Source organism: Aythya marila (assembly GCF_965140915.1).
Source record: "Aythya marila genome assembly, chromosome: 1".
Lineage (NCBI taxonomy): Eukaryota > Metazoa > Chordata > Aves > Anseriformes > Anatidae > Aythya > Aythya marila.
Genome location: NC_139042.1, coordinates 14,774,670 through 14,918,848, shown reverse-complemented (window position 1 = coordinate 14,918,848; position 144,179 = coordinate 14,774,670). Strand labels below are relative to the sequence as shown.

The window sequence follows — 144,179 nt, the reverse complement described above, 5'->3', positions numbered from 1 at the left end:
CTATCTCCAATTTTACAAAAACGTTGCCTGAACCAACACATTTCAGAGTATATTACATTTTTAATTTCATATTTCTAAAAGAGCCATCTGTCCTTCCTGGCGGTATAGAATTCACAAAATTGAAGTTCAAACTCCACTTGGACATCAATCCTGTGAAATATCTGTTTCATTCAAACAATTTATTTAAACCCTGGTTGTCCAAACTTTTAGAAGTAACTGTTGGAACACTATATAAATAAATCATCAAGCCATTTGTTTTTTCGTACTGCTGATTTATACTACACCTACAACTAACTATGCATTTCTGTGAACAATAGTTATCCATACATAGTGGATTTTTTAAGGTTTGAGAATAAAGTTGCATGTTACTAAAACAGTTTACAGACAAGGAAAATATTTTGCCATGATGGAAGAACTAAAATTAAAATGTTTTAATTATATATTATATGCATTTCTTTGTTGACACAAGGAATAAAATACATCAAACTTAACCAAGATCTAATTATGAATGTCAGAGACCCACAGTGCTATAGAGGTAGTCTTTGAATAGATTTAGTGTAAGCAAATGTAAACAGTAGGATTTTAAAAATAGAAATATAAGGCGTTGGATGTCTCAAAAAGTCAAATATAGAAAATTAAGATTTTACTTTTGAACTGGATTACTGGGTTTTTATTTTTCATTATTTTTACTGTTAACCAGTTCCTTCCCATTAGGAGCAAAATTATGTTGGCTAGAGAAAAAAATTATTGCTTCCTTGCAGTCTACTAGCAATAGGAATAACAGGATATTTTGTTCTTGCACATTGGTGTGACCAGTCAATGAACCCCTTTAATGGAAGAAGGCTCAGAGGAGATGGGGAAAGGTGATGTGCTCGTGTAGGTCAGGGAAGAATGCAGAGCACAACTAATGAGGGGTGTTGCAAAGAAATCTGACCTTTTCCCAATGCAAATGGGACTGGAGGTTACATCTGCTGAGTGGATCAGCCAGCTAACTCAGTGGATCAACCAGCTTTGTAAACGTTTGTCCCTGAATTAATCAGAAGAGTGCAAAATGTATTCCTGAGTTAGCCAGACCAGCATGGGGAATGTGTATGTGGCTCAACACCACACCAAGTATAAAAAAATAAAGAACTCTGAAGAGAGCAAAGAGTGAGCTGATTTCAGCCTATGCACTACTTTATGGGAACAGTGGACACCCAGTGGCATTACAGTGAGTGTATAACAGAGACTGGTAATAAGGATCACATTAGTATTGTGATTCAGCTGAATGTTGCAATTGTACTCTGTAACTGTAATTTGTAATTGCACTTTGTAACTATCATTTATTGTGATTTGAGTGTATTGCTACATCACTGTGCTAAATCAAAATTCCATGTAACTTAAAAAAAAAAAAATCAAGTAAGTAAACTTTGTATTAAACATTAAACCCTACTTGTGGAACATCCAAAAGAGACCAGTCAGAGTTTATTGGACTTGGACAACTGGGTACTACATTTTACAAAGAAATAAAGTAACCTCAATGAAAGAATAAAATATTTCTACAAGCTCAGCACACAATGACTGATGTCATTCTTCAAATAATTATCTCTTTCTTTTTTTTTTTTCTTACAAGTTCCATCTATTTCTTTCAAAAATCAATAAAATTCTATTACAGCAACTGCTATAAGTGTCTTCCTCAAACTGTTAGTGCAGTTTGGATACAGGAGCACTATTCTGATTGCAGTGAGAAGCACAACAAATGAACCAGTTCTTGAGCAGGTCAGTACCTCATGACATACCACTACATAAGTACAGAAATTGACATTCCAGCAGAACTGTATGGCAGCTGTGGTCCTGGTGAGTGCTCAGAGTGGTAAGGAGGAGCAGAGCATGCAAACTCTGTGGGAGTTTGCAGCTACTGTCTTGCATGGAGTAGCTAACTGGGGTACCTGCACTTCTCTGGGGCCCATTTCCCATATCTGTTGAGTTTCTGACAGGCCAGGAGTTGTTTGTTCAGAATGAGTCACCTGCAATGTGTATCTCTGTGTGTGTTGGGTGGTGGGGATCCTCTACAGATGGTGGCTGTCAGGTCATTACAGTCAGCAGTGCCCAGCTGTGAGGGGTCAGCACATCACCTTGAAGAGAGGCATCCAGTGGCATTTGAGATGCAGGAGGGAACCCAAGACATTTGCATGAAACTGTCAGATATGGTGAAGGAATGACTAGAGCTGTTTGTCCTTCAAACAACATTGTATGTCTGTGTCAACAACTACAAGCCCTAGGCACCTACCTCAGAGAAAGCTGAAATGCTCTCTAGAGTTTAGCAAGTGTATTGACCAACTTTTCATCATTTACAATGAATGTTTAGAGACACAGCACCCAGGAAGATACCTGAATTTAGTGTTTTTTGTTTGTTTTAATTTTAGTTCTTTTTTCTTCTACAGCTGAGTCTTTCCCTGGAGCTTAATGAATACAGAAGGTACTGCTGATCAGCAGCTCCCAGTGTGGTGGCAGCACCCAGGTCCTGCCAAGCTTGGGCAGGTGCTGTGTTGCAAGTTGGTTTGCTATGAAGGCAAGCAGAAAGATAGCCCATCCAAATAATTAGCCTCTGTAGGACAAAGTGGTTCACAGGGTCTGCAGGGACTCATTTGATCAAGAGCCATTGCCTTTTCAAAAATGTGTATGTTTTTTGCATCTGGTGCTAGCCCCTGCTGAACACACCCAAGCACCCCAATTGCATCTTTTGGCCAGTAAATGGCAGAGGGATGCCACTGTTTGATTTAAAAAGGAGTCAGGCTGGTGCACTATTCTTGGCGAGGCCAGGAAGGGGACCAGTAAAACCGCTGTATTGGACTTTCGGAGGGCTGACTTTGAGCTGCTCAGGACACTAGTTGGTGGAGTCCCTTGGGAGGTGGTTCTGAAGGGCAGAGGGGTCCAGGAAGGCTGGGCGCTCTTCAAGAGGGAAGTCTTAATGGCGCAGGAACGGTCTGTCCCCACGTGCCCAAAGACGAGCTGGCGGGGAAGAAGACCGGCCTGGCTCAACAGAGAATTGTGGCTTGATCTTAGGAGGAAAAAGAGGGTTTATAAGCTTAGGAAAAGTGGGCAGGCCACTAAGGAGGACTTTAAAGAAGTAGCGAGGCTGTGCAGGGACAAAATTAGGAAGGCCAAAGCTCATCTGGAGCTCAATCTGGCTACTGCCGTTAAAGATAACAAAAAACGTTTCTATAAATACATCAACACAAAAAGGAGGACTAAGGAGAATCTCCATCCTTTACTGGATGCGGGGGGAAACCTAGTTACAAGAGATGAGGAAAAGGCGGAGGTGCTCAATGCCTTCTTTGCCTCAGTCTTTAGCGGCAATACCGGATGTTCTCTGGATACTCAGTACCCTGAGCTGGTGGAAGGGGATGGGGAGCAGGCTGTGGCCCTCACTATCCATGAAGAACTGGTTGGTGACCTGCTACGGCACTTAGATGTGCACAAGTCGATGGGGCCGGATGGGATCCACCCAAGGGTACTGAGGGAACTGGCAGAGGAGCTGGCCAAGCCACTTACCATCATTTATCAACAGTCCTGGCTATCGGGGGAGGTCCCAATCGACTGGCGGCTAGCAAACGTGACGCCCATCTACAAGAAGGGCCGGAGGGCAGACCTGGGAAACTACAGGCCTGTCAGTTTGACCTCAGTGCCAGGAAAGCTCATGGAGCAGATCCTCCTGAGAGTCATCATGCAGCACTTGCAGGGGAAGCAGGCGATCAGGCCCAGTCAGCATGGCTTTATGAAAGGCAGGTCATGCCTGACGAACCTGATCTCCTTCTATGACAGAGTGACGCGCTGGGTGGATGAGGGAAAGGCTGTGGATGTGGTCTACCTTGACTTCAGCAAGGCTTTTGACACCGTCTCCCACAGCATTCTCCTCAAGAAACTGGCTGCTCTTGGCTTGGACTGGCGCACGCTTCGTTGGGTTAGAAACTGGCTGGATAGCCGGGCCCAAAGTGTCGTGGTGAATGGAGCCAAGTCCAGTTGGAGGCCAGTCACTAGTGGCGTCCCCCAGGGCTCGGTGCTGGGGCCAGTCCTCTTTAATATCTTCATCGATGATCTGGACGAGGGCATCGAGTGCACCCTCAGTAAGTTCGCAGATGACACCAAGTTAGGTGCGTGTGTCGATCTGCTTGAGGGTAGGAAAGCTCTGCAGGAGGATCTGGATAGGCTGCACTAATGGGCTGAGGTCAACTGCATGAAGTTCAACAAGGCCAAGTGCCGGGTCCTGCACCTGGGGCGCAATAACCCCAAGCAGAGCTACAGGCTGGGAGAGGAATGGTTGGAAAGCTGCCAGGCAGAGAAGGACCTGGGAGTGATGGTGGATAGTCGGCTGAATATGAGCCAGCAGTGTGCTCAGGTGGCCAAGAAGGCCAACGGCATCCTGGCTTGTATCAGGAACAGCGTGGCCAGCAGGGCTAGGGAGGTGATCGTCCCCCTGTACTCAGCTCTGGTGAGGCCGCACCTCGAGTACTGTGTTCAGTTTTGGGCCCCTCGCTACAAGAAGGACATGGAGGTGCTTGAGCGGGTGCAGAGAAGGGCGACAAAGCTGGTGAGGGGCCTGGAGAACAAGTCCTACGAGGAGCGGCTGAGGGAGCTGGGCTTGTTCAGCCTGGAGAAGAGGAGGCTCAGGGGTGACCTTATCGCTCTTTTTAGGTACCTCAAGGGAGGCTGTAGCGAGGTGGGGGTTGGCCTGTTCTCCCACGTGCCTGGTGACAGGACGAGGGGGAATGGGCTTAAGTTGAGCCAGGGGAGTTTTAGGTTAGATGTTAGGAAGAACTTCTTCACTGAAAGGGTTGTGAGGCATTGGAACAGGCTGCCCAGGGAAGTGGTGGAGTCACCATCCCTGGAAGTCTTCAAAAGACGTTTAGATGTAGAGCTTAGGGATATGGTTTAGTGGAGGGCGGTTAGCGTTAGGTTGGAGGTCGGACTTGATGACCTTGAGGTCTCTTCCAACCTAGAAAATTCTGTGATTCTGTGATTCTGTGAATATCCTTGGCCATCCCAGCTGAAGACCTGCCCGTGGAAGCCATGCCTATGTCATTGGCCCCCTCTTGTAATAGATCCTGCAGATGGAGTCAAACCTGCAGTAGCAGAGTTGGGGCATGTGTTTTTAACCACTCTGGGACTTAATTTATCCAGCTGCACCATGAATCTCAGAATGCCTTCCTTCTTCTCAGAGGAAGCTGATTTAAACATGATGGTGTAACCCTAGGCACTGGAGATGTTCCAATTTGGAATACAACTTGTGGTAAGAAACATTAACAAATTGACCCATTGACTTTATTTGTTTTAGTTTATTTGTCTTGAGTGAAGTGTCTGCTGTTTCAGAGTTAGAAAGCATTCACCACGTTTGCTCCCCAGTACTATTTTGAGCACCAAACACAGGGTGTAAATCAAAACATGACACCTTTCAATTATCTGCGGTCACAAAATGCATGTTGAAGATATATGGTTGGCACAAATTTTGTTTTCAAATAATTAGTACTTTAATGCTGGTTTGATGTACTTCATTTCTTTTTGCCACTTCTCCCATTCCTCTTTATTCATTTTTTTCTTTGGGGGAAAAACTGGCATGCTTATTCCAGTCTCTGCTGTGCCTGTGAAAATTACCATCAGCCCAGCTAACTTTACCCACATCCACAAGATGCCAGGACTGCAGAAATTTTGCAGTGCTTATTGAAATCATAGTATTCAGCAGTTTTGTGGGTTTCAGTGTTAGCAAAATGTAACTTTTTTGTGCTTGTTTGTTTGCAGTGGGGTCAGCACAAGGTCTATGAACTACTGCTGACTGCTTTTATCTCTATTTACATCTCTCTTCACAGTTTTAGCTCCATTTTTTTTTCCTAATTTTTAAACTCGGACAGTGTCATCACTTGAGCCTGAGCAATAACTTGAATATCTTACATTGCCCAAGACTGGCAGGCTTTGAAGTTGCCATATGTCCTTGACAACTTTAAAATCTCCACTTCCTAGAAAAGGCTTTAGGGTCAATGCACTAAAGTAACACAGAACAAATTCAGGGTTCTGTACTTAGTTCTCAACTCTGTCAAAGTTTTTTGTCTACCCTTAAAGAAAAAAAATAAGAAATCACACACTACAGCTGTGATGCTTTTTCTGAAAAGGGGGAATACTGCTGATTTTCACTGCCACTTCAGTATGCTTGTTTGCACAGTGCTTTGTCAGTGTCTCTTCATTTTGTGTACAGGGAACAAACAAAATCTATGCCTCTATATGGGCCTCTTGCCACTAGTGTACTATAAATAGCAATAGAAATAAATGTGCAAGAAGACATATTGGATCATGTATATTTGCATGGTGCAGGCTCCCAAAGGAATCAACAATGTGCAGAAAACACAATTCAGCAACAGTCTGTGCACAGAAGACTCATTACACTTTGTTTCAGAAATCAACTTCTGTCTTACAATTTTTGTTTACTCTGGGCAACAAAATAATTACAGAGTCCTTACATTTTTTCACTTTGAATGTTTTCTACTCGTATGCAGAATCTGCTGAAAACATTGGGCTGTGGTTTTGCTTGTTTCATTGTCTTATAATAGATAAAGGCCCAGCTTTATGCATCTCTTCTTACACAAATCTAAAAAGAAATTGTTTTGAGAAAAGCTGCCTTTTTTCCAGTTAGCTAACCTATATTTATTAATGCAATCCTGAAAACACTTAGGAATAATTTCGGATCATTTTATCATAAAGAACGATGGACTGATCACATTTTTACAGTAACAATTTTCTTCTAAGTTAAATTCTTGTATTTCAGAAGCAAAGGTCCCAATGTCACAGTTGATAAAGAGAAGTGGTATAAGGCTAAAACACTTTTACTAAAACTTGGCAAAGGGCAGTGATATACAAATGCTGGTATACAATTATTCTCCCTTAGATGCAAGAAAGCTAATTTCAGGGAATTTGAAGTTCACAAGAATTTTAACTGTGCAGTTTAAAGTTTTTCATTTTATTTACAGATTTCTGACATATGTTGATGCTCACAACTTCACAAAGTCTCAGGAAATAGTTCATAATACTGTTTGAGTAACAAATTGAGCTTTTTAACTGTCGGCTACACTGAATTTTATCTGTTTCCTGTTTTGTCATCAAGGCAACATCATTTGCAGGGTAGAGTGTACCAGAAAGTGTATACCAATGTCTACCAGAAAGCTGATTGAGGATTTCCATGCCAGAATAGCCTCCACGAAAGAGGAGAGTGAATTCAGATGGAACAGGATCTCCACTTGGCATCCACACTCATGGGCACATGTTGTGATACAAGTCTTAGTAGCAGCTAAGGTTGGAGTGACCCTGGGAAGACAGAAGTCATCACTGAACTTTTAAGCATAGTAATACTCATGTGTCATAATGCCATATTTATCCTATTTTCCACCTCATAACTCAAAATCACATATTTCTGTCATTCTAGACACACAGATTCATTGCCTGCCTGCCATAGCTGTTAAATTCCCTCTCTCAGAGCAGTAGCCATCTCATTGATCTACAGCTATTCTCCCTTCATGAAGTAAATTAAATTCATGTTTTTAAGGAAGATAGATTGTATGAACCAGTCACTTTACATGACCTGCTTTACTACTAATCAAAAACACTTTTAAATATTCAAAGCTATTTCCTGATATTTAACATCTCTCATTTTTATTTTTTTTTCTCAAACTGTAAATTAATTTGAAAGATAGACACGAAGTCACTTTAAGGATCCCTGAAGTAAAATTATTATTAATGCTTTACAGTTATATTTCTTTACAGAAACAAGGAAATGTGGTGTCCTATTATAAACTCCATGATGTTATTTCTCATCAGCCAAAGCTGCATTTATTAAAAATAGAAGTGCTTCTGTGTAACTACTGAAAAGTTGCAGAATTACTTAAAATTTTGTAAAACTCTTCTATTTTCTATCAAATAGTAGAATAGTAGCAATCACTCCTGCAGAGAGGAGAAACAAGCCAGTGTGCGTTATTGCAAAATAATCAAAAATTGCTGTTTTCTTCTGCCCATTTATTCCCACAACCCATGTAAATATTCTGAGACTGTGTTTATGTGAAGATACTGTTTCAGAGACCTCAGTGGGACAACAGATGCCTAAACCACAGCGCTGGGGAGGAAAGAAAAAGTAGTTATCTAAGCATGTTTACTTTCAGTGACAAGGAAGTTCTAACTTGTCCCTAAGTGGTGACTCACTGGGGTAAGACTATAAAAGTAAAGGTAACTGCTCTCTAAAACATCAGGACTTCAGACTTCACAAATCCAACATGATGCAGTCAAGGCTTTCAGCTGTCTTCTTTTTCTTGCTGGGTTTGTCATTTTGTCTGACAATCCCTATTCCTCTTGAAGATAGTCATGAATTCACAGAGGAAGACCTTCAGTTTGCAGAGGTACAGTATAAAATAATTAATTTACATTTTTTAGAAATACTTTTGTAGTTACAGCTGTTTGGAAATCAGGCTTATTACTTTTTTTTCCTTTCTTAGCGCTACCTCAGGACTCACTATGATCTCCGTCTGAATCCCACTGGCATAATGAAGAAGAGTGCCAACACAGTGGCATCTAAACTTCGAGAAATGCAGGCTTTTTTTGGCTTGGAGGTGACAGGAAAATTAGATGAAGAAACATATGAGCTCATGCAGAAACCAAGATGTGGTGTCCCAGATGTGGGAGAATATAACTTTTTCCCTAGAAAACTCAAGTGGTCAAAAACAAATTTGACATACAGGTAAATGCATGACGTTTTGAATGTTATTACTGTTCCTTCTTTCCATGTAGCTTGTTCCATAGGTTGTTCAGTACATGAAGTTGATGAGTGTGTTCAAGTATGACAAAATTCTGGAAATTTTTGGAAACTTTTGGAAAGGTCCCCTAGACCCACCGTATGGTCTGTTGAAGTAAATACAATTTTTTTTTATTGGACTTTTTCACATAGGAAATCTGGTGGGGTGTAAGCCACTCACTCCTGAGCTGGCCTCCATGTAGACACTCTGGGCATATCCATGGTTCCAAATGAAAGAGGGGTAGGGGCTGAGCTTGCAGAGATTAATTGTTAGGTTGCTCTTGACTCTGTTTTGGACCAAGCTTGTTGTCTGCTCCACCTAGGTCTGTCCTGGACAAATCTGCTCAAGAAGGGTTATCCCAAAGCAGTGTGCATGCAAAACAGTCCATGTAATGTGGCTGTGAGAAATGGGACTGATCCTTGTCCCTCTTCCGTTTCACAGCCCTGTTGTAGATATCTTTGCTTGGTTAAATGAGTCCCTCACTACACCATGTCCTCAGGCAGCTGGCACTGGGTTGCAGATTCCAAATATAAAATCACTGAACTCTTTCAGAGATACCAGTCCAGTATCTGGTAATAATTACTTTAATACTGGTGATTCAAGACTACAGAAAGTTCTTTGGGTCATGTTTGTTCCTCCAGGAAGTGAGAGTCCTGAGATATTTTATATGGCATTAAAATAGTTTTAAGTTACTGATATGGTTTGATTTGATGCCAATCTGTCGTTTTCTAAATCCACTGGTGCATATAAAATTTATTATAAAAGCTGTTGGACCATTTCATGTGTCTCTGAATAACTGCAATGGAAATGGTTATTTTTATTTCTTAGAGTATTATATGCAGCTGCCCAGCTCTTAGGTTTGAGGTAAGAACAGAGGAAAGAAACAAACAAAACTTTTTAATAAGGTGTACAGTCAGATAAAAGTGTATTAAACAGTTGCTTCAATCTACACAATTTAACTGGAGATACTAATCTTGACAGAATTATGAATTACACTTCAGATCTGAGACGTGCGGAAGTAGACAGAGCTTTCAAAAAAGCATTCAAAGTTTGGTCTGATGTGACACCACTTAACTTCACCAGAATACGAAGTGGCATAGCTGATATCATGATCTCCTTTGGGACTAAAGGTAACACAGAACCAATTATTTTTACATTATAGTTATATTGCTGCCAATTTATTAAGATGCAATATACTTTATATCATTGGTTTGAATGTTGTTTTATAGAACACGGTGACTTTTACCCCTTTGATGGACCCTCTGGACTACTGGCTCATGCCTTCCCCCCTGGTCCAGACTATGGAGGAGATGCCCATTTTGATGATGATGAAACTTGGTCAGATGATTCTAGAGGTAACAGAGGTTCCTGAGATTATTTCAGACAGTGATAGATGAATAATTTCCACCTTTTGCTGTTTGTAAATGGTTTGTTTTTTCAGTTTACCACATTTTATCCAATATGTTCACTGTCTACTCATAGGAAGATTAATCCCCAGTCATAAATGAGAATATAATATAAGCCTACAATAAATTCTAAAATGTACAAATCCTAAGTAAAGTTGTTTTTTTCTTTTTTCTTTTTTTTTTTTTTTAAAAAAAAAAAAAGCCATGTATAAGATATTCTGTCATCCAGGCATTTCACTGTGCTCAAAGGCAGCTAGTTGGAAATGACCTTACTAAAACTTACAGCATATACTTCTCTCAGCTGCAAGTCACCTACATACAATTTGAAAAATCTTCATCTTACCTATTCAGGAGAGAGTTTTAATAGAACATGTTTGTTTGTTTTTTTGTTTTCCCAAAGTGTTATGTCACCTTTCTGGCATCAAAACTAATTAATTCAGTACCAAAACCAACACACACTCTCCACTGGAGGTGAATTCCCAACAAAAGTTTTATTGATTTTAGTGGGACTAAGACTTCACTGTAGATCGTTCCAGTGTTGCTAAGAAATTTCAAGGAACCTAAAGCTGCCCACAGAACACCATTGTCAAATAAGATTTAGCTTGAAGAACAGCTATGAGATAATCAACTGATTGAACCCTTATAAAAACAAAACTTTTAGTCACTGGAGAAAGACAATCAATTATACATCACTGATCCATTTCTCCAATTATCTCCTTCATTATCTCACATGTTAAATGCACAGTGTTAATGTTAATTGAATAGTTAAATCCACTTTGTTTATCCAGGGTTATAAATTTACTTTCATTGTGGTTTGTTATAGGGTATAACCTGTTTCTTGTTGCTGCCCATGAATTTGGTCATTCACTGGGACTCGAACACTCCAGAGACCCTGGAGCTCTGATGTTTCCAATTTACACATATACTGGAAAAACTGGTTTTGTGCTTCCTGATGATGATGTGCAAGGGATCCAAGAGCTCTATGGTAAGTCTGTACAATATATATATTTCTGGTGTCATTATAACCTGTTACAGATGCAATGCACTGTTTCTAAAGAGCTGCAGATGTTCACAAGCAACAGTCATGACTGATTAAGCCCTAAGCACTGAATTCTTGGCAACCAATCTTTAGGCACAGAATTCTTTAGGAGCAGAAGATGCTCAGATTTAATAGTTCAGAAGAAAAAGAAATAACACTGAAATAACTTTGCAGTGGACTGCTGCTAGCTCTTTCATATGGTGAGGGGCTCGTAGATTATTTTGACCTTTTTACCTCATAAGAGAAAGTGAAACGAGGAGAAGTAGAAGGGAGAAACAAATATTGATTTTTCAGTGTTCCATCATGGAAAGAATAAAACTTTTAGGTGACCTTCAAAACTTAGGATAAAGAAAGAAGCAAGTCAATTTAATATCTTTGAAGCACTGCTGAACTACAAAGTCCATTAACATATTTGGCTAAAGGAGAGAAGGATAAAACTGTTTTCCCCAATATAAATGAAACCATTTATAAAGCCCATTATGCTTTTATTCATCACAATTTTGGGGAACTTTTCCATGTCCTATTTAGTATTATAATCCAGGAAAAGGGAAAGAAATTTTTTAAACCTATCATACTGCATGGTTCCAGGTGCTGGAGACAGAGATCCAAACCCAAAACATCCTAAAACACCAGAGAAATGTGATCCAGAATTATCACTTGATGCAATAACAGAACTTCGTGGAGAAATGCTGGTCTTCAAGGACAGGTAACAAGATTGCTATATGACGGATAGTTAGTACTCGATAAAATTTGAGCAAGAGAAAGAGCTGTTTCAGTTTTTCACTAGATTTGAATAAACAAAAATTAAAAAAAAAAAATCCCATATCTACACAGATGCCTATAAGAAGTTACATCATATCTTTTTATGCAGGATTTATAATGCAGTTACAGATTTGCCTGTCCAATGATGTGAAGTGAAGCTGATGCACCTAAAGGCTGACCCCATTTTTACAGATTTTTCATTTCACAGGGATATGTAAATATGTAAAAATTTACTAACATTTATTTGAATGAAGTTTTACTTTGAAGATTCACCTTTGCCTTTCAAAGTGATAACAGTACGTGAATGACAGAATTGGTCTGCAGTTTGATGACTGAGGAAAGTCTTACCAGGACCTCTATGTATTGAAAATTGTATGTTGTGAAAAATTTCATTCTCCATTAATTCATTTTTAGTATAGAACATCAAGGATACTGCTATTTTGTAGTTTGACACTAAAAGTGCAATATTTTCTTTTTCTGAGCTAGGTTTTTCTGGCGACTGCACCCTCAGATGGTTGATGCAGAGCTGGTTTTAATTAAATCATTTTGGCCAGAGCTTCCAAACAAAATAGATGCAGCTTATGAAAACCCCATCAAAGATCTTGTCTTCATGTTTAAAGGTGAGGTTTTTTTATTTTACTGTATGTAGAAAAAAAAAAAAATATATATATATATATATAAAAATATATCTAGTCAAATTCAGTAAGTGATAAAGAAGTAATAGATGGAAAAACATAACATTCTGCCTTTCTTGTTTAAAAGACCACCTGTGAATGCTGGCTTCACCCTATACAAGCTTACACAACTTTCAGTAAATTAACACATGTATGCAAGATCAGATGCCTAGGATTAAGTTTAGCATAAATAGTTTAATACACTCAGAGTACATGGCCTAAGAATCTGTTAGTTTTATGAAAATAAGGACCCTGTCATCCTCATTTTATCCTTCTCTCAAAGCTGAGCTTTTTTATGAAAGACTAATACATACTTTGTTCTTATTTTCAGGAAAGAAAGTCTGGGCTATGAATGGCTATGACATAGTCGAAGGCTTTCCTAAAAAGATATATGAAATGGGATTCCCAAAAGAAATGAAAAGAATAGATGCAGTTGTCCATATTAAAGACACTGGCAAGACTCTCTTTTTTACTGGAAATAAGTACTGGAGGTAAGCTGCAGACAGAGTGGTGCTTCTTTTCAGCATCCTTAGTCATAACTGTCCAGAAGACTCAAAAGATTAGCAGGGGGTTTCAAATCAAGCACTTCACTGTGGCTCAGATGTTGCCAGTCTATGGTTTCTGCAGGTGCAACAGCTGTGTAGAATAGAAGTCTTGCATGCACATTCATGATATAAATATGCAGTCAGAGCCTGTACAAGCTAAAAGAGTGAAAGAAAGGAGAGAAGAACAAATTGCCCTGATGCAGGAGAGTATGTATGTCTCCTAGATAAAATTCCTATCTTGCTCCCAAGAGTCACTTGTGTGGCACAAGCTGGATATTAGTGCTGGTTTGTGAGAGCAAGAAGTCTATCTCCCCATAGGATGCCCATTTTTTCCTGGCCAGAAATGGGGTTGACAGCCAGGTCATTTGTATAATCAAGAAAGATGTCACCATCCCTTCCCAGAACCTGTGTGTCAAGCAGCCTTAGGGTAGGCTTGCAGTGCTGATATGTCCAAGTACAATCACCTCCCTATCGTATGTAGCTTATATACTTCTGAAAATGTAACTTTACTGGTTTTGTGATTATTGGGATTGTACTTCTGGTGTAAGGGTGCCCTGGTTATTACACGGAGTTTCATTAGTGAACTAGACATAAGGTACCCAATGGCTGCTGGCTACTCTTGATGTAGATAACTTCAAAGCATACAAAGGGCACACACCAAATCCAAGGCTGTCTAAAACCTCTGAATTTTTATTTTCTTTTATGTTTAATGTAGTTATGATGAAGAGACAGAGCTGATGGAAGCAGGCTACCCCAGGCTGATAGAGGAAGAATTTGCAGGAATTGGTGATCGAGTGGATGCAGTCTATTACAGAAATGGTATATAGCCTGATTAACAAGGCTTTATTACAATTAGTTGTGTCTGAAACTTGAGATTAACAACCTGTGGGAAGTTCTGTCATTTGTAATTTGAATTTATTTATTTATTTATTTATTTATTTTGACATCAGCACTTCTGTTCTTGCCTGAATCTGTCTTCTGATCTCAATTGCCTTCTGGCAAAGATGCTTTTATAAACTGTGGAGATATGTATTTGAGAATCCAAAGGAGACCTTGATGAGGGAACCTAAAGTGATATGCATAATACAGATGCATCATAATTAGTCTATTTCTTCAAATCCAGATCATTCAGAGCCAATTTTTCCAGGAGTGTTTCCAAGTCAGAGACTTAAAACCACGGTTTTCCTGTTAATGTTTTCCTAAGAAAATGTTGTATAACAATAAAATGCAGAGCTTGACACTATTATTTATTTTAAAATTATTTATTTTAAAAACTGATCCAGATCATACAAATGGAATGAAGACTCTCAAAAAATTACCTCAACATTTTAATTACTAAAATATTGCATTTTTACAAAAATATTGCAAGAGTTATTAAACATTAAGACAAAACAGGTAATTTTATTTTGAAGGAAAAATTTAATATAACAGCTTTTTCAGGGTTAATAATTTTGATTTTCTTTTTCCTTAGGTTACCTCTACCTCTTCAATGGATCTTTGCAGTTTGAATACAGCATCTGGAGCAAAAGAATTGTCCGTGTCCTGCACACTAACTCCATATTTTGGTGCTGATTACAGTTGAATGACATGTTGCAGGCTGCAGAGCAGTTTGTAGTACATAGAAGTAATAATATGGGCATATAGGTTTATTAAAGGAAAGCAAGGTTCTGTGAACATGCACTGGATACCTACAAACAAATGTGTACTGTATATATGGGAATTCTATAGCTGTATGTCAGTCTGGAACTGAATTAACTTAATAGGAAAGAAGGAGAAATTATAAGCATTTCAAGGGGCATTACACCATTTAAAGTTTGTCTCTCATTAAAGTGAGATGCTGGATACATCCTTCATGATCATAAGCACTACTAATTTCCAGTAATCTATGCATGTCTAGCATCTTCTCAGAATCTTCTAGCATTTCTAAAGACATCGAGTTGATAATCCCTGGAGTGTTTCTTTTTAAAACTAACCCTCCAGCTCTTTGTAAAATTATTTTTAAAGTACTGGGGATTCAGACACATAATGAGTGAGTCAGGACTACATGGTGATGCCCTGAGCAGCATAACACTAGATTGCAACACTAAAGTTAGAAAATACAAAGGTATTTGAATGATTCATGATCTGAATGGGAACATCCCCCTGGAAATAGATGCCCATATGGTATTTGGAAGAAGCTGCAGATATAGAAACATTGAGGTGTCATCTCAAAGCAGACCAAAGAGCAGGAAAAGGGAACAGTATTCCCTACAGAAATCACCAGTTAGTATGGCACTGGGGAAAATAGAAAGTAGTGATACCAAGAGAATCACACAGGTTGAAACCTTTCATGAATCTACACCTGGAAAGAAAGCCCATGTTTTCAGCTGGTGTAAACTGAAGTAGTTCAAGTGATAATTATAGAAGTTATGCCTATCTGTGCCAGCAGAGAACCTGAAGATTCAAGTTATAATATTCAAAATAATACTGAAAGGGTGTCAAACATTAAAAATGTTTATAATGTTAAAAATGAATATATCAGTTGTTTCAGTACCATGTAAGGTTTGGGGGGGGGGGGAGGGTGTTTTGTTTTGTTTTGTTTTTCAATGCAAATGATGTGGGACTGTTGTTATTTCTCAGTTTAAAAAGTAGTGTTAAAGAAACTGGAGGAACAGAATGCAATTGTGAAAGGATTTCAGTTAAGAGATCCTACACTGTATGTTATATAACAAGACAGAGTTATTGGATAAAAGAAATCAGGAAGTTTAACCTGTGCGTTTTATTCATTAAAATTTTCGCTTCTACTTAAAACTCTGTTGTTTTTCATTTGTGATTTTTTTTTTTTAAAAGGAAAACTAATTTTATAGAAAAGAGGAGCAGAGAAAAAGTCATAAAAATGGAAAATACAAAAGAACCACTGAATTCACAGAATAAGAGCTAAATTGAAATTAGTCCTTATTGATAGAGAAAGTAGCACAAATGATAACAAAATATTATGAAAATCAGTTCCACACTAGCTTGAAGTCTAAACTTTAATAACTAATGTAATATGATTACCTTGTCCTCTTCTTCCTCCTTAAAACCAACCCCCAAATCAGTCAGTCAGCCAGCCCACCAAGCAAAGCCCATTAATACTGAATGTTTTTAAATAGACATAACTTGCCAGGTTTACCAATCAACAGGCTAGGTGAGTTTAATTTTGTAATTTATGCCACATAAATCATAGAATCAAAGAATGGAATGGCTTGGGTCAGAAGGAGCTTTAAAGATCATCTCATTCCAACACCCCTGCCATGGGCAGGGACACCTCCCACCAGACCAGGTTGCCCAAAACAGGTTGTCTTGAACAAGTTGTGGAATGGGGCATCCACAACTTCTCTGGGCAACCTGTGCCAGGGCCTCACCACCCTCACAGTATAGAAGTTCTTCCTAACCTCTAACCTAAATCTCCCTTCTTTTAGTTTAAAACCATCCCCTCTTGCACTAACAGCATCTGCCTGAGCAAAAAGTTGCTCACCATCTATTTCATAAGCCCCCTTTAAGTATTGAAAAGATGCAATGAGGCCACCCTGGAGCCTTCTCTTCTTCAAGCTGAACATGCCCTGCTATTTCAGTCTTTCTTCATAGGAGAGGTTCTCCATGGTCAGATGAGGGAGGTTAACAGATTTAGTGGTCTATTCTGACTGTAAAACTGTGAATTAATCAACGTCAGACCTTAAAATATTTAAAGGAAATGTAAGCAAATAGAGATGAAGAAAAAAATTTACAAATGGAAAAACTTAAACTAAAATCTAAGTCCTGTTATTTGACATAACATTGATAAAGCTGCTAGAAAAAAAAAAAATCTCTGCATAATAAACAGAAAATTATTCATTTATATATCAAAAACATTTTTGATAGACATCAGATAGATTTCATTTGACTGAATGATGTTTGACATTGGATTGCAGTTTAGTTTGCAGTTTCATTGCAGTCTGCAGTGAAATAAGGGTCTGGAGGTGTAATCTTATTCCTCATTGTTTTTGTTATTAAGACTTGGTGTAAAATTGTGTCAAAATAGTAAAGAGAGACCAGTTGATTCTGACTGCTCTGAGCTTCAGAGGTCTGACCTGAGCCTCACTTGAGCAAGGAATGCAAAATGCACAGGGAAGCAAGGAGACATTGATTACTATCAATCATATCTATGTAAATTTCTGAACATTTGGCAGCAGTAAAAGGTACTACTTAGGAAGCTAAACCTTCTAGAGACTTCAGCATGATCATATCCAGCTGCTCCCCAGCCCAAATAGTCAGATTCCTGTTTGCTGCTTGGCTGACTGGAAGCAGTCTTCGGCACCAGTCCAAATACAGCTCCAGCTCATGCAACTACATCCCCAGTGAGAGACACACAGCCCTGTGGTTAGCTCTACCTCAGATGAAAAAAATACCAGCCTGTCAGTTCCTGGCATTTTGTTAAGAAAAAAAAAAAAAAAAAAGGAAAACAACAAAAATGCTTGTGCTGTGGAAGTGGAAGGCTGAGGACAGAGCCAGATGGGCCCTGACACTTCACAGTCAGCCAGAAAGGAAAACTCTTCATGGGACTTGGTGCCCTTGGACCTGCTGCTATCTCATGAGAAAAACATTACACAAGTCCATGGTGAGAGCACTGAATACACACTGATGAGATGTCATGGTCTTTAGGGGGTATTGACCAAGACCATCAGGTATTGAAAAGAATTGAGTCCCTTGAGAACTTGACTGAACTCTCTGCCTTCCCTCAGCTGTCATGAGTAAGGAAAGGACCACAAGAGGCTGAGACAACTGTGTCCCAGGCTGTAATACAAGCAGAATTAATAGCTTCCTTACAGATCACCAGTTTTATGTGGAACTACACAAACCACCTAATAACACAATGTTAATTAATATACCTTTTATATTGGTCCCATTTCTGCTAAGAATGATCAGTTGGAGGGGAAGAAAGGGTAACGAAGAGAATGAAATCTGCCAGGACCAGCAGAATGAAATCTGCTCCTCAGGACCAGTTTCTGTGCTGGTTAAGTGATCCAGAAGAAGTAGGATGGAGAGGATGTCACTCAGAAGAGAGACAAAAGTGAGCAAATGTCACTTAAACTTTTCAAAGTGAGAAACTAGGCATCTGTCCACTAAGTTAAATAGTACATTGTAAAGGCAACAAATACTGTAAGAGCTACTAGCTAAGAGACTGGAGAAGAAATTCAATTTTAGTGTGAAAATGTTTTCTTTTCATATAATCTCCAGAAACCTGTTTCAAGAACACTAGGTGGCAGTGATAACTTTGCTCTCTAGAGGACTAGCACAGAAACCCGCAGCCACAGGGGGTGAGACCAAAAATAATACTGTGGGTGAGGAAGCTGAAGCCAATTATGGCAAATTCTTAGAGTAAATGAAGATATCAAACAAACAACACCAAAAAGTAGAATTAAATGCTTATTTTGTGTTGAAATGTGAGTCTCAGAGGAATAAGTTAGGACACTAAAATGTTTAGGAAACTCCTAGATATATATACACTGTAAAGACCACTAATTTTTCAATCTATTGAAAGTTCTCTTTCAATGTCAATGCAATACACTTAAAATAGTGTATTCCATGGATAGTCCTTGGAATAATACAATTCCTTAATTTAACTTCATTAGTTGGAAAAAAAAACAAACACACATGGACACAGATTTGTAATCCAACTCCTTGGGAACATGAGAACCTCTCAGCAATTTGGTTTCTGAAAAAAAAATGGCACTGCTGAATATGGAAGCAAAGCAAAAGCAGAGGAAAATATCAGTTGCAAAGAACCCATGTAAAACTGTAAAAATATTTTAAAAGTGTCTGTTATATCAAGTATGTGACCACATCTGCTTGAAAGAACTAAGGACAATTGGTAGAGAGCTTTTCTCAGTCATTCTGAACTAGTATTTCCAGGCTTATGATTATTTGACAGAATATGATCATGATCTTTGAATCCCTAATACTGCCAAGATCATTAAGAGTACTGAGCATTTAAAACTAGGCAGAAATTGATTTTAGTATCCTTAAAATATTTTTGAGACTTTCAGTCATCTTACTGCTTGCACTGGAAAGAAAAACAAGAAATTTTGAAACTTTTAATCAAAAACAAAATTAAACTAAACATAAAGAGATTCCAATGTTTATCCTTTGGAATAATCTGCAGCCATATCATCAGTTAGAATACTTATGGGGTTTGGAGGGAACAATGTACTGTTTCATTTTTTTGCTCAGCCTAATTTATAAGAAGGTCTGGACCTCAATCTTCAATCTTCTAAATGAAAAGAACTACACGTTCACTTATTTGTGGTTTCTTTCTGTCTGTCCTGATGGAGATGTTTCCTCTTCAGACAAATACTGTTAAACAACACTCTGGAAAGACTGAGTGCCCACTGATTAGAAAGTTCAAGGATCAAGCTCTCATCATTCTTGGTTTTGTACAAAGTAGTACACCTATATGAACTGTGGGTCCACACCAATTTAGAGGTTTGATGATTCTGCTGTTTCTGGTGGAAAACAGCATTTCCAGATAAAACCTCACCAGTTCTCTCTAACATAGTGTAGGGTGTTCAAAGATCACAGAGACTGCATTCTAGACTGGGATCTTCCCCATTCCCACCCAACACAGTTGTTCTGTGGTTGGCACATCCTTTTTACTCATAGACTTTCAATTACGTACTACGGTATGAATTTCCAGCCAATGCTGTTTCAGGAGTCTCTCTCGCACTGGCTGTGGTTGCCTCTACAACATCCTACACTATTGTCTCCTACGTATTGTGCTACAGAGTGTGCTGTCTGCCCCTCTCTGTCTTCCTCACAATAAAAGGATGAGGGAGAATTTTCCTCTAAGAAATATCTTTTCAGGCAGCAGAGAACCAGGTACTGCTTTCTTATTTACGTGTTACATAATAAATATCCTGCTGGCATAGTAACAAAGTGTGATGCAGTTCTGTGTGTATCTGAGTGAACCACTTGAGTTATATCTTTACTTTTTGCATGGACTACACCGGGGTCCTACTGTGGAGTGATAGGATTGGCTTATGGAATAGTGTCCTCAGAATGGCCATTTCCATACTGTGTAGTCTCTGCTGGATCTCACATAGTCCTGTTCTGCTCTTAAAAGAAGATGTCCTTTTTATATCTGCATGAGTTATGTCATCTGATATATTCTAGACGACTATATGTCTTCACAGGAAATAAAATGAGCTTAGGAGTCTGCATTGCTCAGAGGAACTTGGGGTAGTTTGTCAGGAACTGGATGGGTCAGAAGTGTCTGGAGTTCACAGTGTCCTTCCTACATATCTACCTATTAAGCGTACTTTTCAGACTTGGTTTAGGTTGCCCACAAAGTTATGTCCCCCACTATGCCCCATTCTGAGACGGTAAATAGTTTGGGAACTATAAATGTCTGCTACACAAGAACAGCACAAACCTAGCAAGTACCAGGGACAGCAAGTGTAGTCAGAAGGAGGGCTTTATTTTTTGGGATGCTTTTACATGTGCTGTTCATTGTTGTCCTCTGAGTGGCTCGTGTTGACATTCCACAGTCTCAGGCAGGAAGGACAAAGTTCACTAGTTTTGGCCAGTGGATTCGATTGAGTTGGTAGAGGAATCAAGATAATTTAGACAGGCCCCAGCAGTAAAGGCATACCACTCATATACATTAAATGCACATTTCCAGGGTGTTTCCAGGCAGATCAGGATATAAAGTTCTTCTTGACCATGATCCTGGCTGCTGGCAAGGATGTGGAGGTGCAGGAAGAGCAATTCCTTAGGAGGCCAACTGAGGATTACTCATTACTCACACAAAGAGCAGTAGTATTTTAACGTTATTGGTACAGTTTAGTTATTGTCAGGGATGATATGAATATCATTTGATGCATGTTCTTGCATTATGGCTACTGTTTCAGGAAAGGACTTAGCTCCAAAACTTTTCTTTCCTCCTTCTACACCAGCCAGAGAATTGTCTTTTCATAAACATTCACCACTGGCTGTGACTCTGGGTGTTCTTGAGCCCAGCTGATTCTGTCCTGGACCTGCAGAGTACCTCAAATAAAAGAAGGTACACAGGTATCTGAGCAGGTATCACAGAAATACTGCAGAAGTCTTCAGACATGCTGTGAAGCCTTGGTCACACAGTACTGAGGAGGAGACATTGCCACTCACAAAGGCCAAGCCTGAGAAATTTGAAACCTGATATCTATATTAGACCTGTTGCTAGAAAACAGAGAGGGTCTGGTGGGAGATGTGGTGATTGGTGGCCGCCTCGGTCATAGTGACCATGAAGTGGTTGAGTTCAAAATTTATGGTGACAGAAGGAAAAGTGCCACCAAAACCTCATCCCTAGATATGGGGAAAGCGGACTTCAGGCTGCTCAGGGAACTAGTCAGCAAGGTCCCCTGGGAAACTGCTCTTGAAGGCCTCGATGTCCACCAGTGCTGGTCACTCTTTAAGAGATGCCTCCTAGAAGCACAAGATCAGGCAATTCCAAAATATCGCAAGTCAGGCAGGCGGGGCAGGAGGCCGGCGTGGCTGACCAGGAACGTTCTAATGGAGATTAGGCGGAAACAGAGAGTGTTTCGCTACTGGAAGGAGGGCCAGGTGTCATGGAAAGAATACAGGGATGCTGTTCGTGTTTGTAGGGAGAAAGTTCGAGTGGCCAAAGCACAGCTAGAGTTGAAGCTGGCTGTGTCTGTGAGAGAAAATAAAAAGGGTTTTTTTAGATATGTAAATGGAAAAAGGAGAACTAAAGAATACATAGGGCCGCTCCTTGATAGGGAAGGTCTCCTCACAGACGATGACGTAGGCAAAGCAGAGACGCTTAACGCCTTCTTTGCCTCTGTCTTCAATGCCGATGATGGGCTTCGGGACCCAGGGTGCCCTGAGCTGGAGGGCCGGGACGGTGGGGATGACAAACTCCCAACTGACCCTGAACGTGTGCGGGATTTGCTACTCCACCTGGATCCCTACAAGTCCATGGGTCCGGATGGGATTCATCCCCGGGTGCTGAAAGAGCTGGCGGACGTCATCGCGGAACCTCTTTCAATTATTTTTCAACGATCCTGGGAATTTGGAGAGGTCCCGGTAGACTGGAAGCTGGCAAATGTTGTGCCGATTTTCAAGAAGGGTCAGAAAGAAGACCCTAGCAATTACAGGCCTGTCAGTCTCACGTCAGTGCCTGGTAAAATCATGGAGAAGTTGGTTCTCGGACTTATTGAGGCGCACCTGGGGGACAAAGCAGTCATTGGTCCCAGCCAGCATGGGTTTGTGAAGGGTAGGTCCTGCCTAACTAACCTGATTTCCTTTTATGATAAGATCACCCGTATGGTGGACCAAGGGAAACCAGCTGATGTGATTTTTTTGGACTTCAGCAAGGCTTTTGACACGGTTTCCCATAGGATCCTACTGGACAAAATGTCCACCATACAGCTAAATAAAAACATCATACGATGGGTGAGCAATTGGCTAACGGGCAGGGCCCAAAGGGTTATGGTAAATGGGGCTGCATCAGGCTGGCGGGCGGTCACCAGTGGGGTCCCTCAAGGCTCCATTTTAGGGCCGGTACTTTTCAATATTTTTATAAATGATCTGGATGTAGGAATAGAGGGTATTTTGAGCAAGTTTGCTGGTGACACCAAACTTGGAGGAGTTGTGGACTCAAATGAGGGCGTAAAGGCCTTACAGAGGGATCTGGACAGGTTGGAGAGCTGGGCGATCACCAACCGCATGAAGTTCAATAAGAGCAAGTGCCGGGTCCTGCACCTGGGACGGGGAAACCCTGGCTGCATGTACAGACTGGGCGATGAGACGCTGGAGAGCAGCCTAGAAGAGAGGGATCTGGGGGTCGTGGTAGACAGCAAGTTGAATATGAGCCAGCAATGTGCCCTGGCAGCCAGGAGGGCCAATCGTGTCCTGGGGTGCATCAAGCACGGCATCGCTAGTAGGTCAAGGGAGGTGATTGTCCCGCTCTACTCTGCGCTGGTGCGGCCTCACCTCGAGTACTGTGTGCAGTTCTGGGCACCACAGTATAAAAAGGACATGAAACTGTTGGAAAGTGTCCAGAGGAGGGCTACGAAGATGGTGAAAGGCCTTGAGGGGAAGACGTACGAGGAACGGCTGAAGTCACTGGGCCTGTTCAGCCTGGAGAAGAGGAGGCTGAGGGGAGACCTCATCACAGTCTACAACTTCCTCGTAAGGGGTTGTCAAGAGGCAGGAGACCTTTTCTCCATTAACACTAGTGACAGAACCCGCGGGAACGGGGTTAAGCTGAGGCAGGGGAAATTTAGGCTGGACGTCAGGAGGGGGTTCTTCACAGAGAGGGTGGTTGCACACTGGAACAGGCTCCCCAGGGAAGTGGTCACTGCACCAAGCCTGTCTGAATTTAAGAAGAGATTGGACTGTGAACTTAGGCACATGGTCTGAACTTTTGGGTAGACCTGTGCGGTGTCAAGAGTTGGACTTGATGATCCTTAAGGGTCCCTTCCAACTCAGGATATTCTATGATTCTATGATTCTATGATCTAACCCTATGCAGGCCTGCAGGTTCTGATACAGCAGGTCTTGGCCACAGAAAGCTGGTAATTCGTAAATATTACCTCCAGTCCAATTCACCGGTTCTTTTGCTGTAATATGAGGGTGGATGGTGGCCAATGAATCATACAGAGCCGTATGCTGGGGTCAAATACATCAGTGGCAAGGAGAAGCTGGGGTAAGAAAAATGCCAAAAAGAATTTGGTTATGGCAAGCTGAAAGGACCAATGGAATAGGATGCCATGTTTGAGGGCACACTAAGCAGACTGCAGTACTGTTACCCCTGGACAATCAGATGATTCCTGCAGTTCAACAGGGAACTGCCCAATGAAGTGATTCACCAGGGCAGTGAGGATGTGGCCAAGCAACCAGAATAACCAAGCTGTTTCCATGGCAAAATGTATGGTCCCCTTCCAGCTGCATGCTTTCATCTAATAGTCTAATAGAAAATCTTTATTGTTGTGGTTCTGACAGAGCCTAGACATAAGGCAGTGAATTAATTTGTGCCCCAAAGTCCATTGCAGAAACTTATCTGATGGCTTGACAGGGTGCTAACACCTTTAGGCTTTAACTGGGCCACTGGGCACTTTAAGAAGCTCAGCTGGATGCTCAGTTTCAGTCCATCCATGGTTTTAGTACTGGTGGATTTAATCCACATCTCCCGGGATACCCATGACAAAGCAAGAAAATCAATGTGCATTTCTTGGCAATACGCTGGTGTCCTTTCATGGCAGTGCACTTTTCCTGCTTCACTAAAGTCAATAATTTTCAGTTTTCAAATTCCAACCATAAATGAGTCCAGATGCAGTTTCCTGGAATCCTCTGTGGAACTTTTCTCATGGAAAATTTGTGTGTCACACTAATCATTTTTGCAAAAAGTTTTATTTACATAATGATTTGGGAATATTTTTGTAATTTCAGTGTGTAAGTTCTGCTCCAAAATCATAGAATCATAGAATCATTAGGGTTGGAAAAGACCTTGAAGATCATCTGGTCCAACCATCACAATACTACCAATGGCACCCACTAAACCATATCCCTAAACACCATCTCCAACCTTTCCTTGAACACCCCCAGGGACAAATGGAAAGCTTCAATATGAATCACAGAATCACAGAATTTTCTAGGTTGGAAGAGACCTCAAGGTCATCGAGTCCAACCTCCAACCTAACGCTAACAGCCCTCCACTAAACCATATCCCTAAGCTCTACGTCTAAACGTCTTTTGAAGACTTCCAGGGATGGTGACTCCACCACTTCCCTGGGCAGCCTGTTCCAGTGCCTCACAACCCTTTCAGTGAAGAAGTTCTTCCTAACATCTAGCCTAAAACTCCCCTGGCTCAACTTAAACCCATTCCCCCTCGTCCTGTCACCAGGCACGTGGGAGAACAGGCCAACCCCCACCTCGCTACAGCCTCCCTTGAGGTACCTAAAAAGAGCGATAAGGTCGCCCCTGAGCCTCCTCTTCTCCAGGCTGAACAAGCCCAGCTCCCTCAGCCGCTCCTCGTAGGACTTGTTCTCCAGGCCCCTCACCAGCTTTGTCGCCCTTCTCTGCACCCGCTCAAGCACCTCCATGTCCTTCTTGTAGCGAGGGGCCCAAAACTGAACACAGTACTCGAGGTGCGGCCTCACCAGAGCTGAGTACAGGGGGACGATCACCTCCCTAGCCCTGCTGGCCACGCTGTTCCTGATACAAGCCAGGATGCCGTTGGCCTTCTTGGCCACCTGAGCACACTGCTGGCTCATATTCAGCCGACTGTCCACCATCACTCCCAGGTCCTTCTCTGCCTGGCAGCTTTCCAACCATTCCTCTCCCAGCCTGTAGCTCTGCTTGGGGTTATTGCGCCCCAGGTGCAGGACCCGGCACTTGGCCTTGTTAAACTTCATGCAGTTGACCTCAGCCCATCGGTGCAGCCTATCCAGGTCCTCCTGCAGAGCTTTGCTACCCTCAAGCAGATCGACACATATATGATCATCAATCATAAAATTAGCTTGCTTATGAGAATAGATTTCCAAATGAGGTCCATTCCAAATTAAGAGAAACAACATTAAATGCTGTAATATGCAGCACAGAAGTGTCCTGTGTGAAGTTTTATTGGAAATCCTGGTGCAAATTCACTTCATCCATGAGGAAAAGAGGGGATCTCAGTATGTTTGGGAAATCAAATGTAACCAGCTCTATCTACAGTGACACAAAACAATGAAATGACAGGGTAATAACATAACAGGGAGAGGGGTATAACATCCAGAGGGACCTTGACAGGCTTAAGAAGTGGGCCCATGCAAACCTCAAGAAAGTTAACAAGATCAAGTACAGAGTTCTGCACCTGGGTTGGGGCAATCCTAAACATGAATACAGGCTTGGTGGGGAATGGATTGAGAGAAGCCCTAAGGAGAAGGATCTGGGTGTGCTGGTGGATAGGAAGCTCATCATGAGCAGACAAGGTGCTCTTGCAGCCCAGAAAGCAGTTGTATCCTAGGGTGTAACAAAAGCAGCACGGCCAGCAATGTGAGGGATGTGATTCTCCCCCTCTCCTCCCATGAGTACCGTGTGAGCTCTAGGGCCCCTAACATAAGAAAGACATGGACCTGTTGGAGCAAGTCTGGAGGAGGGCCACAAAGATGACCAGAAGGCAAGAACACCTCTCCTATCAAGGTAGGCTAAGAGACCCGAGGCTGTTCAGCCAGGAGAAGAGAAGGCTCCAGGGAGACCTTATAGCAGTCTTCTGGTACCTAAAGGGGGCCTAGAGGAAAGATGGAGAGGGACTCTTTACCATGAATTGTTGGTATAGGACAAAGAGTAATGTTTTTAAACTAAAAGAGGAGAGATTTAGACTAGACAAAAAGAAGAAACTCCTTACTGTGAGGATGGTGAGGCCCTGGCACAGGTTGCCCAGAGAAGCTGTGAATGCCCCATCCCTGGAGGTGTTCAAGGCCAGGCTGGATGGGGCTTTGAGCAACCTGGTCTTTTGGGAGGTGTCCCTGCCCATGGCAGGGGGGTTGGAACCAGATAGTCTTCAAGGTCCCTTCCAACCCAAACTATTCTATGATCCTATGATTTTATGATTTTATGATTCTATGATGCTATGATTCTATGATTAACAGTAGAATCACAATGTGGTGGGAAACACAAAGGAAGTGATAACACTAGTTTATGTACAATTACTTCTAAAGCTGTTATGAGCATCTAAAGTGTGAGAATGAATAAATAAAGAATTGCTAACGAGACTTGCTAGGATTTGAACCCAAATTCAATTAAGGTAACAGAAATCTTATAATTGATTTCAGTTCACTTTGGTTCAGGAAGCAATTGGTCAGAAAACAGCTGCTTTGCAAGCTCTGCTCTGGAGACTTATTTCTTCTGCACAAGCAGTTCTAAGAATAATAATTTAGATAAAATGTTAACATAAGTAAGTTTTGTTGGATGAGCACCTGGCTCTGGTGCCATTCAAATATTTCTACCAGATGAAAGCAGAAGCCCTTTGGCAGCTTTCTACTGGGTGCCAAGCAGGAAGCACAAAGCTCAGGGCTTCACATTCGGGAATTTTCCCAAATTATGTTCATGGGACTTAGAGTATGAGTTACACACTATGAAACTGAGTCACTTGATGCGCAAAGTAAATATCGGATGTGGGCTTACTGCCCCTGTATGATGCTGCACAAGCGTCAACTCCAGAGGGAAAATACTTGTAGAAAGCTCAGGCTCACATACACACACACTACTGTGCATGCAGCCTTAAGTAAACACTGGAAATGTTATTTTTTATGGATCCTCTTGCTCCTTTCACAGCTCTCTGCATTGGATTTTTCATGGAACTCCAAGGAATGACTTGCATAATGTTGCTGCGTGTTTAAAGTGTGAAGTTTCTACTTGGATCTAATGATTCCAGTTGCAGAACATCAGAATTACTCAGCTGTCCAAATCAGACGCCCTTTCAGATGATCCTATTTCTCTCTGTCCTTAATGGAAGTGAGGACTAAACAAAATGCCATCATGGACTATTTTAAGAGCTGCTGCTCAGAAGAAAAATGTCTGCTCAGACATTTGCTCAGACAACATCAGCTCCTGTTTGTTGATTTTTACACTACTTTTCTTTAGTTCTGTCTTGCATAGATATAGATGTTCTTAACATCTGTATTCTCACTTGGATCTCAGATTTAAAATAATACAGTGAGCCCCAGAGTGTTTTTTTATTTTGTTTTGTTTTTGTTTGTTTGTTTGTTTTTTGTACTCTTTTTGAAAGAGTGCTGCCCTATTATCTAATTTGAAACTATTGTACTACATGTATTTCACTGAACATGTAATCATTGCTATATTAAGAAAAAATGAATAAGAGCACCTAGTTGCTTCTCTATATGTCTTTGGTAATCTCTTATTTGTTGTAATTGTAAAACCGATGTGACAATTTTCTATCCTTTAATGTCAACATCTTTTTGAATTCTTCTGACAGTTTTGGCAGACTTTTATTCTTGCTATGTGTTTAGCAAGGCTGTATGACCAGAACTAGACACAATATTCAGGTGAAAGTGAATCGGGCCATTGTGTTTCTAGCATTATCTTAAATCTCATTGTCTAAACTTCATAGCCTTATTGTTTATATACAGGTGTGTATTTTAAGATGTTTATTTAACTGCTGTTATCAGGTAAACTATCTAATAAGGGAAGACAAGCCAAGGGAACACAAACTTAAGAATTCATCCAAAATAACAGACAAATAAGCAGGAGCCAAGGACATCATCTATGTTGCTTCAGTGATTATCTGCAATTCACCATTTTCTGTGTGTTTATGAAGGACTATAGATTCGTGTAAGCTACTCAAAAAGATAATATTTAAATGAAATGGACTGCATATTCAGTATGGGTCATCACTAAGTGCCAACAATGAATCACCAAAAAGTCCAGCCATCCTGTTATAATGGAACAACTCAGGTTCTGCTACAGGACGGCAGTAATAGATAGATATTAACATTAGACAACGTCAGGGACTTGTATGAAACCACATCTTGTTTTACTTCCTCTTATGTAACACAAACTGTGGATTAACTCCTGACAGGGTACTTAGAGCTCAAATTATTGTGCCAATCTTATGATTGGTTTTAGGGAGTAAGTTCGAAGAAAATAAATAAATAAATAAATTCAGCCTGCAAATACATTTTTCAGAGGTAAAGGATTTGGAAAAACAGCTCTGCTTTATGACAGTGTACAAGACTAATGAATGTGTCAAGTACAAACTTTGGGGTGCAAAACAGGAACAAATGGAGACCTCAGGAAAGGGGAAGGTTGTTATTATCAGTAAACTCCATCTGTGCTGCTGCTGTCCTTAAAAGGGAGGAAGCATAAAAGCAAACCTTCCAGGAGCAAGAACTGTCAAGACAACTTTGATAAATATAAGAGACAAACAGATATGACCGTATGAGGAAATACAGGGGAGGATTAAATCACCCGTCAGTGCAGATCTGTCTGCAAGGTTGTGGAGCCGTAATTCCACACACTTTTCCCTTGATCTTACAACAACCATGGCTGTGTAGGTGTCACAGATGATTTTTAGCTCAGAATAGGTAGGCTAGGTTTTGGTATAACCAAAACAATTCTCAAGTATTTCCAACAATATAACTAGCTACTGAAAATAGTGCACATGTAAACTATCTATTTTAAAAGCACTGCAGTGACACAAGTAACCTCACTTCCTCTGAGTTTGATGACTAAACAACATGCTGCATGTCTATCTAGTCAAGATAGAAACTGCAATCCTATATGATATGAGACTTACTGTATCACTAATTACTCACATTGAGAATGACAAAAAGGTATTCTCAATTCTTCTGAACTGAGATATTGAATTATTTTGAATGAATTGAGATATTGAGATATTGAATATTCTGAAATACTGGGAGAAAAACAGAGACTTTAAGGGGTCAAAGAAAGGGTCATGCTTTCTATTTTGGCACAGGCATGCTGTTGCTTGCAGACCGGATAAGAGCAGTTTTTATAACTCCAGTCTGGGATAAGGATCAATTCCTTCTCCAAAGAGCTTGTGCTCCAGGTAGATACAATGGACAATGGTACAACAGAGGTCATGTGTGAGAAGAATCCTACCCTGCAGGTGCCAGAGCCCTTCCATGGTTTGTTAGTGTTCCCCACGTTTCACGATATTTTGGTGGCTGGAGAAGGAGGTAGGCAGCTTGACAAACAAAGAGAGAAGGACCAACATAAAAGGGGCCTGGAAAGGAGCAAGGAAGGGGAGAAAGTGACAGATGGTCAGGGGAGGTGCAAAGTATAGCTGGAATGATTATCACAATCTACTTACTCCTGGACTGTGGAGCTGGTCTGTGCTGAATTCAGAGGGGAAACACTGAAGGAGGTCCTTTGCCACCTCGTTTCCTTCTTTAGGAACTGAAGTGGTGGGAGATCATTTGTGCCTGACCTGATTCTGATAGGGAAATGAAAAGGAGCCAGGGAGCACACTTGGGCCTGTGAGCTGTGAGCTGGGAAGTGCTCTCAGATCCCATTGCCTAGCCCTAGGGAAGGTGCTTAAATACCCTGAACTTATTGGAGGTGACATTAAATGGCATGGCTTAACATTGTAGCTTCAAACTTTCATGTTAGCCATGCTTGGTAATGGAGTGATTGTTGGTTTTTTTTGTTTTTTTTTTTTTTTTGTTTGTTTGTTTGTTTGTTTGTTTGTTTTTTAGATTTTGGTCTATACTGGGTATTTTTTTTAAGAAAATATCAGGCTTACGCACCATTCCAGACAGATAGAAGACTTCCAAGCCTGCCTGTTTATTTGCTCAAGACTGTTTTCATTTTTTCAGAATCAAGCTGAACTCTTCCTGTTTAAAGATTCAGAGGAAGATGGATGGGTTATTTTTATGTAAACAGTAAATATTTTCCATGAGTTGTTTTACAAAATTCTGCATGCCTGTCTTAATATAAGGAGAAATTTACTGGAACTTAGTGTTTGAAGTGATGTATCTTTTAGCAAGGAATTTTTGTTGCTACTCAGCGCAAGTAATGTCGAGGGACCATTCAACAAGATTGATAAAGAAGCAGCTTGGGGTTTTCAAATTGTCTTCTTTCCTTCCCATTACCATAATAAGACAGCAAAGAAAGAATACACATGTCACTGATGGAGTAATAATGTCACAGATGTGTGGTCACAGGCCGAGTCATTGCAGTTATTCCCACATCTTTTAATGACACGAAAGCTCTGCATGTCTAAAGCATCCAGAACTATGTTTAAGTGCCAGCTAAGTGATTTTAAGTGGTCTAGCTACACATTTAAATGTCAGCTGCATTTGCAAAGCCCCAGCTAACTCTGTAAGTCCACAAGTCACCTGATGTTTCTGACGCTGAGCATGGCCAGAACTGCATAAGAGGTCAGAAATGCAACCAGCTTACTGCATGTTAGGAAACAACAGTTACACTATACCTTCCTCAACCTAATGTCTCAGTCACTCTATGTGGTAGTTGTGGTTTAAACAAGTCCGTCCCCAGAGAAAAATCCTTGAAGGCTGATGAAGAGGCAAAAATATTTGTCTCTCCTGATTTATGTTAGATCATTTAAGCAGAATAAAACACATCCATGTTCAAAATCCTTTTTTTTTTTTTTTTTTTTTTTTTCCTAAGAGATCTGAATACCTTCTATCTAATTCCTAGAGCAACCTGTAATCACCAAATTTCTGAATTTATTGTAAATACATTTTCTTAGGACCTTCCACTGAAACTGTTCTCATATAAATAACTTTATTAAGCCAGCAAGAAGATAATGTTAGTCAATGCCTAGGTTTAGGGGAGTCACCTGGCAGCAGGGGACTGTGGGCCCATTCTTAGTTGCAATGAACATATTCAAAATTAACATATTTTTCTGGGGAGGCCTGAGAAAGTGACTTTCCTCAGGTAAGATTTCCATTTTTTTCTGATACCGACGATCATCATAAGCCACTGGCTTTTGTTTTGTTTCATTTTGTTTTGTTTTTATTGGGAATATCCAGCGTTTAATGTGTGGGTGTAGTATTTGTCTAGAATGATCCAGTTGACTAGTCTGCTTCCTCACTTTGAATCATTATATATTTCCATCAAGCAGATTGCACAGATTTAATTTTACTTTGTCTCTAAGGTCCCTACCTCAGCCCACAACCTCTTCTCATTTGCTGCGTCAGGCATTCAGATGGTGTGGAATAAATAGCTGAGACCTGGAGGGCCTTTCCACTCCCAGCAAAGAACAAACGTGCAGGGCTACAGTGTGTTATGTGACAGGAAACTGTGCTTGCTAGGACTTGCATGAAAATTAATATAGTTTGATTTAGTGTTGAAAGACCAACTCTAATCCGCAGCCCATTAATGTATTTATGTGAGATTTCTGTAGCCATGTGTGGTGGTTTTACTCAGGTGGGCAGCCAAGCTCCACCACAACTGCTCCCTCACTCCCCCTCGTCAATGGGAAAAGGAAGAAAATGCTGTGGAAAGGGCTCAAAGGTTGCGATAAGGACAGGGAGATCTCTCAATGGTTATTACAACGGGCAAAACAGACTCATCATACAGAGATTTGTAAAATTTATTGCCTATTACTAACAAGCTAGAGAAGTGAGAAACAAAGGAAAGAAACCAGAAAATCCTTCCCCCCATCTGCCCTCTTCCCCCAAGCGGTCCAGGGGAACAGGGGAATGGGGGCTGTGGTCAGTCCCTGACACTTCGCCTCCACCGCTCCCTCAGGGTCCCTCTCTGCCCCTGCTCCCCGTGGGGTCCCTCCCACGGGATGCCATCCTTCCCGAACTGAGCCTGTGGGGGCTGACCACAGGCTGCAGCTCTTCAAGAACTGCTCCCACGTGGCTCCGTACCATGGGGTCCATCCGTCAGGAGTAAACTGCTCCAGCACGCATTTAATCATCACATTTTATTCTTCTCTCCCTTCCTCACAGGCCCAGAGCCTTGAAATCTTTCAAATTCAATTTCAAAGTGTCTAGAAATCAAGTATTACCCAGTGTAAAACACCTTGCAGGCAAGGAGATACAATACAAGTGTCCTGGGACTTTATCAAACATTTCTTGGATACAGTCTTGGCCCCAAAACACCTGACAGTGAACAGATTATAACATGTGATGGCAGGTGATTGAACAGAAGAGACTCATTTCTTGGAATGAATGATTGCAAAACAGAATTTATTCAATGAAGGAAAACCTTCAAGGCTGTGAAAGCACAGACCCGGAAAACAACATGCACTTACATAAAAAATTGCTTCAGTAAATGAGATGAAATGATTTTGTGGTGTTACAGAAAAATAAATAAAATAATCTAGGTGTGTAACAGAAGTAACAGACCTCTTTGTGCCACAGAACTACAAGAAAAATGGTAAAACTCTTTTTTCTTAACTGCGAGACAGAAATGGCAGAGGCAGCACTCCAGATTAATTACTTTTTTACTAACAGCCAATAATTCTTCTGTCCCTGTAATCAGTTCCAAATTAATGCATTTTCTCTTCTATGTATTCATTGAAACAGAGAGTTCACTTAAAGTTAAATAATGGAGACATCATGTATCTTGTTTTAATTTGAGCTTAAGGAAGAGGAGTCGATCAAAGCTACAATTACATCCACATTCGAAATGGATACACAATCATTTTTCTAGTGAATAAGATAGGTCTGATGATAAAGAATCTATGTGGGTACTAGCTGGGTTGTACAGTTGCCAAGAAAATAGGCAGTATCCATGCAGCATAAACTCTGCCTATACATTGTTAATCCATGTAAACTTTTGAATTAGTGGGAACTAATGAAGACAGCTCCTATCGTTTTATATCATACTGGTCCCATAGCTTGTCTGAATGCAGCTTTTTTCACCTACAGCACAGAAAACAAAAATCATATCACGGCCAAATGAATAAAGAAAGTCAAAATTTTGTTCATTATTAAAGGTGGATGGATGCTCCAAATAAGAATAACAAACTGAGGCACTTAAGTATTATCCAAAATGTAAGACCATTCCATTTCATAAACTAATTGTGACTTACGTTACTTAAGGACCTGAGGTTATTTTTCAGTCCTGGTTTCTTTCTACCTCATACTGGAGTGTCCCTGCAGTTCTGCAATCTGTCCAGTCATCTCCACTGATCATCACATTTCTTTATCTAGGCTCATTTTTCCATGTATCCCCTTCTGAGCAGAGTGAGGATCCAGCTGTAACAGAGACACAGTGCAGAGGCTATCAGAGGCTATCATGATCTACTGATCTGGGCTTCCCGGTACAAGAAAAGACAGGGATCTCCTGGAAAGAGTCCAGTGGAGGGCCACAAAGGTGATACAGTATCTGGAGCATCTTCCCTATGAGGAAAGGCTGAGAGACCTGGGTCTGTTCAGCCTGGAGAAAAGAAGACTGAAAGGGGATCTTGTTAATGTTTATAAATACCTTAAGCGTGGGAGACAAAGGGATTTGGACAACGTCTTTTCAGTGGTTTGTGAAGACAGGACAAGGGCAATGGCCACAAGATGGATCACAGGAAGTTCTGCACCAACATGCAGAAGAACTTCACGGTGAGGGTGACGGAGCACTGGAACAGGCTGTGCAGGGAGGTCTCCTTCTCTGGAGATATGCAAGGCCTGTCTGGACACCTACCTGGGCAACCTGCTCTAGGGAACCTGCTTTGGCAGGGGGTCTGGACTCGATGATCTCTTGAGGTCCCTTCCAACTATTACACTTCTGTGCTTATGTGATTCTGTGAACACTACAGCACCTTCCTTTGCCACCAAATTCATTGTGTCATTTGTAACCAAAAGAAATTGTGGGATGAAACTGAGTGCAGAGCTGACACAGGACTGAATAATTAGCATAGTGCAAGCAGTGGTGGCTGTGAGCAGCAGTGGCTTGGGAAAACAGTAATGGTGAGCACATTTCATGTGTTTTGTATTAGCAGCAGTGACAGACTGCATTAATAAATATCCACATTTTGCACTAGTAAATTTTAATCTAGATATAATAACAGGAACTAATGATTTTCATTTTATTGATGCTTATAGAGCCACTTTTTGTAATTGTATTTAATTGGAACTTCAGTTCTTGCTCTCTTGTCTGGGTAGAACACCATATAGATGTCTCTTTAAGAGATTTGTCAAGGCTGGTCACTCAGATTCTTTTCAAATGCAGTTTGGGAAAGTTAAAAGAATCATGTTTTTTGCTGCTTATCTTGAAATTTTAAAAGTGACTTCATTGACAAAACTATTAAAGGAAAACACAGGTTAAAGAAATTGGTGTTTGTTTTTCTCTTCCTTAATGAGATCAGCAACTGCAAGCTCCTATTACACCTGCAACAAGGTGACTCCTCACATCTTTATGTTCCTGCCTGTTAAAGGTATTACAGAGACTCTGAATCAGGTTTCAGGCTATAGAATTTCAGCCTATAGGTTTTCCCTGAACAGAATTTCAGCTTAGGGCCCTTCTTGTCAACCCACCCTAGTGTCACCCTCCAGCTCTGTCTCTGCTCTGCACCATGCTATCTCCCATCCTGCTAGAACTCCCACCTTTCTTCAAGCGCTCTGCTCTCCTCCCTTGTCCTCTGCCTCCTGTTATCTGCTGCAAGCCCTGGGTAAAGCTGTCCTCCCACCAGAACGCCAGCAGACATTTGCATAATTGCAAATTTCTCATAAGAAACTTCCAAAGAAAGTGTCACTATGAGTTACAAACTGAGTGTTCTGTGCAGCTGCAAAGCACAGTACAGGCTGACTTAGATCAATTGTCTAGTTCTCTGCATTAGCATCTTCACAAAAACTTGTTAAAGGCAAGTCAGTCTGGCAGTATCAATAGCCAGTTTCCCACATAGCTCTTTCAGTATATCTAGGTTGCATATTTGATAACATATGTATGTTAGGCTCTGTTAAGATTTGGCACCCAGGCAGGCACTCCAGACTGCATACAAGTAAATTCACACTTAAAGGCTGATTGTTGCAGCACTGCCAAATATTATTGTGTCACTAACTTTTACAGAGTGACTAATTTAGCCTGTGGATGTTGATCGAATAGGGACTACTAGTTGCAATGAAATCTACTCCTGCTTGTTCTCACCAAAAAGCAAATGATAGGTATACCAACGTTTTGAGTGAAAATCAATATTTTAAAGGCATTTTTATTAAAAGTGACAAAAATATCTAAATTTTTATGATAGTCATATCAGACTTTTTGTAACATGCTATAGTTAAAAAATGTATATAGTCGATGCATACAACTATGTTGAAGATATGTCAGAGGACTTTCTAAATTCTGTGCTTCATTTCTGACTTTGATACTACAATTGACTTTTGCATATTTCTGCTTTGTAAAAAGCTGAAATAATGAGGAATAATAAATGAATGGAAAGCTAAATTCAGGTTTTTTAGATATTTTTAGATGGATATGCATAAATGAGTGAGAAGCTAGCCTGATCTGGAGAGGAGCAACTGAAGTAAGACCAAAGACTACCATTGGAAATAGCCCCAGAAATAACATACATTTTAGGCAAATGCCTTAGGACCTTTAGGCTGGGACTAATTTGTACCTCATGCATAGCCCTAAGTTTTCTAATCTATACATAATAAAACTTACTGCTCATTTTTTAACATGCTTTTCTAGAAGATAGAGCATGTTCTAGGAATGAGAGCTACATCACAGACCATACAATATTTTAGCCATCACTTCTAGTATGCACTATCTGACTGGATGCCTGTCAGGATACTGAATTCTCCGTTACTCAAAGGAAGATATAATGACCCAAGGATTCAGAAAAGACTGTAAACAATAGTTTCAAAATATCAGCTAGATAGAACTGGTATGGCTTACTCCATCGTGTTTTTCATAAGTTTGTTAGCTGCAGTCTTTGCTTTTTTCTTATCTTTAACACAAAGAATTCAACTCTCTGGTGTGTTTTCTGGAGTGACTTGTACACAAGCTCTGTTCTCACAAGCACAAAAGACAGACAGACATAATGTACAGGTGTCTTGTGGAAGATTTCTAGAACTCAAAAACGTATTTTGTGTTGTTCCACATCTGTTACACTGGGAAATCTCAATACTGACAGATAATGAAAGTATCTTTTTGTAAAGGTGTTGAAGCAGTATTAGAAGGATTATGACTGAGGAATCATATCAGTCTCCTGACAGTCTTTGATTTTGATTTTTGTAGTTTTCCTCTATTTTTTTTACACAAGTTCTCAAAGCTATCCTGAATCACCCTCTTTTCTATTGACCGTGCCCCCCCAACTCAGTGTTAGCTTTTTGTGTCCAAGGTTTTAGTAAAATTGGTAAAGAAGAAAGGTCCCATGACCCATCTGGTCCCTAAAGCTCTTCATTTCCTCTCTTAGCATATCCAGTAGCTATCTTCTTTATAGTTAGCTCCTTGTTCTCCAGACAGATCTACTTCTAAATATCATGTTCTATGTTTTATTTAATTTTCCTTTGATGTGGCTTCAAATACTTTACAAAAGCCCAAGAAAGTGTGATCTACTACTTTTTCATTGCCTACTAAAGCATTTCCTTAGTCAAAGAAAAGTAGTAAGTTCATTTATCATATTATTTTATTCAGCTCCTGCCATAATTATCTCATATTTTGTTAGCTTCCAAAGCTAGTTTTCCTTTCCTTCAAATTCATTTCATGTTTTGCATACTACTCTGGTTGGATTAACAGGCTTGTTGTTTTTTTTTCTGTCTTGTTCATTGTTCCACCATTTCTAAATATGGGTCTTATATTACTTAATTCTATGTCATTTAGTTTCAAGAAACTACTTACAAATGGCTTTTTCAGAGTCAGCTTACTGACTTCTTCAGTTTTTATAGTTCATATATTTTTCTCTGAATTATGCTTCAGCTTAAAGGTGTTGCTTTGTACTCCATCCACATCCTCTTACTCATCTGGTGTTTGATCATCTGTTTTGTACCAGTGTTCCTACTGAAAAGTGAGACAATAAATCTTGCTTTTAAGCCATATGTAGAATATCTTAAACCTTTACTCCTTTTTACATATAGTATCTTTGTTTCTTCTTGCTCTCTTTTACTTCTTTCGTTCTCTGTGCAAGTGACAGCTGTATTGCTATTAAATTTTCTCTTCAAGGTCTAATTTGGTTTGACAGCTTTCACTTTATCCCTATATTTCATAACCTATAAATTAGAACCTTTTTTTTGAATGCCTGCATTCTTCCACTTAGCTTCAGGCCTCTAAATGAAATGCTAAGCCAGATGTACAACTATTCTCTTCTTCCCATATAGTCAGTGGAGAGAGACAGACACCACCAGAAAGTGATTGAATAAAAAATATCTCAGCTTTTTTCTAAAGACATCTGTTTCTCTCCATAGACCATAATAAAGAGACTGGATGACTGTGCTCCTAACCAAGACAAACTAATGAAGCATCTAAATTCATGACAGGTTTATCTTAGATTTAACCTGTTTTCTATACCTGTATCACCTCTGCTTTTTTTTTGTTTGTTTGTTTGTTTTTGTGTGTGTGTGTGTGTGTGTGTGTGTGTGTTGTTTTTCTTTTTTATTAACTCAGTATTCTTATATGATGAAGAGGTTTTCTAGGATTATGGTTTTTGTTTGGAGAAACAGTTTCTTTTCACCTTTGACCCATAGAAAATTCAGATTTTCTCTCATTCAAGTACCTGTGCTTGAATGAATTACATTCTCCATATCGATATCCTCTAAAGAGAGACATCCAGCGTTACAAGAAATAAATCTCACTCCTGAAGCTTTGTATAATGATGCCTTTCATAGTTTTCATTTCTCTAAAAGCACTCCAAAAACTTCTTCCAAATCTACCAAGGATCTCAAACAATTATTCAACTGAATATGTTTTTGATTCAGATAAATTGTTTTTCATTTGAAATGACTTGTTCTTTTTCACTAGGTCACATCATAATGGTTAAGGCTAATTGGCCTTCTTTTTCTTCCTTCTCCCACCCACAACTCATGTGCTTGTTGCTCTGTCATGTTATTACTAACTGTCCTTGAATTCTTATTCTGAGATACTATCTAACATATTTGGAAACTTTCAGCATTTAAATGCCTCGGGTCTCTGTTTGCATTCAAAAGTTAAAGACAAACTAAGTTACAAGATAAAATTCAGTAAAATTCAGAAGAAAAAAAATAATAAAGGTTGGTGAGAAAGAATAAAATAAATAAAGTAAAATAACAACAACAATAAAAAAGAAGAAAAACAATATGTTTGCTCGTAAGCAATTGTTTTGAATAAGTGAAGCTCCATTGTATATATGTTTTCAAACTGTTTTTGAGCACATAAAAAATTGATGATGCAGAAAGATTCAGGAAGCCTCTGTGGTCAATAATGCTTGGACAAATACAGTAAAAGTCTGGGAAATGACAGAAAAAAAGACAAATCCTTGCTTGCTGTTGATATCAGGAAAGGGTAGAAGGAAAGACACATCTCTGGAGAGGGACTTTTGGATTCCATCTCTGAGATTCCTTCTCAGTTTTCATTTTCTCACATAGATAATGTTCTTACAAAGCAAGGAAACAACTCAGACTCATAGGTATTGCACAAGTACTGAATTCAGATTTACAGATAGGAAAGTGGCAGCTGTTAGTTTGTGTTTGCTACATTAGTTGGCCTTAGGATTGGTACTTCTTCTGCAAAAGTATTTGGCAAATAAAAGGGTGCTTAAACCCACCAGTAAAGTATTCTAAGCCAGGAAATGAGATATCAGCAAACTCCATGCTAACTTCTGGGCCTATGTCCTACATTCAGAAAGGGCACGGGGAGAAGAGAGGGATGGTGCTGAGTGCTGTGGGACTAGTATGGGCAGTCAGTTGCTGGGCAGGTGGGATTTGTTCCTGAGGTAGTTACTGATGTGCATGTCCTCCAGCATGGCACTGGTGGAAGTAGGGAAGGGACCTTCTTCTGACTCACCTGCATAGAGCACACCTTCATTTAGTTCCTGGCCCTGACAGGGCCCTATCACAGCTAGGGAAAACACTACCTGTCACAGTCAGCAGAGACTACACCCACACCACCAAACTGATAGGGACAGGGCTTCAGCAGCTGTGGATCATTGACTGTGCTGTTCAGTTTTCAACCACGTGCCAGTTAGCACCCCCCGAGCAGTGCCTCTGCATACATCCAGGCACCCCAGTAGACAGCATGAAGAAGAAATGCCTGTTTTGAGGAAGGGACAACAACATATCGTGGCTGCAGGAGAGCAGGAGTCACACCATGCTCTCCAGGATCAGTCCTTGAACCTGTTTGTGTACTTGGGTAGGTGTTAGGAAGTTGTCATCACTCTCTCCCTCTGGGTGCATAGGGTTTATCTAAATGACACATGGAGTAGATTTCTGCCAGTAAAGTTCTGTGCTGCCACACCTACAATGGTACTAATTCATTATTTAAACATGAAGATGTGCTTTGGGCTCAAGAGATCTCTCATCTGAATATATTCTTTCAAGGAAGTTCCTTGGAATAACTTGGATTTAGTTAATGCTTGTGAAGGATCAACATCTAGCTCTTCATTAAATACATGGGATTTTCAGAATATTCCACCATCCTCAGTGTTTCCTCATTCTCATAGACCTGCATCTTCTGGATGTTTGCTCAGAGCCCATCAGTATAATTCTGCCAGGTATGGAAGTGGGTACGTGACTGTTGCAGTGAAATGCAAATACTTTCCCGTACTCTTTGTTCAAGAACTGAGCCTCAAGCAGATGCTAATTGAATCACTCTGCTAAATAATGCATAAACACCTGAGTCACACATCATTTTAGCGCTCTTAAGAAAGAGTTAGCTTCAAGAAATATGATATGGATTACTGAGTCAAACTCATTTTCCTGCAGTACAACTTAGGTTAAATTCTCTTTTCTTGAAATGCCTGGTAGAAGGAATTGTGATATTGGTACATTCTGCTTATTCCCAAACCAGAATTCATTATCCATGCTTGCACTGGAGATTTATTTTTTTTCTAGAAAATTTTCCAGATCAAGTTAACTAAAGGTATTTCTTTTATTGCTATGGGGACCAGATAATATAGGATGATGAAAATCCTATTGCACTTTCTGAAATATTCTTTGTTGAACAGCACACATAATCTTTACCTTTTCTTTTCACTATCAATTTATACCAATAACAAATTATTAGCTTTAATTGACCAGATTGTGTGTCCTTTAAATTGCTTGAGAGCAGAACGTACTCCTGCCCATGTTTGCCATTTTCTGTGCTAATAATTCAGTATATAACATGACTGGCAGCTAGTTTTGGCACTTTTGCTAAAAGGAAAAGCTCATAATTATTTATACAGCTGCACCAAAATGTTGACTCTTGTGGAAGATTTTTCTCACTGATATAAAATTCTCTCTATGGTCAATGAAGAAACAGAGGAAACCAAGAGTTAGTTTGCTCCATCCTAAAGGAGTTATTTCAGACAGTTTGAACAAATTACTTTCCCTAGACATCTCTTACACAGCCTCGACAGTAATGGGAGCTATTAACAAACCAGATCCCAGAATTTACACAGACAAAAGCTTTCAGGTTAACCCCATCCTTAATATGCTGGGGTTTTAGAAATAACGGAGGGCACAGCTGCAGTGTTTTGTTTTGCTTGTTTTTCTAGAAAGAAAAAAAAAAAAACTTCTAGAAGTTCTTTTTTCTAGAGAAAAAAACTTCTTCTGTAAAGAAGTTTGTTTGTGTGCATAAAGATATCCCTATTTGAGACCATCCTTCAGGCTCATGTAGTGCAATGGAGGAATCTCCTCCCTCTGATCGCTTCACCTGCAAATTATCTCCTCTGTGAACCATCATGTAATTCTGTGGAAGCTTCTTAGTAGGAAGACAAAAGGTGCCACTGTGAATAAGAGCAAAATCTAACTTACCTCATGCTTTGTCTCCAGACTGTGCCATAGTAGACTTTCCTGGAGAGCAGTATGAGAAACAGGGTACATGCAGTGAGCTTCTTCTGTGAGGGTGCTCCCCCATCATTTGAAGCTCTGATTAAGAAAAAAAAAATAAAATTGTCCAGTTCAGGAGTTCAGGAGAAAAACTGTTTCCATTGTTTCAATGTTCTTGGCACTCAGCACCTTCTGATTATCAAATAGTTTAAAAATTTGATGCAAATAAATTCTCTTCTCCCCCTCCTCAACTCCCCCTTCCCTCCCCCCCCCCCCCCCCCCCTTTTTTTTCTTGGTCAACTTTGGGCAGGATTTTTTTTCTAAATACATGAAGTAATAGATAGTGTAGAATATTGGAATGGCTAAAATATAATCTAGGGAAATTTGAGCATACTTGACCAGTATATTTCCTAAAGGAAAGAGAAACTTTGTTGGTGGAGAAAAGAAAAACAGAGTTGCTGGGCACATCATTTTTACAAAGTAATAGAAAACTCTCTATTAACAGTTTAGTAGTCTTGTATGATTACATTTAACACATTCAGTGACTGATTCATATTACATAAAATTTCTCAAGTAGTTAGCAATTTCTTTTATTGTCTGCCCAACTGTGATTTTTATTGAAATTCCATTAAGTGTGAGCTATTATTAGAACAATAAACTTAGGGGATTTCTTCCTCTCTTCCACCTCTGAAACTCTTATTGATACTAAAAGGAATTCAGACCAGATTCTCACTCACTTTACATCAAATGATTAATCTTTAATTTCAATTAAACTTTTCTTAATTTTACCCCACAATCGCATGTTAATAATATAACCACAGAATCATTAAGGTTGGAAAAGACTTTTATCCGAAGATCATCTGGCCCAACCATCCCCCTACCACCAACATCACCCACTAAAACCATGTCCCTTAACACCACATCCACAAATAATTGACCTTACTCTATTTTTCTTCCATACAATTGGAAATCAATAATAATAGCTCTCTACATTTTATTGCACTTTTTATTGATTCACAAGTATTATTTCTATTGTGGTGTAAAATTAGAAGTGAATGTATGGCATAGGCATTAGAAGAATTAACCAACAATCAATTTTACACAAAATCCTGACTCTAATGGAAGAAAATTTGAATACAGCAAAAACATAAATTCCCTGAAGTACAGGTGCTTTGAGAATTCCAATGTTTGGAATGTATCAGGTGATACAATGTTCTTGTATCACCTGAGATAGTTATAATCTCATATTTTGAAGTACAAATCCAAAGATCAATGACTACTTGTAGAAACACAGTGTTAAAAAAATATGCAAAGTACATATGTAAAGAAAGATCACAGCCTATTCTCTGTGGACATTTGGTATTTTTAATACTAATTAAACTGAATCTAATTACTATTTTTTTATGTTGCATGTATCCTTCTACTAAATACTACAGATAAAAAAGGTCTATAATTAGATAGATAAACTTTCAGGATTTTCTTTGATTGTGTTAAAGCAGATGGCTTCAGAATCAAGTGCAAGATGAGATTGTTTAATCAGAGTTTAATTATGACTGTATCAAGTAATCATCTCTATAGGAGAATAAAGTTGGTACGTGTGGAGCTCAGAATCTATTATTAAGAGACAGGTAAAGTTAACCAAAATTTCCCTGGGGAGATAAGTTTTCTCTAGATATATCTAGAGAAAAGAGAGAGAGAAATTTTAAGCTGTGCACAATAGCTAGATTAGTGATTGGGCTCATAATGTACCATAATAGTCTGTGTGTTTATGCTGTGGGTTTTGGTACCCTGTGCAGCCATGTAATTGAGTTTTCAGCTCATCTTTGAAAGACTTAGTTCACCTACATACATACTGAGAGAGTCCATAGTGCATTCCGCGTCTTCCATTACAAGAAGCAGATGTACAATCTGGAGACTAGAATGGTTTTATTATGAGGTGTTTATAGTAAAGACAGAGGAGATGTATTGACAAGCTTTATGTATTTTGTAAAAGCATGAGCTAGGGAAAAATCAATTATTATGAACTACACGGCTGCCTGTTGCTTCATTCCTCAAACTCTGTGACCCACAGCACTTCCTCCTGTTCATGTTCACCTGAACTACATCTCATAGCTCTGGGATCAGTTTATTTGGTCTTTAATATGTGAAGTATTATACCAAAAGATTTTGGAGAGAAAATACCGTGAGAGAAAATACTGTGATCAAATCTTACAAAACTATAGTGAAGCAACATCCTGATGAGCTTGCTTCATACTTTTTTAATTTAGCTGGAGGCTCCTGTACATAAATGAAGCTCTGGATGATCCCTTCCAACCAAGTCACGAGTTCAATTCCTTAAGAACATAGTCAGCATGAAAAAATAATTTAACATCTGAAAACTAATTCATGCCCTTAGCCATAATTGCACATACAAGGTTGGCTCTTGCGCCATCCTTAGTGCCATCTGGAGAAACCACCGCTCACCAGTCCCACTGCTGTACAGCAGAGCTGATTCCTCCCTAGCATACTTCACTCAAATCACTTGAATTTGATTAAGAAATTAAAATTATAAATGCCTAATAATAAACCTTATTTGGAGTGAGAAGATGTGAATTCATCTGAATATCTCAGCTACAGGTTCTGAGGGCTACATGTTCTGAGAGGGTAGAACCCTCTGTGCTGGCAGCTGATGGTGAGATGGAGGAAGCCACTTCTAGAAAACAGTGTAACAAAAGACGCAGAAAGGAGTGGTTGTTGCACATATACCAGTAACTTCCAAGGCCAAGTCTCTAAATTATCCCATTGGCTTCCCATTTATGTTTTGTTTTGTTTTTACAAAAGAAGAGTTAAAGCACTATGCATTCTCTAACAAATACCTTAAAGAAATTATTAATTGTACAAATTGTGATGATCTCCAGCTAAAAATTATAAGAACTTAAGAAAAATATCATGTTTTGTGCCCATGGTCTACTGGCAGCTATTTAATTATACAATCATAGGTGGGGTTGGAAGACACCTTAAAGAACATGAAATTCCAACTCCCTTGCCATAGGCAGGGACACCAACCACTAGACCAAGTTGCTCAAAGCCCCATCCAACCTGACCTGGAGCACTTCCAGGGATGGGGCATCTACAGCTTCTCTGGGAGACCTGTTCCAGTGCCTCACGACCCTCATAGAAAATAATTTCTTCTTTATGTCTAATCTAAACCTACCCTCTTTTATTTTAAAGCCATTACTCTTTGTCCTATCACTACACTCCCTACAAAGAGTCCCTCCCCAGCTTTTCTGTAGGCCCCCTTTAGTTACTGGAAGGCCCCTATAAGGTCTCCCCTGAGCCTTCTCCGGGTTGAACAATCCCAGTTCCTTCAACCTGTGTTCGTAGGAGACGTGCTCCAACCCTCTCATTATTCTTGTGGCCCTTCTTTTGACTTGCTCCAACTGGTCCATGTCCTTCTTGTGCTGGAGGCCCCAGAGCTTAATGCAGAGTTCCAGGTGGGGTCTCACAAGAGCAGAGCAGAGGGGGAGAATCCCCTCCCTCCATCACCTGGCCATGCTTCTTTTGATGCAGTACAGTATACGGTTGGCTTACTGGGCTGCAAATACACTTGCCAGCCCATGTTCAGTTTTTCATCCACCAACATATGCATATCCTTCTCCTCAGGTCTGCTCTCAATCCACTCATTGTCCATCCTGTATTCATGCTTGGCATTGCCCCAACCCAGGTGCAGGACCTTGCACTTGAACTTACTGAACTTCATGGATCCATTTCTCCAGGCTGTCCAGGTTCTTCTGGATGGCATCCCTTCTCTCCAGTGTGTTGTCTACACTACACAGCTGGGTGTCATCCACAAACTTTCTGAGGGTACACTCAATCCCACTGCCAATGTCATCAACAAAGATGTTAAACAGTCCCAGTGACCATACAGAACACCACTCACCACTGTTTTCTACCTGGACATCAAGCTGTTAACCACAACTCTTTGAGGGCAACCATCCAGTTAATTCCTTATCCACCAAGTGGTCCATCCATCACATCCATGTCTCTCTAATTTAGATATAACAATGCTGTGTTAAATGCTTTGCATCAGCTCAGGTAGCTTACATCAGTTGCTCTTCCCCATCCACTAATGGTTAACCCCATTTTATAAGGCCATCAGATTTGTCAAGCACAATCTTCCCTTAGAGATGTTATGTTGGCTGGTAAAGAACCATTGTAGATCACTACACAAACTGGTGATCATATCCATATCAAAAAAGGGGCAGGGAAATATGAAGCAACCAAAGAATTCCAAGTGTATTAAATATCAAATGTTCTGCTCCAAAAAATGGACTCCTAGCACCACAGCCACATATAACTGTGCATTAGTCAGTATTTAAAATGATTTTTCTAGTTTCTGCACCTGAATAAATAAATATGTTACACATTTTGCAAGTCATCTGTATCAAGAAGACTTTCTGCTTAAGAAGCATAGATTCAGAGACCATGGTTTACACATGAAAGATAGCAGATATTGTATGAGATACCAATAGTCATATATGCAACATGAACTGAAGACCAAGATTGCCAGTAGTTGATTGCTTAAATCATCAAATGATGACCATTACATATAACAGTGGAATGACAAATGGCTTCCTGGAATACATCCCTGCTTTTCCTGCTCATATCCATAAGAATCAGAGAGCAGAGCTAAGGCTTCTAAAGGAGGCATCTTGAGCTTCATATAGGGCTATAGCATCTTGGCTGAATATCTAAGTCAGAGTTTCCATGACAAATTATCAAGACTGTAAGCTTTTTCCAGTCCACACCAGAGGGAACACCAGAAAAGGTCAGAGATTCTTTAAAAGATCAAGTTCCCTGTCTCTTCCTCATGCTACATCTATTGTAATGATGTTCATTACAATGGATGAAATAACAGTATAATATTAACTATATGATTTTTGGAACTACTGAACAACATGAGTCAAATGCTTAAACTGTTGTTAAGAGATAGGATGATCAACAGCACATGGGAAAGTATTTTCCATAGTCTTGTTTTCTGTCTTACAAAGCCAAGAAGCTACAGTATATCTTCTTGAGGCTAAATGACCGTCATGTTATCTATCAGCCCAAAGAAGTGGATGTTTGTTGATATGTTTTATAACAGAATAAGGATCACACAGGTTTAGGTCCTTGTCCGTGAATGTGGGTGTGTGTGAGAGGAAAGGGGGGGCAACATTCTGCTGAGCCTTCTCCTTCAGCAGGAAAGGTTGGATCATGTCCATTTTCTTTGGTGGCTTGCCTTGTTGTGACAGTGGCATAGTCTGAAGCTAGTAGGTGTTTGGATGGTAAAGAGGAAACTGAATTAATTGTGTCTCACAGCTACAGTGCTTCCTGCCTCACCCATTGCTCAAGGCCATGTTTAACTTCAGATTATAGCCCTGAGAAATTGCAAATTATGAAATAGGAGGTCAAATGTAGGGTGCCAAAGTTTCAAAATTTTGTATTGCTCTTTCATTACTGAAAACCTCAAAATTCTGGGGCATTGTGTTCTGGCCTACTTCTTGTTCAATAAATGGTATAGCACCAATGAACTGTAATCACTTTGAGAACATCTTCATCAGAAACTATTAAGCCAGATTCTGGTGAGAGGAAATGACATACAGATTATGAAACTTGTTTATACAAATCAGCTAAAGAAAAGTATGTAAGTGATTTCAGCTTTGTTATTGTTGATAACACTCAAAGAGAGTATACAGAATTGGAAAAAAAATCTGAATTCCTAGTTAATTAAAATCAGCCATTGAGGCTAACTGTACATGCCATCTCTTGGTTTGCAATGAAACCTGGACAAAATACCCAGACAAAGTAGAAAAATGCCTAACAGTTATTAGTAGTAGCTGTATATTATAAAACTAGGATGAAAAATCTCCACTGATGAATGGAGCTATGTGGATATACAGACAAAACGGTACAATTCAAATCAGTACTTACTTAAGGCTAAGTGTCAAAATACTATCTTGCAGAGATAGATAGAAAGTGTTTCATTTTCAGTAAATATTCTTTTATTTCTCTCTCTTAATAGCAGACCTATTTTTGTTTCCATGTGGCAAAGGTAGAATCACAGAATCACAGAACTGTAGGGGTTGGAAGGGGCCTCGAACGATCATCGGGTCCAACCCCCTTGCTAAAGCAGGTTCCTCAGAGCAGGCTGCCCAGGTAGGCATCCAGACAGGCCTTGAATATCTCCAGAGAAGGAGACTCCACAACCTCCCTAGGCAGCCTGTTCCAATGCTCTGAGAAATTCCACTCATTCCTAAAACTTATTTCCCTACATTTTTTTTTTTAAAGTAAAAGAACACACATCCAACAAGCTAGAAAAGCCAAAAAGTGTAGCATAATACCCCAGCATTATTCAGAATATATTTAATTTCTGTAAAAGCAATTTCATTCATAACACAATAAATTATAATTTGGGAATATCCAGATGACCATATAAAGCTCTGCTAAATCTTCTGCTTCTGTACCTCTCCCAACCACTTATTTTCTGTTATCTAGCTGTTTTCTAGCTAAGACACTGATTCGTCTAATTATGTAAAGTGACATTGCTTGATGTGCCGTCATGGCACCTCAAGCCTTAGAGAGGCTACTGTGAATTTATCTTGCAGTCCTGTTTAAGTGGAGAAAATCAGCAGCTTTTTTCATGCCTGGGTATGTCCAAGCTCTTCATACTCCTTCCTGCTTCTTTGGCACAGGCAAATCAGAGCTGGGGAGAGTTTAGTAACAGTATGGGGAAGAGGAGGTGGGAGAATTTATAGTTCCTTCTATGAATTTAGGATGTGAAGTCATACTGTGTATACCTCTATTTTTTTTTCAAGCTTCCTTTGACCTAATTTGCAGTTGTTTATACAGTTAATGATAATTGTTTATGTGACTATGTTAAGTATGCTTCCACTTCTTTCCACAAGTCAAAACTGCCAAACAAAACTGGCATGACACTTCTAGATGGAATTTCAAGCATATAAAAATAAGAAATGGCAAAATTCCCAGCTAAAATTTTGACAAATGTTCTGAAAAGCCTGGCACTTGAGCTAGACTTTATAGGATAATGTGAATTATGCTGTCAGAGAACAAGCAGTTCTGTGGTGGAGGAGCATTAGCCTGCACACTGGCAGGCTTTCAGCTAAAAGCTCAGTCCAACTTCAGGGGTCTTCCTGGGAAAGTACCCATGTTTGTCCCTTAATGTGGTGATTAAGGCACTCACTGGTGATATGGGATGTATGAGTCTGAGTGCAGATGAGATGAGGGAAGAAATGAGCAGTGTTCCTGAATCCATCCTGGCTGCTTTGCTGCTGCGTAAGCTGGCAAGTGTCACTGCTACAGTCTATGCAGTCTCCAGGGCAGTCAGAAGGCAACAGCGACTTTGGGGCTCATCAAGGGCAACCTCTTGGGGCACATGACAAGATCTGCTTCTTGTTGGGGTTATCTGTAGGGCCAGAGCATGAAATAGACACCAGCCTGTTCAGCCTCGTCAAAAATAAAGTGCCTTTGAGCACCCCTGAAGCAGAACTCACGAACCAATAGGTCAGGCAAAAGTGCCATGGGAGGTCATTTCTTCACCCCATTTGAAGCACAGATATGTCTTTGCTGACAAATCTCCACTATGGCTACTGACAGTATAATTTTCAAGCACCATAAACCTTACATTAAAGCCACAAAACAGTTCCTGCTTGCATTCTGTGACACCTAAAACCAGGACTGAACTCCCACTAGTTTGAACCCTAAAAGTTGCTAAGGTCTTCAGGATCATCGCAAGGAGGAAAATCCTCTCTTGGATCTCAAACAAGAAAAAATAAAAGACTTGCTCACGCACCTCAGAGTCATACAGGCTGCCTCACTGTGAATTTTCCCTACTTGTGCTGCCAAATGTACTGACAAGACAACACCCAGCTCTCTCCCTGCACTCACCTGCCACTCTATAAACGTCAGCTTGAGCATGGAGACAACAGCTACAGAGGATCTGTAACAAATCTATCAGCAGACGTACAAAAGTCAGTGAGAAGCTGTAGTCTCCTAAACAATAAAAAGCGCTTGCTAAAATGTTTGCCAAGTTATTTTTCATCTCGTTGCTCTGACTGCTTCATCCCAGATCCCCTGGACACAACAAGCAGGGTGTTGACAAAACATGCAGCTGAAAGCAAAGAGGTTAACTTCCATATGCTAACTGCTGCTGCTAGGTGCAAAGAGATACAAACACAGTATTTAAAATTCAGCTTCACATCTGAATTCCTTCACAGAAATACAGACACTGTATGCTACAAACGCAATTTGGGGCGCAGCCCCATGACTGAGACATCTTTTACCTTTCTGCTGCCAAAAGGAGAGGCCCCAGCATCTTAGCATCACACCTGGCTGCCTCCCTGCATCCCCATTCCCATGTGCACCATCCCACCCCTCCTCCTTTTTTGAGCTTTTTTGCTCTTTTCATGCCACAGATAGCCAGTGCAGTTTGTTAACTCCAGAAGAAAACATCCAGGGATTGTTTTTCTGGGATACTTTTCTGTAAATGCAGCCCTTTGATTCAGTTTCCTGAGGGTGCACTTGATATTGGAGGGCATGGGGAATGAGCAGGAATGCTGGCCACGCTGCAAGGGGCAGGAGCACCCTTTAAGAGCAGTGGTGAGCTATTGGCAGAGCTGTCCACATCCCACTGCAGTCTTAGACACAAACATCGGTGCCACCTGACTCAGCAGTTCGGGGACCTGGGCTGTGACCCAGGTCAGGCATGCAGTGTGACTTTCTCCAGTTGGGCAGTGCAGCTCCAGTTGCCTTTGGAAGGAGGCCATGTCCTTTCCCCAGGCCACCTCGCAGACTGCCTAGCTCAGCTGCTGTGGTGCCAGGGTTGTTTTTTGAAGCTTCTAATAAATTTGCTTTCACTGGCAAAGTGGTTTCTTTTCCTTCTTTTTCTCATGTCCAAAAACAAGTAGACTATTTTTAGCTTGTATTTTTTTTCCTTTTGTACTCAGATTTTGGACACAAAGTCAACACAGGAGATTTCTGCTTCAAAAAATGGATGTCTCAGAAATGACCAGCAAGAAAGACGGATCTGTGTGATGGTTGTTCTGCGGCATCTGCACAAAGTGTAATGCACCACATTCAGAAAAGGATTTGGGAACTAAAAGTAGGACTTCTGGCAAATTGGAGAACTAGGAATCTACAAGCAAAAACCTTATCATCTTCCATCCAGTTTGGGGGATGTATTAGAAAGGTTCTCTGAAACCCCCCTACCAGGTAGTCTCTAGGGCAATATCCACCATATCTTTTTTTAGCTGTGAAAATGCCCTTGGCTGATGTAGACCATGGTGTACAATCTGGGCTTCTCTACTGAAACCCTTGCACGGTGGTGTGTGGATTGCCTGGGATGAGTATGGGAGAACAAGGGGACATGGCAACAAGGGGACATGGCCACAAGTCTGTAATTACATGGGCCAGGCAGCAGTATAGCTGTAGCTGTGCTGAGATGCTAGGGCTGTTCAAGAGGAGAAATAAATGGATCATTTTTATAATCAGTTATATCACTAACATTTTCAGGAAAAGATGGGCTAAAGGAAGGGGATCATCCCTGACATACTGAGGTCCTGCACAGGTGCCACACTGAGAAAAGTGAGGCCAGTTTCTGGAAGTCTCTGTTCATGTGCTATAATGAATTACAGACTGTTGTCTCTCACAAAGAGCCAGGTCCCCTTAGCACCTCTGAAAAATTAGATGATTTTTTGTCGGTGACCAATTATAAAGTTAGATACTCACAAGTTTGAAATATTATTGGGTTTTGGGAGCCAAGGGATAAAAGAATAATGTCCAGCAATATGATTGCAAAATCAGGGGTTTTCGGGGAAGGTAAACGGTCATGTGTTAGCCTGCTTCTAAAACTAAATCTGTTTTCCGTGTTTCTGTGGGAAATCAGAGGATGTTATTAACTGAGTCATGCAGCTGTTGACTTTAGCAAGCAGGCAACTGATATAAATAGAGAAACACTAGTGAGCCTTGGACAGAAGTGATTGAGAGGTCTTCTATAAGGGCTCATAGGACAGAGAGGCAAAGATGAAAATGAAGATCCTTGCTTTCCTCGGGTTACTGCATATTGCATGTTCTTATGCTTTCCCTGTGGCTCCAGAAAAGGAAAAAGAAGATATGCAATTTGCTCAGGTAAAGCCTATAGACAAAATACAGAGAACAATTTATTGAGAAAATTAATAAAGTGATGAGGAATATTTTACTAACAATGCTCTCCTGTTGAAAAGAAATATTTATGCTCTAAATTGTTGCTTTTCCTTCCCTATCAGAAATATCTGGAAAACTTTTATGATTTTAAAGAAGAGAAACACTCTCTCTTTAAATCAAAGAACCCCAATCATATGGCTGACAAAATCCGAGAAATGCAGTCATTCTTTGGGCTGGAGGTGACTGGGGAGCTGAATCGTAAGACAATGGACATGATGAAGCAGCCCAGATGTGGGATACCAGACGTTCATTCATACAGCACCTTCCCACGGAACCCTAGGTGGAAGAAAGAAGATATAACATATCGGTAACGCATACTAAAGCATGTTTCTCTGTACACCACTGGGAAGCTTTGTGGCTGCCAGGCAGAAGTGATGCCAGCAGGTTCTTTACTATTTGCTCCTGTATTTATCCTCACAAAAGCCCCATTCAGGATGACAGGGCCAAGAATGTGGTGAGCATTTAGATCTTTTGCTTTAGGTTTCCAAACAGTGATAAAAGAGACCAGAACAGTAATCTACATCAGTTTGTTAAAAGCATATTAAATAACAGAATCAGTGGATAAGAGGGTTACAACTGAGAATATCTATGTTAGGATTTCTGAAAGAGATGATACCTTCAAAAACTTCCTCTATTATGTAAGCAGATAAAGAGAAAATAAACAACCAGACCTATAAATAATAACAACCAGTGATTAAAACATTTGACCTCCATACTATAATCACTAGCCACTTGTGATCTGCTTTATTTTTAATTCCTTTTGTCTTGTTTTACAGGATTTTGAACTACACTCCAGACATGCTGCAAGCTGATGTGGACGAAGCAATTGCAAAAGCCTTCGATCTCTGGAGCAGTGTAACCCCTTTGAGATTCACCAGGATCTACAGTGGTGATGCAGATATAATGATCTCTTTTGCTGCTGGATGTAAGGAGACCTCCTGTCCTAGGAATAAGTATTTGTTACTTTTTCCTACAGAGCCGATGAAAAGCATCTTTCGTTTTTTTTTTTCCTTTTTTTTTTTTTTTTTCCTTTTTAGTTCATGGTGACTTCTATTCCTTTGATGGTCCAGGAGGAACTCTGGCTCATGCCTACCCCCCCAGCAATGGGATAGGAGGAGATGCTCATTTTGACGAAGATGAAAACTGGACCAAATTTACCACCTATAATGGTAAGTAACCTTAAAAATTGTTTTGTCTGTTTTTTATTAGACAGCATTTGTCTTGAAGACACTGTGAAGTCACAGACACCATGTCAGTAATTCCAGTATTTGCTGAGGTGTAAAGTGTCAGCATAATTTAGTACAATGATTCTGCATATTCTGATCTGGGCTGCAGTCATGATAGTCCCCTGAAGATAAGCTACAGGCTGCAACTGCAGCTTTAACAAAGCAAATTAGTTTAGCATGAGCCAGAAATTGGGTAATCATGACATTGTAAGGCAGGGAATTTGGACCATCAGGTAATGACCCTAAAAGTTGTAATAGTGAGCTCTTGCCTCCACCCCCCCACACACACACACACTTTTTTTTTAAACAAGATTATTTAAAATGATGGAAATCTTAATATTCTGCAAATGAAAAGAAAAAAGAAAAACAAAAAGGTCTTTAATTTGTTGATAGTATTGAAGTTTTCTGGTGTCTAGCAATGTCTGGGGATATCAGAGCCTACATGATACTGGTCTTTCTGAAGTAGTTGTCAGATGTGTTCCATGTCATTTATGATATTTGAAATGTGACCAGATGATTAAAATGTCCTCATCTAATTTTCAGTCTACATTAATATTAAAGAATCTTTGATTCTTTGTTGGCAGGAAAATTTTTGCAGCATGAACAGTGTTCCCAGATTAGTTCCCCTGGAAACTCATTTCTTTTCCAGGGTGCCAGAGAACCTCATACCCCAGACATAGTTAAATTTTGCTGTGTTGTTAACACCATGAATTATATGTCATGAATGAGAAGATGAAAATTTGTATCTCACTGCCATGCAAGAATACTTGTTCAGTGCTTATTCTCTGTGCTGGAATTTTGTTTTAGGATACAACTTATTTCTTGTTGCTGCTCATGAATTGGGCCACTCACTGGGTCTTGGCCATTCCAATGTCTTTGGTGCCTTGATGTATCCTATATATATGGCCAAGGATACGAGAAACTTCAGACTTCCTCAGGATGATATTGATGGCATTCAGGCCCTCTATGGTAAGCAAGAAGTATCATTTTTATTGGACAATAGATAAGCATTTATAACAAATTTTATTCTGAAAAGTACTGATCTTAGTACTATAGAAAGGATGCTGAGATTTAATTTCCTGATATTATTTTGGGTAAATTGCGCAGTTTCTTTGTGGCTAAAAGTCAACAGCTGAAAAATGGAATCTGTGGGCTGTGTTCATGCCACTAAATCAAAAAGTCCAAGAGCTTTTCTCTAATGCTACTGGAGGAACAGCGTATAACTGTAGTATTAAACTATCTTGCCTTCCACAAAAGGGCAAATATGCACAACTGCCATTAGGAAATTGTATTTGCTCTACATTAACTCCAGAGCACATACATTTTGAGAGAGCAACAGCATGTTGAGGCAAAACCATACGAGACTATTTTAACAGGTTAATATATTTAAGGCTAATATCTTTAACCTTAAAGAACCTATACATTTGGGTCAGTGGTGTACATCCTGAACTTCTGCAACATGAAACCCTAATTCATCTTCCAATTCCACATTTATCTGTTTCCCAAAGGACCCCCCAGGGAGTCTCCTGCACTGCCAACAGAAGTGCTTCCCCCACAAGAACCAACTGAAATGACACCTACAGAAGTACCAACAGAAATGTCACCCCGAGAAGAACCAACAGAAATGACACCCTCAAAAAGACCAGCAGACTGTGACCCTCATTTGGCTTTTGATGCTATCACTACTCTTCGTGGGGAAATATTGTTCTTCAAAGACAGGTAAGTGATTTCTTTTCTAACAACACCTTCTTCCGAGATTCACAAAGGCAAAACATAAAGTTCAATTCAAGGAACTTATCTTCCCTTGGTTACAAAGGAAGATACTTATTTCTGAAAGTACAAAGGCAACTTTGCAAATTTGTACTAGCCCAGCAAGAGCTGAGTAAGAAGGTTTATTGACAGGTGAGTAAAATGTTTTAAGCCATCATCCATCATCACCCAGGTCTGTTACAATTGCACAAGACTGAATAATCCCAGCATCACTCCTCAGCCTGCAGCTGCTTCATATGCAACCACAGCCTTATCACGCCAACCCACATCTGGGTCATGGAGCTGTGGAAAGTGCTGTTGATGACTTTAGTGGTTTTCTGACCTAGGGGACCACACTGAGCCAGTGCCTAGTACAGCCTGTAGATAAGCCTTGACATTAGAGGTGTCTTTTTGGGTATGTTCTGACACTGAGTGCTGTAACAAGGTGGTACACTACCACCTTGGAGAAAGAGGACAGCATGTCAGGCCCAGCATTTCACGCACTTCTTGCGTGGGCAATTGTGTTCCGATTGAACAAACTTCTTTTGATGAAGTGTGTCTGATTCCCCTCCGAAAGCATGTAATGAAGAATTGTAGCTTAAAAACATTTTAGGAAAGGGGAACAAGGAGCAATTCCTGCTTATTTTGGGTTTGGACATATTCTTCAAGAATGTCTAGTGAGTATTCGTAAGTAACTTGATTTTAAGAACAAAGCTGTGCCAGCCCATATGGAACATGGCGAAGACAAAGCTTCAATGGTCAGCACTACCACAGGCATCACACTTTGATGGGCAAGCCATCAAGGTATCAGTGGAGCAGTCCTCAGGGCAAGAGGCTCTAGGTGGTCCTGCTTGCACAAGGGTATTGGACAATGTGACCTCCAGAGGTGTCTTCCAACCTCAACCATTCTGTGACATCAATACAAGCAGAAGTAAGGGACAAATGTCTATGTGAGAGCAGGGCAAAGTATAGCACTGCATCCCAAAATGGGTGATGGCTTTGCCATACAGGACTGTCTTCAGTACCAGACGTGGGATTTTAAGTATATTTCTGTGCCACTGATCTCCTAGTGAAATTGGAACAATGAAACATTGCTGTTTTCATTTCTATCAGCTACGTCTGGCGTAAAAGTCCCTACTTCTCAGAGATAGAGCATGACACCATCTCCACATTCTGGCCATCGCTGGCAGCTGGCTTTGATGCTGCTTATGAGATTGACAAGAAGGATCGAGTGATTTTTTTTAAAGGTATTTCTCTTATATTTCCATCAGTCCTTTTCAAGAATAAGTGAAGTAATGGTAGTACTGCTAGCTTGTCTATACCTGTGTATGTGACGGAATAATGGGAATAATATAATAACAACATATATTCTTAATATTTAAACCCATTTTCATTTTCAAAATGCTCTTAATGTCATTAGTTAATGCTGCTTCATGGCAGTCCTGCACAATATGATGTTACTCTTTTTAGTGATGTTACTCTTTTTAGTGAGAGATCAAAGCTGTGATAAAATTCATTGAATGCATTGCTATTCATATATATTTTAAAAGATGACACACACACCTAAAAACATGCTGAGTTTTAGCTATTGTGTTTTATAATACCATACTGAACATTAAAAATGGAAAATCCAATATCCAGTCTCTGAAATATTCAAAATTATGTGTGTCCTAAAAAGACGTTCTCAGCTGGACTTCTGTGCTACTTGGATGCACAGAAAACTCTGGGACTTTGATAAAAAGGAGGTCAGCTTCTTCGGGAATACTTAGTAATATTTTCTCTTTTTCTCAACAGACAACCAGTACTGGGCTGTCAGTGGCTACAATATAGAGGCAGGATTCCCCAAGCCTATTCAGAACCTAGGTTTTCCCAGAAGTGTCGGGAAAATAGATGCAGCTGTTCATGACCAAAATACCAAGAAGACCTATTTCTTTGTAGGCAACAAGTACTGGAGGTAAGGCCAGTTTCTCTCTTGTGTAGGAGAGAATCAAAATAGCTTTTAAAAAGTGAAGTTATATTAGAATTTATACAGTAAATTTGTGGCCTCTTGTCAGCCTTCTTAGCCAATATAAATCTGAAACTCAGAGGCAATTACTCAACTCTATTGTAGAAAAAAAAAAGTTTGTAAAGAAAAAGATAAAGATATCCATTTGTTATTGCCAGTTTGTGATTAAGAGACACAAGCAAATGAGCTTTGTGTAATTATTGTAAAGCAGTATTACATGAAATTAGTAGAAGAAATAGTACAAAAAAAGTGTGAGTAGACTTTGTCATCATGTCATGCACTAAATCTGTAGTTGTTAAGGGTCAGCACTCTGAAAATTTTAAATGAAAAATCTATTAAGAAAGCTATGGAAAGAGATCAAAATATTGTTTTCTTAAAGAAACAGTTCTGCTAAACAGTATTATTAACCCTAATAATTGAATTGTAATAATATTATCTTGTAACAGTGTTAATACACCAGAACTTTACATTACACTCATGGAGTCACTTTTTAGGTTGAATACTGTCAAACTGAAATAATCAATTTGAATAACTATTTACTCTATGCTTAAGTTTATTACTCAGTAAGAACCCTGTCCAGCCCTATTATCAATCTCAGGGAACAGAGTTGAAATATTTAGTCTAATATTCTGAAAACAGCCTTGCATAGTCCAGTAAAGATGTGAATATTCACACAGGCAGGATTTATAGATTTCACTGAGTTCTATATACAGCTCATAGTTACTGGGTTTTCAGTAGGCTTATTTAGTAAAATTTCCACCTGGTTTCAACATTGACATCACATGCTTGTTTCTTGTTTTCATTAATTTCTTTATTCAGTTTTGATGAAAATACTCAGTCAATGGAAAAGGGATATCCAAGAAAAATTGCAGCTGACTTCCAAGGAATTGGCCACACTGTTGATGCTGCCCTTCAGAAAAATGGTAAATACATTTAAATGTAATTAAGAACAAAATAGAAGACCATCAGCTAATATAAACAAAAAGTATATGCTTCAAATATATGTGTTGAAATGATTTTTTTTTTAATTATCAAGGAAAATACCAGGTATAGGTCAATATGTATGCTGAACTTAAATATTAATTTGCCATTGTTGTGTCCATCTAATTCTAGGGCATTTCTACTTTTTCCATGGATCAAACCAGTATGAGCTTGATGTCAAGACCAAGAAACTTGTCCGTGTAATGAAGAGCAATAGCTGGTTTGATTGCAAGAAGTATTAAATGATGGTGCAGGGCTGCATTTGCCCCAGAAACGTTTTTTCGTGTTCCTATAGACAACATCATTCAGCTGTTACTGTGCATCTGATTCTAAAATGACGGCCTTTGAAAAACCTAATTTAAAATATTAATAATGTAAAACTTAATGTACAGGTTTAATTTATTTTTTCCGACTATTTATTAATCAAATTGTTTTTGAGTAATAAAAGTATTTTGCTGGAGAATAGCATCATTTGTGTATTTTGGTTCAATCCTGTGGTGTCAAGGCACAAGGCAGTATTGAATGCAAGCCTCAGTAAACCCAGGACCCCTGCAGTGTTTTTAGTAGTGCTGTGCCTGTAGCAGGGAAGTTAAAGAGAATCAGAGGCAGTTGAGCAGTCTAGAGTGGCAATGAAAAAAAGACCTGAGAGAGAGAAGGGGAAAGAAAGACACTAAGGGAAGTTGTGGGAAAAAAAAGTAGAAACAGATCCTACAGAAGGAGATCCTATATAGTAGCACTGGAAAGGTTTATGGTAGCTGTGACCTCACCTGCCTTGACCCCATGGCATTGGGAAAGAGGATGTATCCCTGTTGGTAAAAGGGGAACATGGCAATGTCCTGAGGGGACACATGTTTTGATTCCTCTGTGAGGTGGTTTTGGTGGGCAGAGTTAGGAGGTTGGTATGGCAGGACAAGAGCAACTGGAGGGGAGTCAGTTTGGGGATAGAGACAGCATGCAGGCCAAATGAGATGCAATGGAAGTACAGTCACAGGGTAATCACCAGGGAGTCAGGAGATCACCCACACTGAACTGTGAACGTGTCATGGGAATGACATCAGGGCTGACTGTCCAACTCACAATGCTAGACAGGAACCACTGACAAGAACCACTTCCCACAGCAAACAAGTCAAAGTGATAAGAAAAAAACAGGATTTTCATGTAACCACTGGCGATGACTCCTCTAGAGGAAGAGTGGCAAGACACAAACAAAAGCACACACTTCCTCTGTCCATCATGTTTGGGTTGCAGTGTGAACCTCCTCATAGTCTCCCCTACTACTTGGCCCATCGTGTCATGACATGTGCTCCCTTGGCAAAGCCATGCCACTAACCCACATGAACACGTACTGTGATCCCTTTGCAGTGTATGTACATGCAAAGCAGTGAAAAGCCAGACTGTGACTTTACTCACTTCTCCTCAGTCAGCAGAAAGACTCATGACCCTCCCTCCACTAGTCCAAACTAGTGAGGTGTTGGGCTGTTCAATCCACCAGCCAGAAGCCAGCACAGAGCTATGACATTGTCCCTTCTTGTCCCAAGTCTATGTGGAGTAAAAAGCCTTCAGATCAACCTGATTTCTCTGCACCACTAACTGAGGGTTGTGAAAATCCGGCTTGCTGAGGAAAGGCATCAAATATTCAGAGCCCAGCTTGGTGAAGCATTGAGCTCTCTCAATTGACTGTTGTTGAGGATCTGAAAACTTGGGGCATAACAATATCACCTGAAATTCAGGGCCAGGTTTCTGAAAATATCTTGAACTGCAGCAAGATGCTCAGCACTGCCTTTGTGTGAGGGATTCCCCTGCTCCTGAGATCACCACGCCTAAGGCTGATCCTCACTGTTCCAGGCCTTGCTGGCGCCAAGTGCACAGCCTGATTCACACCTGGCTGGACTTGAGGCTGTGAAGCTGGGGAAATGGCTGCATCCCCACAGCTCCTGAGCTGGGCTGGCACCCCACAAGTCAGCCTGGAGTGTAGGCCACGGAGAAATGACCCAACTGCACTTGCTCTGTAGGCATACACGTGGTTGGGCACCAGGCTCACTTGTGGTGCACCAGCCTGGCTGGGAGCTTTGGGAGGATCTAGAGTCTTAAAGACAACACTTAGGGCACCAGTACAGTAGCTGGGGAGCAGCCATGATAGGTGCCTTGCTTAAATATAGCTCTAAGCTCTGCTGTTTCCAAACAGACATGTTGCTGCGGAGAAATATCTCAGTGACTAATATACCCCTTGGGCTGTAAGAAAGCTTGGCTGATGTCCATCTGCTCCTTGAAAGGATTTGATCCCATCTCCTATAACACTGCTCTGATGTGATTTTATGAGGAAGCTGACTCCTCTTAACTGTTCCTCTTTCTCTAGTAAAATCAGAAAAGGCAGTGAGAAGGGATGGGAACGACTGATGAAGTCTTCCAGTTCCCACTGTTCAAAACCTCTTGTCTGACATGTTCTGTTCATTGTGTAAGAATTGTGGGTTGCTAGGTGAGCTTTGCTAAAATGGGACCTTGCCCTAAACCAAGGCAGGAGAGAAACTAAGCTGTGAATCTCAGACTGGTTTAGAAGTCCTGTAGGGACCGAGCGGCTCAGCATTACCTCAAAGGCTGTGGTGTACCAGGCTGAAGTCATGGGCTGAGAAGTTGGTGAGCTCACCTGGCAGAAATCCAGGCAGGGAAGAAACATGGTAAAGCTAGTGTTGCCTCAACATCTCCCAGTATCTTTCTCAACAGTTTTTGCTGTGTACACAGCCTATACTGAAGGAACTTAGTCCAAGGACAAAAGATGCCTTCAGGGTGAGGCAGGGCACTTGTGAATGCTCCTTATACATTAAGAGTAGAGTTAAATCCCTTTGATTTTAAAAGTGCCTACACGCTTTTATATCCGAACTAGATACCTGCTTCTATGTCAAGGCTACCTGTGGAAATCAGGCCTTTAGGTCCTGTTTGTTTGCTGAGTGGTGGAAGTGTTGCAAGAGGAATCGAAAAGAACATCTCAGCAATGGAGAGGCTGAACATTGATGATGTTAATGATGTTAATAATGACTCACCATTGCCATTATAATAAATATATAATATAATATAATATAATATAATATAATATAATATAATATGTAGTTTAAAACTTATTTATTTAACACAAGACTGGTCCTTTTTCTTAGTTATCACCTCAGTAAGACAGCTACCTGAAATTAAAACGCCGTCTCCCACTTCCAGGTGTTTATCAGCTTAAACTGCTAGTATGTGAAAAAAGAATATTATTTACTTGGCTGTGAAGGGTAATCCAGAAAGTTTCCTGCGTTTTGGTCTGATCTGGACCGTAAATGCAAGACAACATGGCATGGTTTTTACCCTGACAGAGGGACTGCTGAGTATTATTAACTGTGGATTTTCCATCTGTATTTCCATTTTGTTAAAGTCTTAAATTTTGGCAAATAAAGAATCTTATTTTGGTCTGGGAAAAGCAAGGAAATTCCTGGAAATGATATAATAATAAGTAATTCAGATTGTTTTAGAAACAGGAGTTCTGGATCTGCCTATCCACACTTGTTGAGCAAGTGAAAATTTCTTGTTGCTATGATTTCATGATAACTCATAAATGGTTGCTGGAATTAAAGGTCTCCTGGATACCAGTGGGTGAAATTTGCCCATAGACATAATTTTAAGAACTGATTCCCTAAGAATATGGACTTCCCCTGGAGTCTGAGGCTGGGTCTGCAAAAATATATATATAAAAACACCACTTCTCAAATTCATCACTGCACATCTGTTCCAGACACACTCTACTCTCTTGCACTTCAAAACACATTGAAAAACTTCTTAATGGCTTAAATGACAGTTTTATAAGGTCTTTACAGAATTTTAGCTGTGTTAGTTTGTAACAATGTGTGCTGACACAAAAATATCACAACAGGTGGCAAAAACAATCTAGGGAATGCCTACTCTCCTGGCACTTCAGCTGTATATACCAGACACTTGTAAATGCTACAGCAAAGCAGTGGACTCCCGACAAAATGTAAAGCTGTTCATTCACAAGCACTCAGTCTACGGTTGGAAAACTGATTTAATCACAGTAGGTGTAGTGTCATATGTTGCTTTTGGGGAAGGGAAAAAATTATGTCACACAGAAATCTTTGGAGATGTTATGAGAAGGATCTTCCCATGGCAGAACTGCATTTCCTCTTCCTGGCCAGATTTTCAAGACTGTTGTTTTAGCTGTGGAGGAGATGTCTAATATATGTCTAAATATATGTCTAATGCTGTTCTATGTGTCTGGGATTTAAGATCTTCCCTGTCAGGTTTTCCATACAAAGCAAGTCTCCACTCACAGAGACAGACAGCACTGCTACCAGTATGGAGAAAATGAAGATGAATTAAGCTGCAAGGAGGCACTGGATACTCAGCACTGGAGAGGCAGGGTAACCTGTGTGCAAGCTGACCAGCACAAGAGGAGCCCTGCTGGTGAATCAGCATTACTGTGATAGAGACAGATGACTGTAATATAAAAAACAAGTTGGTCCCACACTCACTTTATGATATTTTTGGGGCTGCACAGTGTTTGAGGCAAAGCCAGGCAGAAGACACTGAGTTAAGCACTGCTCAGCAGTAGCACTGGCAGAGGCTGGTCAGAACCATCCAAGGCAGAAGACTGACTCTGGAAGAGGGAAAGATAAGGGCAATCTTAAGAGATTATCCAGGCTCTTTTAAGGGTCAAAAGGAAGAGAACATAACAATTTTCACACTCACTTCTTTAAGCCAGAACACGAGATTGTCATTACATCTTGTACTACTTCTTGATGAAGTCTTGTCAAAAGACAGCTTCAGAGGAGATTGTTGAGGAATGTTGTTCATAAAACATATTCTTGGTGGTCACAAGATGTCTGAGGAGGTGACTGATCTCTTGAGGGCAATAGAGAACAGTGAGAAAAGTGAGTATTTGAGAAAGCTGCTCATGAGAAAACTGTATAAATTCCATCAATACCCTGCTTGATTGTTTCTGTCTTCTCTAATGGCCCTTCCATTAGAAAGAAAGATGAGTGAGAAAAATGTATCAAATCCTACAGGTTGGAAAGTTACTTCTTTCTTCTAAACCCATGGAGACACTGTACACACATAGACACATTGAACACTTGGTTAAAAATTGCGCTTTGTATGGGAAGAGAGAAAAGTTGGAAAGCTACAGTGAAATAGCTAGAAGCTATTTCTACAAGTGATATTGTGGGTGTGTTAACAGCATAGGAGAACACTGCACAGAAGTTACAGATTCATCTCACCCACTCAATGTGAGACACCTAACAGAACTACATAAGCACAGCCATTATTAAAAGCTCCTTGTATGAGCTCCTTAAGTGGTTCTCTTCTCAAAGCAGCTCAGTCATCCCAGTTCCGAGTTGTTGTCTGAGCATGTCCAAGTCTTTCCAGGGCCAGGGAGGGAGACTTTTCCCCTAATGTAAATTAGATGTCTGCTCACAGGGTAGGAATTCCACCCTCAGTGACCAGGCTTCCCCTGCAGAGCCCTGCCAGATGTCCTCTTCCCTCCACTTTCCTGGGGTCTGGCCCTGCTCCATCTGCTTAGATCTTGCAGTCTGTTCTCCACAATGCTCTCCACAATGCTCTTCAGCAGGCAACAATTTCAGCAAATATCCCAAGCACACTATTTATTTATAACCTCTCTTTCCATAGCTCTATTCTGCTACCTGCTCTGTGGAAGGGGGGCTTATTTCTCTGAACATACAACATCCCACCTGCCCTGCAGTGTGGCAGCTGTCACCTAAATCTTGTGTCAGGCCCACACAGAAGCCTCAGACAGAGTAGGCTGCCTCCAGTGATGGTAGATAGTACTCTTCAACACCCATATGATCTTTACCAACTCACCTCTACTTTGTCCTCATTTGTGATAGCGCATAGAAAGTGTGATGAGGCATGTAGCTGTTAAAGGGGACCTATGCTGGGATAGACCGAATGTTGAATCTCAGCAGTTCTTACCACCAACAGCAGGCACAGAGAGAACCCCCTCCTTTGAAAGACAAAACCACCTGAGAGTTCAGGTCAGAAAATCTGAGTGCTTTTTTAAACCTTAAAATCAGTATATAAGAAAGAGACTATGGAATATGAAGTCATCAAGCAATTTTCCAAGAATGCTGGGAATTCCTGTAGAAAAGTGACATACAAATTCCTCAGCCCAATTTTTATTATGAGCGTAACTTGATTATGCTGAGTAAAGTTCTTTCATTTCTTTGTGGGACTTCCACATTTTCCTGCAGACAAAAGAATGTTTAACACAGGTGAGAATTGTATCAAAGAAAAGCTGCACAAAGCACTACTTCAGCAAACCATGAGTAACAGCATTGACCGGCTAATTTTGAAGGACTATGCCAAGGGAAAGATGATGGCACTATTATAATCTCCAAAAGTACAAAAGTACCTGTTCCTGTATGGATAACAACAAACAAATAAATTAAAAAATCTATTTGAAGTTTAAAGTTCTGTAACTTTCTATGAATGTTGTGTGTGGTTTTTTGTTTGTTCCATTTCTATTTATTTATTTATTTAACCACTTTAACAACATTTATTTATTTATTTTAATATTAATATTAATAATCTAATATTAATATTAATTTAATGTTTATTTAATTTATTTAACCGAATTTATTTATTTAACCACTCAGTTAAAATCAAAAGGAAGATTGGATGGAAAATGTTATAGAGTTATGCCCTAGGTTTTTACAAAGTAAAACTACACTTCAATACTTAAAAAATTAATGATCCTATTAAAAAGAAATTTAATCCTATTAAAAAGAAATGTAATGATCCTATTAAAAAGAAATACAGGTCTGTTATCTCCTCATTAATCATATTTCCATGTTGCAAAACCTCCAGAAGGGTGGAACCGGATGAAAGACAACAATCGATCTTTTTGTGTTAAAACTGTTTGGCATATATTCTGTTGCTAACTAAAAGTTGTGAGAAGTAGTGAGTCAGGACTGGAGAACGTTATAAAGCAAATGAGTACTATATAAAGGTGAAACAGGTGAGTGGACTTTTCTAAAGGCAAGTGAAAAAGAAAATGGAGAACATCTCATTTCTCCTGCTATTGTGTGCAGCACTTTCTCATGCTTTTCCTGCATATACAAGGAAGGAGAAAGAAGAAGGCATGCAGCTGATTCAGGTAAGGAGGGTAGGCCTCTGGAGCTGAGATCTCTATCAACAATTAAGCATCCATTGTGGTCTCTGGAATAATGCTAGTATGTAATAGCTTGACAGATACTATGTATTCCAGTATGTACTGCAAATTCCATTAGAGTGAATAACATGATTATTTCTCCAAGTAGGGGGACTTCTACTCTCTACTGTGACGTCAAAGCCTTCTTTAATCTTGACTCATTCCTGTTTTATTTTTTGTAGAGAACAACTAAAACTGCTGATGCATTCACTGCATCAGTGTTGAGTTGATTATACAAATAATTAAACATCTGAGTCAGCCTATGTTTGACCTGTAGTCAGGTGGAAATGTGGTTATTTATGCGACTTCTTGTATTATGAGATGTAGCTCTTCATAAGATTTATTTTTTTTTCCAAATTATTACTCTAAAAAATGTGGGTAAATGGAATACCACTACTGAAATTTTGCATTGAGTCATATATTTCAATGAGTTTTTTCACTGCCTGCTCTAAATGACTCTGGGTAGCCCTGGAGCACAAGGTTAGTGAAGGACACATTACCAGAAAATAATCAGTTTATTAGACAACTGCTAAATCTGAATGTATTCTGAGTAAAACACAAAGCATCTGTAGTGATAATATAATACAAAATAATTGTCATTAAGAGAAAAATATTCATACATGCTTTAACAAACTCTATTATGCATGTTCCTAAGGAACAAAGAAAAATAGCGAAGATACGGGTCTGAAGTGGTATTAGCATAATTTTTAAGAGCTTCAAAAGTGAACACATTTGACTGTCCTAAAATGCTTTGTTTTCATTAGAAGTACCTGGAAAATTACTATGGCTTTAAGAAAGATGGGGAATCTTTCATTTGGAAAAGTAATAGTCCAATGACCAAAAAAATAAAAGAAATGCAGGAATTCTTTGGACTGGAAGTGACAGGAAAAGCAGATTCTGGCACTTTGGACCTAGTACAGAAACGTCGCTGTGGATTCCCTGATGTAGCTGGGTTCTCTACCTTCGCAGGAGAGCCAAAATGGGCAAAAAAATTCTGACATATAGGTAATCATAATGCAATCCTTGATGTAAAGACAGTGTGTTATGTAGCTAAGTTGTAAGGACACAATTTTTCTCTATGTTATATTGTAAAGGTTACTAAACTCTACACCAGACCTACACCCAGCAGATGTCAATGCAGCAGTCAAGAAAGCATTCAGCGTTTGGAGCAGTGTGACCCCACTAAAATTCATCATGAAGGACAGAGGTGATGCAGACATAATGATCTCCTTTGCAGCCGGAGGTAACGGCCTACATAACCATAATGAGCTATTGCCAAATACTGCCAATATAAAGCCATTGGCCTAAAAAGGTCATGATTCATTCTCATGTAGTGCACAGAAAACCACAAGTCCTGCTCAAGATGTTAAGAAGATGATCCTTGAAGATGTTTGAGGGAGGATGTAGAGGGAGATGAAGAGAGGAGAGAGAAAATAAATGTAATGAGCTGCCTGTAGATCACTGAAACTGTACCTAGTGTTAAACATACAATGTGTGCACAAACCACAAGGGGCTTGGGGCTTGTGGAATATGCTCAGGTTCAGAGCATAACTGAGTGGGTAGCACTAGTTGCACTCCTGGGGTTACTCATATGTTCTACGTGAGCTAAAAAAGTTCTAGACGTACTCAAGGTTTATATTTTTGGCATTGCCCTCAGGGTTACCAGCAGCATTTCCCTCTTACATTAACAGTCATTCATGCATGCACTCTCCGAGTCAGCTCCTCTGTTCCCACCCAAATAAACATATCCACTCATTTGGGTTCTGAAGAGTGTGCAAGCACTGCATGTAACCCTTAAACCTATGTTATTAAGTCCTTTTCTGGAGTTTCCATTTAAGGGCTCACCAGTGAAGGGTTCACATTGTCCTCCTCAGGACCTTGCCATCAGCACTGAAGTTAGCCATAAGGTCAGGTTTAAGTAGTAACCTCCTGAGGGCTGCTGGCACAGAGCTTGGGAAAACAAACAAAACAAACAAACAAAAAAAAAAAAGTATATTTAAAAAAAAAAAAAAAAGTATGATCAAAACAAAGAATAGATTTCAAGCAAATCTGTGTTGCCCTCCTCCTCACTCATGGAAGAAATAGATAAATGTCCACCCACGTCTTGAGGAAGCCAAGTTTTCCTTCCCAATGCATCCGTTTTCTCTATGAAAAATAGACCTTTTGGCAAATCTGTGTGGAAAGGGACCTTGGAAGTTTCAATCAGCAGAATAGAAAGCTCCGTGCATGACTGAGGTCTGTCACCCACTCCCACTGCTCCCTCCCTGTAGCCTCCAGTCATCTCTTTGTGGGATTTGCTCCTCAGGTCACAATGATTTCCTCCCCTTTGATGGCCCAGGTGGGTCTGTTGCTCATGCCTATGCACCCGGAAAGGACCTTTGTGGAGATGCACACTTCGATGAGGATGAAACCTGGACCAAAAGCACAGAGGGTAGGAAATTCAGTTCTCCAATCCCTACCTGAAGCAGCATATACATGGAATCAAGAATGCAAAGTCTGTCTCCTCTCTCCCTTAATAAGTGCTTTAAAATGGGGCTGATTTGAAGGAGCATTAGGCAGCTCTGGTTTCTGTAGTCATAAAAAGTCCCTGAGCTCTCTGATTTTAAAAGTTATGGCTTCAGCCAAACTTTTGCCCTGGACTGGGTGGAGATTTACTTGGGAAGAATCTAAGGGAATGGGCAACCTCCTTCTCCCCACCACTGCACCCAATTTGTCTCCCCTGTCCCCCTCATCCTTTCCCCCCCTCACCCCCCCGTGGTTACATCACCTGCACTAATCCAGGGTCCTTCTCCTACACTGAAATGTTTAATGGTTTCATTATGCTTCTTTCTGACCAGAATTTTGTCTCCAACTGAATTTTCCACAAATAGCTTTACTTTCTCGGGAAAGCAGTTTTGATAACCTATTATGGCCTGCATGTTTTGAGGACAAGTGAAAAGACACAGATCTCCTTTCATGCCTTTTGGTTGTTGTTTTCAGGTACGAACCTGTTTTATGTGGCTGCCCGTGAGTTTGGACATTCACTTGGACTTTTCCATTCCAAAGACCCCAATGCTCTGATGTACCCAGTTTATAGGAAATTTGACCCTTCAGTATTCCCTCTTCATCAGGATGATATTAAGGGCATTCAGTACCTCTATGGTAATTCCCAGTTATTAATCTTATAATGCTTATAATTTCAAACATTTTGGAATACCTGTCAATAACTTTGTGTACTGGATATATGTGAATGACTCAGCATTTCAATTTCTTCCATAAACTGCTTCCTTTAGGACTTTCTACCACCTACAATGACCAAAGTGAGTCTGCTGAGATAAAGGACCCTACTGAGTCAAAACAGCCTGCATTGCCAAACACCTGTAGCCCTGATTTAACTTTTGATGCTGTCACCACTTTCCGTGGGGAAATAATGTTCTTTAAAGACAAGTAAGTCAGCTTTCTGAAAGTATAATACCCACATGTCATTTATAAATTATATACTACAGCATAGAAAAATAATTTCATCCAGAATATTGTACAGCTGCTTTTCCTCACTGTGGTCTCAAAGGGGTTCAGATGAGAGAGAGATCTACACTCTGAGGTAAATGGCTAATTTGAGAAGTGGCTTATGAGCTCCAGCCTGCACAGGTGTTGTTACCTCTCTAGCCATCTGGGTGATACCATCCAACTTCAGGGACTTTCCTTCAGCCCTGTGAATGTCCCTCCAGGAGAGACCAACCTCAGCTGGCCACCGGAGGGGCCACAGGCACTGGCTGGTTGAGGTGCCTGTGGTCACATTGTCTCTCACTATGCACAATCAGATGTCTGAAAAGAGTCCCTGGGCTGTACCAAGGTGTTCAACCTCTCTTCCTTTACTGTTACGTGAACCAGAGCATGTATGAATGTGTATGTAAATAATCAGGGCAATCGGGAAGTTCACACCCAAGCACAGGCTCAGCTTTGTGCTGTAGTGATAAGTCATATTTTATATCTCTCCCCAGTACTGGCTGCTGCTCTGCTATATCACTGAAAGCTATTCTCTCTACTTTCAGTGGAACGGAAGTGCCTAAATCTCCCAGAGGATATTTATCACTTGAGTATCACTTATTATTATTCACACATTCGTGGTGAATGGAGCCAAGTCCAGTTGGAGGCCAGTCACTAGTGGCGTCCCCCAGGGCTCGGTGCTGGGGCTGGTCCTCTTTAATATCTTCATCGATGATCTGGACGAGGGCATTGAGTGCACCCTCAGTAAGTTTGCAGATGACACCAAGCTATGCGCGTGTGTCGATCTGCTCAAGGGTAGGAAAGCTCTGCAGGAGGATCTGGATAGGCTGCACCGATGGCCTGAGGTCAACTGCATGAAGTTCAACAAGGCCAAGTGCCGGGTCCTGCACCTGGGGCGCAATAACCCCAAGCAGAGCTACAGGCTGGGAGAGGAATGGTTGGAGAGCTGCCAGGCAGAGAAGGACCTGGGAGTGATGGTGGATAGTCGGCTGAATATGAGCCAGCAGTGTGCTCAGGTGGCCAAGAAGGCCAACGGCATCCTGGCTTGTATCAGGAACAGTGTGACCAGCAGGGCTAGGGAGGTGATCGTCCCCCTGTACTCAGCTCTGGTGAGGCCGCACCTCGAGTACTGTGTTCAGTTTTGGGCCCCTCACTACAAGAAGGATATCGAGGTGCTTGAGCGGGTCCAGAGAGGGGCGACGAAGCTGGTGAGGGGCCTGGAGAACAAGTCCTACGAGGAGCGGCTGAGGGAGCTGGGCTTGTTCAGCCTGGAGAAGAGGAGGCTCAGGGGCAACCTTATCGCTCTCTATAGGTACCTCAAGGGAGGCTGTAGTGAGGTGGGGGTTGGTCTGTTCTCCCACGTGCCTGGTGACAGGACGAGGGGGAATGGGCTTAAGTTGAGCCAGGGGAGTTTTAGGTTAGATGTTAGGAAGAACTTCTTCACTGAAAGGGTTGTGAGGCATTGGAACAGGCTGCCCAGGGAAGTGGTAGAGTCACCATCCCTGGAAGTCTTCAGAAGACGTTTAGATGTAGAGCTTAGGGATATGGTTTAGTGGGGACTGCTAGCGTTAGGTCAGAGGTTGGACTCGATGATCTTGAGGTCTCTTCCAACCTAGAAATTCTGTGATTCTGTGATTCTGTGATTATTTGTAGAAAAATTCACTTGAGTGGTTGCAAGCTTCAAGCTATAGCACAAATAGTGCAAAGCATTATAACAGCAGTCTGGCTGTTGGAATTGAAACAAGCACCATACTCTGATTTATTAGAGAAAGTTCTCCTAACTGTATGTCTTATTTTATCATCTGCTGATAATTCTGATTCTTTCACTGCAGTAATCTCTAAGAGTGAAATCTATAATGAAGTGCTAAAATTGGTGTTTCTTTTTTGGGTTGTACAATGTCCCCAGACACTCAGATACCTAGGAGAGTTCAGCATCAGCAAAAGATGCCACCAACATTGGGACGCTCAGCACCTTCATTCTGTCCTTGCTTTGAGCTGAGGGTGTACCTGTCCTGAGACAATACTTGTTTGAAAAGCCCCTGCAGTGGTGATTTAGTACAATAATAAAAAGTAAGGGTAATTGATTCATTGCTAAGCTCAAATAAACTGCCCGTCTCCAAAAGCATGACAGCCCAAAGACTTGGGAGAAGGGTATAAGAACTGCTTCAGACTCTCCCCAAAATCAGCATTAAATGGAGCTTTAACTTCAGGGAGCTGAGTCCACAAAGCTGGACAGGTGTTATTTTGCAGAAGATACTTATGTACTCCAACTGTTTCTCTAAACTGTTGGAGGTAAGACTGGGGTGGGGATTCATTCCCCAAATCAATCCCCAAATCAGTTTCTGTACAAGAACCAAGTCTCTCCAGCTTGTCTTCTGCATAAAAGGAAAATAATAGCTGGTTAGATATGCAACAGTTCATCTGCCCTATCTTAGATGTCTGCATCAAGAGGAGAGGAATCCTCGCCATAGAAATGACATTCTTTCCATCAATATTACAAGGAGATTAGGGTGACTAACACAGGGTACATGGCTGAGTTTAGTCAGATAAATCCTGTCCCTGTTGCCATGGCATGGTTTCATGCATTCTTGTGTGTAAACATCTGATTTTATTCAAAGCCTGTACTATATTTACATCAGGCACTTTTGGCGCAAACATCCTGCAGTAAGAGAAATTGATTTTAATTTAGTAACTTCATTCTGGCCATGGCTGCCCTCTGGTGTTGATGCTGCATATGAAATCCCTGAAAAAGATGAAACTCACCTTTTTAAAGGTCAGATTTTTTTATATATTTATTTGTTTTTATTTTAATGTCAACTTTCCAAGTAGCTTAGAGAATGTGTCTGGCTTGAAAAACACTTTAAGGTCTTTCTGTGGTATTCCATGAACTTTAATTTAGTTCAATAAATTGGGATATTTCAATCACAGAGATAGCAAACATATTATCCAAGATAAGGTATGTGTCTAATTTTTTAATATCAAAAGAGAAAAGTTTCCATGCCAAAATAAATGTCATAATTTTTGTGTTTTGTTTCATTTTCTGGAGAGTTATTTATTGAATTTGAAAATGATAACATTTGTTTCTAGTCTGAGGAAAGCTAACATAAGTAGGAAGGAAAAGAGGAGTTTTAGTTTTTGTAAAATGTGGTGCACTCTACTATTCTTGCATGTTTTTGGACTGCAAAACTAGACTGTAGAATGTTATCAAGTAATCAGTAGCTTCTCTCTGTATTTTTTCATTTAAAGATTAGTTTTCACAAAAAAGGACTGCATCATTCCTGGAAGATTCTGATAATGTTTTCAACATTTTTTCTTGATAGGAAATGAATTCTGGGTTGTGAGAGGAGATACCATATTACCTGGATACCCCAAAAAAATGTACATCCTGGGATTTTCAAAGGATGTTGCTAAAATTGATGCTGCTTTTTATGATAGAAATAAGGGGAAAACATATTACTTCATAGGGGACAGATTTTGGAGGTAAAATTACCTGTGTTACTTTCCTAAAAAGGACCAAATATTATCAATATCCTGTCATGACTTAAGATGCATGTCACACTGTTTTGGTCATCTCTTTCACTGCCACAACTTTCTATAGAAAAAATATTTGAAAGGGAATTGAAACAATGTTCTTAGATCTCCTTTTAAATGTTTTAGTTATTTAGCATTTATTTTTTTTTTTAATTTACTTACTTTGGAGGAAAAAAAAAGGAAAAAGAAAAAAAAAAAAAAAGCTATCTTACAGTTCCACAAATCAGCTCATGAAATCAGTCAGGACCATCTTAATACATAATTTATATCAACATCAGTTCTGTGGGTTGAATATCCCTCTTTCCAGTTACAAACAGAGCATTCCATGAGGTTGCAGGCAAATGTTTAGCACAGCAAAGAACTCTCTGCTGTGCCTGGATATGATTTTCTTTCTTCATTCAGTCTCTGCTGCTCAGGTCTGTGTTGCAGGCCATATATTTCTAACTGAAGGACGTGCTCCTATAACAGAAGCAGTAGGTAACCAGCATTTGTAAGTGAATGACACAGCTTCTGTCTTTCATACACATGTATGTCATGCATACAGAGATCATCCTGGAGTAGCTAGTCAGCTACAAACTTACAGTTTGAACAGAAGACTACAATTCTACGTTTTCATTCAAAATCTCATAGTCCAGAGGGCTTCATCTGAGTAATTTGTCTGATAATTAAAGCTCTTGCTGAGCAAAGCAAAATGCTTTCAGCCTTGTTGTAAGCAAGTATGTTGCAGAATTCCAGTACTGATAAACTGTACTTCACTCAAAATTTAACAGCCTGTTGTAAGTAAACTGAGTAAAATAACTTAATCTATATTATAACTTAAAAAAAAAAAAAAAAAAAAAAAAATTCTTGATAAACACTTCTTGCAAAGAGGGATCAATAAAGCAATCTCTTTATAAACTTACAGATCTAACTTATGCTTGAGGTAAGATTATCTACCTCTTCTTTACATACAGTCTCTTAAAAACAAAACAATAGAAATAGGGCATATTTGTGATAATGGCTTACATATTAAGTATTCTTAGATGTGTCTTAGATGGGGTCATGTAAACGGAAGTAATTCTTCCAATGCAGCTCATAGAGTAATAATTGTTTATGAAATCTTGGACCTGTCTCAAGGCTGTCTAAATCCTATTGAAAGTCTTCATTGAACTTGGATCCCTGGGGTGAAGTTCTTGGGGTGGGCTGGATTAATCATAAGTTTTTTGCACTTTTAATTTGCACCAGGTTTTTTCTTTGTTTTTTTTTCTCAGTTATAATCAAAGAAATGAGTCCATGGACAGGAGGCCCAGACTGATAAAAGATACTTTTCCAGGAATTAATGGGAAAGTCGATGCTGTTTTTCAACACAAAAGTGAGTCATTTTTCTTAAATAAACTTGAACTAAATGACCAGTCATGGGGCTAAGAGTGCTTAGACAGAAAGAGGCTCTTCTGCAGGCTCCTCATAGCCCTGAGGCTGACCCCTGAGACCCAGAAACAGTCATGTAAGACAGCCATGCTTCACTTTACCTCCTTGAAAAATCATGTTATATACTTTTGATGACAGAAGAACACCACTCAAGAACACACTGAGGTCTCAACAATGTAAAGTCTATCTGCTGTGAGCCAGGCTATCACAATTTGATCCTGTGACATAAAATGACACTGCTTTGAGAATAATAATTGCCACTATCTTCTTCTGCACAACAGAAGATGTTTGCTGGGACAGACTCAAGTGTAAGTCTGCAATGCCAGATGGTACAGCTACCCAGTTCTCTCCTAGCTCTTCATCCACCTACCACCAAAACCCTAGAATGTTAATTGGAAGTATATAGTTTCCTCCAGAACAAATCCTATATGTGATGGTGGGAACCTGTAACTGCAGTCCTCACTCTTGGAGGCTGTTCTGAGGCTGGGTCTATCCTTACCCCCACATTATTTAGCAGCACCCTTGCAATCTTACTTCCTCTTGCACCCTACTGTGCTCTGTGCCACGACCCAGGCTGTGCAATACCCACTCCCAGATCCACAATAAAAGAAATGCTTCTGGAGGCTTTCAACAAAGCCTTTGCATGATAGTAAACATTTTAAACTGCAGAAACACACCCAAGATAAATTTTTTGTAGAGTCATCTCATGGGTTTCATTAAGTAAATCATGCAGTGTATGTATGGCTGGTTTGCTGTGGAAGGTGCTAGCCCTGAGCAGGGTGACCCCATGCCATGCTGCACCCTTTTGCAAAGGTTACACCTGGGAGCAGATAGTGTTGGCAGTGTGTGTGTATACAAAGTTTTTTCAACTCTCTCCAGCTTTTGTTAAAGTAAACTAATCTTTACACCTGCAATATCATAATTAACCTGGCTTTTTTTTTTTTTTTTTTTTTCTCTCTCTCTCTCTAGACTTCCTTTATTTCTTTCATAGAAGAAAGCAATTTGAGTTTGACTTTGATAAGAAGAGAGTTACACGCTTCCTAAAGGCAAACTTCTGGTTTCCATGTTAGGAAAACAGAATCTACAGCAGTGTAGGAGATAGTGTAGTCTTATTGCACTAGAAACACTTTTTCTTTTACAATTATACGGAACATATAGGTGCTTCAGAGTCAGTCATCACACCTCAACACCTGCATTTTCCTTGTGTGTTTCTGTAAATAACAAAAGAACTGTATTTATCATACCATGGTGTATATATACCAGAATTGTTTACTTACCAAAGAATAACACAGCTTTTACGTTTGATAGAAAACCATGTCAATACACTTTTTCCATAGTCGTTTCAGTCTTCATGCTGTAAATCACCCTACAAAGAGCCATAGCATTGCTTTCAACAAGTTTTAGATATAAATTAAGCAATCAGAGCTACCTCTCGTAGTTATGGAGAGACAGACAGGAGCTCCAGAAAACGATTCAGAAATCAACCTGAGATGGGTGCATAGGGACAGAAGTGCTTCTTCCTCAGTACTGGCAGCAGCACCATCTTGTTTGAGCAGCTTATGTTAGATGCCTGATTGTAGGTGGCTAAAATGGTGTGATGAATCCTACCCTAAGATATTTATTGATATTTATGTGATTAAAGGTTCATGTCCACTGACACAGGAGATTAGGGGCATCCTGGCACATGGGAGAGACCCAGTCACCCCTGACCTGTCCCATGCCCCTCCAGTTGGCATAGGGGAACCTCAGACTTTGGGCCAGGGGGATACCTGTCACTATGTGTCAATGACACAGAGTCTCCATCTCTCACAAACTGAGGGGTCACTGCCACTGTTCAGCACTGTTGACAATAATCTCCCAGGCACTGGGGTCAGGCATCACTGGCAACACTCCACAAGTGGGATTAAAAGAGTCATTCAAACCCTTAAGTACACAGACGGACAGCTAGCAAGATCTAAGGTCTTAGAGAATGTATGTTTTATGCATGAAAAAAAAAAAAAAAATGACCTGGTGTCCACTGTCTCCCTTGTCAGACAGATTACCTAAAAATAAATAAGTAAATAAATAAATAAATAAAGTAAAACAGAGAAATAAAGTTTTTGATTCCTCACAGAATCCCAGAAAGGTTCAGATGGGAAGGGATCTCTTGGTCCATCTGGTCCAACCCCTGCTCCAGCAGGGACACCCAGAGCAGGTTGCCCAGGACTACATCCAGGTGGTTTTTGAAGATCTCCAAGGAGGAGACCCCACAGCCTCCCTGGGCAACCTGTGCAAGGGCTCCCTCACCCTACTGGTCACTGAAATACCTTTGTTTCAGTTTGTTTCAGTACACATTGCCTCTTATTCTGTCAGAACAAAAGTATTATATTTATATATACCATTATATTGTACGATTGCAATATTTCAACATGCATTATGGGACTTTTTTTTTTCCTGACATATATTTAACCCCCCTCCTAGTAGCAGGTCTACTCAAATGGGACACCAATGTGTATTTAGACCATGAGAAAATTTAATCTGAACTTCACTGAGGTCAAAAACATGGTACGGCAAACTCAGTCTTGCAAGACACAGATATTGCCATTTGTTTGTTCCTGCAGCAAACAGTGCAAATACTGCTGCCATACCCTGCTGTAGAGCTGACAAATAGGACTTTGCTACGCTGGCAAAACTGGAGACAAAATGATTAGATTGAGCTACACCATGTCCAGAAAAATAAATAAGAAGATCTGATTGTTGTCTCATATTGCCAAGTTCAGGGAAACAGGTTCAAATCTTCTAACTTGAATGTTTGTATTGAATAAAGAAGGAAATGTTTCAATTACGTTAATTTGTTCCTTATTATTTGCCTCACACTCTTCTTGTTTCATAATTCTGTTATTCCTTCACATTTCTGGCATGGCTTTCTGAGTGGTCTCATAACCACAAGATATTTTAATGTCTTAATCAGTCCACAGTCTCAGCTACAATAGTAAAAGCCAAAAAAGATGCATGAGTGGTTTGGCTCACACTTTATAGGTTTCATTTCCTCAAGGAATTCTCTAACTGCCTCTCAGCTTGGGTGGTTTTCTTCAGTTCTTCCTACTGCTGATCATCCTCTATAGTATCTTTGCCCTCCACAGCACTGCTATTTTATCCGACTGCATTAGAGCATGTTTCATTTAAACATAATATAATAATCTCTTCTGTCTCTAATCTTCCAGACATTTTCTGAAATACTCTCTTTCAGATGGGATTCTAGCTCTCAGAGCAATGCATACTTGTCCTAGATCTTTTATGATTGTTGTGGCTCTCAAATACTTCTCTATTTCTTCATTTTTGATTATTTCTGGTAAGTTGGGACTCTACTTCCTTATTTCACTAATTACATGCCCAGATGATCATGCTAACTGTTGAATATGAAGTCATAGATATGTATCAGAAGTAGAGCTTAACCGTCTGTAGTAAAATCTGTTCTAAAATAATTTAGTTTTCCTGTTGTATGTTGGTGTCTTATTTTTCTTCCCAATTCTTATTTTGAAAATATCTGGTACTGCTGACAAGTCAGCCTCATCATTTGTGTGAAAATAGGCTTTTTAACTGTAGGCTATTGACCTACATTTAAGATCCTGTGTTCTTCTGAGATAAACTTTGAAACCAGGAATCTTAGCTGATATTATCTGTGATGCACTCAGTCCAAGTGTTTCAGTTACAGTTTCTCAGCCTTCTAAATGCAGCAGATTTTCTATGTTATAGCAAATTTCTAGCCTGTTTGCCTCAAAATTGAGTGAAGATAAAAGTCTCTTCATAAGGAACATTTTCATGTGTTTCTTTCTCCTAGAGAATTCAGAGCACAAAAATGACTGTTTTCTTTAATAGTGCGTATATAATGGTCTAATTTGCTGTGGTTTTCACCTCTTGTTTTGGAGGGTATTTGGTCTACATTTGAATGTATCTATCTGTTTTCTGTTCACCAAGGACTCCACAGTGTGTCAATAAGACACAAGCCAGGACGTCCAACCTGGAAGGTCCAACAATATCTACCCTAGAAAAACAATATGGCTTGGATGCTGTTTTTCTTATCTCTTATTGGTTTTCTTGGTTTCACACAGTCACCCTCACTGGTAGGGAAAAATCTCCTTTGGCATTGTTCTTGGTATGATTATATATGCATCATCACTATAACCAGGGCTGTGGTAATGAACTGAAAACACACTGTGTAATGATTTGGACACCCAGAACTAAAATACCACGGAGTATTACCTAAATAAAACAGACAAAGATAAGAGAAAATGTGCTGGCCAAAAAGAACAAAAATAAAATGATTACATTTAACAGGGATTTAGGAAATGGTTCCTAGCAAAAACTTGGCTCTGGACTCCAACCAGCCCATTTGTGTTTGCTCCCTGACAGCTAGACTTTGCATGTTCACAATCAGTAGCTCTCAATGGGGTATTTCAGCATTAGTGCCATGCATCAAGCCTATAGCAATTCCTGTAAGTCCCAAATGGGCCAGAGTCCCTGGGCATATGCAGGTATATTTTGTAGATTAGTGCAGGGACATTTATCTCTTCATGGTGCCTCTTTCAGGCCAAGTTTTACAACTGCATACCTTCTGTGACAATTGCCAGATTTAGAGGTGAAGGATTTCACACATGTGAGATCAGCTCTACAGAGTGTCCCATGGCTTGCCTGCCATCAGGGAAATGCTGCCTGGGACACAACAGAGCAGTTTCCAAGCCCAGGCAGCAACTCCTGTGGGGATAAAGCATCTGATTTGATTTTCCTGTGTGTTCAGGAAACAGGTAGGTACTTGGCACAGAAAGCGGCACTCCTTCCCTTCTTGAAGCTACTGATTTCAGTGATGATGCCATGTCTGAGACTTGTGCAAGTCACTGAGGTGTAACTCAGGTACTACCCCAGTCTGTGACCTGTCACATTGCATTGCTCCTCTACAATAGAATAATTAAGGCTGATTCAGCACCGAACGTCCTCAGCCCTATCGCAGTGGCCTTTGGACTTGTGTGTGGTTTGAGCTATGCCATTACCCTCCTATCACTGCCCAGCACAGCATCCTGGTTCATAAAGGGCATGACTGATCACACTCTTGGAGTGGAGTCAACAACGTTTTTTTAAAGGAAATGTATAATATTGGCTGATAGGAAGCCACAAGCTTGTGCAAACTTTAAAACATCTGACTCGGACGATTTCATTCAGCTTTTTCATCTCACTATTAAAATGTACCTTTCTCATTAAGAGAAAACTCTTAATGAATCTTCTAACTTTACTAGGATATCTGGCAACCAGCTGTGTACTATTACACAGTGACGTGACTTATATCCCTGACATTTCGGTCTTCCCAGAAAAAGGGACATCCTTCAAGGAAAAAAGATTGTTACAGGATAACATTCTGGTTTTGTGGAAAGATTTTGATTTTGCTGCTTCAAAATGTATCAGAAACATATGGAGAGATTAGGATATGCATAGCAGCACAGAATGGACAAAAAAGTACTTCCTTGAAGAATGACGACTGTACTTTCAAGTGCTGCCTGAGAATGAGAGAAATTGCAAACATCAATGTGACAAATTATAAGTTAACAAGCAATTCTTAGAACTATGAATTAGCAATTTTCATTTTTGTGATATTAAAAATATGGAACTACCAATCATAGTTCCCCTTTCAGCAGTAGGTCTGTAGTGAGAGACTGGTTTAGGGAAAACCCACACATGATTCACATTGTGCGTTTATTATTTCATTATTTAGTCAGGGATGTAGGTGGAAGTTTCTCCTTAGAAAGAGAAGAATGAAAGGCATTAAAAGATTTAAAAAATTGATCAGATATAACTGTAGCAAAAGAGAACTAGCCTGAAGGGTCACATATAAATCCTCTATAAGTGATGTATAAAGTAAATGGAAATCACCGAGACAGAAAATTGTTGGAGGCTGGAAAACTCTTCTGCGGAATTACTTCTCTTCTAAGACATCTGCTTAAAGGTTTTCTTCAGTCTGTGCTGAAAAGAGGATAGATGTAGAGGATAGATGTTCTGGATAAACCTCTGCAATGCTTGCACTCCTATGCAGATTTGAACAAGGAATAATGAGTTGAGTATCTAGAAAAGGGATACTTGGGAGGTCTCTTGCCTCAACATGAGCAAGAAAGGCACAGTTTTTCTGAGGAAGAAAGGTGCAAATAAAGTAAGGTTGTTGCTAATGCAGGGAGTCATAAGCCTGTACTGTGTGTGGGAAGAATGGAAAACCCTCTGAAAAAAGAAAAAAAAAAAACAAAGAAAAAAAAAAAAGTCCTTTACTCACAAAGGCATTAACCCCTTCTTCTATGGCACCCAGTTTGGCAATGCTGAGCAGATGGGTCCTGGACCTGGCAGAGTGATTTAAGGCAACCTGGGTGATGTATAGATGATCACTCTCCAGGCAAGAGCTGTCTCTGAACAACAGCTGGGGGTAGGTGAGGCTTACCTTTCTCCAAAGGTTATATAGAGATGTTAGGCACACTTCAGGCAGAGTCAGTGTGTTAGGAGGTGCCACATCCAGTACCCTGACAGAGGTGAGGCTGGTGCAGTTCCATGGGTCCAGGTAGTAGAGATGCTGAACATGTGTTCTCAGTAGTTCCAGGCACACCTACACACACGCATGCCACACCGTGGATGTCCCAGCAGCTGGGCTTAGACTCCCCAGCCATCCTGCAGCTGCCCTGGGATGCCCTATTGTCCCCCATTGTCTCATGCACACTCACACAAACAGGTCTTTCTGCTGACTCCACATCCCACAGTCTCCCTCCTAGTCACTGGTTTGGCCTCCCAGACTCTCCAGTAGCCAACCCACAAACATCCATATCTCTCCAGTATCCATCCAAGGCTTATGTCCACTTTGAAAGTCAGCTCCCAACCTCTTATCCTACTCACTGACTCATCAGCTGTGTCTTCACCAGTGCTCGTACACAGATGTAGTAGGTACTCATGTGACACATATCCCAGTCTTTCCAGTTGCTGGCATCACAGACACATGGGTCTGCAGCCCCTGGTCCCACCACAGGGGCTATCACTAAGACCCCACATACCTGTGCACAAGGGAAAGAGTCCCTTAACCAGGAAAATTGCTAAAAGTGGTGTTTAGTGAGAAGCCAGGACTGTGCTGGTCACGTGGGGGGGGGGGGGGAGGGGGGGGGGGGAGGGGGGCATGATCAGGCAATCAGAAACTTGCTTGCACACAACCAGCCCTTTATTCCCTTATCCTGCTGTTTTCCCACTTGTTCCTCTCCAAATCACCGTTAATCCTCCTGCATTAAATATCCCATAATAAGTCTTGTGCAATCTCAAAATGCTCTTCTCCTGCACCCCATCATGAGTCTCATGCCCTTTAGGAAGCAACCTACCACCATGTGATGAGGGTCCACCAGCCCATATATTGAAACTCCCCCAGAACAACCTAGGGGCTTGTGGGGTGAGCTGTGGGCTCTGGTGGCCCAAAGAGTTGGCTGGGGCTTCCCAGCTGGCCAGGGTACTCCTCTGCTCCTTTTCGTGTGAAGGTGAGCCTCTAGTCACTCAATCTAACACAACAGTCCCACAAGCAAAGCGAGGGACTGTGTAGGCACAGGTTAGAACTCAGTAAATTCAGTTTGGCACATTCGAGCTTTTTTCTGCTGGCTTTTGAGTTTGTTTGTTTTTTTTTTTTTTTTTTTTTTCTGCAGACTTCAAAGAAGAGGGTGACAATGAGAGAAAGGCTGTGTGATGAGAACAGCAGATGACTGAAACCTCTCTTTCCATCATTCAAAGGAGATGTGCTGAAGGACACGCAGTGGGAAGCCAATGCAGATGGTGAAACGGGACATGACTTTGTAGCCCAACACGATGGAAATTCCCAAGGCAGAGTGAAGCCACTGCTTCTGCTTTCTCTTCCTGATGCTGTTTAAGATTTTCATTCAATGACTATAAGCACATAAGCAGCTCCCACAGCTAATGGTGGAATCCAGGACTCCCTAATTCTGCCATTGGCTATCCTAAAAATAAATTTATTTGAAGTTTCCAGGAAAACAACCAGATGTCCCCTCCTGCCCTCTGCCTGACTCAGTATCCTCCTTGTCCCATTACTATTTGGCAAAAGACCCTTTCCAGAAGTGTGCATAGCAGCAGAAACTTCCTGTACAATCTGCAGCTTATGATTTCCTAATGTTCCCATCTCAGCCGCCAGACCCTTCCGATTAACCTGCATCTCTTTGCTTGTATGTGTTTAAACATCTTATGTCTTAAATAAAAATAATAATAAAAAAAAAAAAAAAGGAAAAAAAAAAAGGATAGATAAATATCTAAGGAGTTCTTAGGGAAGACTAAAAAAAAAAAAAAAAAAAAGATGAAAAAAAGGAAAAAAAAAATGAGGCACTGAATAAGGACCTATACAAGCAAGCCTACAGAAACATATGAGGAAGAAATATTTACAGGGAGGAAAAAAAAAAAAATCTAGTTTGGAAACAGAATTAGAGAAGTTAAGCAGTATTTCACTAATCCCAGTATCATGTGAGCTGTTGCAGACTTTGGAGATGTATCCAACACATGACAATTTTTGTTCATGTCTGAAAATCATGACGAATTAAAAATAATCAACAGCAAAGTTTCCTTGGACAGTGAGCCATGAAGCTGAATCTATTTACTGGTGTAAAAGCTGTACCCACTGATCATCTTCCTAGCAATTTCAAAGACCAGCGCGGGATTATTGCTTTGAAACGTCCTGTATTATCTTTATTCAATCACTACAAATAAGTAATATGACTCACACTGGAAGATATAAGGAAATCTGCTTTTCCCAGAAATAGCATCTCCTCCGTTAAATCTCAGCATGACTGAGGGGTGGCAGATGCTGCACTACAGTGAGGTGGAAATAAATAGTAAGTACATTATATTTTCCTGGTGTTTGGGAACTGATTTAAATAGTTTCCAGAAGGATATTTCCAACTCCTTAGAAGCTGGACTAGATAGTCCTTGTGGTTCCCTTCCACCTCAGGATATTATATGATTCTAGAACAATTAAGTTTTCACCCTGTATTGACCTTCTTCAGAGCAAAATCAGATCATATATCAGAAACAAAAAAAAATGGTACATATTTGCCTTTTACCATCTCACACTAGCCTTTGTTTTCCCTGTCAAGACATTGAATCATAAAAAAATGTGTTTCAAAAGACCTCTATAGGTTTCCACAGAGTGCATTTATCTCTGGCAAGGACAGCAATACCAAAAACATCCCAAAAGATGTGCAGCCTGTACTTGACAACTCCCAGAGTCAGCAAGCATGCAGCCACTTCAGACCATCTACCCTGGTGCTTAGCTCTCCTTGCAGTTAGAAATGTTTTCTGGAATTTAGGGATCTATATTACAGGTGCCCGCATGTCCAAGGTATTTAAAATCCTCTTATATTCAACAGACCTAGTCAATACAGTCAATAAAGTATAAAGGGCACTTCAGTTGATCTTAAACTCCATATCATATGGTCAGTAGTGTCACTCTCTAGAATCCATTGCCCCATGGGATCAATATCCATGGGAACTTAGACACCTACATCACATGTAGATATCTATGCATCAAAACATTTAAAGCTGATTCTACATCAGAGCATCATTAATTTGTCCATAACTGAAACACCTACTTGGGACTGACTGACATGACACAGGAGGTATGGAGACCTACATCATTGTAGGAGGGAAGAATGGAGACATACATCTGTGTAGGGTAGCTGGAAGTCAGGTTGGATTCCCTAGAATATCTCAAATTGTACAGATGCTCACAACAAACCTCATATCTACATTTAATCACTCTTGATTAAGACTATGGTAGAGTCTTGGAGAACATACACAGATAGTCTTTTGGGAACAACTCTTCATATATTTAACAATATTTATCATACATACCTCATCTTGATGAGACAGGGAACGCAAAGTCACAAAATGATTTTCAGTCTTTATTTTTCACACGTATGTTTATGTCGGGTTTCACAGAGTCTTTCTGATCAGAGCACATTACTGTGCCTGGATCCAAACACCCTATTGCATGTCCGCTGGCAAGAGTATAAGCAGTATTTTATTAATCATACATATACAATCTCAGCTTATATGTTCCAGTAATCTGACTGATTTTTTAAATATCAGTTGAAAGTTGTTGAAACATTTTAGTTCTTAGATTTGCTAACAGCACGAGATTGTTTTAGACAGAACTGCTAATTAGCTGATGGCAGCACTCATGGATTTATTACACTAATTACTCCTAATTAAGATCAGTTCATTGCACTTTTATATGTTATTTCTACATATTTTGACAATGTTTTATGTTTTATTATTTATTATAAAAGAACATATGTATTGTTATTGATTATAATGCAATATATTATGTTACTGTTATATCTTATTCTGATTTTTATTCCAGTTTGTCAAGACCTTGTGCCATAAATAGTTTAAAGGTATGATTAAAAAAAAAAAAAAAAAGAAAAAAAGAAAAAAAAAAAAGAAAAGAAAAAAGTTTATGAAATGTAATGTAATTTGGAAATGAAATGTAATTTTCACCTTTTATCTGAAGAGTACTTCCTTATTTACTAAATAGACTATGAAATTGCCCAAAACAGAAGGCTAAGGCAAAATAAAGACAGTAACATTAGTTAAACACATTTCCTCACTCCCTGATGATGAAACGGTTATGCATCATTTTTACTAATCAGAGGATATTATGCAGCATGAGTCAGACTGTCACTGATTTACAATTTAGCTATATAAACAGAGCTGAGAAGCATGCTCAATAGCTCAAGACTTCAACGAGTGGCTGAGCCAGAGAGCATTTGACAAGAATGAAGGTCTTTTTGCTTCTGCTGTTGGTGTCTGCAGCTGTCTCCTCTGCCTTCCCTTTGGGTCCAGAAGAAAAAGATGAAGGACAAACCATAAATCTCGTGGAGGTAAATATTGTCTGGTGCATTTCTAAAAGAAACAAAATAGTCTGAGAGATAGCTATAACTGCAATTCTTTTCATAGAATATGATTTGAAATTAAAGATGTATCATTTTGCAGGGGTTTCAAGAGAAAGCTTTTCCTACTAATCTGGAAAATCTGTGAAAATTTTTGTGGAAATTATTTACATAAAATTCATCTAAAAATTGCATAGCTTCTCTTTTGATGATGCTAGTAAGGTAATAGCAACAATAGAGAAGCATGAGTTCTAGCCACAAGGCTCCAAGGTTGTGCAGAAATAGTCAAAATCGGCAACAGTTTGCATTTCAGTGTGCTTTGAAACTTGTGACATGACTGGTCTCGGTAATACAAGGGAGGGAAACTCACTTGAATCAGAGTTTGATTTCAGTATTTTGTTGAATGGATCTTTTTAGAATATTTTTAAATAAATAAATCTATGAGAAATGAAACATTTATATGGACTTAAAATGTATACACTATATGTCTCTACGTAATATATATCTCTATTTATTGGAGATAACAATATTAAAATTTAGTATGAATATCTGGTTTTCTAAAATCATATTACACTGCTTAAAATAAATGGTATGACTTTCCAGCTGTATTCACCAGCTTTTTCAGGAGTCCTAGCTGTCTGGGGTTTCATTGCCAATCTCTATTTCCTTGAATGGGAGAAATTAAGTTATAAATTTCCTCATAAGTTTTGCTAATAAAGTAATGGGTTACAATAAATAAATGTGGAATTAATTATTATTAATAGCAAATACTAGATTTTAAAGACATATATTCCATCAGTGAAACAAGACATTTAGATAAGTATGAAAAGTGTAAATTATATCTACCTTTTCACACCAATTTCTGAAGAAAATAATCTGTTCTAGATTTTGGTAAATACAAACCTTGTTGATAAAATAATTTAAGAAGAGTTGGAAAATTTAAGTGTGACTCAACAGAATATTGATATGCCACGATATAATGCCACTTCTTTTTTTGTATTCTGGTTCAGACGTATCTACAGAATTTCTACAATCTTCAAATAGATCATCGGCCTCATGTAAGACACGGGGGTAAAAATCACCTTGTTGAAAAGCTCAAGGAAATGCAAGAATTCTTTGGACTACAAGTGACTGGAAAACCTGATCTTGAAACTTTAGAGATTATGAATAAACCCAGATGCGGTGTTCCTGATGTTCAGCAATATGTATTCACACCAGGGAATCCAAAATGGAAGAGAAATAATCTGACATACAGGTAACTTCCTAATCTGGTTCAAAAAAATAAATAAATAAAATAAATAAAAATCTTGCATCTCAACTTTGGAAGCCTGAAGTAAAATACATTATGCCATAAATATATCTTCAGTGATTAACTGACTTCTTGAAAGAAACAGGCACTCTACTCTAAAAGGCAGTATCTAAAGTGAAGACATTCTTGATTTTTATTACTGAAGGAAATACCTAAGATTTCTTACTTTTGCATTAATTATTATTTTTCAACTAAAACTCTATTTTCTTAACATTATATAATGTGTTGGGTTTGCTTTGAAGGATTGTGAATTACACCAGAAAGATGAGACAAACTGATGTAGATGAAGCAATCCAAAAAGCTCTGAATGTCTGGAGCAGTGTGACACCATTGACATTCCAAAAGACTGAGGACAAAGATGCAGATATAGTGATCTCTTTCGCTTATAGAGGTAAAACTGATACCTTTACATAGTACTTAGCCACCTGAAGTTATAGAAATAATTTTATTCTAAATTATTTTTTCTTCATTTTAGATCACCAGGACAACTCTCCTTTTGATGGCCCCAATGGGCAGCTGGCTCATGCTTTTCAACCAGGTGAAGGTATTGGTGGAGATGTGCATCTTGATGAGGAGGAAGCCTGGTCAAAAGATGGAAGAGGTAAGGACTCTTTAGGTAACTGGATCCAATTATCTAGTTTTACCTTGTACAATATTTGCATGATACTTAGCTCCTAAGCCTGATTGCAGATACAATGTGAGTAGAAGGGTCAGAACTTGTCCTTTTAAATCACTTTCCTCCACACTTCAAAGTTTCGTACTATCTAGAGTATTCAAACATCTTCAAAATTTTCATCCCTGTGTCTGTTATGAAGGATTGTTCTGTTGGATCACGGAACATCCAACATCATTGGAATGATCCTTGATCCTGAGCAGTTTATGCAATAATAGGGGAAACAGGATTTTTGTTTAAAACAAGGAGACCATAACCAATGTCCAGCATTCTTCAAGTACTCATATAGATCTTCTGTTACAAAATTTATGAGTTGTAATGTTGGTAGTATTACTTACAGCCTGTCTTGTACCTGTAGCGTATTTTGGGAAGACACACAAAACTTTTTCCCATTTAGTCAACTGTGGTGAATACTGAAACAGATGTTACATTTTTCATATGATTCTTATCCCACAGGATACAACTTGTTCATTGTTGTTGCCCATGAGCTTGGCCATTCACTGGGTCTGTCCCATTCAAATGATCCTGGAGCACTGATGTATCCAACTTATGCCTACACGGACCCCAATGAATTCATTCTTCCTCAGGATGACATTGATGGCATTCAAGCTATATATGGTAAGAAAAACTATTTTTTTAGTATTTCTACTTGGAGGCTGATTAATAGTGATAAGAATATATTTAAAATATGCTTATTCCACTAAAATGAGAAATCTAACTGTTTTAAACAATGGATAACAAAAGAAGGAAAAATTCTGGAGGCTGTCTTCATCTGAAGTCCCATTCTGCAACACAAACATTTTGGAAAAGATGAACACAACTGTTTTTAGCAATGTCAAAATTCTGCTTTTAATGACAGACATTTAGTTTATAGCCATATGCCCTCTCATTCTCTTTAAATAATGTTCTTGACATCCTTGGACAACTTCTGAACACTGTCTTTACATCTTTCCACATTAAAAGATAAAATTTTCTTCATTTATCTTCCTATAGGACAGATTAATGCTGCTGTGCAGCCTACAGGGCCCAAAACTCCACAAGCCTGTGACCCCAATTTGACATTTGATGCTATTACTACCTTGCGTGGAGAATTGATATTTTTCAAGGGCAGGTAATACCAATAAGCATGTGTATTATCTCTTATATATATTCAATAGTTAACAAGAAAAAGAAGAAATGTAATCTATGAGGGAAAACTATCATTTTGAAATGTAGTACAAAGAGAAACACTAGAAAACCACCATGGTACCCCAGAAAGAGTTCTCAATTCATTAATCTCAAAAGCCTTAATTGACAAGAGCAGTTAAGGAGGTGAGGACTTACAGGTTATTTCCCAACTGTTTTGCTGTTTTGGCCATTGCTGTGACAGACTTGTCTCTGGAGTAGATACGGCAATGTATTCATATGTCCCACACTACAATCTTTTCACTACACAAGCAGGGGCAGGACTGAAAGTACCAGTATTTAGGAAGACATGTAAGGTAGTTACTGAAGCCAACTCTCAACCTTCCTATCCTACAGAGAAATAGAACTTATATTTATCTTGCCTGATTTTTGGTACTAAACAAGGTGCTAAGCTTAAGAGTGCAGTCATGCTATACATTCAGTGGAGAGGGATACTCATGCCCTAATGAGTAATTCATACATTAGACAGACTAAATCACTAAGTGGACGTACTCATCTCCCTCCTGTCCGGGAGTTACAATCGTTGTTTTACATTTATGATGAGTGGAACTGTTCTAATATGTACATTTTCTTTTAACCAGATACATGCTGCGCAAACATCCTGAGAGGGCAGAGACAGAGCTCAATTTTATCTCACTGTTCTGGCCAAAATTGCCATCAGGAATTCAAGCTGCCTATGAGAACATTGAAAAGGATGAGGTTTTACTTTTTAAAGGTAATGGAATCTGAACTTCTTTACTTTTTCTGACGATATCCTCCCTTGACCTTTACAGACTATACAATTACAAAAGTCATAGTGATTCTTTAAGGAAGGTCAGTGAAATAGTCTCTTATATATCTGAAAATAATTAAACCAGAGAATGATAGAGCTATAATGTTAGAAGAGCTCTCCAGAAGTCATAGTCCTAAAAAAATCTTCCTGCTGTGTTTTAGCTAATGTGCTGAAAAACAAGACATAATTATTTCCCTGCTTCAAATCTAGTTTTCTTCAGATAACAGCATTTGATTTATGCATAAGGATTTTTGCTCTTAACACATCATTCAATTGGCAAATACAGGAGTTTGTACATTACTGTTACTGTTCTCACTATTAGCATGGAGTATACTGTACTTTTACAAGATTGTTTAGTATTATTTTCACCAAAAATATTTGAAGTCTTATGTGAAGTCTAGTTTAAAAAGGGAGTAAGAGAATTAGTTACTAGACTAGTCTTGTTTTGTTTTTTTGTTTGTTTTTTTTGTTTGTTTGTTTGTTTTTTTCCTGAAAAGATATTTCAAAAAATATCTTTTTTGAACTGTATTTCGAAAGCCAAAGAGGAAAAAAAAAAAAAAAAGACTTTGGGCAGTGTTTGGAAAACTGAAACGCTTATTAATATTTTGTCATATTTTACAAAAAAAAAAAAAAAAAAACAATTGTTGGTGAAAAATTACACTGTGGGAGGAAAAATGTGTGTTCACTGGGAAAAAAAATCTTTTTCTTTAAAGTTATCAAATACATTTTAAATATCTAAAATAGCTTCATTATTATTAACTTCATAATGTATCAAATTAAAGTATATATATATACGCTTTGTACACATATATATACACTTTAATATGTGTATATTATATGTGAAGATGTAGTATATATGAAGATGTTCATTGCACCTAAAATTACCAAAGCATTTTGATTAGACATGCATTTCTTAATAGTTTAATGCACATGATTTAGCATTAAAATATTATGTGGATCTATATTCAAATAATATGTTACAGAAATGTAATGAACTCCCAGCATCCTACTCTATGTCAGTGGATTAAGTCGTCAACCTCCAGCCCAACACAGGTTGTTAACTAGACAAATATATTTTGTTCATTTGACATAAATCTGGGGAAAGTACTATCCATACACCTTGTCATTCTAGTGGTTTTTACCCATAAAAACAACGGACATTTCCACTCTCTTCATGACGTAGTTCCAATGTATGTATTAAAACCATTTTCTAAAACAATAAACTGAAATGGAAAAACCAAATGAAATGTATTTATATTTTTCAGAGGACAAATATTGGGTTATCAGAGGATATGACATTCCACATGGTTATCCTAAATCAATCCATCGCTTGGGGTTCCCGAAGACTGTTAAAAGAGTTAATGCAGCTTACAGTGATGAGACCACAGGAAAAACATATTTCTTTGTAGCTGACAGATACTGGAGGTAAGGTGTAATATTCATCTATCAGAAAGTGGTTTTTCATTTGTCCCTGAGGATGGATATATTACTATAAAATTAAAATGTAAGATGTTTAAATCAGATATGCTCCAGAAATTTAAACAGGTTTCTCTGGAAGTTTAAGCATTTATAGAAGTTACTATGAAATGCCAAGATTTCTGTTGGACTTTTTGCCATTCATTAAATTGCTATAGTGGCAATGTATTTACTTGCTACTGGATGAAACATCTGTTTAGTAAAACAGCTATTTTCTAGTAAATTATTCACTTTTTCTCCACAACACTGATGCCTTTCTGTGTAATGTTATGATACAGTACACTTATCACTCACATTTCAAATGAAATGAACTACTAATAAAAAGTATTGTAATTGGATTTCCCTTTAAACAATCAAACTGTACATAATCTCCTATTGTACAGTTGGTATTATTTGTAATTTAAATGTAGCTCATGATAAATTTCAGAAAGTACATGGCTGACAGTAATATAAGTATGCTTCAGGACTGTGCTACAAGTTTTTCTATTCCCACGCTTTTTGCTATGCTTTTAGAATGAACTGGATATCCAGTAGCTAGAAATAGAAACACATTTTAGATGCAAGTGATGGCCAAGGCTCTAGATCATCCAGAAATTCATTAATATATCCCTGGGCTTCATTCCCAGGATTCATGAAAGATCCATGAGATTTTTAAATTTCAAGACATTCATCAGAACTTTAATATATAATTAGAATTAAAAATATACTTTAGCTTATCCTTATAAGACTTAATACTAAGAGTAAAGTTGCATAGGTGTATGAATTTGCTTTGAACTTTCAAAATATTATCTGCTTCACTACAAATTGTAATGATGTTTCTTGTTTTAAGATATGATGAAAACAAAAAATCCATGGATCAAGGTTATCCCAGGAAAATAGTCCATGACTTTGGAAAAATAGGCAGAGTAGATGCTGCTTTCCAGACTGATGGTAAGTAAAACATATGTTTAAACTGGGTTTTTCTGAATATTTGACCTTCTTTAGATAGAAGCATTTATTTTCAAAAACCTGTTATTAGCCCTGAAGCAAAGCAATAGAGATGGAAATGAAAAATAGAAAGTATATATGAATGTTTTTTTTGTTTGTTTTTCTGCCATAATACCAAAAAGACACCTATTAAATATAACTGGATTTAATTTTACTTTTAGGCTATGTCTACTTCTTCCATGGAACAACTCAGTTCCAGTTTGATCCTCAGTCCAAACGGATTGTCAGTCAAAGGAAGAGCATCAGCTGGTTTAATTGCTAATTGCAATGTTTTTCTATATGCACACTGTATATTTTTATGTGCTGATTTTTTCAGCATTTTATGGCTATCAGGTCAGAATGATTTTCTGCCCAGATTTTGTAAGATTACAGTTTTAATAATTATTAATTGTAATACAAATGCATTTATATAACTTATTGCACTTTCACCCACCATATTAATATTCCTAATAAATTATATTTGTCATATCATTTTGTCCTTGCTTTTTTATTTGTGTTAATACTCAAGAGAGAAGTCTAGCTTCAAAATACTAAAAAATGTGTTTTGGCATGAAATATTGGATCTTTATCCCTAGCTAATGAAAGGATCAGCCAGCTGGCTCTGAGACTTACAACCCCACACAAGTTCTGGTAAAAATTCTGTGGGTAATTAGGACAGTTGGTCTAGTGTAAATCCACAAAATTATCAGTCATTATCTAGTGTCAGTCATCTTTATCTAGTGTCAGTCTACAAAGTCATTAGTGCCAGTCGACAAATCCCACTTCCATATTTGTATTTAAGAACTGAATTTAACACTGGAAAAATGTAAGATTATAAAGAAGGTTGCTGAAACCTTTGCCCTGCTATCACAGGTAGCCACATTATGTAATATATGAGGCGGATAAACCTCCTCATTCAGGGAGGCTCTGTTAAGTACTTAATACTCCAGTAGTTAGTCAATCCCTTCTGGTTTCAGTGGAATAAAAGATAAAGAAGATTGCATTAAAAATGAGAATTCTTAGCCAAAAGTATTTCTGATACAAGAATTTCATTAAAAAGATGGCTTTACATCCACAGTTTTTATTTTCAAATGTCTTCAATTAGAATGGTTTCTGAAGGGTTATCCACTTTCTTTTTTTTCTTTATATATATATATATATATATATAGCTCAGCTGATACCATTAGAAGCCATATGTCCCATAACAAGATGTATTGTCTCCTTCTTCATCTGCATTATGCAACACACATACTTCAGGGGAAGGTTTCAGGTTAATGTAACAGAATTCACAGGATTTTGAGAAAAGAACATATAACCATATAACTTTTTTTCATTACTTGGCTGTCTGTATTGGAAGCCTATTAAATTGTATCTTTTGTAAATAAATAACAGACAATAATTTTTACCTTCATCAAATTCAAGAGTAAAAATTGATCTAAATTCAAAGATAAGAAACTATAATTGGAAATGGAGGTGAATATATATTATATCACTTATAAAACCTAATAAATAAATAAAGAAATGTGTATCAGTAAATTGAAGACTTAAATTAATAAGTTAATTTATGTGGACCTTGTTCTCACAAAATTCTTAAATTTGAAACTTCAGTAACAATGCTATTTTATTTTGTCTTGTGCAAACAATCAATCTAAAAGCTGTTTTAAACGTATATGTCTAAATTGATTATGGTTTTGGGGGGTTTGTTTTGTTTTGTTTTAATAGAGATCACCTACAGTCCTAGCAACAGAAGATTTAGAGGGAAATATAATACTTCTTTCTAGACAAGGTCTAAATTAAAAAATAAAAAATTGGGACATATATTTCCTTCAAATGGGAAGGTTGTGAGGTAATTCCAGAATAGCTCCTCAGAGTTAGAGCAGGACCACTAATTCCTCTCTAGAACTAAAAATTAGGGGTACTCATTGGAGCAGAGAAAATGTTAAATGGGGTAAGGAGGTGGTTATTTTTTAAAGGAAAGAAAGAAAGACGAAGAAAGGGTAATTCACAGCCCATAAAGATGAAGAGTTTAAAGAGTGGAGAAAGTTATAACAACATATTTTTAGTCCACGCCTTCTGGCATGCAGTAAAGTTCTGATTTTCTGTTCCCGGGCACAATTTCAGGAACTTGTTTTGTAAATTTTCTTTGAGCAGGAAGACCAAGAGCTCAAAACAAAGTGATTTTTTTGAGAGAAAATTTCCCCCAAGCTTGCATGAGTGTATTTTTTCTTTTCTTGCATGAGTGTAGCAATTGCTCCATTTCAGCCACACAGAAGGACAGATGGTACAAGCTCCTGGCACAAGCACCAGTTCCAGTAAGTCTGACTCTGGTTGTCATTACCTGGTAAATCCATGCAATTACCTGCTCTTTTGATAAGTTCATAGTCCTATTCACTAATTACTTTAGCAAGGTAGAGTAATGTACCTCTCCCTAGTGTTTGTTATGTTTTTTTGTGTGTAGACCCCATTGCTATTAACTGAGGCAGATTCACCCAGGGAGGTATTAAATTGCCTAAATATGTGTTTAGTGCATTGGTATCCAAGATGACCATGCAGGTATGAAACAGAACTTCTGGCAGATCAGCACTCCCTAAAGCTCCACAGAGCCTATGCTGTCTCTTGGCACCAATGTTTGGATGAATGAATCCTGACCTCACAGAGTGCAGTCTTTGCCAAGGGTTTGTTATGGATCTAATACATTATTTAAAACATTTGACATTGTCCTATGATTTTCACTCAAGCTGAGTAGTCACCTTTGTTGAATCCATGGTCAGATTGATAGGACAAGGGGTAATGACTTTAAACTAAAAGAGGGTATGTTAATATAAGGAAGAAATTCTTCACAATGGATGTGGTGAGACACTGGAATGAGTTGCCCAGAGAAGTTGTGGATACCCCACTCCCAGAAGTGTTCAAGGCCAGGTTGGATGGGGCTTTGGTCAATCTGGTGTACTGGGTGACATCCCTGCCCATAGCAGGGGGGTCAGAATTACATGATCACTATGGTCCCTTCCAACCCAAACCATTCTATGCTTCTACTATTGAGCCTGCAAAGTAGTGGCTCATATAAGCTACCTGAACAGGTATCTACTACCATTAAGTTTCCTGAATGTTTCCACATGGCCTCCCAATGCCAGACTAGGAGCCATGTGTCCCCTCTAGGTCCTGGGTCACAGCCACCTGTGTCTATGTCTCAGGTTCACTATACTCTCAAAAGAACACACCATTGTTTAGGCAACTAAATTGAAGCCTAAGAGTTTTCATATGATCTCAGGCTTAGGCTCCCATGATGGTCAATGGTGTTGGTCAAGACATTTGGTGAGCTCCTGAGAGCTGTATAGATCATCCTCTGTTTACATCTTACATGTGGTCAGAAGAAATGCTCTGTAGATGTCATCTGACCATATTTATTAGATTTCTGTTGATATCATGCAAGCCTAGACACTTAACTCACATATAGACACCCACAGTGTGAACTCTTAGGAGATCTAAATCTCTGATTGTATCATATTAAGATGACAATGATGCAGTGGTATTGAGGATTGCTATAGCTCTCTGTGTAGTGTCATTTGGTACTAGTGATGTGGCGAGGACAGCCACTGACCTTTCTAAGTTAAAACTTGGGTCACATAGCTGCAGTCTGGATGAAACCTATTCTAGGAAAACAAAGGAAGTCACTAGGCATAACATCCTCTAATTCTAACCAAAGCTAAAGATAAGAAGAAGGAAACCACAACCAACAGCTGTTTCACAGCTACTTCTTCTCTCAGACCTCAAGGCATGCTATAGACATATTTGTGTAACATCTTTTGTGAGAAACTGCTTTTAGACTTCTCTCCCATGAGTAGTGGGAACTGGCTGCTGTGTTATGCAGGTGGTCAAGAAGCAAAAACCTTACACAGGCTTTGAGTAATGTAGGACTCCATCACCTGTCACACAGGTCTCTTCTGAGCAAATACTAATGTAGCTTGAGCTATTAGCTGAAGCTAGAGGCATAGTCTAAATCAGTTGTTAAGCCATTCTACATTCAGTAAAGACAGCAAAAGAGTACCTGAAAAGGGCAGTTTCTAAGACAGCTGGCTCAGTCACTCTCTAGAGAGACATATTTCTCCATTAGCTATGGACAAATACTTAACTAATAAATATATAAAACTAGGTGCAACAAATCTTATCCTAGCTGTTTTCACTGTCTCTGTCCTTCCACTGCTGTACAGCAGATAGCTGTGGGAACTGATAGCCAACCACAGCAAGAAAAAAGATAATAAATTCTCCAAGTTCATATGAAACCTCAAAATACTGCCTTGATTTTTTGCAAAATTAAATTGACAAAAGCCAAAACATCTTTTCCAAAAGGATAATCTAATGCCATTGGTAATTACACTTTGTGCAAAAGCAACTGTTTTTGTTTTTGTTTGTTTGTTTGTTCGTTTTGAGACCTTTGACATGTATACAGTCAGATGGTAATGTCTTCTAGCTTTAAAACCATTGAGGCTACCAAATATTTCAGTTTTAAAATGGAAAGAAGAGCTCAAAAAAAAAAACAGCATTCTGTATTTCTGGACAAATGCACATGGAATTTCTAGTTTCAGTTCTGTGATATTCCCTATTTCAGAAAATTTGTTGTCACAGTTTGTACCTCAGTAACAGAACTAAAAGGGGTCCATGTGTCTTGGGTCTCTTACCTTATCACAATAAAATGATAATAATGACAAATTAAGGGAGGTAGGTGGTGGTTTTTTTAATATTATTATAGCTGAGAAATACTGTTAACAAGAAAGTTTAACAAACAAGGGTAGATTGTGAAATTTGGGCTAGAAAATTCGTCATTAATGTCTCCAGCCGGAGAAAAGTTGGCTGCAAGTGACAGCAAAAAGCCAGCAATACGGAAACAAGGATTTTCCCAAAAAAAAAAGCCGCAGTCCAACACAAGGATATTACATATATGTCTTTCGTAAATGTTGAGCACACACTGTCAGATCTCCTTGGAGGTCCCAAACACCTTCAGCTCCCATTGCTACCAGTGAAAGAGGAAGGTGCTTGGCCGGCACAGGATGAAACCCTAAAATTTGTCACAGTTTGTATGACTTTAAATTTCCTTTATTCTGAATTACTTAAGACAGGAAATAATCATTTCCCCTGTGGTTATTGTGGTTAAACTGAAGAAGCCTTTCATGATGAAAAGGCAGATAGATAGATAGATTAGATAGATAATTGATTGAAAGATAGAAAGATAGATAGCAACATAATAGATAATTGATGAAAGAAAGAAATGAAAGGAAAGAAAGAAATAAGAGGAAAGAGAAAGAAAGAAAGAAAGAAAGAAAGAAAGAAAGAAAGAAAGAAAGAAAGAAAGAAAGAAAGAAAGAAAGAAAGAAAGAAAGAAAGAAAGAAAGAAAGAAAGAAAGAAAGGAAGGAAGGAAGGAAGGAAGGAAGGAAGGAAGGAAGGAAGGAAGGAAGGAAGGAAGGAAGGAAGGAAGGAAGGAAGGAAGGAAGGAAGGAAGGAAGGAAGGAAGGAAGTGTAAGATTATTCACATCCTTAAGGCTTTTTTATAGGGCAAAGTCTTTTTTGTTTATGGATATCTTGAATTTTACCACTATAATTTAAAGAAAACACACAGCCTTTCCAAAGAGTTTCAGGCAAGAGAAGGTGAGTGAGACTTTGTTCTATTTTCTAAAACAAACATTCTCATTTATTGGATAAATTTAATGAAAAAAAAAAAATATATCCTAGAAATGGCAGTAATTTGTCCCAAAGTTTAAATTTCTTGGACGGGGTGCCCATCTGTTGCATGACTCCCATTCTCAGACCAAGAGCGAATAAGACTCCCTCTACATTTGGAGGTCCCATTTCACACAGGTGGACTGGGACAACCACTGTGCTCCATTGCATCTGACATGAAATTGCTCAGATTCTCTAAAATTCTGTCTAACACATCTAAAATTGAGTGCCAGGTTTGAAATGGTGGCCAAGCAGCTCAGGAGTATTCAAGTACTAACTGATTTCAGATGGCTGTGAAATCGGATGGGTTTAATTAAGCTATTGTGTCAGCCAGCACAGTGTTATAGGATGTCTGGAGGTAATCAGAGCACGGTAGACTCTGAGTCAGTCTCCAGCTGACTCTACAAAGCATTCTATAACCATACTAACTGGAACGACGCACACAGAGCAGAAAGCAGACTGCTCTCGTATGAGGATGGAAAGGAGTTTAAGAATGAAGAAAATTTTGCTTTTTCTTTTACTGTGTGCTGCTGTTTCTAATGCTCTTCCCATCCACCCAGAGAAAGACAACAAAGAAGATGCAAAGCTTGTAGAGGTAACTCTATTGTCCATATCTGAGATCTACAGCCCTTTCCTTTTAGATGTAATCTGCATGTTCTAGCTTTGCAGCAGTTTGCTGTCTTTCTGAGGCAATGCTATTACACAGAATTCTGTTGCCCAAACTTTATTAAAGTAGGATAATCGGTAGAAACTGGAAATGTCAAGTGAATAAGAATCAGAGAAAAATTTGCCTGTTTCTGTTTAACTGTGCTCCTCAGGAAAAGAACTCTTGTGCTCTGAAATCACAGGCAGATGATTCTACTAGCACAATACACAAACAATATCAGTCCTAAGGTATGTATTTAAGAAACAGACCAAAATGTGAAATGTGTTTGCTTTTTTTTTTTTTTCATTAGGACTATTTAAATAAGTTCTATACTGTTGAACTAGATCCAAATCAGCTTGGATGGAAAACAAATGCTGAATCGTCAGCTGAAAAACTCCAGAAAATGCAACATTTTTTTGGTTTGAAAGTGACTGGAAAACCAGACACTGAGACATTAGAAATGATGAAAAAACCCAGGTGTGGAGTTCCTGATGTGGGTCTTTATGGTGTCACTCTGCCTGGGTGGAAGAAAAACAAGCTGACTTACAGGTAGTATTTCCATAATTGTGTTTCTGTGCTTATATTGTGGTTTTGTGGGTATCCATATTTGTTATATTTAAATATAACTTCTATAGCAACTGTTTCCATCTGGGAACACAAAAATGTTTTTGTTTCTCCAGCTGTTAGCTAAGTATATTCCTGAGAAGAATCTCTGAGATTCAAGCTGGGTATTTTACATTTTATGAGTCAACTATAGTATTTTGCCTGTCTTGTATCACTCCTAACTAATATTCTGTGAGCCAAACAGAAATATCAGTTGCACCCTGTGCAAACCCTCACATCTTCAAAATTTGCTAAGACCAACAGCTTAGTCACACGATCACAAGGAGACAATTTTCCTCATGCTCAAGAGACCACCCCCTGGATAAAGGCCATTTGGCGAAAAACTGATACTGTGTAAACAATTATTTTTATGCAAAAGACATGTTGGGTGGTTATTATATTAAACTTACTCAGTCCAAGATCAGTTTGGGGAGCTATTGGATTACAGGGTAAATTGCTTCTTATACATCTCTGTTCATCATCTTAACAATATTAGATAAATTCTTTTGTAACCGTAGAATCGTGAACTATACACCAGATATGAGCAAAGACGATGTGGATAAAGCAATCCAGAAGGCATTTAAAGTGTGGAGCACTGTCACCCCACTGATTTTCACTCGCATTCATGAGGGAATAGCAGATATAATGATTGCTTTTGGGACCAAAGGTACTGCACTGACTGCAAACCAGTGGTAAGACTAATTTAAAGATTTTTCCAGCTGTCATGACATAAACTCAATGTTATTTCAACATCATATTATTTAGCTCATGGGCATTGCCCTCGTTATTTTGATGGCCCCCTTGGTGTCCTCGCTCATGCCTTTCCACCTGGCGATGGTTTTGGTGGTGATGCACACTTCGATGAGGATGAAGATTGGACCACAGGCTCAGATGGTATGTAACAAAAGGTATCTAAAGTGTTATGACAGTGGTAAATTCCTTTATGACTTTATTTAGGTGAAGGATACACTGAGACAAAGCACAGCACTATCAGTTCAAGGATATTGCAGACCATCCTCAAACAGGAATACTTAAAATGTAACGTGAAAACCAACCTGATCTACTCTAGACTATATTTTCCACCAACAAAGGTACCAACAGGACAACCCTTTTCAGATATCAGTGCTACAGACATGTGCTGCTCTTACCTGGGGGTCAGTGGGGCCCATCCCCACCAAAGCTCTACAACCTGTGGTAAAAGCTGTCTCTTTTTCCCCTCCTGGTGCATGTGCTGGTACCAAGCCTGCACCAGCATACCCTGCAGAGGCAGCAAATCGTGCCTTGCAGCAGCCCTTGGAGGAGGTTCCCTCCATCTGAAACTCATTTGAGCCACCAGTGATAACAAAGTCCTCACCAATGATACCAGATAGGTCCCACTATATTTTTTCATATACTGCCAGCAGCTGGGAGTCTGAACATGCCATTTTGGCTGCCCACAGGCTGAGATGCAGAGTGGAGAGTTGACTACAAATGTGTGGCACTAGCCCCATAAACAGAGGGACATCAAGTGTTCAACCATCCACCTGGGACCCGCCTGCTCCCCTCAACTCCCTGGCTGGCATGTACTGCCTCTGACAGATCTGTCACTGCAGGGGCAGGTCACCCTGTTGTATTTTAAACCCTTTACTCATCCACTTTTTGGGATAGAAAACAGCAGAGGGAAACTGCACTGCAAGAAAAACAAGGAGCTAACAAACAGGAAGGTGTTGCAAGAGCACTGCACGAGGAAGAGAGATGTGGGCTTATTGTGGCAGGAAAAAAAAAAAAAAAAAAGCGAGGGTTGATGGCTGGACTTCCATGTAGACAGAATGGACAGAATGTAGTATTTCCCCCCACACTGGGAATGAACGGGTCAACCCCAGCTTTGCTGTTGTTCCTCAACAGCGTGACTCCAGCAGTGATGTATTGCAGAACTTGTTGGAGAACTTGGGAGGCTCGTGAGAAGGGAGGACAGGAAACGTGTGTGGAAACTTGAGGCTTTGTTTGTTTTTTTGAGAAATGGAAATGTTGTATTCAGCCAGCCTGTGTTGGGCAATTGATGACATGTTCTCTGCACTGCCACAGGCTTGTGATCTTCACTGTTGATATTGCTGGCTCTTGGACAGCTGGGCAGATGATTGTTTTTTCCTAATTCAGAAAGGCATTTTACTTGGAGGGATGCACATAATTAAATGCATTTTGAAGGAAATCCTATTTTTATCTGTTAACTTTGTTAATATTTCACTGGGAATAAGCGTGCATAAGCATAATATTTTTTAAAGATTTTTTATTTGACAAGGCTATAGAGAAGCCATAAGCTTAAAAATCCTATGATGAAAAGGTAAACCATCCAGGTAAAATTATATTTTTCTTTACCTATTCATAACCTCACCTTTCTTACCCAGGTTTGTGGCAGGTGTGGGGAACTGACAAACAATGACAACTTGGTACCTCAACTGTGCACAGAGTGCACCTTCTTCTCCTTTCCCTGGAGAGCTGTTAGTTTTACATGACTCACTATCTAATCGGCTTTAGCTCAGCTGGGAAACCATGCCAGGACATTCATCAGGGCTGCACCCACACTCACCCCCAGACAGCTACTCATGCCACATATGTGTTTTCAGTAGGTAATAGAAAGAACAGGAGGAAAGAGGGCTGAGAGTCACTTCCTTCTAATGTTGGAAGAGCACAACCTACCTATATAAAATGTATGTACATGTGTATGCATACCCTAGTGAATTACAGTATATTGTATGGAAACCATCACAGCAATAGCCCTGGTTTGCTCAGAATGTATTAGCCATTCGCAGACCAAAAGTAGGCTAATCTCTATATCCATTTCTTAAGGATTCAACTTGTTCCTTGTTGCTGCTCATGAGTTTGGCCACGCACTGGGTCTCTCCCATTCTAATGACCAGAGAGCCTTGATGTTCCCCAATTACGCCTACGTCAGCCCCAGTGAATTTCCTCTTTCTCCAGATGACATAAGTGGTATTCAGTCTATTTATGGTGAGTAAAATCCACTGCTTAAAAAATAATAAAAACAAAATTAAAAAAATCTATTCATACATGAAAAACTTCATGTTTCTACTAACGTGGTGGATTCTAAAATGTCTCCCTTAGGTTCTCCAACAAAAATCCCAGATAAAAGCCCACCCAATCCTACAACACCTAAAACCTGTGGCTCCCATATATCTTTTGATGCTGTAACTACACTCCGACGAGAAATCATGTTTCTAAAGGGCAGGTAAATATTGATATGATGATCGACTCTGTGAAGTTTGTGTTTTAGTCCGAATACTCTGGTGGTTAGCATGACCATGATTATGGGATTTATAATGAGACAGACGGATAGATTCCAGAATCAATTATTCACAGGAAAAAAAAAAAAAAAAAAAAAAAAAAATGTCAGCAGATAGGAGTTATATTCATATTTTTACAGGATACCCTGACAAAATAGGCTGCTTATTTTCAGAAAACCACTTGGTCCCAGTAAATTTTTATTCCCAAAAGTATAGATGGTTACAACAAGCAGTGAAATGAATAATTGCTGCAACCAATTCCAAATAAATTAGTATGCTCTACGATACAGTTGGACCATTATCTCTTCCAGTTACCTATTCAAGCCCTAAGTCTTGTATCTGGGTATACAGAGAATAGCCAGTCAGGCTCCCCTGGGACCCTATACCTCTCATATCACACAGTACAGCAGCAATCTGAATTTACTACTTGCTTATAGCTGATATTATTAATCAATCAATACCAATGGGAATTACCATTGAGGGTAATTCCACAAAGAAGTCAGAACAACAAAGAAAGCACCTTGTTTCCCACAGAGGGGAGTTTTCCTTTCTGACACATCAACCCAGGTAATTCCACTGACAAGAAAGAACTTGTAAGTCACAATGTTGTCACATTCTTGTGCATATATAGAAAAGTCTGTGGTTTGTTATTTACTACAAAAATTGTTTCATATTTTAAACAGACATTTGTGGCGAGTCTATCCTGATAACTCAGAAGTTGAACTTGAATTAATTTCTGCCTTCTGGCCAACTCTGCCATCTGGTATTCAAGCAGCATATGAGAACATGAAAGATCAGATCCTATTTTTCAAAGGTGAAGTATGAGATTTTATTTAATTTTTTCTTACTTTTAATTTTGAAGGAAAATATGAGGGAAGAAGGACAGCTATACGTGAATAAAATTCACTTTTCAAATTAAAATAAATAAATAAATAAATAAATAACACTAAATGTCTTTCATCTAGTTTTCCTACAGCCTATGCTGAGAAAGTATGTTTTTCTTTCATTTGATTTCACAACATCAGTGGTAAAACTTTACCTTTTTCTTTTTTTTTCAATAGGCAATATGTTTTGGGTTATCAGTGGATATCAGGTGTTGCTTGGTTATCCAAAGAACATCAACACACTGGGATTTCCTAAAGGTGTTAAGAAAATTGATGCAGTTGTTTGTAATAAAAATACAGGGAAGACAGACTTTTTCATAGGCGACAAATACTGGAGGTAAGAAAAAGAGACAAATATTTTGTTATGATTGACTCCAATATAATCTATATGCAATTAAAATTGCACGTTAGACATTATGTAACATTAGGTAACACATAGAAGTGTCTGTTTGACTCCTGCAGGGAGAATAATATAGCTTTGACTTTTGAGAATTTAATGGTGTGCTGAAACAGCCATTTAAGATGGCTCACTCATTTTGATGCATTACACCTAGAAGCTGAAAAAGTTCCTACATGTAGACTATTCTTACAAAAAAAAAAAAAAAAAAAAAAAAAAAAAAGTAGACAAAATTATCTCTAGAAAATAAGGAACAGAGAGCTAGCCTGTTTCAGCAGAAGGCTGACTGGGACAGCTTGTACAAGATTTATGTGATTTCTGAAAAGTCCTAGATTATTTCACCTTTTTCAGAAAAGTACCAATCACAGTTCATTTTCCTTCCTTTGGCTGATTAACATTAGATTTACAATGTGCTTCTTTTAAATCCTATTCCCTATCTGTATGAGTGATTCCCCATTCTTGAACACCAAGCAAACAGAAGCAAAAAGTCAGCTTTGAGAAGCTGATGGATTCCTCCTGTGTGCAAGGAAAACTGATGCAAAAGTTTCTGCAGGCAATCAGGTCTCTGCAGGCAATCAGGAGCATGTACAGGTCAAATACACTTTATTATAACTATTTGTGGTGCTCCTTAGTGAGGCATACAGTGTCAGCTGGATTTTTGGCCATATGTGGTTTCCTGCCCTTTGTTTTTGATAGTTTTGGAAAGAATGTTCACAATATCTTGCGCTGCTATTTTACTGCCTTGGTCACAAGACAAAGGCATGTAAGAAAACCACGGCATGGATTTCTTACCTAGTAACACCCATTCTCTAAGTCTCAAATCCTTGTGAAAAGTATTTCTTGTACCCAACAAGAAGTAAAACAAAGGTTTGCTTGTTTACTTGTGTTTTTTTTTTCCTCAAATTCTTCAAAAATTTGTTTTCTCAGATCTTCAAGAACCTTAGTTCCTCCTTTCAGCCCTCAAATTCAGTCCCATCTTATAAAAATTGTACAACTTGATTTGACATGAAGCCTCCTCCTCTGTGTACAACATTATATGAGTCTAAGAGGAGTATACAATTCATGTAATAAATTTGTGCAGTCACTATAGAGATGGTGAATAGCATTCAGCAGCTGCTTCATTCTTTGAAGAATTGGTGACTAAATTCTGTAAAGCTACATGTCTCCTTTTATATGATTTAGATATGATGAACGCAGCCAGTCCATGGAAAAGGGTTATCCTAGACGGACAGTCAATGACTTTCCAGGAATTAGCCAGAAGGTTGATGCTGTTTTTCAACACAAAGGTAAATGAAAGAAGCTTTGGCTTTTAAGTAAAATCAGTTTACTTTTAAAGAGTACAAGTTCTGGAGTTATTATTGATGTCATTATTGGTGTATTCTGCAAAAGATAGTACTGAACAGATGCTCTTTTGCGTGCACAAAGATGGTGTTATGTTAGACATGTATGACACTATGTAAGAATGAAGCTCCTTGTTCACATAACATAATGTTTTACTTTTTTATTTCTAGGATTCTTCTACTTCTTCCATGGTTCAAGGCAGTGGGAGTTTGACACTACTGCTAAAAAAGTTATTCGTGAAATGAAGAGTAACAGCTGGTTTAACTGTTAATATCATTAAACTTTCTTATACATAACAAATGAGAATAAAAATTCATTCTAGATTTCTCAAAGGTTGTTCATGTATACACTATTATATGGGAGAAGCTATGGGACTACTTTTCATATATGTCTACTATTTTAATAAACCAGTATGTAAACTCTGTTTCCCTGATTAAGTGCAAAATATATGACATAATTTATTGTTTTATACTTGGTGGGGAGGAGGGGACAAATAATTCAGAAATATATAGTTCTAAGTTTGAAGTCAAGTATTCTCTGCTTCATCTCTTGAAGGCATTTTATATCTATAAGAAGGTGTGAAAGACTATATATTAATGTGCCAACTCTAGTATTCAAATATTCTTCCAACTTAGGATATTTGTATTTTCCTTTTGTCCCCAGACATCTTCAAGAACCAGGCTTTTCATTACCTTATTATTCTTCTGTCTCATCTCCTGTCTTCTTGTCCTGTTCTTTGGCTATTACAACTTTGTCCCTTTCATATCAAATCAATATTGTGCCACAAAAATTACCTCCTTGTCAGTGTCCAAGTACATTTACTTACCCTGATATGTTTTCCCAGTGTATCAATTAGCATTTCATCAGCAGCTATTCAGGACCAATTCACAAACCTTTGTGAATCTATGAATGACTTCCTTTATAAATCAGCCCTGTCCTAATCAAGAAATACTTTCATTTACCATGTTGTAGTGCACAACCTTTGCTCTGCTAGTACAAAACATGTGCTTTGAGTGCAAAATGCATTATTTCATGCTGTCACTGCACACAGGGCAGACTCCTCACAAAACCAAACCAAATCTATAAAGTCATAGCCATATCCTCTTCAAGTATTTCCTTTACATTTAATTCTGGAAAGAGGCCCAGAACAAATTTCCAAATGCTTGGCTATATCATGTGCACAGCTGGATATATCTGAGAATACGGTCTCATTAGTATAGGTTTGTCCCCCTGCTCCCTAGTTCTCATATGTCTGGCTGTTTTACACACTTATTCCATATTCAAGTAAAAAGTTTTCTTTTTGCTATGTGCTTTTACAGTGCCAGGTGCAACAATGCAATGATTGCCACCTAAACCTTACCTACACAATTTGGTTTAAAGGGTGCTGTCATTATGTTGCTGCTATTATTATGAGAGCTCCTCTGGCTTGTTTTCCACTAGGAAATCAAAAGAGAGGCTCAGATATGCTGTCTCACTGATCTACAAAGGTAGTCATGGTGAACAGCAACATACTCTATAACCCCAACAAAATTTAAACTTGGAGTAAAATGGTAGATGCTTGAGTGAGATTCATCTCCCAGCTTTAACTTTCTATCTCTCTGTGTACTTACTCTACATGAATTAGGGAAGATCCCTGTACGGAAAGAAGAGGGAAATCCTCCACAATGTTACTCATCTCATTCAAAGACTGTCCAAGGGCAAATAAGCACCTCCACCCCCTGGAGAAAGCGTCTCTTAGCAGAGGCAAGCCAGTCAACTCAATTAGAGTAGCTAAGCTTTCAGACAGCTAACATTTATTAAGTGTGTTGAAAAGACTAGTGTCTTTGCTTGTGTATTTTAGTTTTTATGGGATCAAAAACAGAAAGACATGCTGTTTTTATCCACTCCGATGTTCACTTTCTGATAAATCATCAGCTTTTAATATGACCACAAACCAATGTTAAAGTTGAAGGCACCTGCTTGGACCACCACTACCTGGGGGCTGGCCACAATAAACAGGAGCAGAACACACTGAAAGCAGGCAGGATGGAGATGGTTCCCTACCTGTTCCTCTGTCCTGGCCTGCTTAAACTCTTCTCCACATAGTACAGATAACAACTGTCTAGAAAGCACAGCTGAACATTATGTTCACAGAAGCTGCCAAGCCAGTTACACCTAAATGTTTATACTCAGAGGCAAATTTATTCTTTCACACACTCTCTGCTTGGTGTGTAACACAATCGTAATCTAAACTGCAAGGAACGTTTAATCATTGAGTCATCAAGGAGGTTACTCAGTGCTTTACAATACTTGGGCAAGTTCCTCTACTTCACATACATAAACAAACATGACTATCTGTACTCCCTTCTTTTCTCAGGTGTTTCATTGTTTCGCAACTTGAATAACTTGTCTCAAGGAAAGTTAATTTTTAACAGAAAAATAGTCTTAATGCTTTCTGACTGGCAGCTTTGGCATTATGTTAAACCAACATAGGGTGCATGTTCATAGGTCACCTGCAAAAATAAATAAATCAATGAGTATTGTTTTTCCTGTAATTGCAAAGAAGGTCTGAAAAGTCACACCCAGCACAAAAGGGCTTGACTTTCGCTTAGTGATAACAGCATGGCCACACTGTTTTTCCTCTTCATTCATTGTTTCTTTGGTGAAAAACCAACTGGAATAGGATCATCACAGCAGAAATCCAGTAAGTGATGAGTGCTCACTGGTGATCCTTTCCCCTCAGTCTCTGCCAGGAGCCTAGCTAATGTGGGATTTAATGTGGGATTATGTCTTGTACCTCATTGCAGCCTCCCACCCTCCCACAGCCCTTGAGAGCTCCAAACAGCAACTCCCCAGCACTCTCTTGCACCATCTATAACTCCTCATAATGCATGTAATTTTTTACCACTTTCCCATACTGCATTTAGGTTACCAGCTGGGTAATGCTCTGCGGTCATGGGCTGACCAGACAGCTGGACCCACAGCCCAGGCAAGGAATGAATCTTCCTTCCCTCCTCCAGTAACAGGGGTTTTATCCTCTAGCCAGCTGCTATTTCCACAAAACCCCTAGGAACTTCAGTGTCTTGGTTCAGTTTGGCTGAAGTTCGCCGGTACATTCAGCTGTTACTGTGGGAGCAGAGGGACACACAAACAGAAAACAGGATCCCACTTGGTCAGCCTGAAATAATTTTCTTAGTGTTTTCACTGAACATCCTTCTTGCTTTCCACTGCACATTTCTATTTGGTTTTGTAATGCTATATTCCCCCTGCTGTTAACCAGAGGAGTTTGGAAGGGGAGGCAAGGCAAGGAAAAAAAGACATATGAAACCAAGGAGAAAGCTAGCCCACACTTGTCTTTCCAGTTGCTTTGTATCACAAAGAAACCATGATAGATAGTTTCTTAGCCAATTTATATTTAATGTTTTTTTAACAGCTGTATTTTAAAAAGATCATAAGATGGTGATGATGAGACTGGATTAGGAAATGAGGAAATTATGCATCCTAATGCAATGTGTTGCTGAGACAAAGTATCTGTGGTGGGTTATCCTGAAAAGTCCCTGCTTGTTTCTCTGCATGCAAGAACATGGATTCCCAGAACGTCTATGGAAGTGCTTTAGCTACTAGTAGTGCTTACACCCATTTCTTCCTCTCCCCTTTTCAGATGAACATTTCTTCCTCATCCCCTTTTCAGATGAACAGCCTGTCTCCTGTGCTTTTGAGTGGCAGGCAGATACCTCTGTCTTCCAAAACCTCAAGAAAACTCATCCTATGGGATGTAAGGATCTGGTGCCTTAAAATCAGAGAAAAGATATGCATCAGAGCTTGTCTGTGAAGAAGGAACTTGTTATTACCTATATGTGCATAGTTCTTCCTTGCACTTAGCGGTAATTTCATGCGTTTTGCTGTTAATTGCTCAGATTCTGATAACAGAAGAGAAAACTGCAGGAACAGTATTTAAGCACTGAGAACCAACACACTCTTTGAACAGCTTAATGAAATTAACCTTTTTGAACTCTGGCCCTTCAGCATGCCCAAAGCAGGGCATACCCAAAGCAGGGCATTGACACTCAGTACTGACCATACAGGTGCCAAGGGAAGATGCCAGTAAGAAATGCAGATGAGCTACATGATGTACCTGGTGCCACAGGTTTCTGAGGGCTACATATGGAGGCAAAGACCCTTGCAGAATGACTACTCTTAATGACACACATCTCAGGGACACTGCCAAGCAAGTCCAGTACACCTAGTTTATAGACAGGACCTGAGGTTTTGAGATGTGAATTCTGTGGTTCTGGCTGTGAGTTTTTCATGGTCTGCCTGCATTCTTTAATTAAAGTAGTTGATGGGGGGGTAGGAGAGCGGGAGGTGGCTGTGGGGGTTTCTCCTCATGCTTTGTGTGCTTCATGTGTTTTTGTGCCCTGCTACCTTTCTGTGTGTCACTAGACATTGGAGTGTGGGAGTGTGTGCGTCCCACAAAAGCTCCCAGCCCACAGGTGTGTGTGGGTCTGGGCAGCGTCTGTGGGGCTCCACAGGCCCAAAGGGGGCTAAAGGAGGAGGGCATCTCACAGCTACATGGAAATGCCTTTTGAGTATTTTGCAAAATATACTGCTGGTAAGGCTGCGGGCAATACAGCTTCTTCACAACTGACCATTACAAGCTTTAAAACTATCAGATGAAAAGTTAGCACAGGCTGACAGAGAAAATGCTGATTCTTGCAATATGCTGGCGCTAAGGAGCTCATAGTGCAGGGCAGGGTAGGCGTCCCATGGCAGAAGGCTTCAGGGAGCTGTGGGCGCCGACCACCACCAACACCCAGGCCGCTCAGGGCTGGGCCAGGAGGTGCACGGCTGCCATCCAGTGGCCACTGCTGCTTTGACATCTCCTCAGGGTTAGCAGCAGGTCCCTGGGATGGATTCAGGGCCAGGGCCAGGGGCTGAGAAACGGGAGAGGCCGTGGGGATGCCCACTGCAGGCCCCGCTGCTGGTTGCTCAGCGTTTGATCCAGTCAGCGCAGCCCCGCAGGGGCTTGGTGTTACTTGTAATATCACTAAGTAATATTTCATGTAAAGGTGTTGTAAAGAAAGAAAAATCTACAAGGAGAATGACAGATTTGATAACAAAAATGCTTTGTTAAACCTAATTAGTACCATAATTTCAAATAAAGTAAACTGAATGGTGTGTTTACCGCATTTTTGGTGATTCAAAAACATGTATAAAAAATAGAGTACTGGAAACTATGCCCTGAAGGACTGAGTACCCTAAATTGTCATCAGGTACTACAAGAAATGGTAAAAAGATGTTTTACTTTAGATTTAGAAAGTTACACTGATTAAGTTGAAAAATCAATATTTGAAATTGAAGGTGTTTTGTGAAATAAAAAATAAAAAATAAAAAAAAAAAAAAAAGAAAGATGTTACATGTCATTATTAAACAGAAATTGGTAATAAAGGTAAAAAAATACGTAGTTTACAAACAGCACTGAAGAATATTTTTCAAACTATGTATGTATATGCAATACAAATATATATGCACTTTATTTCTAACTATGTTTCAGACTATCTTCATTCATTTTGTAAGCACTGCTTTTGATTTTCTCTCAGGAGTATAGAGGAAGTTATTCATAAAATGAATAGATTATTTACAGTATTATAGCTTAGGTTATTGTATTTTTCCAAGCAGTTGATCAGAGTATTTAACACTTCATACTACCGCAAACTGGATTACTGTGAACAAACCAGGCCCTCAGTACAAATGAAATACACTTTGTTCAAATAAGCAAGGAAAAGTTACACTGATCTTAGAAAGAGATCAAACTGCTACAGGCATGTTCTGGAGCAAAATGCTGTGAGTTAATAAATACGGAGTGTTTGTGTACAGAGTTTGTGTACAGACATGTACAGAAATGTCACACAGCTGTGTATTTTAACTAGCATGTGGAAAGAGAATGGTTACAATAAAAGAAGTCTTTCATTTCCAATGATAAACTCTTTCTTCCTTTCCAGAATCACAATGCAGCCTGTGTAAATCATTACAAGAGGACAGGCTTTAATTAGAGAAAAGGGCATGCCAAAATTCAAACACTTATTTAAGTAACACTACTTCTGATATCTTTTGCTTACTCGGAATCCTAGTGGCAACATCTGTGTTCCTTATGACCATAGAAATGTACTGCCATAGCAAAGCTCACACAAAGTGCGTCCATTCCTCAAGCACTTGGCTGAACAAATGTGCCTTCAAACCAAAGTTCACAAACTGTTATAAATAAACAGTTTTTTTTGTTGGTTTGTTTTGTTTTTATCAGCTTAGACAAGCATCAAAATATGTTACACATTACATTCAGAATGAAGTTATCAATTTCTGATGCCTTGTGCAGGATTCTCCATATAGAGAAAAAGAAGTAAAGTGCAGTGCTAAGTTTCTACAAGAAAGTCTAGAAGGATGGTAGCAGGTGGACAGTAAGTACCCAGTGGCCTCACAGGACTGAATTAACTCGTGGGAATATGTGGGAAAATACATCAAATCCTATACTTCAGCAGTGTGGACTATTTAGCAGTGCATGAAACAAGCCTGGACTCCACCATCCTTCTTCCCTGAGTGGTCCCCTCGAGTCTCATCCACATAGCTAAAGCTCTCAATGCACTAACACTTCTGCCTCTGATTTTGAACAGGTTATTTGCAGGTGCAAATTATTGGAGGTCATAATTTTGAGAACCAATAAAAGGAAGATGGCTAAATAAACTGTTAATTGCACAAAGGAAAATACAGAGGTCACTATTTTCCCTATTTTTGATTATGTTGTGGGATATTTCTGAACATCAGGAAAAACTTATTTATTGTGAAAGTAACTGAGCACTGGCACAGGTTGCCCAGAGAGGCTGTGAAGTCTCCCTCCTTGTAGATGTTGAAAAGTCATCTGGAGATGGTGCTGGGCGAACTGCCCTAGGTATCCCTGCTTAACCAGGGAGTTGGGCCGGATGACCTCCACAGGTCTCTTCCAAGCCTCAGCCAGTCTGTGAATCTGTGATATTTTTGCATACATATATTTCTGTAAGAATTTGTTTAGACTGTGAAGACTAAGTTCTGATAATTAATTTCCACTCATTTTCTTGTGTCTGTGTGTCCTATTGGCTGGTTCTGAGCCTTCAAAGATGCTTAGTCACAAGGAAAATGCTAGTTTCTGCACTTTGGGGTGAGTTTGACCACCATGACCTCATCCTTAAAACTTTAAAATAAGTGTGGAAGGAAGATAAAGATATCCATAAGAAAGGATACTGAACTTTGACTAAGAACACAGTGGCAATGGACAAGAATAAGGATGATATCTCTTAGAACATCTGCTTGGGATAGGGCACAAGGGAACCATAGATTTTAATAAACTGAGATAAACATGCCTAGAAAGGCTGAATCTACGTTAGCATATTGGTTGAGAGCAGCAGTGTGGTTTTGAAGCCAACCTCCTTATCATCCTCACTTGCCATGCATGGTTTCAGCTTGCAGAGCACTTTGGGGCCACAGAAATCAGATCCCTGGTGGAGGACGTTCTGCCACAGCTGCCCATGCATTGACAGAGATATCAGGGTTTGAACCAAAAAATGGTCCTTTGGGCACTTTCCAACCATATGGTCACAGGAAAGAGCTTCGGCACCAGAAGTCAGTCCCAATTCTCCTCTGAATGCTTTGTCTATATGTAGCTAACACTGGGAGTTATAAAACAGATGGATTTAGCCCTCTGGTAATGTTTCTATCAGCAGCAGTTATATAAGTGTAATTGTGCATGACTGGAATTGTGCTGGAATATGTTTGTGGTGTTCAAGGCAAACAGATGAGTACACAGTCTGGGCAGCTCTTCCTGACAAACATGTGTGTTTATGTTTGCTGGCGGTAACCACAATCGTCTAAATCAATATCATAAATAAGCCTTCATTCAATTTTATTTGCTTAGAAATTGCAAAATCAGTCAGTTTTTCAGCAACTCAACTGTAAAGTCTCTGACAGGAGTAAACATCTAGTGTAACACACAGGTGCTAAGCAGTTAAAAAAAAAAATGTGCAGGGAGGAGAAATAACGGGAACCAAAGTCTGTGTGCCTAATTAGGGGGTGTAGCTACCCCACACAGGTTGCCTGCAGCTATCTGGAATCCCAAAGCTTTATTTCAGGGCCATGCTTAGAAAGGTTATTGCCTATCCGAAAGTCCTAGGAACAATACTGAGCTCTGTGTGAGCATCCAAGTGTGGCAGTGCAAGCTGAATCCAACAACTCTACTGGAAAATCAAAGGACTGATCTCTGTTTTACACAAAAGGTGATGGTGCTGTAGAAAAGAGAAGTGAGCAGCCAAAATCTCTGTAAGAAACCTGACTGGGCATCCACGTGTTCCTTCCATGTACCCCTGGCCATCCCCTGATCCCAGGTTATCAGATGTTTCTTTAGAAGTTATTACTGGGTCCAAGATGTCACCTATTTCTTTTGGGAGTCACATCCAGTCTACTTTGTTCTACAGCCCTACAGCCCTACTCCTCACCGTACTTTTTTTTTTTTTTTTTTCCACTCCCCAGTTATGTTTTAAAAGATAGGTCTTGGAATTTCACATCTAAATTAAGACTCTTGTTCTCTTTCTACTTGCAAAGGGCCTAAAGGGCTGCTCATTCCATAGCACTTATGCCTTGGCAAAGGCAGGAAGGAGTGGGACAGCCATAAAAATTTGTTATAGTCAGTGGATGGCTGACACCCGTGTCCTTTAGCAGTTCAGAGAGTTCATACCCTGCCTAATTCATTACCAATCCCTTCTCTTTCTCAAGATTTGTGTGTCACTTATTACTGTTTTCTTCCCAAGTGATTTAGACCCATTTTTTTGTTTTCCTCTGCAAACCAAACCCACCTTACTGGGAAAGCAGGAACATGACAAAGTAGGGCACTGAGGACTACTGCAGATGAGGACCTGAAGGTCTGTGGCAGAGGATGGACATGGGTATCTAAACAGAGGCATTCATAGAAGGGCTCTCCCCATCTCATTTTCAGTGTAATAAAGATTTATTATTAGAAGTACAAGAAATACTTAAGAGAATAAAGCATACTGAACTATCACATGAAATAGTAACATGATAACATATAGAGTGTTGTTTCTAAAACATGGGTACATTACTTTTCATTTGTCTTTTTTATTGATTAGCAGAAAAAAAGCTAAAGTCAGCTGTATACAAACGGTCAATAAAGGGCTTGTGAACTATACAAGCCATTACATAGTCATGTGGAGGTGGAGACATGGTGCTCAAATTTTAGACCACTTGGATTTCAGTCCTGATTAGAGAGCTTCTATTCCTGAAGCAAGTTTAACTGCTATAAACACCAAGAACTATCTATTGATACTATTGAGTGTCATAGTGCTTAACTGGGGAATTAAATATATCGCTTGTTTTCAAACTTTAAAAAAGAAAACTCATGATACAGTAGAGAAGTCCCATTTGGATTCGTAGGAAATGCTGAGATCTTTGTTTAGATTGCCCTCTAATTATTAAATTGTTAAGTTAAAACAATATTGGAGGTCTATCATTTGGCCAAAATAACAACTGCCAATGTGTTCTTCTAGAAATATGGGAAGCAGAGAGACTGAGCTCTTTTTCTGCATTTCTTCTATGCAGCCTTGGGTCATAGAGTGGCCTCTGTATATCTAGGCCTCAGTTATTTTTTCTCCTCCAAAAGGCAAGTTATTACGCTCACAGGAGAAAAAAAAAAAAAAAAAAAAAAAAAAAAAAACACAGAACTACATTCATATTTCTGTACTGACTATTCTTATTCATCTATGTACTGTGCCTTTGTAGAAACCTCCACATGACTTTGAGGCCTAAGTTCTGCCTTCAGCTGCTTAAGGAAATCCTTTCCCTTTCTTCTTCACTCCTTTTTTCCTCTATCTCATGTACTGAACAGCTGCAACTGAGAGAACAATTTAATACAAAATGAAGAGTGGCTACAGTAGTGTTAGACACCTCAGTGGAAGTTTGATAGCCAGGATACTCCAGAAGTAGGAAAAAGTCAGACTTTGATGGGATTCATGTCACTATCTCTAGACATTGTCCATGCACATGACTACATCTCAACAAGCTATCCTCGATTCCCTGTATTACCAATAAAGATAAATGACCATTTTTAGGAACTTCAGGATGAGACAGATTGCATCCTGTGAGTGCTTATTTCTCTAGTTCAGATGTAAAAGCATTCTCTTTAGATATCTACATTTCATCAGATGAATCCCCCAGTGACCTGCGGTGGAATATACTGTTATAAGAGTTCAGTGAGTCTCATTCCTTTTCAATAAGATTTTGTTCATACCAGAATTTGAAATAAACATATTTCAGTCTTCAATATACTTTGATATAATGAGTATTCTTATTTTTCATGTACGATAGGGTTGTACGTAAGAATGGTCTCACTTTGGACAATGGATATATACATACATTGCTTATAGCATACATACAGAATGGATGACATAACACACAATAAACAATTGAGGTTAAGAGCAAAATAATTCTCCAACTGGTCACTGGATTAGAAGCAACATTTTAACAATACAAAAAAATGTGTTTTCCATACAGGGTGTATTTCAAAATGCACAAAATATTTCAGAGAGAGAAAATGGCTTGTTTTTAATTTATAGACTATTATGTCAGATATAGGTTTAACATATTTTTCAAACTTTATGAATTAGATATACTAATTAAACTCATTGATAGATAGCAAGTTTATGCTATTGCTATAAGTTCTCAAGAAAATCAAGCCAATGCAAAAATTATTTTAGTGTTATATTTCAGCACAAATTCCATTTATATTATTTGTATTATTTTATCAGATCAATCTGATAAGCTCTAATTTCAGTGCAGAAGGATGGCAGAAGATCATATACCTTCCAGATAGGTTGTTGTCCAAACAGGGAAGATGGACAAAGAACAGTGAGTGATTTTCACTTGTTTTCAATGAAGTGATCTTTGTAGGCACCCACAGTACTAACAGTGAAAATAGAGAGAATTCACAGTACCAAGGAAGATTTTATATTTTAACTATATTCTGGATTTTAACTAAAAAGAGCAGACTGGTAATTTAAGATAAATTATGTATTTGAAATTTGGTCTGTGATAGGAGTCTTATAAAGACAGTACCAATGCTTATAATAAAAGATCTGATTTCTGCAAAAATAACCTATACTCTCTATGTGCTGGTAACTGCTCCATTTTCTTTGCTACTAATGCTATGTTCACCTGAGGTATTTTTAAATCAGCATTTCATACAGTAAAATGTGAAAATCATTCCATTTATTTCTATGAATATGTTTATGTGTCAATGAGCAATTTTTTATTATTATTTTCCTGGATTTTAGGACTATCTTGACAAGTATTAAACATCAGACAGGGGAGATGGCAGCAGCTGATATTCTGTTGACAAGAAAGCCTAGAGACATGTAGGCCATTGCTTGGATGATTTAAATGGATAATTACCATTTTTAATTTTTATCAATATTATCTCCTGTTCCAAGAGATATGTTATTCATATCTTTTATCTTCATTATGAATTCAGCACAACTTCATAGTGAGTCTCTATAATTTCATCATAATGTACTTGGAATTACAGAAGAACTGTATTATAAAAAGGGCACAAATTCAGACACAAGATTGTTTGTTTTAGTGAGAAATATACAATTCCTACTATACCAGTAAGTACATTACATTAAGAAGACTGCATATTTAAAAACAGATTAGATATCACTAAATGATCTTGTGATATGCTAATCACTAAAATTTTCCCTGGTATGACATTTCTAACCTTTTCTTGCTTTATCTCGTTGCTATTACACAACACTGCCACTAGATGTCACAGTATAAAGTGGACACCCAGTCCCCACATATGTCTGAATCCCGTCAACAGATTAATTGAAGGAAAGTATTGCACGTAAAGGTATTAGGGAAATGGCTGGGAAATAAATAAATAATCATTAAGAAAAAAGAAAAAAAAAAAAAGTAACTGTTGATCTTTATCTTTTTGCAGTAGGAAATTATTGGTCTTCTATGAAGACTCCACTGTTGCAACATGATGATACAAGAAAGCTCATTATGAAGCCACCTTTTTTCCTGGGCTATTACAATATTTTTACAGAATCTTTCAAAATGGATCCTAATTCTTTACTGGAACTCTTACTGGAACACTTAGGCCTTACCACAATACTAATACTAAATAATGATAGAAAAAAAAAAGAGACACGTAACTAACCCAATGCAAATTAAAATCATATAAAGGAAAAAAAAAAAAAAAAAAAGGTCTAGTTCCTTCAATCATCATAGACTTGCCTATATTGAATACTCAGCTGGCTCAATGCCCTTGCTCTTCAGCCCCATACTTGTTCACAACTAGATTAGAGTAATTATAAGGGCTCAGTGATAAAATATTGTGCTATGTATACATAAAAGCAGGTTGGCAAACTGGACACAATAAATAAAAGGAGATTTGGTACAACTTTTGTGCCATAACACAGTTAATGAATACTCTCCAGAACAGGCTAAGGAACCTGACACAAATATCAGAGTTATGGAGACAGCCCTGGACCACATCCTGGTCTCTAACAGAAGGACCAGCCTTGGGTCCTGAATAATGTCATGATGGTCACAATTTCCCAGGACAAGAGCTAGAGATGGGTGGGACAGGAAAAAGGCAATGTTCTACATAAAAATACAAGACAAAAAAGCTTCCCACTCTCACCAGAGAGAAAAATCTCTGTATTCTGTGATTATAGCAGTCTAATCTGGTTGTTCTATCCATTTTAACATTTACAAAAAATGTGTTTCTTAGAACTTCATTTATGAGTATCTTGTGTAAACTGGAATTATGTAAATGAATTTAGATCACAGTGAATGATACTAAACCACTGTAAAGTCTTTTAGTCTGAAGAATGCAGGTTTTCAACTTTTTTTTTTTTTTTTTTTGCCATTTTTCACATGGATTTTCCTACCACAGTTTAGGAAGGTCTGAGCAGCATGTACAAAAAATAATATTCTTGCAAACTTTCCCAACAGCATTTCAACACAACTGGAAGCCTAGGCATGGAAACACTCATGTGATATTCACTGAGAATTTACCACAACATAATGAATTCCTTCCCTTTTTGGCTACAAACGGATGTAGTCAGACTGGCTTCCTTTCCCTTAAATTTGTATCCTTGTCCACAATGCATATTCTGGGACAGTTGTGTTTCACCGTGGTCCAAAATCTAAGGCTCTATTTACTTTAACAACTGGGAAAAAATAAATTATTTTTCCTGTCCTACATCTTGAGTTGCCAGGGAGCATACACAAATACAAAAAATAATATTAATAATAGCTCTAGTCACCTCTCATTAACATACATAGTGGACTGAGAAGCCATGCAAAATCCTGTCTTTTGGGGTACTAGTACACAGTAAAGAGTCTAAAAACAGTCCTTTCTAAGCTAGAATTCTACCTAGTGGTGGCTTGACTTATCCTGAATGTCTCACAATGACCTAGGCTGTTACAGGCAGTGGAAATTCCCAAGTGATCTTCGCTAAACCCCAGGACTTTCGATATTGATTCAATAGAGAACTGAATTGAATCAAAGAGAACTATCCAAATTTCATGGCAACATCTGACATTCCCACTTAACTTCTAAAAATTAGTAGAAAGTGCCATTTCCTGGGGAAAAAAAAAAAAAAAAAAAAAAAAAAAAAAAAAAAAGAATGGAATCACTGAGAAACACCATTAAACTCTTGTTATTTTTACATAACAAACTGAAAATGTCCACACTATCAGAAAAAAAAAAAAAAAAAAAGAATAAATTATATTCTAGTATCTGAATGTTTATTTTGAGGAACTATACAAAAGAACGGAAGGCACACTAATAGATTTTTGTCATCATAGGATAATGAAATATATTCCCAGATTAACAGATTATCATGCAGAGCTGGGCAAGGCCATGGAAATGGTGTTACAAATGTGAAGTTTTGTAGCCCCATTGAACTTGGTCAGTCAGCACAGGAGAAGCAGTTATTATGATATCTTTTGACAGTAGAAGACCACAGCTGATATCAGATTTATCCCTTCCTAGCTAGAGAGGTAAATCCATGGAGCAGAATGCATATAACATTAAAATCATGAGTTAATTACTTGGAATGAGAAAATGATTTTATATTGCCTCAGAACCACACTGTAATATTACTTCATGACATTGCACAGCCCTACCCCTTCAGATGAATGCTCTAAGTGGACACAAATCATTGTGTTTGTACTAATAGGGATATGGATGACCTCTTTTCTAAATCTTGTTCTCCTTCCCTTAAGTGTCTAAATAAATCCTTTTCACCAGAGATTTTCAGTCTTTGTTCATGATCACAGCTCTGAAAAGGCACCTTCTCTCAGTCTATGCTTCCTAGGTTAACGTTGCATGTGCTTTCCTTCCCAGAAAAATGCACATCAGTACTCATTACGGATATAGTTTCTGAATCCATGTGGTGTGTTTTCTTTTTCTTCTACAATAATTTGCTAAATAATCAAGACTCTTGTCCCTCTGATGGCCCACATGGGCAGTAGTTGCATGTTTTTGCCCCAGCTGAAGGACTGGGAGGGGGCACTTAAAGCAGAGAAGTGGACCACTGGAACAAATGAAAATAACTTATGGAAACAGCTTCTAATTTTGCAGACTTAAGGAACTAAATATGAACCGGTCCTTGAAATTAACATCCAGAAATCAGTCTATTCCTGAGGTAGCTGGAGAAAAAAAAAAAAATAAAAAAATGTGTAACTACCACAGACACACTCTCACTCCCCCTGGAAACTGGAAGGGGGAGAAAATATAATGCAAAGTGCTCAAGTGTTGAGATAAAGATGGGGAGATCACTCAACAATTATCGTGACAGGCAAAACATACTCAGAGTAGGTAGATAATAAGATTTATTGCCTATTACAAACAAGCTAGAGAAGTGAGAAACAAAGGAAATAAAAAACACCTTCCTCCCATCCGCCCTCTTCCACCTCCTCCCCCTGAGTGGTGCATGGGAACGGGTGAATAGGAGTTGTGGTCAGTCTATAGTACTTCATCTCCACTGCTCCTTCTTAGTCACTCTCATCCCTTGCGCCGTGGGGTCCGTCCCACGGGATGCCGTCCTTCCCGAACTGATCCGGTGTGGGCTTCCCACAGGCAGTAGGTCTTAAACCCAGATATGGACCCAGATATGGGTCCATACCATGGGGTCCATCCATCAGGAGAAAACTGCTCCAACCTGGGACCCCATGGGCAGCAGCTCCTGCCAGACCCCCTGCTCCTGCGTGGGCTCCTCTCCACGGGCTACAGGTCCAGCCCGGAATCTGCTCTGGCAGGGGTCCTCCACAGACCACAGCCTCTGTCAGTAGAGGTCCACCTGCTCCACTGTGGTCTCCTCCACGGGCTGCAGTGTGGAGATCTGCTCTGCCATGGTACTCCATGGGCTGCTGGGGGACAGCCTGCTCCACCATGTTCCTCTCCACAGGCCACAGGGGAACTTGAGCATTTTATCATGGTATTTTATCCCCCTGTTCTTTTGAGGAGGAGAAGTAAGAGTGTGGTGTGGCAGAGCATAGCTGCCCGTCAGTGTGAAAACACCACATAGATCAGTGCTGAAACATTTATCAACTTGTAGTGTTGAGGAGAAACAGAAATGTCCAGAAATGTCTGTGGGACATACTAGATCCTTATCCAAATGAAAGTAAATTAAGTAGTGCCAGAGAAGTGATAATCTATACTGTTAATTTATTAACTTGGTCCCTGGCACAGCTTTGCCTTGAACAAACTAACATTTGGGCATGATTCAGGAGTCAGTATACTTCAGGGAAATTCCTCAGGAAGTAATTTTCTGTTCTGAAAGATAATTTTAGATAAGTGGACAGTGTTTCCAAGCCTGTTTCTTTTATTAGTATAGCAGTAGTCAGTGATTGCTCTTTGCACCTTGATAGCTTGCCACACTCATGTGGATAGTAGCATGATATATCTGACCCTGCTTTCTTGTTTATACCATTAGGTTTTGTTAGTCGCGTTTGGACGGGTTAGCTCAATTATGCCACTGAACTCTATTACCATTGGAGGTCCTGTTCAATTCCTGATAACTCTTGTTCAACCATGCTTACTAAACCTCTTCCCTATAAGTCAGATCCAACACTGGTGTCTTCTGCTCATTGTCACTTGGGTCCTAGTCAAAACAACCAACATTCAACATGTATGAGACATCTGACAAGATTCTGTCTGCAGACCTCTCTGCCAAGCCTCAGGCTCCTCAAAGATCTGGACTATCTTTTTCCCAGTCTGCCCCAGAGGCAGATCAGGCAGCTGTCATCTGTCTGATTCCAGCATCCATATAAATTGTCTCATCTGAAGGATTTAGGAGCCTAATCCTACCTTGTTTCCTTCCTTGTGTCCTTCAGTTTACCAGAGAGGCCTGACTCCAGTCACAGATCACTGACCCAAGTGAAAGCATTCCCAAAGACAAAAACATCACCACTTGCACAGATTTCAAGTATCTCCTCTGAATTTCTAGGAAATTGTTGCATTCCTGGGAAAATAAATTCTCTTCCTCAGAGATGGGTAAGGTTTACACTCTGTCATCCAGTGTGTTATTCCTGACTCAAGAAATGTTTCTAGATATTTGGTACAGCTTTGTTTGATTTTTTCACAGTTTTTCAATGTCTTTTTTATTTTCATTTTTGAATAACTGAAACCTGAGTTTCTGTGTTGGCAATAAGCTTCTGGAAGACATGGAAAATGTATGCTTTCCGGGGGGAGGGGGACAGACCATGGGATGGGATGGGATGGGACAGGACACTCTGCCTTCTAAGGATTCCAATATCTTCTCTATAGAAACATTCTGAGAGACAATGGGATCTGAGCTATGGGACAAGTGAACCTTCTTGATTATAAGATGTTTGGAAACATACAGATTGACCTGGAATTGTTAGCTTCAGAGCAGATACAACAGAGACTGCAGAAGATAAAGGCAGATGCGTGCCCTTTCTGCAAAAGTTTTAATCAAATTATCACTTTGAATAGGGCTGCAAATGGTTGCTTGGATCCATTCCAGCCCAAGTTTACAACAGAAATGACAAATTCTGATTCATCAGCTGAGCTGAGACAACTTCTCCTTTGCTGGCCTGCCACTTCAGCTGGTGCATTGGTGCAAAGCCAGGGATTAAGAGGACCAAGAATCTCTTCCAAAAAAAAAAAAAAAAAAAAAAGTGTAGTTCTTTCAGATAACGATTAAGTGTAGTTCTTTCAGATAATGATTAATCAGCAGTCTACTACTATTTTGGAACAACAGCCCACTGAAATACTATATACTACAGCCAAAATTCACCACAGCCTACCATGAGCTGACAGGGAGTCAGGCAGGATATTATTGGACTTGTGCCCTAATAACACTTGCTATAAATAATGATTATCAGCAAAATACTCTGGTTTTTGAGAACATGTCATGGTGCCATGAAAAACAGTTTCAGAAAATAAAGAAAACTTCCTAAAATTAGAAGTAATTTAATATTTAAAAAAATAAAAATAATAAAAAGCAATTTAGTATTACTTTTTATTTAATCTTTTCTTCAGGAAACTGAGAAATGCCCCAGATTTCATAAACTGGTTGCCATATCCTTTGTGGCCCGTGAGTCATTGCCTAGATCTGTAGAAGGAAGAAATTTTAAAAAAACAACATGGCTTTTACTGCTGTTCAGTCTCTCATTCTGAGGTTCATGAAGGAGATACCGCCTGTGAAAACACCTGACAGACAAGAAGTAATATGACTAATGCATTAATCAGTGCTGGGGAGCGATTTCCAGTTACAGATATAACCAATATTACCAGATAAAAGAGAAATCAAAGGATTGATATGATGAGGTACTAAACTGAAGCACGTAAAACAGCATTTCAAAAGGAGCCTAAAAGCTAAGGCTACATCCATAGCAGGAAAATCAAATACACTTGAGAGCATTCTCTGACATGGGGGCCAAAGGGCATGGAATTGTTAATGATTGTTAATGCCCACACCATTTAACTTTCTTACTCTCTGAAATTGGTTGGAAACATCCAAACCAGTTATTGGGAATTGTCCTTGATGTATAAGATATACCAAACAGTTCCTGGAAATCATTCAGAGGATTGGGATGAAATGCCTGAGAGGCTCTATGGCTGAGAGGCTGGTGCCATAGCTTTTTTTTTTTTTTTTTTTTTTTTTTTTTTTTTTTTTTTTACCATGGGACAGTTTACTCAGCACTTGGCCTGATGGCTGCAGATTGGGCCTACCTGTCTCAAAGGAGGAAACAGATCCTAGCCCGGGAGCTGGCAGGGTTTGTCAAGAGGGCTTTAAACTAGGTACAAAGGCAGACAGGGATGAAATGAGGCTCGATAGAGATGAGCCTGGGGGCGCAATGCCAGGGTTGGGGGTGAGGTCAATGGTGCAATGGAAGTGCATCTACACCAAAGCACACAGCATGGGCAACAAGCAGGAGGAGCTGGAAGCCATTGTGTGACAGGCAACCTATATCTTAGGCTCCTCCTCTACCCAGCTCTGGTGAGGTTGCACCTTGAGTACTGTGTTCAGCTTTGGGCCCCTCGCTACAAGAAGGACATCAAGGCCCTGGAGTGTCTCCAGAGAAAGGCTATGAAGCTGGTGAAGGGCCTGGAGCACAAGTCCTTTGAGGAGCAGCTGAGGGAAATGGTGGTGTTTAGTCTGGAGAAGAGGAGGCTCAGGGGAGACCGTATTGTTCTCTGCAACTACCTGAAAGGAAGGTGTGGGGAGCTGGGGGTTGGCCTCTTGTCACATAGTAACTAGTCATATAGTAACTAGTGATAGGACTAGAGGAAATGGCCTCAAGTTGCGCCAGGAGAAGTTTAGGTTGGAAATTAGGAGAAATTTCTTCTCAGAAAGAGTAGTCAGGCATTGGGACGGGTTGCCCAGGGAAGTGGTGGCGTCACCGTCCCTGGGAATGTTTAAGGAAAGGTTGGATGTGATACTTAGTGACATGGTTTAGTGGGTGACATTGGTGGTAGGGGCATGGCTGGTCTTTTCTAACCTTAATAATTCTATGGAACCACCCAGCAGCCACTCCAGCAATACAGCAGTACATTGGATTGAGATTTTTGTCCTGGGAATGCTTTTCAGTACCACAAAATTTACTAATACCATCCATAGCCTGAGCATCCACCCATCTCTCTCAAACTTCCTCTAACACCAGGCTCACAGATGCTAGTATAGCAGCTTCCAGTGAGGCCAAAGACGAAATACTCCCTGTTCTTCTTGCCTTGTTTCTTTCCTTTTAATTTTATGCCCATTTAAATAGCTTCCATTTATTTTTATTCTTGGCAGTGTGAGAAGAGAATTTAGATGACTTTGACAAGAATTTCAATCAGTGGCAGCTGCTGCAGCCATTTCACAAGAGACAACATAACATGTGGCTCATAGGAAGCCACAAGACCGCAATAAAAAGGAAAGAAGTTATAAAGCAGGATATCCTTTGGAGACTGTTACTGTTCATTCAAACAAATGTGAAACACATTGGTCTACTGGAAGGATGAACAGACACAGGATTACCTTGGAGAGCTGGCAGAGTAAAGAGAATCTTTTTCAACATGCATACTTTCACACACAGATGAATATATGCATATATATATATATGTATGCATACATTTAAGTGCATAGGCCTATCTATGTATGTATATGTAGGTGTGTAGGAATATATATGTGATATATATGAGCAACAAGTGTTGGTCACCACATGTTACTCAAGATGCAGCAGTACATTTGAGGAGGACTCAGCCAACATACCACAGAGGTGCTGTAGTCCTGCCTGTAGTCCTTCGACTGTCTTCTGCTACTCTTCCCACTCCTGGTCCACACAGCATTCATCTTGGTAGCTATTGGCTCACTGTGACCAAAGAATCAGTCATGGTTGCAGCAAATACAGTGCAGATTTCCTATGGACTCCTTTCAGTGGGTTTGCTACAAGGTGAACCTGGCTTTCTGCCTTCTAGGTGGAAGCCTGCAAAATCAGTCTTTTAGGTTGTTCTACTTGAATCATATGTTTGGATTCAAACATGAAAGAGGAGGCTTTCTCAACCAGAACTTTTTGCCATCCCAGGCTATCTGACATGAAGCATCTTGGGCTAGACCATTCTAGCAGCAGGCGGTAAAACATAGGCAGGATGTTTAATTTTAAGAGTCTGAGGGTGACATCTGTTTCACCTAACCTTCATTCAGGCTTGCTGAAACCATTATGCAGGTGATTACATGAAAGTTAATCTTCTGCATGTTAGTGGCAGTGAAGAGAAACATTCTGGGGGAACGAGATGTTTCATTATGAAGTCAGGAGAGATGAATCCATGCTTGACATCCAAAACTGCTTCTGACAGTAGGAAAAATAATCATGCATTAACTACTTTAGTGTCTTCCTTTTCGCTAGTCCACTGGCACAACTCTGACAGGTTTCTTGAATCTCTCCATCTGAAGGGAACACAAGGTTGCAGCTGGCAAGAGAGTCACTGCCGATTTTCACTGATCAAAGCAGAACCCCCTGAAACACTGTGAGGAGCACTGACCATCCTTCTCAGAGGCTGTTTCCCAAAAGGCTTCTTTTGGAGGAGGCAGGCTCAGATGACCACAAAGGTACAGCCAAAGGCCATCAGGAGTTCCTTTCCTCAGCTTGCATCATATGTTGATGCTTTTTATGAAGTTCCTGAGAGGGGTTTGTCTTATTTTTTCAAAGACCAGTTATTTCAGAGGAAAAAAAAAAAAAAAGTAAAATTGTTTAGGAAAGAAAAACTCTCAATCCTACTAGCCTCTTGAAAGACAACCACAGCTGTCTGTAACTTAGATCTTTAGTTTGGTTCACTGGAGTACAGAGCAATCATTGAGACTGGGAATCTCTAAAGCTAGCTGACAATTTGTGGATCAGTTAGCTGGAGATGAAGAAAGATCTGACAGTTAAGGTTATCTTTAGCAACCAAAACAGGAAATTAAAATAAATTGTGCATACTTCTAAGTTACCTTTTATTCATATTGTCTGCAGTTTGCTCATTTATAGCAATGTCCTAGTTTCCTAAAGAGTTACTGGAATAATTATATGTGAATTAGGACTTCATGTCTTGTACAGAAGTTCTAGCTCTGTATAGGAAAGTTATGCCTGCAGAGGAGAACACTTACTGAAGGCAAGTTAATACTGCTGAACACTAAGTGAAAGTAAGTATACCAAAAGTTTAAATATGAAAGGAGCCATTTACAATCATATTTTCCATATAGAGACTATGAACTTCTCTAGCAGTTATCTTCCATACAAGAGGACTTACAGTTGAGTTGTTTGTTTGTTTGTTTGTTTTGTTGGTTTTGTTTGTTTTAAGAAATCAGTCCAATCTTTACCTAAAGACATGAAGTGATGAAGAATTTCCAAACATTAAATGAGATGTTTTAGGATTTGAACTATTTTCTCTTAGTTTAAATGGAAAAAAATAAAACTTTTTCTATCAGATCTAACACTCCTTAGGGTTTTAGTGTCATCAGTCAGATCCTAAAGCTATGCAGGAAGACCAGTGAACACCCTGCACTGGTGGCAAAAGATCCCAAGGAAATATATCATACATCAGTTGCACCATGTAGCAGTTTTTGTTGTTGTTTTTGTTTTCTCACTTGTGCTGAATCATAGCATTGGCATCTTTTTCCTTCAAATTCATATTCAAGGTCCATATCTGCTACGGCAATACTGAGAAGCCGACATTTTTTTTATGATATCTTTCCTTTTTTCAGGCCATCATTATTGGGTGACTTAAAGATTTCAAATGCAGGGTCCCCCTCTCACCAGTCTACCTAAAGAATGAAAAGGAGATACTCTTCTTTATGGGAGACAAATATTACAGGTGTATGACATGACAGTCTGACCCTTTTGGACTGCGGTTCAGGGACCAGGCAAATGCAACACCACCCGCTGTAGGAGAAAATCATGTCTGAAACCACCTAAAGAACCTGAAGATACACAAAACCATGGGACCAGATGAGATGCATCTGCAGGTCCTGAGGGAACTGACTGGTGTAGCTGCTAAGCCACTACCTAATTTGAGAAGTTGTGGTAGTCTGCTGAAGTTCCCACTGTCTGTAAGAGGGGAAGCATAACCCCCATTCTTAAAAAAAAAAAAAAAGGAAGAAAGGAAGACACAGGGAACTACAGGATAGTCAGTCTCACCTCTGTGCCCAGCAATATCATGGAACAGATCTTCCTAGAAATTCTGCTGGGGCACATAGAAAATAAGGAGGTGACTGGTGACAGCATGGCTTCACTAAGAGCAGATCCTGCCTTACAAGCCTGGTGGCCTTCTACAATGGTGTTACAGCACTGCTGGATAGGGGAAGAGCAACAGACATCATCTACCTGGACTTGTGCAAAGTACTGGACACTGTCTCCCATGATATCCTTGTCTCTAAATTAGGCAGACATGAATTTGTTGGATGGACCACTCAGTGGGCAAGGAATTGGCTGAATGGTCACACTCAAAGAGTTGCAGTCAATGGTTCAATATCCAGGTGGAGACCAGTGACAAGTGGTGTTCCTCAGATGTCAGCACTGCCAACAGTGCTGTTTAACATCTTTGTTGGCAACTGGACAGTGGGATCAAGTGCACCCTCAGCAAGTTTTCTGATGACATCAAGTGGGGTGTGGTGAACATGCTGGAGGGAAGGGATGATATACATAAGGACCTGGACAGGATGGAGAGGTGGGCCTGTGAAGGTGGCCCCAACAAGGCCAACAACAAGGTCCTGCACCTGGGTCAGGGCAATCCCAAGCACAAACACAGACTGGGTGGAGAACGGATTGAGAGCAGCCCTGTGAAGAAGGACTTGGAGGTGTTGGTTGATGAGAAGCTCAACATGATCCAGCAATGTGTTCTAGCAGCCCAGAAAGCCAACCATATCCTGGGTGGAACAAAAGCAGCCTGGCCAGCAGGATGAGGGAGGGGATTCTCCCCCTCTGCTCTGCTCTCCTGAGAACCATCTGGAGCCCTGCGTTCAGCTCTGGAGCCCCCAGCACAAGAATAACATGGACATACATGTATTAGAGTGTCTCTGAATAATAATGTGGAGGGTGCCTCCACTGAGCACAGCTAAAGGCAAGCAGAGATTGCTCTGCCATCTCTTCACCCTCCCCAGGGCTGCTGTCTTCTTAAACTCAGTGAGATATATTCTCATGTCCTGGCTAAACAGAAAACACAAGCATGGTTCATAAAATCATGGCTCCTTCAGTTTGGCAGTCAGGCAAGTAAGAAACCATTGTTGAGAAAGACCCACAAAATCTTTATTCCACACTATTCCGAACAGTCTGTGCTCAAAATAGTCCTGAGATAAACTATTCATCTACAGACCTTCTGTAAACATCAAACCACCGAAACAGAGAGTTCACAGGTATCTGAAGTGCCTTAATGCAGCAGATAATTTGTTAGCTACATGTAGTAGATCCCTTCTTGCCATGCGTACTTCTTCTGCCCTCAATACTGCTCATTCTCTCTGCAGGAAGATACTCTGGAGAAATAAGCAGAGTCCAGAAGACAGTCATATCAAACTTGCCTTTAAAATAGAATTAATCATCCTTAAAATTTTCTGGTAATTTTGAAGTAGAAATGCAATTCAAAATACTTACAATAGCTAAGTAAATAAAGAATAAAAATATCTTAAAATTGGCAGAATGAAAAGAGAACATCAGTAAAAAATAAATAAATAAATCATTTCATATATCTGCATACCTTAAAAATACAAAAAAAAAAAAAAAAAAAAAAAAAGATTATTTCTCTCTCCTATCTAATATATTGCATTTTTTTCTGACCTGTCTAAATAATTTGTAATCTTCTTTTCTTTTGCAAATTAAATGGGAAAAAAAATGCAGTTACTCAAAAAAAAGGGGGGGGGATGTTCAAGTTAAGGGGAAAATAGCTAAAACTTTTCCAAGAAAAGTTATTGGGAAAATTCTGACCCACCTGTCCTAAAATCAATTCACACTTACTAAGCGTATGAAATAAGGATGCAGAGTGAACGCAATATTGTTACAGCTGTTCTGAGCAAACCACTGAGCAAACACATTGATTCATTCTAAAGAAACCACATATGGAAAAGCTGTAAAATCTTCGTAGGAGGTATGAAATTAATTTGACTTGGTGAACACAGAGCATGTGTATATTCTGTCATGGGCACTGGTAATAAAATAAATAAGGATGAAACTAAACCAGATGTTTAGTTTCTACTGTGCTACTGTAGTTATTATTTAGTAAAGTTATGAGCCTATGGAGTGCACCTGAGTTTCCTTGAAGACTAACACTAAAAGTAGCATTTAAGATTTTAATCTGATTTTCCATTTTATTGATTTCACAGTGGAAAACTGACTTTAGAGGAAGAGACACTGAGTTGATCTTGATGATTTTTTTTTTTCTAGTAGCCCTAGAAAACTTCCATTATCCCAAATCTAATTATGTTTCATACTTGCAGTTTCTATAGATTTTTTTAAGATCAATCAGTTTCCTATTGGTCTCTACAAATTTTTTCCTTTAACCGAATTCTTCAAACATTTTTTTTTCTGGCCAATGCTGTCCATTTTTTAAGGTATCAGAATGTGTTACTGTATCCATACAGACCATACTATGGAAACTGCACAATCCAAGTGAAAGAGTCTTAAACCAATTGAAGAGGTGAGGAGTAAAGGTTTGCTAGGAAACCATAGCAGGGCTATTGGGAGTGAGCAAGCATTAAGACTTGCATGCTACTCTGAGGGAGAGGCAGCAGAGGGGACTAAGTAGGTAGCTTTGTTGTCTTACTGCTCCTCATACACCACCAATAGACTGAAAAGTCTTTTGGTGCTCTGTCTGCTTTCTGATATCCCATATTCAAACTTCTGTACCAGAAGTATGGTTTAGACCTTAATTATTGATTGCAGGGAAGGAGTCATGTCATCCCAAACATATTTTTAAATATATGAGAAAATAGTGCTAACACTGGTCCATTTATAGCATTCATAACATAATTCTTCCAAACATATGATGAAAGGCAAAGAAAGATGGGAAAGGACTATCCAAAGGGCATTGATAAGGAGTTCATAGAAATCAGATGGCAAATGATGCATCACTGGAAAGGAATGGTGAGTATTTAACTACACAGCAAACAGGCCTGATCCTGTCAGTCTGTCCTCTGTGGAAGTAAGGAAGTCAATATAAGCATGAAGTCTGCTTCTTTATTGTTTGATTTCTGTGATGAAGCTGAACAAGACTTCCTGTACATCTGTTTTAACAAAGACTCTGAAATGTATCAGATCCAGATCTGAACTATTTAGTCACCAGATGATTTCAAATCCCAAGATATAATTTGCATTTAGTTTAGCATTTTTTTCCACCTTAGTTTTAAACTGCTAAGAAACTTTTAATATTTATTCTCTTCAGTGGTCCACATTGAGCCATGAATGCTTATTATTAACATAATTTTAGAATTAATTTGTCAAGGAATTTGAGTTGATTGACAATGAATGCATCAATATTCTACAGTCTGTGCAGTCAGGTTAGCCAAGCTTGTGCGGCCTGTGTACACTACGTGTGAATAGCCCAGGTACTGCTAAAACCAGAGCTGGGGTAACACAGATTTGAGTGTTGGCTAATGGTATAAGCTGAGTCTTTGAGGCAAGGTAGTGGAGTGACAGCCACTACAAAGAAGGAATAGATAAAGATGTCCCAAACTGGCTATAAAAATAACCCTTTGTCAGAAAAACAAACTTAGTTATTAAACTGTTAAGAGGAGAAAGATTTTCTTTTTCAAATTGTAAACAGCTCACCAAGAACATAAGAACACTGTAAGAAATGACAACAGCCAGCAAAATATAGTTTTTCCTGTGTCCACGTAGCAATCACTACTGACATGCATTCATTACATAAAATGTTCTTCAGTGTTCAGATGTGTCCGTAAGCACCAAACAGTGCTCACTGCGGCTCACATTGCATACCGTCCAACAGCAAAACTGCTCCTGGGAGCTCAGTCTAGAGTTGGTTGTGTCACTCTTCTCATTGACACAATACATACATGTAGGTTTGCCAACAGACGCTTTAGCCTGCTGATAGCCGTAGGGGCATTTCATGAATGCTGCCGGGATATGGCATTCCTGAGGATCAAATCCAGAAATTCTTCAACAAGATCATGAAACGATTCATGAAAGGATTTTAAAGATGCATGAAAATGAATGTCTGTTCTGTCTGAAACACATCCTTGATATTTAGGCTAAATTTAGATGAAGCACCCTGGGAACAGCCTAGATTTGCAGTAGCATCAGGCTCAGCACAGCCTTCAAGCCATGCCAGAGGAATAGGGTAAATCCTCAGCTCCAAAAATCTTCAAGCTGTTTATACTTTTAATGGTACCCAGGCAATTCAGTTTAAAGCTGACTCATCTGTCTTTGTACTACAAATGCATGGGTATGAACTTCTGCTTGAACTTGTCTTCCCAATCTTAACATCCCAGACCTTAAAACATATCACTACTCATTTACCATTATAAGCTAATTCTGTATTTTTAAAATTCCAGGAGGCCTCTTACAGCTCCATAATGTAAATACCACTATAACGCAAATTATAGCCACTATGTAACATGCATGTCTAGCTACAAACTATTGCAGCAGAGACCTTAGAATGAGTTAGTTCATCTAAAGAACACTTCTTTTTTTATTTCTTCTTCTTTTTTTTTTTTTTTTTTCCTTTTCTTTCCCCGGCCCAAAAGCCTATGCATATGACAGAGAGAACGAAAATGTGACTAATATTGTGAAAGGCAATTCCTAGTTTGGTTGCAATTACAGTCCTCAGTAGATCATCAGATGGCAATAGAAAAGAAATGTAAATTGGACTATGAGGACCAGAAAAAAGGTTACTCCATTTCCAAACTTTTCCTTTTACATCGGCACAGAGCAGGAGGAATGCTACTAAATCCATTTAAGACTATTCCAATAAATGCATGTGTTAGCATTTCAAAGAACTTCAGCCTCACCTTAGAAACTCCTGGGCCCATAATTTAAATAATTTTCTCCTAACTGGAATTGATTGTAATGAAATTCAATGAGTCTTTTCTGACCACTTCCTAAAAACCTGAATTTCCAGGGAACAAGATGGCACAATAGGAAACCATTGCAGAAGCTGATTAATCAGACACTTTCACCATGGAACCTGCCAAATATTTCAGAAAGAGCAGCTAAGAAGGAAGAAACACTCTTGTGGTTTAAGTGATCCTATGCAAGATTAATGAACAGAGAGGCAAATATTCACACCCATCCAATGTCTAATCATTTGAGTTCGTTACACTGTTTCTTTAGTCTGACATTTCATCAGCACAATCTGTTTTCATCAAGGGAAAAGGGGATTACAGAGCAGAAGATAATCTCCACTCTTCCACTTTAGTTTGAAAGGATTTACTGTGTAATCTCATGAAAGAGGCTTGACAAAGTGGTTACTCAATTATTTACTTGAAAACAGTGGTAGAGGATTTGCATATCACTGTTGAAAACAGGGGAATCATAGGGTAAAGTATGGATACTCACAATGTCTGGTGCCTTCTGTTGTCATTGTGTTGTCATAGAATCATAGAATGGTTTGGGTTGGAAGGGACCTTAAAGATCACCCAGTTCCAACACCCCTGCCACGGGCAGGGACACCTCCCACCAGACCGGGTTTCCCAAAGCCCCATCCAGCCTGGCCTTGAACTCCTCCAGGGATGGGGCATCCACAGCCTCTCTGGGCAACCCACTCCAGTGCCTAACCACCCTTACAGAGAAGACTTTCCTCTTAATGTCCATTCTAAATCTATCCTCTTTTAGTTTAAGACCATTCCCCCTCATCCTATCATTATCTACCTGAGTAAAGAGTCCTTTTTCATCTTTTTAATAAGACCCCTTTAAATAATGAAATTTATTGTCTGAAAGCGCAGTCAGGCATTGGAATGTGTTGCCCAGGGAGGTGGTGGCATCACCATCCCTGGGGATACTAAAGAAAAGGTTGGGTGTGGTACTTAGGCACATGGCTTGGCAGGTGATATTGGTGGTAGGGGGATGATTTTATGATTCTATGATAAAGGAAAACACTTTTCCCAAGATAAGAAAAGCAGGTGCTGTTTTAACAGATTAATTCTCCACATCATCAAAATCTTACACTGAGTCTGGTATTTTTCAAAAATACACTACCTAGATATATGAAGCTGTACCACCAACTCTCCACTGCAACAGACTTTTCTTATATAAGGAAACCTATTACCTTTCATTATGTAAGGAAAACAGGGCAGACTGAGACTTTCAAGGGGAAAGTACCAATGGGAGTGAATCTTTTCCTAAATTTTTGTCAGTTTTGTTTGTTTGTTTTTATTTTTGTTTGGCAACAATGTGCAGAGAAAAGATTGTTGTTTTTTAAAACAAATATTGAAACAAATATTTGTGTTGTTCTTAGAGAGCTTACAGAACTTCATTCATCCAGTAATTTGGAACCTATTTGTTATTTCTCTTCTATTTTCTCCCTATCAATTTCCATATCCTTTAAATACTGATGTCTTAGTTTGAAGAGAGTAATTGTATCTCATCTTCATTGCAACAATTAAAATCATTGATGCCAACTAGAGGTGTTTAGATTTTGCTAATGAGATTAGCAGCTGCCATCCAGTATGGCTTTCTTTCCTTACACAGATGAACAGAAATGCTCCTGAGCAGAAAGCAAAGAGCCTGTATACTCGATAGTACTTAACTTCTTCAGCTTTGAAACTTTTGAGTGATATTATTAGCCCTGAAGTTGTCAGACAGTTGGACTATTTTGGGCTTGAAGGTCTATTGCCACTGGTCTATTCTATTCTATTACCCCACAGATATTTCTCGCACACAGTGCAAGAAAAGTTGCTACAGTGGTGTCTTAGAAAGAAAGGTCATTCAAAGGTATTTAAGAGGAAGGCATACTTTTGTCCTTGCTCTGCAAACTTATTGAATTTTGCTACAGATACTTCAGTGGTGGATTACTTTGCTGGTTCAACAGAATAGTTAGTGTACAACATAGATAAAGTGCATTTTTATAAATACCTTTGTAGCTCATAGAAACCCCTACCCTTTGGACAATCAAGGAAGAAGCTGGCTCATGTGGTTGGTTCTTGACCTAAAGTAGATCTATATTCTATATTATGATGAGAATGAAAAATGAAGTCTTCTAGTGTGTAGTGTGGAAAAAAAAAAAAAAAAAGAAAAAAGAAAAAAAAAAAAAACAGGGGGAAGAACTCATCTTTGATATCTTTGGAGCTGAGCATGGTTAGAACAGGCCATGACCACATATTTTCAGAAGCATCCTGTATTAAAACAAAAATTCCCAAGCCATTGCTTCATATTTCTTCCTGACTGTAACTATATCCTACTTCCCTGTGACATACTATTCAGCTTTGGGAACTGCTATATCTCCTCTACATTAACTGCATTTTCTTTCCCAGGTGTTAACTTGCCATTTGTTTACTGCTTATAAGTCTGACCACACAGTCTGACTTCCTTGTTCAAGAAAAACCCAAACCTCTCTGAAGCACCTACGTACTGAAAATACAGCATTCTTAGGCCACGACTTTTTATGAGGACGTGCATATATCGCAAACACTGACTGATACGAGCTATGTTTTACAGCTCTGTGCTCAGTACATCAAAGTACGTTTTATGTTACCCAACAGGGCGTGCTGCCAACAGCGTCATCTGGTTTAATAGCAAAACACAAAGATTAGCTATGTGGTGGAGGGAACACTAATACAAAGCTAATGTTTGTGAACCCTAGGATTTCATTCTGAAAGCAAACATTATGTGAAGTTTGAGGAAACCATAAAGGGTGCCAAACTCAGCAAATCTCTCCTGATAAACACCTCTTTATACCTTTATTTGCAAGTAAATGATTGTCCTTTCTCAGACCCTGGTTCTGGAAATACTTATGCACATAGAAATGTGTTTCCTCAGAGCAGTCTTGTTGATTTCCCTGAAAATGCATACATGCTTGAAGTCAAGTACACACAAAGGACTGTGAAGAACATGGAGCCTTTAAAAAGCTGTCTTGATTCTTCCTTTGCTTATGGTGCTGTAAATGTCATGCAGTGCCACTGAAAATGAAATAAATGAATGAAATAAATGAGTAAATGAAATAAAACAGCTAGAAGTGACCAGGAGAATAAAACCCACCACAGAAAAGATAATAACCTTCAATGGACACAAGCATTGAATTCAACATGTGTGGTTGCTTCTCAAGGCCCTCACCATTATAGATCATCTGCACTGCATCTCAGGCTGCAAACATAACACACCTCATTTGACATTGACATGAGAGATACTTTCCACCCTTACTGCTGTGAAAAGTCAACAGGAAATATTTATTAATAAAATCTTTTCCTACTTACTTCAAAGATTTCGCAAGGATCAAAACCCATTTTGTACGTAAATCTTGGCCCCGTTGAAAATCACCGTCAGAGCTGCCACTGACTTTAAGAAAAGCATGGTAATGCCTTTCTTAGAAAAGCATGGTAATGCCTTTCATGGACAAGATTCCATGACCCTGTCCACAACAGCCAGTGGCAGTTGCTTGGAATAAAAAGTACAAGGCAAAACATAAACAGTAGTCTTTGCCCTGGCAAATAGCCTTAGTGTTTGTCCATATGTGTTCATGATTTCATTCATTTTATATTTCTTGGGAATGATCAAGCCAAATCCTCAGATGAAACTAACCTACCATTTGATCTTATTAGTAATTTGAGAGGAAAACTCCTGTATTCTTCAGAAACAGGTATAGTAAATATTGTACCATACTAATTGTGGGAAACAGGGAGAAGTTCAAATTCAGTAATTTCTGAAGAAACAGGTTTTTCTGATCACTTTTATAAGCAGTGAAGAAGTGTCACTTGCGTCTAGGAAATATTTTTCTTCCAGACCAAGTTCTTATCCCTGAATGCTGTACTCATAGTAACAAAAACATAGACTGTGACCAAAACAGAAGTAGAAGAATGGAAAATACAAAAGCAGACATAGTTCATATTTATCTTGGGAAAAAGTATGATTCCTGTTCTTATAACAACACTCAGACCATTTAATATCAACAATACTCTCAAACTTTTAAAAAATATTTTCATCTCTCAAGAAATGTCAGCATGATGCATATATCTCTTTCACAAGTTAAAGACAGTTTTATCAGAATCAACTTACTATAGACTTAAACATTACTGCTTATTAAGTCTTCTCAATAAAACATTATATATTTTCCAAAATAAACTTATTCCTTATTTATATAAAATCCTTTAGCATTCGAAAAGTGTGTATACATAAAATATACATACATCAAATATATTTAATCTTTTGGTAACAATAGACATTATTGCAATGCTCGAAACAATATTACTTGATGATTTTTTTTCTACCTGAAATCTATTTGTAAAGTAAAGAGTCCAAGAAACTTAAACTCTTCAGTGTATTTAATTGTTGATATACAGCTGAGTTAACCTCTTGTCTTGTTGAAAAATTGATAGTGCAAGAGTGCTCCAGCCCTGATATAGTCCTAGGATGTTTCTATGCATGTACCTTTCATTGGGACTGCAAGATTTTCCACCCTGTGGCTACTGTCATTTCAAAAACAGACACAATTTTGGCAACCGCCAGTTACATTCACTATTAAATATTGTACATCATTATTTTACATCATTTTTCTGTGTTTTACAGAAAATTTACAAAAATTGTAATTAGTCCATGCTGAAAAATCTATTGAATTATACAGATGTATATAAGACGTACATGTATATAAGAAATGTATATAAGATAAGATCACTATATGCAGCAAATAACAAGTGGCAGATGTGGTAAACATTCTGTTCAAAAACCTTGTACTTACTTTATTCTATGTCTTCCTCAGCAAGGCACAGAAACATTAAGATAAACAGAGAGAGAGAGATTAGCTATCCTATTAGGATCTATCTGGATAAGCTGGGATAGCTAAATATTTCTACTTTTTCTTTAAAAGCAAAAACAAAGCCCCAAAGGGTTTCCATTTTGAATGATGTGCAAGATTATAACGTAAACTTTTGCAAAAGAGAAATTCAAAATAAATGGGGTTTGAAACCAAATATTCCCCAATTCACTGTATTCTATTAGGACAAGTCCTTTCTTCTTTGTCCAACAACTTTGTCTTGACAATGACAAACTGCAGAGGTAGCTGTAGTCTTCTAGGAAATGTTTCATCCTCTTGGTCTTGCTGGATCCTTGTAATCTCTTTGGCTCTGCCTCTTTCAGACTTCTTTTTGTCCCTCTCACTCTCTGCCAGTTCTCCAAACGTTGTTTCTGCATGAGCTTGTTTTATGGATGAAGTGATTTTCTTCTGCCTTCAACTTTCCCCTGGATGCAGAATGCTACAGCCAGGAGAAGGCTACAGGAAGCCTTTTCAGTGCCAAGTGCCCAGTGTGTTTAACTAATACCAGTACAGCATGTCTTCAACACAATGCAAAAACAAAGAAGATAAAAAGTTTTTTTAAAAAAAACTAACTTTCAAACAAGCAAACCAGAAAAGAAAAATCAATTTTCAGTAGGTTTCTGCAAAATGTAAACTGTCTTCTTTACCAAAACAGATTTTCTGCACTTCTTTATTGTTTTTAAATCTTATACACTTGACCACAGATCTGATGCTGTTGTGGACATCTGGATGTAGATTGTTGGTAGGATGCTAGTAGCAACTAAAAAGCTCCCTCTTCGTGAGTTATCTGAAACTTGTATTTTCCACATTTTTAGTCTTCTTTGTATCCTATTGGTTTTCTGATCTTTATATAATTTGTTCTGACATTCATCAGCCTCTGAAGGTTTTCAGATTAATGTGTTTTGAAAACAGGCAAAAGAAAAAGGATGTGTGGTTGTTTTTTCTTCTTAACTAAGACTTAAAATAAATAGATACAATCTGGCTTTTGTTTGAATCCTAAATAATTAACTATCTGTTCAGAGTGACTTTCAGCTTGCTGTATTGAGAAACTTTAACTGCACACAACATATCAAGGTATTTTTTCTTAATACAAGGATTTTGACATGTTTTATAATCTCTATAGCATACAAAAGTACCAAGAAAAGGGAAAAATTTTCAAAATGCAAAGTTAGAGGAAAAAAAAGTTGAAATAAAATGCATCTTTTATAGATTTTGTATATGTTTTCTTCTGTTATCGCGGATGATAATAATAATAATAATAATAATACCACAATAGTAAGAATGTAAGTGTTATGTTAGTTTTATAGAGTGACTATATAGTTCTTTTTTCATTTCACAGAGAGATGTTCTCACCTCAGCAGATCATGGCACTTGAAGACACACCAAGTCACCGTACCTTCTACATTCTCATTTACTCCATTGCCCATTAGAATTTACCAATGTTAATAGTATTTATGTCATCAGAATAGGCAGGATAAAGGATACAGTAAACAAAGAGAATGTATGTTTGTTTGAGGAGCCTCTGTCTAATGTGACAATTGCTAAAGTACTCATAGAAGGAGACAGGGACAAAGGATGGATGGTGAGGTCAAAAAAGGAAGAGATTAATGTGAAATGGAAGAAGGTTGATAAAGAGACATCTGGCAATATCTTCTAGTGAAGGGGCATAGAGATCAAAAACATCAGATAAGTAAGCCACAAGCTTCAAACATGTTCAAGATGCCATTGCCAAGATGAAAGGGATTTCCTAAAAGAAAAAGGACTGAATCAAAGGAAGGACTTTAAGAAGGACAGGGAGAGGAGGTGAGGAGGCAGCGCTGACAATGAGCAGCAGAAGTGTTTGGAGCTCTGCCTGAGGATGGATGAGGAGCTGACAATGAGCTTATGGGTCAGGATTACAGGGAGGGCAGGAATAGGTGGCATTATAGTGGGTGTCTGCTACAGGCCACTTGATCAGGCAGACCAAGCAGATGAAGCCCTCTACAGACAGATAGAAACAGACTTGCATTCTTAAGCCCTGGTTCTCGTGGGGGACTTTAGCCAGCTGTTGGAGGGACAGCACATCAGAGCACAGGCAATCCAGGAGGTTCCTGGCATGCATTGATGGCAACTTTCATCTCCAAGTGACAGAGGATTCAATGAGGAGAGGTGATATACTGGATCTCATTCTCACTAACAAGGAGTGGCTGGTGGGAAAGGTGAAACTCAAGGGCAGCCTTGGCTTCAGTGCTCATGAAATGGTGCAGTTTGGGATTCAGATGGTAGCAAGGAAGGAGCACAGTAAGCTCGCTGCCCTGAACTTTGGGAGAGCAGACTTTGCCCTCTTCAGGGATCTGCTTGGTAGAGTACCATAGGACAAATCCCTGGAGGGAAGAGGAACCCCAAAAAGCTGGTTAATAATCAAGGATCACCTCCTCTAAGCTCAGGAGCAATGCATCCCAACAAAGAAGTCAGGTGAAAATGCCAGAAGACCTGCATGGATGAACAAGGAGCTCCTGACCAAACTTAAACAGAAGAAGAAGGCCTACAGAGAGTGAAAGCAAGGACATATAGCCTAGGAGGGATACAGAGACATTGTCTGAACAGTCAGGGATCAGTTTAGTAAAGCCAAAGCCCTTTTAGAATTAAATTTGGCCAGGAACATCAAGGGCAATATGAAAGGGTTCTGTAGGTGATACATCAGTGGTAAAATGATGATGAGGGAAAATGTAGGTCCTCTCTGGAAGGAAATGGGAGACCTGGTCACCTGAGACAGGGATAAGGCAGAGGTACCTAATGACTATTTTGTCCCAGTCTTCATTGCCAAAAGCTCCAACCACATGGTTCAGGCCCCAGAAGGCAAAGGCAGGGACTGTGAGAATGAGGAACTTCCCAGCATAGGAGAAGATTGCGCTCAAGATCATCTAAGGAACACGAAGGTGCACAAATCCATGGAACCTGATGAGATGCATCTGCAGGTCCTGAGGAAACTGGTGAGTGTAGTTACTAAGCCACTATCCGTAATATTTGAGAAGTTGTGGTAGTCTGGTGAAGTTCCCACTGTCTGTAAGAGGGGAAACATAACCCCCATTCTTAAAAAAAGGAAGAAAGGAAGACATAGGGAACTATAGGTCAGTCATTCTCACCTCTGTGCCCAACAAGACCGTGGAACAGATCCTCCTGGAGACTCTGCTAAGGCACACAGAAAATAAGGAGGTGACTGGTGACTGCCAACATGGCTTCACTAAGAGCAGATCATGCCTGACAAATCTGCTGGCCTTCTACAATGAGGTTACAGCATTGGTGGATAGGGGAAAAGCAACAGACATCATCTAGCTGGATTTGTGCAAAGCATTGGACACTGTCCCTCATGATATCCTTGTCTCTAAATTGCATACACATGGTTTTGATAGGTGGATCATTCAGTGGGTAAGGAATTGGCAGAATGGTCACATTAAAAGAGTTGTGGTCAACAGTTGTATATCCAGGTGAAGATCAGTGATGAGTGGTGTTCCACAACGATCAGTATTGGGACCGGCACTGTTTAAAATCTTTGTTGGCAACATGGACAGTGTGGTTGGGTGCATCTTCAGCAGGTTCCCGATGACACCAAGCTGTGCAGTGCAGTTGACACACTAGAGGGAAGAGATGTCATCCATCCAGAGGGACCTGGACTGGATGGAGAGGTGGGCCTGTGGAAACCTCATGAGGTTCAAAAATGCCAAGTGTAAGGTCCTGTACCTGGGTCACAGCAATCCCAAGCACAAATACAGGCTGGGCAGAGAATGGATTGAGAACAGCCCTGAGGACAAGGACCTGGGTGTGTTGGTTGACAAGAATCATAGAATCATAGAATCATAGAATATCCTGAGTTGGAAGGGACCCTTAAGGATCATCAAGTCCAACTCTTGACACCGCACAGGTCTACCCAAAAGTTCAGACCATGTGCCTAAGTTCACAGTCCAATCTCTTCTTAAATTCAGACAGGCTCGGTGCAGTGACCACTTCCCTGGGGAGCCTGTTCCAGTGTGCAACCACCCTCTCTGTGAAGAACCCCCTCCTGACGTCCAGCTTAAATTTCCCCTGCCTCAGCTTAACCCCGTTCCCGCGGGTCCTGTCACTAGTGTTAATGGAGAAAAGGTCTTCTGCCTCTTGACAACCCCTTACGAGGAAGTTGTAGACTGTGATGAGGTCTCCCCTCAGCCTCCTCTTCTCCAGGCTGAACAGGCCCAGTGACCTCAGCCGTTCCTCGTACGTCTTCCCCTCCAGGCCTTTCACCATCTTCGTAGCCCTCCTCTGGACACTTTCCAACAGTTTCATGTCCTTTTTATACTGTGGTGCCCAGAACTGCACACAGTACTCGAGGTGAGGCCGCACCAGCGCAGAGTAGAGCGGGACAATCACCTCCCTTGACCTACTAGCGATGCCGTGCTTGATGCACCCCAGGACACGGTTGGCCCTCCTGGCTGCCAGGGCACACTGCTGGCTCATATTCAACTTGCTGTCTACCACGACCCCCAGATCCCTCTCTTCTAGGCTGCTCTCCAGCGTCTCATCGCCCAGTCTGTACATGCAGCCAGGGTTTCCCCGTCCCAGGTGCAGGACCCGGCACTTGCTCTTATTGAACTTCATGCGGTTGGTGATCGCCCAGCTCTCCAACCTGTCCAGATCCCTCTGCAAGGCCTTTACGCCCTCATGATCCAGCAATGTGTGCTTGCAGCCCAGAAAGCCAACTGTATCGTGGACTGCATCAAAAGAGGCATGGCCAGCAGGGTGAGGGAGGGGATTCTCCCCCTCTACTCTTCTCTCATGAGACCCCACCTGGAGCACTGCATTCAGCTCTGGGGCCCCCAGCACAAGAAGGACACATAAGTATTAAAACAAGTCCAGAAGAGGTTCATGAAGATGGTTAAGGCTGGAGCACCTCTTCTACAAAGACAGGCTGAGGGAGTTGGGGTTGTTCAGCCTGGAGAAAAGAAGGCTCTGGGGAGACCTTACAATGGCCCTCCAGTACCTAAAGGATGCTGCAGGAAAGCTGGGGAGGGACTCTTTTTCAGGGGGTGTAATGGTAGGAGAAGGGGGAATGGATTTAAACAAAAAGAGGGTAGGTTTAGATTAGATACAAGGAAGAAATTCTTTGCTTGAAGGTAGTGAGGCCCTGACACAGGTTGCCTAGAGAATTTGTGGATGTCCCATCCTTGGAAGTGTTTAAGGCCAGGCTGGATGGGGCTTTGAGCAACCTGGTCTAGTAGGAGGTGTCCCTGCACATGGCAGGGGGATTGGAATTAGATGATTTTTAAGGACTCTTCCAACCCAAATCATTCTATGAATCTATGATTCTATGAAAGAAAACATAGCAATACTTGCAATTTTTTGAAGGTCGAGTGAGGCCTTTTGGAGCAAAGCAGAGAAATCATGTCTCTCATCATCACATGAATGAAGAACAGGACCAGCTCAGCAGTAATAATGTGGGCCTGTTATGTCTTTTGTTAGGCCGGATGTGATATTTTCCCCAAAGTTTTTTGAACAGCTACAGATTCTGTTTGCAAATAATATTTTGACACCTTCTCCCTATCCTTCATTCTAGCATTTTACTAATGGATTCTGTAGGAGCAGAAAGACTATAGGAAAAAAAAGTTTCCCTGGGAATGAATGCAGACTGCCTTGCTGTGAGTTGGGCAGGCAGATAGGGAATATCTCTCTCTTCCCACCAATTACAAAAGAAGTCTCAAGAGTTTGTTTTTATTTTATATTGGCCACCTTAAGTGTAGATATCTCAAGCTAAGTAAAACTCATTTCCCAGCTCGAGTTTGGTTTCTAAATATGTCCATAAGCATCTGTGGTCACTACGTCCAGCAGCTAGGTGCTTCTTCCATGCTCTAGCTCCAAAGTTAAGCATTTCTCTGTCTAGCTCATCTAGGTTTCCTCCCACCCAGCATGTGAAGTAATCCCTAGACTAAAGACATTTGCCTAACTTATTATCCTTCCTCTCTCAGTGTAACTTTAGTAGTAGCAGCTGAGCAGTTTCTCAATCATGGAAGAAGTTTTGAGATAAAGATCAGAAATGGATGAGATAATCCCCACTTGGGAGAAAGACAAGACCCATGACTTAACATTTTTCACTGTTTGTTTCAGGAGATTGAAGCATTTATTATTGCCTACGTTAGTATACATTAGATAAATAATTTCTTACTGCTGTTTTTCATTCTTGCTAACAGACAAAGTACACATGACCAGCTAATATTAGAGAAGTCCCTTACTCATAAACTTTGTAGACAATCAGGCAGTGGGGAATTTTTCCATTTAACTGGTTTGAGCTCATCTGCACACTCCTTCTCTGATGTATCCACAAAGGAAAACAAAACAACAAAGACACAAATTTAACTGGCATAAAATTAAATGGCTGGACTCAAGTCATAGAACAGGAAGGGAAAAAAAGAAAAAAAAAAACAACAACAACAACAACAACAAAAAAAAAAAAAACAACACCAACACCACCAACAAAAAATAAATATGTATTTTGAAGAATAAATATGAAGGAATATTATAATAGTACAATAGCCAATAGAAGTACTGGGCCATTTGGAAAATGTAAACATCCTAATGCTATCTGACTTTGCATCTTGTAAAGGTCTCAGACTCTGTTCATGAACAACTGAAATAAGATTCTATCAGAAGAGAGTGAAGACAGACTGCTAAGATCAGAGGTGTTCTTATCATCAAACAACATCAAGCAACACATGATCAAGGGATTACTCTCAGTTGCTGAATGTCATGATAGGGTGGGAAGAAAGAAACTTCTGCACTGATTTGTCAGTAGGCTCAGCAACAAAAAAGAGAATTTGAATGTTACTAACCCTGCAGATCAGTTCTGCTGCCATCCTAGTACGTTATAAGTGAGCAACTACATATTTAGTGTCAAAATGATAATTTCCAGTTCATTATTAGAAAATTGGCGGAAGGTATAGGTTTTAAGTCTTATTCATATTCCTAAACAGCTGCTTGATTCTTCCTTTTGTTCAATGCAAAAGCGTCAGTACCCAATGACTATTTGATTGCTGTTCATTGTGCAGAACACGAAGCATGCATATCTGAAGAGCAAAACTAATCAAATGTGATATATTATGAAATAGTCTGTGAAGGAGAGAACCCAAAACTGTATGTCGTGTTTATCTTTAAGGATTTACTTCAGCAATATTCTTATCAGATACTGCATGTAATTATGCTTGTGAATCTTTTAACACAAAACTCAACATAATTTGATTATTTTGTCATTCAAACTTCTACTGCCAAATCCTGAAGCACAACTCATGTACTATGAGCAATGTTGCAAATCATACAAATCACACTTGCCAAGCTGAGTTTGTCAGAGCGAACAGTTCAGAAAAAGCCACCATGTCTTCAATAAGTCTGTGAAAAATGAACACACTCATTAGGAATCTAATGGTCAAATCTGCGAACACTGCAGATCTGTACACTGATCATTTCCATAACAAGATCATTTTGAAATCTTTAGTCTGGGTGTATTTGTGTAACTCTTGTCAAATCTAGAGCTGAGGAACTGGGCTGGAAAATTTGATTTGAGGACATGAGTAAGATTCACAGTGGGAAATTCAGAATTCTTTTCTTCAAACCACAGAGGGCTGGCATCCTCACTAAATGATGGTTAACTTAAGAAGTCCTGGGTGTTCTCAGGAAAGAATTCGTTTTTTGCATGATTAAGTTCTAATTGGAGGAAGTGATTGTTTCACTGTTTCATATAACACAGCTGCACCTCCATTGAATTTTTTGGACTGGGTTTTAATGAACAGTTAGTTTGCATAGCATTTCTTTTTTGTTTTCTCCTTGTTGAGTGGTTATGGAGAGAAGAAGAAAAGCTTGTTTGTGTTTTTTTGTTTGTTTGTTTGTTTGTTTGTTTTGTTTGTTTGGTTGGTTGGTTGCTTGCTTTTTCTGCCACTAAATTTCATAATGCTAAACTGATGTGTCCTAGTTTCTTTAGGTTTCATAGTTCTGGAGACAATCCAGAAGCTAGGGAACATGATTGTTCCGGTTGTATTGAATGGGGAGCAGTCAAGCAAAAACACTTGGTTTGCCATGAAAAGTGTTCAACTGGTAAATGCAAATATTTTAACAGAAATTGATACATAAGGAAAGGTGGGTCAGTACATCTGATATGTTGAACTGCAGAGACTACAACTTAGGACATACTGTACAGACAAAACTCAAAGTTGTTCCTTTTTCTGGTTCTTCCTGCTTTAAGTCAATGCTGGATGTACAATCATGTTAACGCACAGGGATGAGCCTGTAAGACCAAAAGAAGTTAAGCATTCAGCCCATGTGTTGACATAGCCTCTCAAAGTTTTGACATATCATGTTATCATTTCAAATACAAGGAACTGGTTATACAAATCTAAGGTTTACCAGTCAGAATATCTAAAGGTCCATTTTCCCAATCAGATCTCCTCAGAAAAATGAAGCACCTCCCTTTCTCAAAGCAAAAAGAACATATTTGAAGGTACAGTTTTGTTTGAAGGAAAACACTCAAATACCCAAGAATTAAATCCTAGAATGCTTATTATCAAGGGAGTTGCTACATACGGTG

The 144,179-nt window shown here is 39.4% G+C and overlaps 4 protein-coding genes across 4 annotated transcripts; all 4 read left to right on the top strand.

Annotated features, from left to right (window-relative positions):
* Window positions 1–8,237: 8,237 nt before the first annotated feature.
* Window positions 8,238–16,031, top strand: LOC309877769 (collagenase 3-like). Its single transcript, XM_082759513.1, has 10 exons — window positions 8,238–8,411; window positions 8,508–8,749; window positions 9,786–9,934; window positions 10,034–10,159; window positions 11,034–11,195; window positions 11,838–11,955; window positions 12,498–12,631; window positions 13,017–13,176; window positions 13,946–14,049; window positions 14,702–16,031. Exons 1-10 carry the CDS (start codon window positions 8,289–8,291, stop codon window positions 14,800–14,802), a joined length of 1,419 nt encoding a protein of 472 aa, XP_082615639.1. The 5' UTR covers window positions 8,238–8,288; the 3' UTR covers window positions 14,803–16,031.
* A 35,628-nt stretch (window positions 16,032–51,659) lies between these two features.
* On the top strand, window positions 51,660–91,174 carry LOC309873846 (uncharacterized protein; the record flags this gene model as incomplete). The annotated part of the gene is made up of 20 exons (XM_082751598.1): window positions 51,660–51,764; window positions 51,902–52,146; window positions 52,616–52,764; window positions 52,877–53,008; window positions 53,873–54,034; window positions 54,574–54,784; window positions 55,928–56,061; window positions 56,609–56,768; window positions 57,639–57,742; window positions 57,933–58,035; window positions 84,239–84,359; window positions 85,379–85,623; window positions 85,920–86,068; window positions 86,153–86,278; window positions 86,807–86,968; window positions 87,344–87,461; window positions 88,117–88,250; window positions 89,573–89,732; window positions 90,613–90,713; window positions 90,932–91,174. The coding sequence occupies 20 exons, from the start codon at window positions 51,660–51,662 to the stop codon at window positions 91,030–91,032; spliced, it is 2,922 nt and encodes a 973-aa protein (XP_082607724.1). The 3' UTR covers window positions 91,033–91,174.
* On the top strand, window positions 64,876–74,504 carry LOC309891025 (stromelysin-1-like; the record flags this gene model as incomplete). The annotated part of the gene is given in 11 exon segments (XM_082784488.1): window positions 64,876–64,956; window positions 65,775–65,997; window positions 66,000–66,015; window positions 66,105–66,253; window positions 67,316–67,441; window positions 67,990–68,151; window positions 68,283–68,436; window positions 71,136–71,269; window positions 71,817–71,976; window positions 73,278–73,378; window positions 74,404–74,504. Coding segments are annotated over 11 exon segments (1,341 nt in total). The 5' UTR covers window positions 64,876–64,941.
* Window positions 91,175–96,958: 5,784 nt separating the features above from the next.
* On the top strand, window positions 96,959–103,888 carry LOC309891003 (matrix metalloproteinase-27-like; the record flags this gene model as incomplete). Its single annotated transcript, XM_082784486.1, has 10 exons — window positions 96,959–97,060; window positions 97,422–97,660; window positions 98,233–98,381; window positions 98,480–98,608; window positions 100,541–100,702; window positions 100,817–100,940; window positions 101,679–101,809; window positions 102,057–102,216; window positions 103,459–103,562; window positions 103,788–103,888. The coding sequence occupies 10 exons, from the start codon at window positions 96,959–96,961 to the stop codon at window positions 103,886–103,888; spliced, it is 1,401 nt and encodes a 466-aa protein (XP_082640612.1).
* Window positions 103,889–144,179: the final 40,291 nt, after the last annotated feature.

Excerpts from the sequence above, each read along its gene's own strand:
- LOC309877769 (XM_082759513.1), top strand. The coding sequence starts at position 8,289 with ATGATGCAGTCAAGGCTTTCAGCTGTCTTCTTTTTCTTGCTGGGTTTG. Across the intron at positions 8,412-8,507 it reads AAGACCTTCAGTTTGCAGAG|CGCTACCTCAGGACTCACTA; the intron begins GTACAGTATAAA and ends TTCCTTTCTTAG. Across the intron at positions 10,160-11,033 it reads TTGGTCAGATGATTCTAGAG|GGTATAACCTGTTTCTTGTT; the intron begins GTAACAGAGGTT and ends GGTTTGTTATAG.